Source organism: Oryx dammah, unplaced genomic scaffold (genome assembly GCF_014754425.2).
Source record: "Oryx dammah isolate SB20612 unplaced genomic scaffold, SCBI_Odam_1.1 HiC_scaffold_26, whole genome shotgun sequence".
Taxonomy (NCBI): domain Eukaryota; kingdom Metazoa; phylum Chordata; class Mammalia; order Artiodactyla; family Bovidae; genus Oryx; species Oryx dammah.
This window is the reverse complement of record NW_024070210.1, coordinates 37,150,587-37,294,765: the sequence shown is the minus strand read 5'-3', so window position 1 is coordinate 37,294,765 and position 144,179 is coordinate 37,150,587. Positions and strand designations below refer to the sequence as shown.

Below are 144,179 nucleotides of genomic sequence, written 5' to 3'. Positions count from 1 at the left end.
TGGTGTTGCCATATGGATTGTGGGATCTTAGTTCCCTGACCAGGGATCAAACTGGTGCCCCGTGCAGTGGAAGCATGGGGAAAAACCACAAAGGAACTCCCTGGAGCTGCTTTTCTTGGGGTGATTCTGCTGTGTCTGTCCTTAACCTTTAATTTTACATTAGAGCCATTAGAACCAGTTTGTGGTTAAAGACAAAAGGATGATTTTTCACTGGGAATGAGCTAGTTATTTTAAAAGTCCCTTGGGAATTTAAACATTGATGGGTATTTCTATTTGCAAGCAGTTACTATGTGAGACTAAATGCCATGTTACGTGCGTGGTTCGATGATGTTATCAGGCAGAATCCACTTGCATTCAATAACTTGCTCCTGGAAGGATCTGGAAATACCAGGCCCCCCTTGTCCCAAGTCCTGCACCCACTGAGGCTGGAGCGTGTGGAGACAGAAAGGTTTGTATACATAATTAATGCCATAACTGTTTGATACTGTTGCCTGAATGAATGCAACTTATGCAATTGCACAAATTACAAATATGTTAACACAATGGGTATTAAAATACCTTGAGTGACATGACTTAAAAATTAATAAAGTTGCTCTAATGAATAAGGATATTATTCACTCTAGTTATAGTATAGAGGATATTAACTGGAATCTGTACTTTAACACCCCTACAAAGGAAACTGAAATGATAGAATAATTCTTGTCTATACTAAAGGAACTTAACTATAAATTTAATCCTACTATAATAATTCAACATTATATATTTTACTTTAAACTAATTTTCATATTTGGTCCACGCTAACCTTTTCTGTGTTCACTTGTATACTACATGTCCTGCTAACAGTAAAATTACAATTGGAGCTATGATTACTATTGTTATTTTTTTTTCCTTGGAATGCTAGCAGTAGAAACAAAAGAAAGGCAATTTCTACATCAAAGAGGAGAAATATAATGGACACTGTAAATAATTTTATGTAATAACATTGCTATGATTCTAAATGGACATTCAAAAGGACCTGGTTTTTTCTGAATGCTTAATTCAGAAACTTAGAATGTGATGAATACAAATAATAAAACTAATAATATAGTAATAAATAATGCTAATAATATAAAGTTGATCATTCTTTTTCTATTCTAATGAAACTAACTGACTAGAAGTCAATTTTAGTAACTACTACTAAAATAAGACCCTCATCAATAAGTGGAGATGTATAAGAAAACCCATAATACATCTAAAAACCATCAAAGATAAAATGATGATAAGAAATCCAGTGAAATTTTAGTTGGTATAATAAGCTGATGACTTTGAAAGCAAAGCTGGTGATCATGTACAGACCATGGAAGCCTGTGGCTATCACGAGTGCTGAACTTGGTCCTTCATCTGACATTGTAAAAGCCACTTTGTAATATCCTGAGGCTTTCAGGAGTGTAACCTCCTGAAGAGACTGCAATAAAATGGGTTTGAAGGATATTCTGATAATTTCCATCTACCATTCTGTGGTGAGCTTAAACAATATGTACTCCTAAGGACAGAAGACAGAGATGTTGGGAAGCGGTAATTACTTCTACTGCACTAGGGAGAAAGGGCATGTTCAGTTCAGTCAGTTCAGTTGCTCAGGCGTGTCCGACTCTTCGCGACCCCATGAATCGCAGCACGCCAGGCCTCCCTGTCCATCACCAGCTCCCGGAGTTCACTCAGACTCACGTCCATCGAGTCCGTGATGCCATCCAGCCATCTCATCCTCGGTCATCCCCTTCTCCTCCTGCCTCCAATCGCTCCCAGCATCAGAGTCTTTTCCAATGAGTCAACTCTTCTCATGAGGTGGCCAAAGTACTGGAGTTTCAGCTTTAGCATCATTCCTTCCAAAGAAATCCCAGGGCTGATCTCCTTCAGAATGGACTTGTTGGTTCTCCTTGAAGCCCAAGGGACTCTCAAGAGTCTTCTCCAACACCATAGTTCAAAAGCATCAATTCTTCAGTGCTCAGCCTTCTTCACAGTCCAACTCTCACATCCATACATGACCACAGGAAAAACCATAGCCTTGACTAGACGGACTTTAGTTGGCAAAGTAATGTCTCTGCTTTTGAATATGCTATCTAGGTTGGTCATAACTTTTCTTCCAAGGAGTAAGCGTCTTTTAATTTCATGGCTGCAGTCACCATCTGCAGTGATTTTGAAGCCCCCAAAAATAAAGTCTGACACTGTTACCACTGTTTCCCCATCTATTTCCCATGAAGTGATGGGACCAGATGCCATGATCTTCGTTTTCTGAATGTTGAGCTTTAAGCCAACTTTTTCACTCTCCTCTTTCACTTTCATCAAAAGACTTTTTAGGTCCTCTTCACTTTCTGCCATAAGGGTAGTGTCATCTGCATATCTGATATTTCTCCCAGCAATCTTGATTCCAGCTTGTGTTTCTTCCAGTCCAGCGTTTCTCATGATGTACTCTGCATAGAAGTTAAATAAGCAGGGTGACAATATACAGCCTTGACATACTCCTTTTCCTATTTGGAACCAGTCTGTTGTTCCATGTCCAGTTCTAACTGTTGCTTCCTGACCTGCATACAGATTTCTCAAGAGGCAGGTGAAGTGGTCTGGTATTCCCATCTCTTTCAGAATTTTCCACAGTTTCTTGTGATCCACATAGTCAAAGGCTTTGGCATAGTCAATAAAGCAGAAATAGATGTTTTTCTGGAACTCTCTTGCTTCTTCCATGATCCAGTGGATGTTGGCAATTTGATCTCTGGTTCCTCTGCCTTTTCTAAAACCAGCTTGAACATCAGGAAGTTCACGGTTCACGTATTGCTGAAGCCTGGCTTGGAGAATTTGAGCATTACTTTACTAGCATGTGAGATGAGTGCAATTGTGCGGTAGTTTGAGCATTCTTTGGCATTGCCTTTCTTTGGGATTGGAAGGAAAACGCAACTGCTAGTACAAGTACAGAAGCAACACCTGAGTGGTTAAACCTTTAAAAAGTCGATAAAAATGAGAACAACTGGTATGAAATAGCCTTCAAAAGTGCCTTCTCAGATCTCCTGTCATAAACACAAACATAATAAAATCATTGCGTTTTCATGGTCTCACAGTTCAGTTCAGTCGCTCAGTCATGTCTGACTCTTTGTGACCCCAAGGACTGCAGCACACAAGCCTCCCTGTCCAACACCAACTCCTGAAGTTTACTCAAACTCATGTCCATCGAGTCAGTGATGCCATCCAACCATCTCATCATCTGTCATCCCCTTCTCCTCCCAATTTCAGTCTTTCCCAGCATCAGGGTCTTTTCCAGTGAGTCAGTTCTTCGCATCAGGTGACTGGGATTTGCTACATGATACACATCAGTTTAGTGGGTCACTATGTGTTATGCAATAGAGCCTTATTAACAGGAAGAATATGTAATCTTGAGTAAAACAGCAAATAACACTACAAATTGAAGAAAAATGGCTAGAATGACAATAACTAATTTCATGAAGGCTACTACTTATTTGGCCAGGATTGCCTCTCCTGTTAAGTACATAAATACATGGCCAGTTGTGATATTAGCAATTAGTTGTATCACTGTAACTCTCACTTAGAAAAATAACCTAATACTTTCAATGTTTACTACCATAAGAATTACAGTTATTATTCCTTGTAGGAGACAGTCTGATAGATACCCTTCTGTTTTATCATAGAAGCTGCTTATGACACATCCTGCTCACAAATAGACTGTTATTTCCAAATTTCTGGAGAGATATGTGGAGATTATAAATGAATGTGGTAACAGATCTAGTAAGTGTGTCAAACTAATAAATAAGTAATATAACTATTAATAATAAATTTTGCCTTTTATAGTTATTAATGTCCAGTATTTGCTTTGAAAGGAGTTGAACTACTCATTGTTAAAGAGAAATGACCCTTTCTTCTCTGAAACATTTGTTAATCACTCAGTTGGATGTGGTGAATAAAATACTTCAAGACATAATACATAAAATAGCATTAGGCAAAACATATAGATTTTTCATTCACTTTCTTTCTCAAAGGATGGAATATTTTGTGTTTGGATTGATTTTCTGTCTTGACTTCATGTACAATTATGCATTGATATTTTTAGTTGAAATACAATAAGACTAAAAATATTGATATAATACTAACAGATCATGTTGGTGTATGTAGTTGTCACGTATGACTCACAGGAGGTTTAAACTCCCAGTTGTTAGCATAAAGGGTTAATGCTATTTAGCTTCTTCATGAATCTATACCATGAATGAAGAGCATTTCTCAAAATATTTCACTGAGGCAACTACAATGATGCTAGGCATAAAACCATGTTTCGACTCACAAATTATCATATAATTTGTCTGACTTTTTTACTTAATATGATAATCTCTAGGTCCGTCCATGTTGCTGTGAATGGCATTATTTAATCCGTTTTTATAGCTGAGTAACACTCCGTTGTATATATACATATCACATCTTCTTTATCCATTCATCTGTTGATGGACACTTTTGTTGCTTCATTGTCTTGGCAGTAGTAAATAGTACTGCCAAGAACACTAGGGTGCATGTATCTTTTTGAATTAGCCCAGAAGTGGGCTGACTGGATCATATAGTAACTACTTTTTTAAGGAAACTCTATATTCTTTTCCATAGTGGCTGCACCAATTTTCATTCCCACCAACAGTGTAGGAGGGTTCCTTTTCTCTACACGTACAGCATTTATTATTTGCAGACTTTTTGATGATGGCCATTCTGACCAGTGTGAGGTGGTATCTCAATGCAGTTTTGATTTGCATTTCTCTAAATTAGTGAAGTTGAGCATTTTTTCATGTGCTTATTGATTCTCTATATGTCTTTGGAGAAATGTCTATTTAGGTCTTCTGCCCATTTGTTGATAGGCTTGTTTGTTTTTTTTTTATATTGAGTTGTATGAGCTGTTTGTATATTTTGGAGACTAATCCCTTGCCGGTTCCATTATTTACAAATATTTTCTCCCATTCTATGGATTATCCTTTCTTTTTCTTTATGGTTTCATTTGCTGTGCAAAAGCTTAAAGCATTTTTTTTCTTTACTGTAGGATCAAGTTATCATGACTCTCTAATCTGGAACATTTCCACAGCATTTCTTTGTCATATATGACATAGGAACCATCCATTTTAATGCAAAACTTCCATGGAAATTGATTGCTTAGCTAATGCTAGTTTTAGCAAAACTCAGGGTCAGAGATAAATGAATTTAGGATGCAGTTTTCCTCCTAGAACATCATTAGGATCACACAGAATTCTGAATATGAAACACACACCCTAGGGATGCCTGCTTGAATCACTTCATGTCCCATTGCTCTCCCTATTACACTTTCCTAATCAAGGTTTTCTCTGCCCTGGGCATAGTCAGTGGGTAAGACAGACTTTGTGTCTGAAGTCCTATGACTAAAGCTTATTCTCAATTAGAGCTGGGTTTGGGAATTAGAACCAGATCTGGTTTTCAGTTAATTAACTCATAAGAGAAAACTAAGGGCCTGAGTTAAAAAAAAAAAAAAAATTAATGAGAAGACATTGAAGTCTCTGGGAACAGGCTTTTCCAAAATATGTTCTCTTCAGCTTTATTTAATATATTTTACTTAAAAAAAACTAATACAATTAAGCTAGATTTAGCCCATAACAAGCTCCGCCTTTTTTTTTCTTTCTTTCTTTCTTTTTTTTTAAACAGAGGGGAACATTTGATTAAATTACTATTCATCTGAAAATATTATTTGATGGGGAAAAACCCATTAGATATATAAAGACAGACAACATTAAACAGTTAATTGGGAACAAAGAATCACATGATGTAATGTAGATAACTGAGAAAGAGCTCTTGGCTTTGAAATACATTTTTATTCAATGTCATGTAGTTAAAATTGCTGTCATGGTACCTTCTTGTCCAAAAAGGGAAGTCATGTAATTCCCTCACTTTGGCTGACTCGCTGTCTTGGCGTGATTCTTGCTGCAGATGAGTATAGAGCTGGTTCTTGTCATACTTTAGAAAAATGTCATTGGCAAACAGAATGGAAGCACAAGTAAATTTCTGAATTTTTAGATTTTTTTAAAATAGAGAATTTATTTAAAAATATATTCTTGTGACCAATGAAAGTAACTATTTTTTTTAAAACAGGAGAAACATTAAAATTTGATGGGTGATGATGCAGACTGGGGAGGGTTGTACACGTTTAGGTGATTAACAGCTAATTATCAGCCAGAAATCCGCCCCCACCCTAGATATTAGTTTAGTGAAAAAGAAAACTTTTTGTTTGTTTTGTTTATAAAACTTAATGAATAAAATGATGGCCATTTAAAAAAACTGAATACCATTCTCATTCAGAGACCAACTAATTTTGGGGCCTATAACCAAGGTCAGGAAGTTAGTAATCAAGTTCATTAAGACAAATGGCTCAGTTATCAAATTTAGCCAACACCCCTTGCTCAGGAAACCAGAATAGCCTTGGGGCTAAGAAAGATCTGCCCATACTAAGGGTAAAGCATCTATGATGAATCAAAGGTTTCCAGACGCATCTCTAAGCCATTTTGCCTTACTACTACCCAGAAGGTTATGTATGATGCAAGCAAAGGGTAGTTATTTTCTGTTTGTGAGAGCCACCCACACTTCCCTGGAAGGCCTTTCTCATCATGTAAAGAGAATAAATTGTTTCCTTCTGAATGCGTCTGTATCCATTTGGCTCAGTGCACAAGCCGGCGTGTGCCCTGGGATAAGTTCTGGCCTCCAGCTTCTTCAAGTGGTATTCCACCCCTTAATGTACCTAAATGGAATTCTGAGAGGCGGCTCCCCACTTCCTCCCAGAGAGACAGCTCCTCCAGTGAGTCATGCAGACAGACACACGCCAACGTCTTGGGCGTTTTCTCTGCTGAGCAGCAGGCTTGTGTTGCACCAGCATCCCGCGTTACCTCCAGCGTCAGCAGCCGCCTCCGGTTTCCCAGACGAGGCTGCCAACTCTGCCCAGTGCCACGGCCCTGAGGAACCAAGGGCTGGGTCTGAGGATTCAACAGAGTGGGAGGGGAAGGGGGTAACTGATTTTCAGTTCACAACAGGAGCAGCAAGTGCAGGTGCTGGAGGTGGGAAGAGGTGGATTGGTGGACATAGTAAATGAATCTAGGGATTTGAGCGCCTGCAACAGTATTTTAAGCCCCAGGCACTGCTTTTTAAATCACCATGAATAATTTCTTTTCCATTCTCTCTGGAGACCTCGGACGTGAGCATTAAATTTTCTTGATTTTAGAAAGTTATGAACCTACGGGCTCAGCCACTGTTGGGTTTTAATTACCAGAACACAGTTAGATGATTGAGTAAATTATTGGTTATTTTGCCAGTAGCTTTGAACTCTCCCCAGCTCCATGGGATTATTGACTTTAAAATGCTAAAATATTTTTAATTTCCAAAATTCCTGCTGTTGTGTTAAAGAAAGAATGACTCTTGTGTTAAAGAAAGAATAACACTTGTCTAAACAGTAAGGAAAGCTTTTCCAGGGCTGTTCTAAGTTGGAGTGTTGCAGTAGGGAAGAGAGCCGAAATTCAACTCCAAATACAACAGACAACTGGGGATTACAGCCAAAGAGTAGAGGGGAGCTAGATGGAAAATTACTGAGAGGAGAGAGACTTCAAAGGTGGGGAGACTTACTAAACTGACTTGACAGGATTCTTGCTGAAGGCAGGTCAAGGACACAAACGTCATAGTTGGGAAATGAGGAACTTGATCCCAGCAAGGATGACGGTTGAGCTTGAGGCTGGTGGAGAGCAGCTTTGTCTTGTGTGGTAAATTGTTTTTTCCATTGCAGCAAGGGGCATAGGGGCTCTGGTACCATTTATCTGAGAGGGAAAAGGCTCTTCTCAGACTTGTGCTTGGCAGGTAATAGACACTGGATTGCTCTGCAAAGCCCAGGACTTCCCTTCTAGGCCAGCAGGATCAGAGGGTGGGCCGATGATTTTCAGGGGCCTGACAGCTTCCAGGCCTCTGCCCACTATGCACCATCTTCACCCAGTGCAGCCAAGCAATTTGTTGTTAAACTGGATGCAGGGAGACTTAGGAGTTTTTAGTTCTATGTTCCAGAGTCAAAATGGAAGAATCAGATCAACTTAAAAATAAAATTTTTTAGATTATTTCCTTATTACAAAAAACACATTCATAGGAGAGAACAAAATTGATTTTAAAAATTAATTTAAAAATTAGAAATACAAAGAAGATAAGAAAGAAGATAAAGCAGCTATCATCCTGCTGCAAAAGACATCCTCTTTTTTTCTGTCATTCAGGTCAGGCTACATTGTGTTAGTCGCTCAGTCATGTCCAATTCTTTTTGATCCCATGGACTGCAGCCCCCCAGGTTCCTCTGTCCATGGAATTTTCCAGGCAAGAATACTGGGTTGCCATTCCCTTCTCCAGGGGATTTTCAACACCCAGGGATGGAATGTGGATCTCCTGCATTGCAGGCAGATTCTTTACCGTCTGAGCCACTGGGGAAGCCCACAGGCTATGTTATGTTATAGTAACACACAACCCCTGCTTTTTTATCATTTAAAAATGTAAAGATTTATTTCTCACTCACACAAAATGTCCTTGGTGTGTTGGCACAAGCTGGGTTTGATATGCTCTCAGTCAGGCATGCACCCTTGCCATCTGGAGCAGAGCTGCAGGCCTCAGCTGAGGAAACCACATGGGGAATCACACCTCAGCTCTTAAGGCTGGCCACCAGAAGTGACCCAGAAGTGATCATCTCTCACATCTTACAAGCCAGACATATGCCTGACTTCTAGGGGATCAGGAAGTAGGGGAAAGACTAGAGCGCTGGCGAACACTAACGATTACCGAAGCTGTCCTTTCCTTCTTCCTCCCTTTGTTTCCTTCATTCCCTCCTTTTCTTCCTTCTTTCTTTCTAATTCTAATTTACATTGGACATAATATTTTTACATTGGACTTAATTGATGGCCTGCTCGATTCTGGTGAAATAATATCAGATCACTTTTATTAGTTTATATATTTAAAATATTGGAAACACAATTTTAGATTATAAACTTGAGCTTGTCAAGTAAAGCTTATTCTGTTTTTTTTTTAATTGAGGTAAAATATACATAGAATACACTGAATAAATTTATCATTTCAACTCTTTCTGAGTGTACAGTTCAGTAGCATTAAAGTATATTCATATTCATTGCTATCCATTTCCCAAAGTTTTCCATTATCCCAAACTGAAACTCTGTATCCATTAAACACTAATTCCCCATCCTCTGCCTCCCCTTAGTCCTGGGCAAACATCATTCTACTTTCTGGGTCTATGTGTTTCTGTCCTCTGTGAGTCCTTCTATCTCATGTGAGTGGAATCATGCAGTATTTGTCCTTTTGTGACTAGCTTATTTCTTACTTCATTTAACATATTGTCTCTTTTCATCCAAGTTGTAGTGTGTATCAGAATTCTCTTCCTTTTTAAGACTGAATAATATTCCAGTGCATGTATATATCATATTTTGTTTATTGATTTTTATGTCAGCAGACACTTGGGTTACTTCTACCTGTTGGCTATTGTGAGTAATACTGCTATGAACATGGGTGTACAATTATCTGTTTGTGTCCCTGCTTTCAAGTCTTGTGTATATACTAGATCATTTGGTAATTCTACTTTTTTTTTTTTTACAGTTGAGAGTTATGTTCTATTTGGTGATCAAAACTAAGGACTTAAGCCAGGGACACAGCCTCTCAGATAGCTCTGAGGGACTGTCCTGAAGAGGTAAGATATAAGTTAAAGATACTGGGGACATGGAGGAGTTTTTGCAACAAAGACCAGATAGTCAGACTTAAAAAGATTACTGCCAAATAAGGAGAACTAGTGCAGGGAGGAAGCCTATTCTGACTCCGTGTTGGAAACTGTTTCTTTGACTTGCTTTTATTACTATAATCATACTCAATGGCTTGCCTGGAGGACCCTGCCCCTTCGCTTGACTGTAAACGAAAGTGCCTTTGTTCAGCTCATGGAGAGATAGTTTGTCCCTGCCCACCTGTAAATAGAAGAGATTAACATACCCAGTCCATCCTAAAGGAGATCAGTCCTGGGTATTCATTGGAAGGACAGATGTTGAAGCTGAAACTCCAATACTTCGGCCACCTGATGTGAACAGCTGACTCATTTGAAAAGACCCTGATGCTGGGAAAGATTGAGGGTCGGAGGAGAAGGGGACGACAGAGGATGAGATGGTTGGATGGTATCACTGACTCGATGGACATGGATTTGTGTGGACTCCAGCAGTTGGTGATGGACAGGGAGGTCTGGCGTGCTGCGGTTCACGGGGTTGCAAAAAGTCGGACATGACTGAGTGACTGAACTGAACTTTGAAGGCTGGACATTCCCTTGGAGATTTTTACAAGACTGAGGACTCTTTCACTTTACTTTGTTCTGCCTTTTGACTTTAGTTTCTCATTGCTTCTTTCTCTCTGATCTATAAAAGAACCTGGCATCCAGATCCCAATAAGATGGCTATTTTGAGGTGCTAGCCTGCCATCTTCTCGGTCTGCCTGTTCCCCGAATAAAGTTGCTTCCTTGCCTCAATACCTCGTCTCTTGGATTCGTTGGCCTATCTTGCGGTGAACAGAGTGAGCTTGGACCCGGTAACAAAACCAAATATCTCAAGTTAATGAATTTAGCACTTTTCTGTGTATGGGAAGATGCAAGCGTTTATGCTCACTGAAATCACTCCTTTGATATGCACCTTGGCTGTCTGGGGCCAGCGTCCTGTGCTTGTACTTTTCACTTTTGAGAAACTGTCATACTGTTCTCCACAGTGGCTACGCCAGGTTTACATTCCCACCAGCAATACAAGAATCCCAAATTCTCCATATCCTCGCCAATACTTGTCTTCTGTTTTCTTGTATATAGCATTCCTAATGGGTATGAAGTGGTATCTCATTGTGGTTTTGACTTGCATTTTGATTTCCCTTCTAATTAATGACATTAAACATCTTTTCATGTGACAGTGGCCATTTGTGTATCTTCTTTGGAGAAATGTCTATTCAGATCCTTTGCTCATTTTTAAATTGAGTCATTTGTCTTTTTGTTGTTGAGTTGTAGGATTTATTTATATATATATTCTGGATACTAATCTCATCAAATATGTGATTTGCAAATATTTTTCCCATTCTGTAGATTGCCTTTTCACTCTGTTAATTGTATCCTATGATACAGAAAAGTCTTGGATTTTGACAAGATCCAATTTACTTTTCATTTTGATAGGTAGTTAGAATAGGGAAAAAGGAGTCCAAAATGGCGGTGGCTAAAAAGACAAAGAAGGGAAAAGCCTGCAAAAATAGAACAAAGGAAGGTCCGAGGACCAGAGCGAGGACCTCAGGGAAAACAAACAGCCCTCCTGGCTAGCCCAGTTTACAAAGGGCAGGCCCAGTGGGGAGGAGACAAATGTAGAAAAGGAGGAAGCCTAGAAGGATTGAGGCCTCTCTTCTCTTGTCTTTTGGGTCGGCCTGCCCTGACTCCTTGAGGGTGTACTATCAAGGGGGTACTATCCTTTGCTTTTCCTAATAAAACTGAGCTATAACACCACTGTCTATTGCTTCAGATTTTTGCTGTGGCGAGACAGAACCAAGGAAATTAGACATTCCCCCGACAATCTGTGGTCTGTGCTTTGATGTCATACCTAAGAATTCATTGTCAAAATCCAGTGTCATGAAGCTTTTCTCTCCTATGCTCTCTTCCAAGAGTTTTATAGTGTTTAGCTCTCACATTTAGGACCTATCTTGAGTTAATTTTTTATGTATAGTGTAAGGTAGGGGTCCAGTTTCATTCTGTTGCATGTGGTTATTTGTTTCCAAGCACCATTTGTTGAAAAGATTGCTCTTTTCCCATTGAATGGTCTTGGCACCCTTGTGGATTATTCAGTTTTATTTTACACTGAGAAGGGGAAACTGTTAGAATTGCATCTCATCTTTTAGATTTCAGTCCGTTTAGTTCAGTCACTCAGTTGTGTCCAACTCTTTGTGACCCCATGAACTGCAGCACACCAGGCTTCCCTGTCCATCACCAGCTCCTGGAGCTTGCTCAAACTCATGTTCATCAAGTCAGTGAAAACATCCAGCCATCTCATCCTTTGTCATTCCCTTCTCCTGCCTTCAGTCTTTCTCAGCATCAGGGTCTTTTCCAGTGAGTCAGTTCTTCCAGTCAGTCAGCTCTTTTAGATTTGCATTTCACTTTTTCATAGGTTTTCAAAAATTATCCATCTGCCAGTTTTTCACTAGCCCTTTGCTTGAGAGTCAATGGGTGTAGTGACTACCTCTATTAAGTCTGACAAAACTCTGCCAGTCTAATGGTACTTGGATGGCTTGGGGAAACCCAGATTGCTCCAAATTTTCTCTGTTGGATGTTCTACAGACTGAACTTTCCTTCTAAGGAACACATTCCTTTAGCTTAACAAACTTTACAATGCCAGTGCACATGGGAGGTATATAAAATATTCGTTACTCACATGCCAGAGTGAATTCATTTACAATATTGCTTTCTTTCCAGTTGATTACTGAGAAGATGAGAATTTTAACTTTAACTTGATTTGAGGGTTGGGGCAAAGTAGAAGGAGAGGGAGAAATACTATTTTAAGGACAAAGCTGCATTTCAAGGCAGGCAGGCCTGGGTGTGGTGTTACCCTGGGCAGCATGAGGTATCAAGCATCATGTATGGACCCAGAGAGAGTGCCGTGGCCCAGACGGGGAAGTAGGAGAATCTAAAGATAAATTTTGCCTACTCCACAGCTGTGCCAGGGAGGGGCTGTGGAAGTAAGTGTGAGTAACCCTGGGATGTGCAGAGCCAAGGTCCGGCCCATTTGTGGTTATTTAAAGCAGTAGCACATTTTCCTGCAGGCCTAGAGACATTTCTTTTGGTGCTGTCTATCTAATCCCTCTTTTAAGGGACAAATGAAAAGAGTGCATGGGGGCTCTGGGACAGTTAATGTTTCTGTGACCCTCACCTCCACTTCCAATTCATACACACAAGCACACAACTTTCTTGGGGATTTGTCCTGATTTTGTAATAATTGTAATTTGAAATGATTGCACATATTTATATAATAGATATTTAAAATGTAGACTACATTGTTGATGCTGGTGTACCTCTGGTGAGGACTGGGTATTTTAATAGTTTCATTCATATGTTTTGAGAATTAGAATGATTTTTTAACTATTAAAGATTGACATTTTATTCTGCAAACTCCTGTTTCTAGGCAACATCGTCCTTACTATACAGTAGAGAAAAGTAGTTTTACAGTTTGGTTTGACTATCTATAAAGCACTTTTTATTCACAAAGGGAAAGATGTATCTAGATCACATTCAAAATTGCATTAATGCTTTATTAGTCTAATTAATTTGGCCACATAAAACTTGACCTTTGCTGAGTCTTAGTCCCATAGAAACTGCTGCTGATGTCACACCCTTAGCAGGGAGTTAAGAACTGCTTAGAGAGTCCCTTGAACTGCAAAGAGATCAAGCCAGTCAATCCTATAGGCAATCAATCCTGAATATTCATTGGAAAGAACTGATGCTGAAGCTGAAACTCCAGTACTTTGGCCACAGGATGCGAAGAACTGACTCATTGGAAAAGACTCTGATGCTGGGAAAGATTGAAGGCAGGAGGAGAAGGGGATGACAGAGAATGAGATGGTTGGATGGCATTACCGACTTGATGGACATGAGTTTGAACAAGCTCCAGGAGTTGGTGATGGATAGGGAGGCCTGGTGTGCTGCAGTTCATGGAGTCACAAAGAGTCGAACATGACTGAGCGACTGAACTGAAGAACTACTTATCTCTCACTTCTCAGTCTTTGTATTGTTACAGGAGAGTTGACTTGTACCACTAGAGTGCAGGATATCACAAAGCACTCCAGCCCCATGGAGACTTTTTTTTTAACAAATCACACTTGACTGTTAACAAAAGAGGCTATCTTGTGTCATCAGCTAGGGCTTCCACTTTCCATTATCTTTTTGTCAGCATCTTTTTTTTCCGACTTATGTTGTCCAGCACTTTGTGTGTGTGTGTTAATCGCTTAGTTGTGTCTGAATCTTTGTGACCCCAAAGACTGTAGCCTGTCAGACTCCTCTGTCCGTGGAATTCTCCAGGCAAGAATACTGGAGTGCATGGCCATCCCCTTCTCCAGGGGATCTTCCCAACCCAGGGATCAAACCCGGGTTTCCTGCATTGCAGGAAGATTCTTTACCAACTGAGCCACCGGAGAAGCCTTGTCTAACCCTTCAGGTCCTCAAATTGTGTGACTGATTTCCCCTACTTTCAGGTAGACTATATGACCATCCCCTTATCAACTGCAAACACACACACACACACACACAAACACACACACACATATATATACACTGAACAAAGATATACGTTTCAGGGGTACACATTTTGTTTGATTAGCTCTTATATATTTCCTTTATTTACATTTTGGGGAACTCATTTTTTCCCTATTTGAAATTATTACTATTATTTGAGGTAATCTCTGACTAAAGTAATACAATAATTAGAACGCTTTTGTGTAGGGTAGAATAGAATATAAAGGACTTTTAACCTTGGAATACGATTTTTGTGATAACATTTTTTTCCCTTTTAAAAAGAGTCCAGTGTGGTATCATGGGGTATACATATGTCCAGACTTATCAGATTGCGAAATTAAACATGTGCAGGTTTTTTTTTAATGCATCAGTTGTGTCTCAGTTGTTGTTCAGTCGCTAAGTATCCAACTCTTGGCAACCCCATGGACTGCAGCACGCCAGGCTTCCCAGTCCTTCACTATCTCCCAGAGTTTGCTCAAACTCATGTCCATTGAGCCAGTGGTACCATCCAACCATCTCATCCTCTATCACCCCCTTCTCCTCTTCCCCTCAATTTTTTCCAGCATCAAGGTCTTTGCGAGTGAGTCAGCTCTTCTCATCAGGTGGCCAAAGGATTGGGGATTCAAGCTGCTTTAAAGAAAATAGCTTTGTTTCTGTTAGATAAATAGCGACTCAGTCTTGCAAAAAAAAAAAAAAATCCAATAAATGGGAAGAGATACCATATTATTGATTGGAAGACTCAATATTGTTAAAATGTCAGTTCTCTCCAAAGTAACTGTAGAGATTCAGTATAATCTCAGCAGGCTTTTTAATATCAAAATTGACAAGATAATTATAAAATCTACACAGAAATGCAGAGGACCTAGACTTGCCAGAATAAAGTTTAAGAAGAATAAAGCCAGGAAATAAAAAGGAAAGTACAGATTAAGGACAGACAGAAAGTCTGGAAATAGATCCTCACTGATGTGGTCAGTTGACTTTTTTCAAAGAGTTAAGATAATTCAATGGGGGAACAATAGTGTTTTCAACCAAGTGTGCAGAATAACTGGGTATCCTCGTGTAAAGAAAAGTGAATCTCAACCAGTACCTCACAGCATTTACAGGCTTAATTTAAGATGGATCCTCAACATAAATATAAAAGCTAAAACTATAAAGCTTTAGAAAGAGAACAGTAAACATTCATGAGGTGGGGGGAGGCAACTATTCTGATAGGACTCAGAAAGCAATAACCATAAAAGAAAAAAATTATGAATTAGACTTCTTCAAAATGAAATATTTCTGTTTATTAGAAATACAGTAAAGAAAATAAATAAGCATCTATGGCTTGAAAGTAGGCAGTGGCAAATGTTTATCTAGTAAAGGATTTGTATCCCAAAGATGTAAAGAACTCCACAATTCAGTAATAAAGATGACCCAGTTTTTCTTTTAACCTCATCAGCATTTATTGAATTGTGAATTATTGCTGACACTGCTAATATTTCAGAATCACTCTTTCTGATTCTTCTTTCAGCTTCCCCTTGAAAAGGAAGCCTGGAGCGGGACCACCCAAGCACCAAAGGGTAGAAGGGAGACACAGAGAGATGCAAGGAGTTGGGGGGAGGGGAGAGGCAGGAAGCAGCAGGACCAGTGCATGGTTAGCCTCCTGGGACACACACACACACATGCACACACACACAGACAAAGAGTAGCAGTGTCCATCTCCACCCTTCCCAGCAGCCACGTGCACATCAGGGTGCCATCTATGAGACGATTCAGTCCTTCCTATCATGAAGCAAAAGACAACCTATTTTTAACTAATTTATTTACTCACTTATTTTTGGTTGTGCTGGGTCTTTGTTGCTGCATGGACTTTTTCTCTAGTTGCAGTGAGCGGGGGCTCCTGGGGCTTCTCATTGTGGTGACTTTTCTTGGTGCTGAGCTCGGACTCTCGGGGACGTGGGCTTCAGTGGTTGCAGCACGTGGGCTCAGCAGTTGGGGCTCCCAGGTTCTAGAGCACAGGCTTAGCAGTTGTGGCACATGGGTTTAGTTGCTCTATGGCATGTGAGATTTTCCCAGACCAGGGATTGAACCTGTGTCTCCTGCATTGACAGGTGGGTTCTTTACCACTGAGCTACTTTTTGAAAGCCCCAAGACAACCCAGTTTTTAAAAGATGGACAGAAATTGTAAACACACACTTCACAAAGGAAGATAGATGAATGGTCAGCAAACACATGGAAAGATGCTCAACATCATTAGTCATCAGAGAAATGCAAATTAAAACCACAATGAAATGAGACTATACACCCATTCAGTTCAGTTCAGTTCAGTTGCTCAGTCGTGTCCGACTCTTTGCGACCCCATGAATTGCAGCACGCCAGGCCTCCCTGTCCATCAACAACTCCTGGAGTCCAACCAAACCCATGTTCATTGATTTGGTGATGCCATCCAACCATCTCATCCTTTGTTGTCCCCTTGAAGAAGGAATTCATAGGGCCTGGACTCCATCTTAGGCCTTTTCATGCTGATCATACTCATCCACCTTTCCAATGGACTCTGAACTCTGTATTTAGTGCCTATGAAAACAACAACAGAAGGATAAGACACCCTCCAGACCGGGGAACCTTGAAGATCATATCTAGGTTACTCATCATCTAAGAGAAAACATACACTAATCACCCCTTCCTCCAGACAGGCCATAAATTTTTCTGTATCTATCTGAGTGTAACCTCAGGTTTATTGATTATTGGCTAACTGTTTGACTGTTTGAGCACATGAGCACATAGCACGTGAATCATGGGGTTATTGGGATTGTATTTTCCTTGGTTTATGTAAGTCTCAAGGAATTTGGAGTGGTGGGTTCAGACACGTACACATGGGGTATAAAAGATTTTCACAAATGCTGGTCAGGGTCCTTGGCTAAGAGGAGATTCTGCCTTGGGCCCGCTGGTGTAATAAACTGCACTCCACTATCTGCATTGTCCTACTGAGTGAGTCTGTTTCCTGGAACGTGTGGCTACAACACCCTTCTCCTTCTGCCCTCAATCTTTCCTAGCATCAAGATCTTTTCAAATGAGTCAGCTCTTCACATCAGCTGGCCAAAGTATTGAAGTTTCATCTTCAACATCAGTCCTTCCAATGAACACTCAGGACTGATCTCCTTTAGGATGGACTGGTTGGATCTCCTTGCAGTCCAAGGGACTCTCAAGATTCTTCTCCAACAACACAGTTCAAAAGCATCAATTCTTTGGCCCTCAGCTTTCTTCACCATCCAACTCTCACATCCATACATGACCACTGGAAAAACCATAGCCTTGACTAGACAGACCTTTGTTGGCAAAGTAATGTCTGCTTTTCAATATGCTGTCTAGGTTGGTCATAACTTTCCTTCCAAAGAGTAAGCGTCTTTTAATTTCATGGCTGCAATCACCATCTGCACTGATTTTGGAGCCCAGAAAAATAAAATCAGCCATTGTTGCCACTGTTTCCCCATCTATTTGCCATGAAGTGATGGGACTGGATGCCATGATTTTAGTTTTCTGAATGTTGAGCTTTAAGCCAAATTTTTCACTCTTCTCTTTCACTTTCATCAAGAGGCTCTTTAGTTCTTCACTTTCTGCTATAAGGGTGGTGTCATCTGCATATCTGAGGTTATTGATATTCCTCCCAGCAATCCTGATTCCAGCTAGTGCTTCCTCCAGCCCAGTGTTTCTCATGATATACTCTGCATAGAAGTTAAATAAGCAGGGTGACAATATACAGCCTTGACATACTCCTTTTCCTATTTGGAACCAGTCTGTTGTTCCATGTCCAGTTCTAACTGTTGCTTCCTGACCTGCATATAGGTTTCTCAAGAAAGAGGCAGGTCAGGTGGTCTGGTATTCCCATCTCTTTCAGAATTTTCCACAGTTTCTTGTGACACAGTCAAAGGCTTTGGCATAGTCAATAAAGCAGAAATAGATGTTTTTCTGGAACTCTCTTCCTTTTTCCAAGATCCAGTGGATGTTGGCAATTTGATCTCTGGTTCCTCTGCCTTTTCTAAAACCGGCTGGAACATCAGGAAGTTCACGGTTCACATATTGCTGAAGCCTGGCTTGGAGAATTTTAAGCATTACTTTACTAGCATGTGAGATGAGTGCAATTGTACAGTAGTTTGAACATTCTTTGGCATTGCCTTTCTTTGGGATTGGAATGAAACAGACCTTTTCCAGTCCTGTGGCCATTGCTGAGTTTTCCAAATTTGCTGGCATATTGAGTGCAGCACTTTCACAGCATCATCTTTCAGGATTTGAAATAGCTCAACTGGAATTCCATCACCTCCATTAGCTTTGTTCGTAGTGATGCTTCCTAAGGCCCACTTGACTTCACATTCCAGGATGTCTGGCTCTAGGTGAATGATCACATCATCATGATATTCTGTGTCACGAAGATCTTTTTTGTACAGTTCTGTGTATTCTTTCCACCTCTTCTTAATATCTTCTGCTTCTGTAAGGTCCATACCATTTCTGTCCTTTATCAAGTCCATCTTTGCATGAAATATTCCCTTGGTATCTCTAATTTTCTTGAAGAGATCTCTAGTCTTTCCCATTCTATTGTTTTCCTCTATTTGTTTGCATTGATCGCTGAAGAAGGCTTTCTTATTTCTCCTTGCTATTCTTTGGAACTCTGCATTCAAATGGGTATATCTTTCCTTTTCTCTTTTGCTTTTCACTTCTCTTCTTTTCACAACTATTTGTAAGGCCTCCCCAGACAGTCATTTTGCTCTTTTGCATGTCTTTTTCTTGGGGATGGTCTTAATTCCTGTCTCCTGTACAATGTCATGAACCTCCATCCATAGTTCATCAGGCACTCTGTCTATCAGATCTAGTCCCTTAAATTTCTTTGTCACTTCCACTGTATAGTTATAAGGGATTTGATTTAGGTCATATCTGAATGGTCTAGTGGTTTTCTCCACTTTCTTCAATTTCAGTCTGAATTTGGCAATAAGGGGTTCATGATCTGAGCCACAGTCAGCTCCTGGTTTTATTTTTGCTGTATAGAGTTTCTCCATCTTTGGCTGCAAAGAATATAATCAATCTGATTTTGGTGTTGACCATCTGGTGATGTCCATGTGCAGAGTCTTTTCTTGTGTTGTTGGAAGAGGGTGTTTGCTATGACCAGTGCGTACTCTTGGCAGAACTCTATTAGCCTTTGCCCTGCTTCATTTTGTACTCCCAGGCCAAATTTGCCTGTTACTCCAGGTGTTTCTTGACTTCCTACTTTTGCATTCCAGTCCTCTATAATGAAAAGGACATCTTTTTTGGGTGTTAGTTCTAGAAGGTCTTGTAGGTCTTCATAGAACTGTTCAACTTCAGCTTCTTCAGCATTACTGGTCGGGGCATAGATACACGCATTAGAATGGCTAAAATTTAAAAGACTGACAACATCACATGTCGATGAGTCTATACGCAGCACCCGTCAATTGCTAGTGGAAATATAAACAGAGTATGTCCACTTTGGAAAAAGGCCTACTAGTTTCAGATAAAAATCAAACATACACCTACCCTTTGACATGGGAATTCCACTCCTGGAGAGAAATGAAACACATGTTCACAAAAAGGCTTGTATAAGAATGTTCACAGTAGCTTTATTCATAATAGCTTGAGAATAGAAACATCTCACATGTGCCTCAGTAGGAGAATGGATAGACAAATTGTGGTGTGGTCATACAAACAATGAGTTTGTGATATATCCAACAACTTTGGATAAATTTCAAAAAGCCAGACACAAGAGGACATGCTGTGTGATTCCTTTTATAGAAATTCTAGAAGAAGAAAAACTAAGTTTAGAAAACCAACAACAAAACAGTGGTTGCCTCTGAGGACTGAGAAGACATGGAGGCCCTTTCCAGGGAGACAAAAATGTTCTGAATTGTATGAGGAATGTGGATTACAGGTGTGCATCCATTTGTCAGGCTCTACAGCTGAGATTCATGCATGTCAGTGTATGTGTGCTTTTTACCTCTAAAACCTGCAAGAACATAATAATTGAGTGAGGAATAGGAAGAGGTAAAGGAGATGCAAGAATGATAGGATATTGGTAATTGTTAAGTTCATGTGATGGATACATGGGAGTTCATTATACTGTTTTCTTTATATATGTTTGCATTTTTCCATAGTAAAAAGTTTTAAAAGTGTGTATAAAACTTAAAGGGCGTCCCAGGTGGCTCAGTGGTAAAGAATCCACCTGCAAATGCAGGAGATGCAAATTCAAGCCCTGGGTCAGGAAAATTCCTCGGGAGAAGGGAATGGCAACCCACTCCAGTATTCTTGCTGGGATAATCCCATGGACAGAGGAGCCTGGTGGGCTGCAGTCCATAGCGTCACAAAGGGTCAGATAGGACTGAGCATAAAATGTAAAAAGTGAATTGATGGATGGATCATGGTCTGTTCTGGTTGTTGCACTTTTCTAGGCAACGTCCAATTATCCATATTAATGCGGGAGAATGCTGGTTGAAGATTACAAGCTTTGGAACCATTTATTAGCTCTGTGGCTTTGAAAAAACTCCTTAATTTCCCCACAGTTCTGATCCATCACAGGGTTTTGTGAGGCTTAAATGAGATGAAGTATGTGTAAAGTGCTTGGCCAAGTTCTTGCTCAACAAATGTTAGTTATTATTAGTGGAGAGAAAATGGGGCAGAGATCGAATTTAAAAAACTTATTTGTATTTGTCTTTGAAAAAACTTTTCTGTTTAATTCCAGTGTGACTCTCTCTGCTATTTGGAGAATTGACGTGATGAGATCCCACTGGGGAAGGTTTGGCTGAAAAGAAATTAGAAAAGGGCTCCTGCCCTTGCAGTGAACTTGGAAGTTAATACCTTAATTTTATCTCCATCAGATTGGCTTCAAATTCCTAGCATGAAATGATAAACAACCCCCAAATCTTTTTTTCTTGTTTGCTTTTTTTATAATACTATTTATTTTTATTTCTTTTTTGTCTATCCTTATTTAGGCATAACTGACAGATAAAAATTGTGTATAATTTAAGCTTGATATTTTGATGTATGCATATAATGTGAAATGTTTACTTTTTTAATTTTAATTTTTTTTGTTTTGAGAGCACCTGTCTCTGGGATATTTTGCTGGGGCCAGTATTCCAATTGGCTCTATTTTGTAACTTCAAAACAGCTAGTGGTAGGGAAGAGAAGGCTAAGATTTTTGGACCTAAAAATAGTAAAATAAATAATCTCCAGCTGGCTAATAAAAAAAAAAAAAAACAAGTATATAACCATATTCACCCTCAGGCCTGGAGTACACTTCCTTCTGAGTATCTTTCGTTAGCAACTAATACCTCCCAGCCTTCACATTGTTAAAAGATCTTTCCCTTTTGTTTGGAATTCCTAACCTCATTCATTCAGGGAAAATGTTTCGAGCACCTTGTTTTTCCTAGTCCATGGCACTGGTGAGGCATAACGGAGCACCTCTCATTTCTAAGGCTGGGACTCAGTGAATAAGGAGGGTCTTGGGGGTACACAGAGGATTGTCAGGGAAAGTGTCTCTGAGACTCATGGGTGCCCACTCTTTTTCTTGTTTTACATACTGTTGGGGTTTGGTGTCATTTTTCTTTAAAGGACCTAGATGGAATTTGCCAGAAAGAACTCTCTTTGAATTATTTGTGGTGACAGTCTTTTCAGATCCCTTCACAGAAGTTTCTCTTAGCACTACAACTTGTTGTAGAAAAACAGAATTTGGCCCGTCTGCTCACGGTCAGAGTTCCCACACACTCACGTGAAGCAGGGAGGTTCCCACGCTCCACGGCCTGTGATTTCCTCCTGCCCTGGATCCCTGAGGACACCCACATGCTCTGATCTGTTTCCGCTGTCTCCTTTCTCAGCCTGAAATGCGAGGACCATCTTTTCAGATGGATGTTGGCCTTCCCAGGGGTCTTCTCCAGGACATCTTGTTTTGGAAGCTTCAGTGTGCTATCCTTCTTTATGTTGTGTTTTTATAAGACCTCCTTTGTCGCTCTTGTTGCCTTCTCATCTTTGTCCCTCCACTGCTTTTTGAAAATATAGATATTTATACTAAGGTTATAGTTGATGCTTTACATGTATGTATTATTTCCCGTGTTTCTTCAGGATGATTTTGAAGGGCTTGTCTCCCTCACATTCTGGTTTCCCCATCTGTACTTCTGAAACAGGTGGCTAAATTTAGCTTCATTTGAATAACTCAAACACCACATTACTCCACCGATTTCTCTGAGTATTTTAATCATTTTCTTTTTTTTTTTTTAATCTGTCTTTTAGGGTTTCACACGTATTTATGAAGCACCTACCATTTCCTTGTGTCAGGATTGGGATTTTTCTCAGTAACCTGGAACTTTGCTTCCAACCCTCTTGCTTCCAGGGCTGCCCCACTTCCCCCACCCCTGCACCCCCTAGGCTGTCTCCATGTCCTTCAAGGCCCCACCAGTGTCCCTGTGGTCAGGCATTGCTACTGGGCTGCTCTGGCCCGTGGCCTTCTCTGTCTCATGAGCGCTTATCACCGCCATTGCTGGCTTGGCAGTTAGTTGTAAACAGTCATGTGACAGGTACCAAATCTCCTGGGCTGTCTTCCACGATTACTACAGTCTCTTCATCTCTGGACCCTATGTCACTTAATATAGTACTTTCTTCCTGATTTTTTTTAAGTTAACAGCCTTCTACTTCTCCAGCTTCAGTTTTAGGAATCTACTTTGGTTTTCAGATGACCAAGAGAATTTCTCCCTTTTTCAAAAGACTAGTCAACCATGTGGCTTTATCTGCCTCACTGAGGAATACATCTGAATTTATAGATTCTTGGAACAAAATGAGCTGACTGGCCTTCAGTAATTTGTGACCTCTTACTTAGAGACAGAATTCAATTAATCTTGTACCAATCAGTTATTACACACACATACCCCCTTTTAAATAGTTGCCTAACAGTTTGCAAAATACTGTGACCCAGACTTTTATGGAATAGAACTTCTTAGTGCAGTTTCTTGGAATATAAATCAAGGGCAAGGTTTATAATCACATCTCATAGGTTAGAAGTCATTTTTGCTTAAAAATCAACATAATTTGATCTCAGGCAGTTCTTGGGACTAGAAGAAACATTTAAAATTCATTTTGTTTGCCTAAAAATACAAACAAACAAACAAAGAACCCTATAAAATTTCTGCATTCCCAGATTTATCTTAACCAGTGAAGATGAAAGAAAACATCTGTCCATTCCCCTCTTTAAAGATCCTCATAGGAGGAATTCTGGGCATGTGAAAGGAGTCAGGCTCACAGTGTAGGCCTCCATCTACACAGTGCAACCACGCCTGGATAGGGCGTTGGAAGGAACTCAGTTCCGGCTTCCTGCTAAGGATAAGTAGAAGGCATTTACTCTTCATTATGTGGTTGCTTTCAACAAAATTTATGAGAAAGCAAAAGGAAGTTTCTAAACTACTGCCAGATGGCAAGTACTTGGAGCACTGAAATGAGACTGAAACCCAATCAGAAAGAAGCATAACCTATTTAGGGCAAGACATTCGGGCCGCTTTTGAAACTGAGGCATTTCCAAACCTTCTGTAAAGACATATAGGCTGATTATACAAACTTTGAATAATTTCTTGAGTATAACATTTAGAAATAAAAGTCGAACCTGAGTGACAAAGATGACCTCATAACAGTCTCCAGTATTTGCTGTCTGTTCTTTGTTCTTGTTAAGAACAAGTTTCTTGTTAAGTAAGTTTCTTCCCTGTTGAACCTACTTTTGAAGCTTCCTTTTCTCCGCCATTGGTACAGATCAACTGGTATCGTCACCCCCTTATAATAGCAAAACAGGAGAAATCAAACGTCCATCACAGTAAAATGGGTAAAATATAATGCAGTCATATTTTGGCTTTCCCAAATACACCCTTGAAAGAAAACTTGATACGTATCTTGTTTAGTCCATGATTCTATGTGTCTTTTTCTATCCTCAATGAAGCAGCACTGAAGTAGTCTTACTGAGCCATTATTTTTAAAAAGCCTTCTATCAGTTTTATTTATCTATCATCATTCCTTACTCTGGTACTTTATGAATAGGAACATTTTAAAAACAACAAATCAAAATAGATCCCAGGTATTTTCAAGACTGCCCTGCTTACATAAGCAGTGGATTTTATCTTCATTCCTATCTTGTTGTCTTCCTGACCAGATATTTATAAAGCACTTTCCAATCATAAGAGCCTAATTTCTTGAGAATCAACCTCCCGTTCAGAATTGCTGTCTTATAAAGTCAGCACCTGTAGAAAGCTGGATTTCAAGGACACAACTTAATACTAAAGTAGGGACATCAGGGGACAGTGTCAAGTAAGTTACCTGATTCCTCTCCTAGGACCTGGCTGGTTTAATAGGTCTCTTCACAAATGCTTATGCTTAACAATGCTGGTATTTGTATATTGACCAGAGCCTTGAGCTTAATGTTGATTTCCTGCTTGAACTGATTGATCTGTTCTTGGTCTGCTCATTGGTCTCACTCATGTGACTCAGCCTGCGTGTTTACAGAACAATGGTGCCTCCTGTGAGCATGAGACAGAGCAAAGCCAACTGGGCCACATGGGGACTGAACCCCTGACCTTGGGCTCATTAACTCCATTCATAAACCAGGGCGGCCCAACAGTCAACTAACTAGTGGTTCACTTGGCAGGAGGGGCCACTATGTGCTGATCTAGTTCAGACCCAGGAAAGTCTATCAGAAAGAGTGTCAGCTGTCAAGAGCAAGACTCACTTGCTTCCATTTTTCATGTTAAAACATCTTGCACATTTTAAAACTTGAATACTATGTATTCTACAAACTAGATTTTTGATTCATTAGGTTGAGATTAATCTCTGTTGTTTTGTGTATTGGAATGTATTCACCAGTTTGGTTCCATTTTATGACTGCGTTATATTTTACCCATTCTACTGTGATGGACGTTTGATTTCTCCTGTTTTGCTATTATAAGTAGTTCTGCAATGTGTAACTTGCATGTGTGTCTCCTGGTTTGCACATGCGAGTTTCTCCAAGTTCTGCACATACTTAGGAGTAGAATTGCTGGCTTAGAGGATACATAATTCCATTTTACCCGGTGATCTCAAAGTGTTTGTGCAGGGCTCTGTTCCAGTTTATACTCCCACCAACAAGTATTCCGGTTATTTCACATCCTGGCCAATACTTGATATTGTCAGACTTTGAAAATTTTGCCAGTGTGGTACGTGTGAAGCTGTATTTTAATTGTATTTAAATACAACCAATTTGTCTTTTCCTCCATTTTCTAGAATACTAGTAGAGTTGAACAGATTTTTTTTTTTTGGTCGACTGGCCACTCAGCTTTCCTCTTTTGTGAAGTACCCATTCCAGTGTTCTGTCCAGTTTTTAAAAATAATTTATTTATCTCTGGCTATGTTGGGTCTTTTTGCTGCATGGGCTTTTCTCTAGTTGCAGTGAGCAGGGGCTACTCTCTAGTTGTGGCGCATGGGCTTCTCAGTGCAATGGCTTCTCTTGTTGGGGAGCATGGGCTTTATGGCTCATGAGCTTCAGTAGTTGGGGCTCCCAGGCTCTAGAGCACAGGCTCAATAGTTGTGGTGCACAGGCTTAGTTGCTTCATGGCATGTGGGCTTTTCCTGGATCTGGGATGGAATCCACGTCTCTTGCATTGGCAGGTGGATTCTCTACCACTGAGCCACCAGAGAATGGACAGCCATCACCTGTCTGTTTTTCTTTTGGCTTCATCAGTCCTCATGTGTATTTATATTCCAGATGGTAATCTTCTGTCAACTATGTGTTGAAAATACCTGGTCCAGTATGCCTTTTTATACTTCATAATATCTTACTTTTCATCTTAATGTTAACTGGTTTGTACTTTTTGTGTCTTAATACACAAAATCTTTCCTCACTGAATGATCTCTGTTATCTTTTAACAGTTACATGCTTTCCCATTCCCTATTTAAATATTTAATCCATTTGGAATTGACCTCGACTACTACATACACAGATGAGGTCAGTGTCCAAATTCCTTCCCTAAACACCAGCAACACTTGGTGGGAAGTCCTTCTGTTTCACACTGATCTGCAAGGCTGGCTCTTGGAAATTGTTTCCCTATGTGGGCATGTTTGCTTCTGGGGTCTATTTGGGATCTCTGTGCCAATGTGACGCTTTCTGTCTAGTGTTAGATAGGACTATAGTTATAAGACTTCTTGCTGTCTGAAAGGCCATACCTGTTGTTCTCTAGGAGTGTCTTGGCTATTCTTGGCCCTTTGTGCTCCTGGAATAGAAAACATGCTGTTTTCTAAATATTCCTTCTAAGTGCTCACTGAATTTATAATTAGGCAAGGAAAACAGAAACAAGGTTTAGATGTTCCAATCAGTAAACCTGATAGTTAATGTGTTTACTTGAATTTTACTTGGTCATAAAAATTAAGTTCATAAAATTTGGATTTGAGATGAGAATTTATGCTCAAAAAAGTTTTTTTTTTTTTTTTTTAAACTGTCCAATATCTGCAAACCATACTAATACAGGTATGCTAAACCTGTCTGGTTGGTTGTGGTGTTTTTAATCACAAATTTAATTAACATTGAACTTGGACCATTTCCCTGAGTAGTAAGAGATAATGCTTGGCCAGTGAAGCCACATGAGATTATAATTAGATCTCATGAAATAATGGTCTCAAATTATTTTAAGTGCTTGTAATTTTTAGTAATATGCAGGCCAAGGCACAGACATCAAAAGAGAAACTCAACTAGGTGAGTGTGTGTCTGTGTGTGCTGATAACTGTTTATTAAGAGAATAAATAGAGAATTTTAATGTACACACTCAGGCTGGGAAACTTAGTATTGTTTATTAAATAAAGCAGAGAAAGCAAGAGAGGAATCAGCACAGTGGGAAATCAGGTCACCAGATAAGGCTTTTTTGCTACCCTGTTTCCTGTTCTGGGTGGCTCTGCCATCCACTGGGAGAGATTCATTCCTCTTACCCAGATTGACAGTTTCCCATTTCCTGTCACTCTCTGCCACCTCCCTCCCCCATTCTTGACCTGCCAGACCAAAGCAGTTCAAACAGATAAAGACACAGTTAATTTGCTGAAGAGCACAGAGCTTTCAGTAAACAACTTCTTCCTGGGCAGCTCTGTGTGGAGATGACAGGAACTTTATCAGCAGAGTAAGAATTGAATCCACTTATTGTACATGTCTATTAGGCCTACACTCCCCACAGAGCAAGTCAGTTCATCCCTGCCTTTCCTTTGCAACTTCATAGCCACTAAAAGAGGGAACAGCTACAGTAGCCACAAAAACATTTTGGGAGAGGGGGTGGCGGGATTATCTGGAACCAGCATCTGCATTTTTAGAATAAAGCAGAGCATAGATGATAGGTGGCAGCTGTCCAAGGTCATGGGTGGACAAGAGGCATTCAAGAAGTATCAGCGATGATACTGTCACAAAGGGATGGATCTCAGAAAGTCCTGTTCTTATTTTCTGAATTATCAGAGCAGTGAGTATATTACCATGTTTTGATTGATGGTCAAACACAGCAGCAGCCCTTGTCAAACAATTATACAGGGTAGAAACAATTAAGAAAAGTATAAGATAAGCATGCATTCCAACGTATCAAAGAAGTTTTGAGTTTAAAAAAAAAAACTAATATTTTACTGGGAAACGACTACATTTAATGTAGGTAAATTGTTGTGTACTTGAAACATTTTCTTTAACTCTGTGCAGTTATCTCCCAGATAAATTAAAGGCCAGGAACTCAGATTGGTCTGATCTCACGATATCACTAACTGATAAATGATTAAAAGCACCTCAATAAAGACTTTTAACATAATAAAACTATGGAATACAAAACGAAATAAGCACTATCTCTACACTGGCCAAGAACTGCCAAGTGGCTTTCCTTCCACAAAGTTCATGTCTCTGAGGTGGTGATGTGTAGAGTGTATGATCTATATCCTTCTAGATGTAGATCAAATCACCACAGTATACACTGTAAATATCTTACAGTTTTGCAAATTATCCCTCTGTAATGCCTGGGGAAAAATAAGTCCATGTCTCTAAGTCCTTGACTTTCGAAGTTTGAGGTTGCATAAAAAATAATTTGTACCAAGTGAAAATTAGTGACCAATAGCATCAGGGGCTTCCAGCTGGTCTTTAAATTGCTGTTGTAAGAGAACGAGTTGCAAGAGAGCTTAGTCTCTTGTCCCCTGTGCCTTCGTGTCTACCTGAAAATGAGTTACTGGGCAGAAACCAGCTGTTTCTGGAGGCCCTGCGGTGTTTTGTTCGTTGACTGCTGTCATCTCTGTAGAGACCACCATCAATAGGGCTTCCCAGGATTCATTAAGTACCACTGGATAGGGAGATGGAAATCAGGGTTCCACTTCTAGCTCTGCCTTGCCATTTGTCAGTTATAGCCATGTGACTTCAAACAGGTTACTTGGCTTCACTGAGCTTCATCTACAAAATGAGGAGGTAGAGTTGCATGAATCTTTTAAAAAGGGCTTTCCTGGTGGTTCAGATGGTGAAGAATCTGCTTGCAATCCACGAGACCTAGGTTCTATCCCTGGGTCAGGAAGATCCCCTGGTGGAAGTCATGGCAACCCACTCCAGTATTCTTGCCTGGAGAATTCCATGGACAGATGAGCCTGGAAGGCTATAGTCCATGGGGTTGCTAAGAGTTGGACACGACCGAGTGACTGACACTTTCAGAAGAGATAATGTATGTGAAAGCACTTAGCATGCCTCTTGGTACAGACAGTATCCAAAAAGTGTTTCCTCCGTATTAAACTGAGGCTGAAAAGTTCCAAGTTGTAACAACCATCACTATATTCAATAAACAAATATATGTTAATAGATCCTAGGTAGAAACCACAACGCTCAGATCCAGTCTTCAAAAAAGTAATAATTTAAGTAATAATTTATTAGGGGCAATAGGATATACTCAATCCTAATAAGGATGACTGCTCTTAAGTTCCAAAAAGGACCAAATTCAGTGGCAGTTCAAAGGAGTAAGAGAAAATGTTTGGCTACAAGGAAAGTTGGAAGTACTAGTGGATGAAAGAACATTTGACCTTTCTAAAATTTCTAAAATGCTAGAAAGCTCAGATGTGAACAAGTGGTGACTAGAAGGTTTGGGGAATGAATGGAGATGGGTGAGGGCAGTGTGTCTGCAGTCACCCAGTTTGAGCTGGGGAACAGGCCACAGAAGACCTCTAAGCATTTGACTGGGGACCATTAGATTTTATGCTGTGAGCAACCAGGAGTTACTAGAGCTGAAATACAGCCTGGTGCTGTGTTGGGGCTAAACTAATCTCAAAATCCCTGGGAGGGCAGAAGGGCCACCAGAGGCTGAACAATCAGCACAGAGGCTATTCTCCCTTGTGAGGAGGCCGTGGGACCAGCAAGGACGCAGGTGTGTGCCATAGACTAAATATATTTGGGGCTTTTAGCAAGTGACAGTATAAGTTGATGACCTGTACTTAACGAGGAGAAACGGGAACATATTTTTACTTTTTTTTTTCTTTAATGGGAAGGAGCTCTTAAATTTTTGAGCAAGGCTTGTTATGACCTGGCCTTAGAGTACAAAGAAGAGCCATGGAGAATGTGACACAGGCCAAAGATCTGCATTCAGGGGACAGTGAGAGCAGTGATAGAAGAAAGGCACAAGCCTGGGCTGCACGAGCAAATATCACCAGGGCTTGGCCTTATTCATTGCAAGGGGTAAAGGAGAAAACCCAGAACTGAAGTTTTGAGTCTGAGTGATGATGCGATAGCAGTAACAATACAGAGTAAAATCATTTAAAAAATGTGTTTTCTTAAACTGAGTCATTTTGCTGTTTAAAATCAGTTCTGCTCAAGCCAGCAGCATCAGTTCATCTGTCATATTTCTATTTATAGCTACATTTCTAACATAAATATTTTACAGTTCATCCTCAAGTAGTAGGAAAAATGAGGGGTTTCACCTGAAGTGGAAGACTCCACCTTCGAGATTAAGTACATCTGTCTGGTGACACTGCAGAATACTAAGCACACTGTTCTCACAAGCTGCAGGTACAGCGTTTACAAAAGCGAAAGTTCATGTCTTCACAGCTCATGTCATGTGAACAGTAAAAACAAGAAGTACAAAAGAAACATTAAATAAAAGATTTTGCTTTTATTTAAAATAAAATGCATTTATACAGTCTTTAAACCATGGATTATTGAACAATACTGGTAATCTACCCCTCTCTGGCACCCTTTTGGGCTATGTGAGCTAGGAATTTTCTGACTAGCACCAATGCAGGTTGTAACAGCGCAACAGACTAGAACACGGCCAGTCCAGGCAGTAGAGTTAAGGACATGGTGGCAAATCATGACTATGAAGTCATCCTTAATTTAGCAGATATTAAAACTGCACATTAATTATATTTTAAAGAGCATTTAATTAATGCAAAGATGCTACATCTAAGCCATTTGCTAGTTGTGAGTAGATTTTTAAAAAACTGTACACTTTTATAAAATTTGTGTTTGTACATTAGTTACACAAAATGCATACTTCATAGACCTTTACTTCATATTGTAATGCAAAAGTTGCATATTTTAGGCAGACAGTGAATATGCTGGTGAATACTAAAAGTGTTGTAATACAATATGGTGTAAAAATAAAAACACAAGACAATATACATACATGCTTATTCAAGGACAAAAACCAGGCATAACAACTAATAGCATTTTCCTTCAAGATCAAACAATGACATTATTAAATACCAGGCACCTTTTGTAGGCCTAATTTATTTTGGGGTTGGGGGGGGAATGGATGACAGATGGCTACCAAAAGTATGATATTTGAAAAATTATGAGGTCAAATTAAACATACATTAAAACACATGCATTAAACATGATAAATAGACTTCATATAGTTTAAGCCCTGGATAGCTTTAAAGTAGATGGCTTGGGTTTCTTACAGTTTGGCTAGCTTGAATCAGTGATGTTTTGTTCCTAACTTACCCACTACTTCAGTTTCAATTCCTGGCTCTAAGGAACATGTGCCATATTCAAGTCCTTACATTGTATCATGATAGCAGATTAACAGTCGTGCTTGTTAGTGCACATATTAACTGGTCTGGTAAGGCAAAAAAGTTTTCATGATAAAATAATGAATTTCAAGCTTACTTTATTAAGCAGCATATAACAAACAACAGCTTTTAAAGTTAAATAACTGTTATGGCCATGGAGTTTCATTACACAGCATTTCTGTTCACACCCAACCACTGGTAAGTTTGTAGAACATCTCTTCATCTAAACTCTCATTTTGGTCTTTTGCACGTGTTGAGAGAAATATGTAGCCACCAATGAATTCATGAACCACTTTGCAATCTACTTCAGTGCAAATGAAGGACAACCGTACTTCATCTGCAAACTCTACAGTGACCTAGAACAAAGACAGAGAACCATCAGTCCCTGCAGAAGTCCAGACGGCTGGGTCCAAGAGAGGCCACTATACTTAAGGTCTGTCCTGATCATAAAATACTTGCTGGTCCTCAAAAAATTTTTTTTAATCCTAAATTAATAATGCCTTCAAGTCCAAAAGCATAAGTAGAAGTTTACTAGCCCTTCCTCTCCTCCTTTTTAGTTTTCTTGTTCTGAAAAGGAAGGCTGAATTCAAGAGGCTTAGGTCATTAAGTTCCCAAAAGGTCTCTGGTGATTCAATTAATGAGTGTCTCCCTTCAAGTCCTGGGAGAAAACCTATTTCCCGTGTTTAGCTATTTAACCTTTAGGTTTCATGTTTGAATATTTCAGAAATACAAGATTCTATGAAGTAATTGAAATCAGTACAACAAATCCAATGACCCTAAAACAAAGGACTTATTAGGGAAATATTCTGTTTAAGTGAGAGTCATATACTCCAAGGCGAGGGGTAGCATGGTGTGCCAGGCTTTAGAGCCCGAAGTATCCCAGTTTGAATCCTAATTCTCAGTGTGCAGTCATGGACAACAATGGCCTTCATTTGTACAGTGGGGATAATCCATCTACCTTGCAGGGCTGGGGTAATGTTCAGAAATAGGGTACAGATGTAAAACATCTAGTATCATGCTTGGCACAAAGTAGGCATTCACTAAAGAGTAGCTGCTATTTGTGAGTGGAAAGGGAATAAATTCATTATAGAAAGACAACCTTAAAGATTAGCCAATATTGTAACATAATATGCTCTTAGAAGTATCTGGGCTACTTATAAAATAGGCAAGTAGGAAATGAAAAGCCAAGCATGTTTTATACTTTAAGAGGAAACGGCACAAAGAATCTTAAACATTTATAGGGCCTTTTCTTCTTAATTAATTCATTTTTAGCAGATCGACTGTGTGTGTGTGTTCAAGCAGGGTGGTTACAGCTTACCATTTTTATTTCCCAGTTTACATTCCACTGTTTCATGTTACTGAAACGCCAGGTTTTAATTGCATCTCCCGTGCTGGCATCCATCCTAATCAGTCTATTGTATGCAATTCCAATAAGTTCTTCTTTTTTGCCCCCTTGGAACCTACAGAATTAAAAACATAAATACATGTTTTAAAACAGGGGTGGTAGGGGGACATGTTGGTCTGTTTTTCTTGAAGATATGTACTTTTTAACTCTTAAAGTGCTATTCCTGCCTGAGTAAAAAGAGAAATGAAATCACTTTAAATTTTTGATGAAAAAATTATAAGCATAGAAAATACATTCCAACATTCTTAAATTTTACTGTGTAGTAGGTTAATGGGTCTCAGTAGGTAGCTTTAAATGTTTAATTTCTAATTACATGAAGTCGATTAAGTAAGAAGGCACAGACTGAGGTTTACACATCGGTGCTGAGTAGAACCACTGACCTTGCAATAAAGTGTGTGATGCCGAATTCTGGTAATGATTGCCAAGCTTGAATAAACCTCATCTTGGCTTCAATTAAACTCATCTGAGCTACATTCTGATGGGCCTCCAAGATTCTTGCCGTTATCTAAACATGAGTAAACATCATATTTACTATTAGATATTATTCTTTCATGGTAGAATCAAGACAAAAAAAGATTAAAACACTGAATTATGTGCCCCATGCCCCAAACTTATATATTGGGAGAGATGAAATTAGAAAATATCTGAAACTACATTTGGGAATTTTAGTAAACTAATGACTTTCCAAACTACACTTCTATATATAGTTTTTCTTAATTTTAGTTCCATATGTCAAGAAAGAATAAGTACTAGTAGGTATATATAATTGTTGAGGCTTATTCAAGTACACACACATATGATAGCACAAGTTCTAATCCTCATATACATGATGGGTTTTAAGTTCAGTACCAAGATATCTGATCAGAATGAGTGCCTGCCATACAGGTTTCTAGCACTAGAAATCACTGCAATGATTTTAAAATTTTTCTAAAGGAGTAATTAGAAAGGTTAGTTTTTAAGTTTACTCACTTTGGGATGCCTGTCTGCTCAAAGAGTAGAGGGAAATTAATTCATGAGGGGAGATTGTAGCTAGGGCTGTAAATATTTTTAATTCTTTCTTTTTTTTAAATATGGAGAACTTACCAAATCTCTTATATAGCCTGGCTGTAGATGGCAATGCGAGGAAAAGAAAAAGGAAGCAGAAAGAAAAAAAAGGCAATCAGAAAAAATGGCAATGAAGCAAAGAAAAAGTTGCGGTAACCTGCAAACCAAAATTCCAGCCAAAAACCATGCAAAAAAATGACTTTAGGTGGAAACCAAGCAAAGTAAATGCAAGCATGAAAATGAAAATGAGAAAGCAGCGATTCTTTCCATTTAGAATACTGAGAAACACTCCACATTATTTTAGATTGTTAAGTGTTACTAAAATTAAGGGTAGAAATTTGTAGGGAGAAAATTTAAAATGCAAATAACCTTTTCCCCTTCATGTACCAGTTCTTACTGATTAGGGTAAAGCTAATTATTTTAGTAGCAAGATAAAAAAGAAAATTAATATTCAAAAGCCTTTAATCTTGTCTTATATTGAGTCAAATAATATGATCCATGCACAGCTTTTCAGAAAATAGTTGAAGGCATTAAATAAGTGCAGTGACCATACTGTTTCTTTATTTACAGAAGAAAAAGCAAACCCCTCAATTACCATCTTTTTTTTGCATCCTTTTTCCTGGAAGGGAAAATAAAAATATGCCATACACTACACTAGGAGTGGTGGCTACAAATATATCAGTTCATTTCAATTTGGATTAACATGAATAAAACGAAGAAGAATTCTTTCCTCTAAAATGTAAAAATCCAGTTTGGGAGTCATAGTTATGAAAAAAATATCCATAGCAAGTTTAATAGATAGTCTTGGGGAATTAAAATAGATTGTAACAAAGGCTATATGCGCCTGAAGACTTTATGCCTTGGTAGGGCTGAATGACCCCATAGCCTGCACAGCTTAGACCTACCTGACTCCTAAATGCCACTGGATTATACAGTTTAACAAATCCAATTACTGAGCCACTAAGTCCAACAAACAGTACAGTACATGACACCCAATAGCAACTAAACTCCTGCTTGTCAGCACTTAACGAGGTGTCAGGGCAATACTCGACTCAACCTCCTGGTTAGGGAAAGAAGAATTCAAAATGAATGTGCATTTGATAAGAGGACAATGTGGAAGACAAGGCTAGAAAGCTCCTTAACCTGACCACATACATACTACCATTCTGTCAGTTAAGGAGAGCCACACATTCTTTGTCTTGAAGAGAATCTTCAGTTGACTTGTAGTCAAGAACTCACCAAAAGAAAATTATCTTTTTACAGCTAAACCTATCATTTTAAAGGCTTCTGGGAAAACAATTCAGTACCTGACAGCTAAACTAACATTTGGCAATCTTCACAATTATAGTTTAAGATCTTTTATTCCTAATACCTGATAGTGAAATGGTAAACTGCTTAGATTTGAAACTATTCATTGACTTTGAAGGCAAATGAATCCACTTTTAGAAACTAGTCTCTTTATAAATAACTTTAAAATGAACTAACCTAAGAATTAAAAAATGAAATTAGTACTCGATTCACTTTCCCTTGTTAACTTACAATCTACATTCCACACAGCTCCAAGGGCATTTCCTCCACTACTCACTACTCCCACATCATATGACTATGGGATAAACAATTTCCATGTAGCTTACACAACTTCTGCAACTTAAAAGACAAATACTTGGTGATTAAAACTTTTGAACATTTCCAGCTAAGGGATTTCAGACCCATATGATAAACACTGTATTTAAAGTTAAGAATTAACAAGTGTTCTGGGTATATCATTGGGCCTTTCCAGTAATGTTTTAAAATTACTCCTTAACAAAGATAAAAATGAAACTAGATAAAAATGAAATATTTATTTCAAAGTTCTTCTTCACCCCCTTCCTAAATTGGAGGCTTTTTCCTTTTATGGCATGATGCTGGGTATCGAGAATACTGGGGGCTATCCCAAGTGAAACTCCCCTGGCAAAGAACCTTTTGTGTTGGACCGAAGAACCATTTTCCTAAATAGCAATCCTTTTATGGTAGTCATTTCCAGAAAAGGAACTCTAAACAGAGGGAACAAAAGCAGTGAATTTCAATGAAAATTTACCAAATGTTGTCACAGTATGCAAATCTGGCTTAGGTTTTGACTGTTAATGTTAAGAAAAGACAATGTTAAACATGGACTATAAACCACGTAAAGTTTATTTCCAAAGCTGGAAAGGTCCATTTGACAGCAAGGAGAGTCATCAGAGATTTGGCTGGGAAATGCTGGCTGTGCTCTATATCAGACTTACTTTATTTAAGGAATAAAATGGCATGAACTGTGGAACACAAAGCAGTAAGACCATATTCCATTCCCTGAAAAGAATATCCTGTTAGCATAGTGATTTCCTCAGGTGGTTTAGAATAAATATGCTCCCAACTACTCTACCTCATTATCCTTCCTATTAAAATAATGACTTTTCTTAAATGACCAATTTAAACTGACCAAAAGCTATTTTTTCCTTATATTTTAACCACCTGATACAAAATTAAGACTACCAATTAAGACTAAAAAGTTGTGTTTAAGAGGGGAAACTAAAGTATATGTAGAAAACTGTTTACCTGCTTGTTCTTATACTTTTTTAGATAGCGAGGGGACACCAGACATTCAGGATTTATATCAGTTGTGATCTGCTCTGGTACCAACTGAGGATCTGGATTTAAATGCTGCATCTTCAGAAAGGAAAGAATATTTTGAACTTCTAAGTTGTAAGAACTGTCTGCCATGGTCTTGCCTTTGGAGGCCAATCTGCAGGCTGCCATCCAGTGTGCATACTGTTTTTCCTGTGAAAAGAAATACTGAGGTTTGGAATCTATCACATGATAAATCCTTGAGTATAAAACATAAGAATGAATGGTCAACTCACTAAGGAAGCAAAGAAAACCTAGGTTTACTTTTTTTTTTTTTTTGCTGCACTGTTCATGTGGAATCTTAGTTCCCTGACCAGGGGATTGAACCCATGACCCGTGCATTGGGAGCGCAGAGTCTTAACCACTGGACCCACCAGGGACATCCCCCAAATTGAGGTTTATTTTTAATCAGAAAACTTACATTGTCACAACGAAGCCAGATTTCATTCATGCCCTCTGCAACCGGAATGAGGAGTTTAATGTTAAATTTTTGGCCTGAAATATTCACATCTGGGGTAACTTCACACCCTGTAGTTTAAAAAAAAAAAATTAAAATGGTTAAATTTAGACTTAAGAAATCCCAAGAAAATACAGGCAGTTCCCATTTTATGGTATCTTAACATGCTGATTTTGCTGTCATGGAATCTACAAATCAGGGAATTGTTTATGTTCAGTAATTTCGTTGGGGGTGGAGCGAAGACTCAACTCAGACCTAATATAAGAGATGTAACTGCACAGTTTGTGGCCCTCACATTTCTCAAAACTTGATTGAGAAGAGAAGGAAAGAGTTCTATTAAAAGGATATTATACAAAGAAAACTTGCACTCTATTCCCACAAGTTTCACATATTATTATTTTAATATCATTCAGTTCTTTGAATCTTATCAGAGTTTTTTTTTTTTTTTTTTGCTAAGTTTCTAAATGTACAGAAACTTTTGCTAAGTTTCTAAATATCTTTCCATAATAAAATTCTAAAGTGTGTTCTGGTCAGAATAAATGACTTTATGATGCCTTTTAAGAAAGGCACATGTGTGGGGAACCAGCCAGTGTGAGCCAGAGTGCTGTATGAGGGCCTCCTCAGGGCCCCACTGCTTGCGAACTCAGCTGCTCTGCCCTCCTATCGCCGGAGCAGGGAAGACTAATGGCATAGGCTGTGGAGGGCGGGGAGCAAAGGCTCTCCTGATTTGCACAAAATTTTAGGAGTCCATCTGACACAGAAGGTAATATAAACTTACATACTTGGGAAGTCAGTATGAAAATAAGGGCATGCAGAATTTCACTTTACTGGCAAGTTTTCAGGAATACGTACATTTATGGACTGTACAAAATCCCCATAATCAACTCTGTTAACCATTAGTTTATGGCTTTATAGGAGAGAAAACAGATTTACTGAATGTATACCCAGATAGATAATGGGGCAATGGTCAGCCTAAATTAGCAACCAGTATAAAACAGTGAAGAAGAGCTCTGTAAGCAGACAGATTGGGGTTCTAGACCTTTCTTGACCACTTAATAAGCATATCATATTTACTTATGCCCAAATTCCCCGACTTTAAGCTCTATCTCACAGTGATGCTATAAGGATCAGTAAGATGATTATGTCAAAGCTTCCTAAAGAGTATTCCAATTGTTAGTACTTAGTTCATGTCACCCTCAATGTGTGTTAAGACCATCGTGCAGACTCTGTGGGGAAGAATGTAAACTTTTTAGCAGGGCCTGCTGTTGCCTTTGTCCCTTAACTGAAGCAACTTCTCCTGACAAAGAAAGTACAAGCAACAAGATAATAAGCTTCTATGTATCTGAACAAATGTTTAAACTGTATTTTTTTCCCCTCATCAAATACATGTTTTAAATAGCAAATGAAAGAAACAAAACATTTTAGATAAAGGAGAGATCCTCTCCTCTCCAGAATTAACTTCAATCACGAATTTGATGAACTTTACCTCCCTCTTTCTTTCTTTTTAGAATATTTACTTCACATAAATAGCTATCACATGTAACTCCTACACAATCATTAAAAACACTCCAGAAGTTGTGTGGCAATGTGTTTAACCTGCAAAGTTAAAACAAAGAGATATATCTTTCTTCAATCCTAAATCCCCTCAAAATCTTTGGGAGACCCAATCACAACTTTGGGAGACCCCACAACTCTCTCCCCATTGGCTCCATGTTTCCACCTTTTCTCTGCAGTCCAGCCTGGACCCTGCTTCACTAGCTGTCACCTCCAACTCTCCAGACTCACCATCTTTCCATTATACACACTTCGCAAAACCTTAATCCTGGCTCAACCCAACCACCTACCTCTTACTTGCCTATGCTCTGGCTGCTGAGCACTCTAAAATGGGGGGGGGGGGGCAGAATCACAAAACTGAGCAGGTAAGTTTTACTAGAAACATGTAGATTCCCAACGTCAATCTGCCCCTTAACACTTGCAACCCTTCTGTGCTGACATCCTCAACAATCTTTATTTCACATCTTCTCAGGCCTCCTAGGCTACTCTCAGAGAACAACCTCACCTGTTATTTTTCCAAGAACATGAAAGCCATCAGAAATGAGGTCCCCCAACTTCCTGCCACCAAAGCAGATAAACCTGGCCACCCTCACTTCCACACAGAGGAAATGGTATCTCTCCTATCCAAGCAGGCAGAGTTTCCTACCATCTGTCAGGTACCTTGTTCCATCACAAAGATCCTGTCCTCCCACCTCCCTGCCTTTCTACATGACAGTTCCATCAGCATTTAACTTCCTTGAGTCTCCCATCTTAAACCATAAAACACCTCTCCATTTTAGGCCTCTCTCTTCTATTACTGCCTTCTTTCCTCCTTGCCTGTCACAAATGAGGTTCATCAAAAAGCTATCTTTGTTTCCCATCTCAGTAACTGTACTTTGGCTCCCATGTATAAAAGCCCACTGAAATCTGCTGAATCTGTTCTTAATAGAGGCCACGAACCACCTCCATGTGGCTAAATGTTATGGAAGCTTAATCTTACTTTTCTGAAGTATTTGATACTACTGACTACTCTGTCCTTTAACTTCTACCATAGCTCATTTCTATAGTCTTCCTAGATATTTTGTTGTTGTTTATTTCCCTTGCAAGTTCCACCTCCTCCAATCTGCCCGGTCCATTAAACATTGGTATCCTGCAGGGTTCTGCTCTCAGCCTTTTCATATTACAGACAACTACTACAAAGGCTGCATCTACTATTAATACTCACTGCTACCACATCAGCATCTGCAGCATGGATCTTACCCAGGCTCCAAAAAGATACACCACCGGCACCTCAAATTTACAATAACCCAATTAAATTTAGCTCATCTTCCTCCCCAAACTCTGCTCTTATATATTCTCAATCTCAGTATTACCCTATCCACCCAACTGTACGAGCCAGGATCAAGTCACTTTCCCAGTCACTTTTTCAAGTCACTTCTCCCAGGTCAATCATCCAGTCTGTTGACTGAACGTCCTGAGAATCTAACAAAGTTGTGCCCTTTTCCCACCCATGCTGATAAGCACAACCTGGATCAGTATCACTATTCTAAAATTACTCTTCTACACTGCAGCCAATGTAAGGATGATGATGAATCTTATCGTATTCATAATCCTTCAGTGTCACTTCATTGCTGCCAGTTTAGAAAACAATCTCCTTAACAACTTTATCCTCTAACTCCTGCGGTCACCTTTCTTGTTAGAAGGAATGGATTCAGCAGCTATTAGGAAAGGATTCATCCTCTCCACTTCAACTCTATACTCCATAAGTATGCCCCCTCACCCACCCCCTGCTTGACTGCTGATGATTTTCCCCACGCAATTTTGCAAATCAGTCTCTTTTACCAACTCTCTTCCTTCCTTTCATGGACTGCAATTTTCTTTTTTGGGATCTTAATTCCAATGTTATTTCCCCTATTAAGCTTCCCCTAATTCTCTCCAAAATCACTGAAGATTGATACAGCATCCTTACCTCTTTGTTTCTTTGACCTACTGCTTACTTTTTAAAGTACTACTATTGCCCAAATTGTAGTTGTTTATTTCCTGACATTCTCTGACATCTTAGGGATGTGACTATAACCTGTTCTCGCTCCATGACTCTAGTATCTGGCACAGTAGGTGGCATGGGTGACCAGTCAGCATCTGCTGACCTGCATTTTTTAGAATTGTACATTTTAGTTATCTTAGGGGCCTTAGACAACATCTAGTCCAACACTCTCATTACTCAGAGGAAGATACTAAGGTCCTGACAGTTATTTTTCCAAAATCACAGGGCTTGTTTTGTGGCAGAGCAGAACCTAGGCCATTTGATTCTTAGGCTAGTGTTACCCTCACCAGTGTGATGTGCTGGAAAAGTACTCCTTTGGAAAGACGTGGGAGAAGTCGGATTAGGACACCCTATAAACTGTTCTCCATCTAGGACTTAACTTCTCAGTCATACAGAGAGAAGAATAAGGATGTAACAGGGACAGAGAAGATAGGGTCCAGAAGACAGATTAAGCCTCTAAATCAACAGTGGATAATCGGAGTGGATCCTGGGCAGCTTGGAAGGGAAGCAAGAGGACAGCTGCAATGTATTCTGAGAGTAACAAATAATGGTAAAGATCCAAAAGTTAAACTCCTGACCTAGGGAGAAAGGTAGTGAGTCTAACTAGAAGTTTTAGGAAAACTACAGAATTTCAACACATGGGCATAGCAATCTTCTACCCCAGAGCAGAAGTTTTTCTATTTATTAAAATGTGGTGGTTGTGGTGATGGTTTAGTTGCTACGTTGTGTCCGACTCTTGAGATCCTGTGGACTGTAGCCTAGCAGGTTCCTCTGTCCAAGGGATTCTCCAGGCAAGAATACTGGAGTGGGTTGCCATTTCCTTCTCCAGGGGATCTCCCCAACCCAGGAATCGAACCCAGGTCTCCTGCATTGCAGGTAGATGATTTACCAACTGAGCTATGAGGGAAGACCCTTATTAAAATGTATGTAACTATAAATGGGCTTCACAGGTGGTACTAGTGGTAAAGAACCCGCCTGCCAATATAGGAGATATAAGAGATGTGGGTTTAATCCTGGGTCGGGAAGATCCCCTGGAGGAGGGCAGGGCAACCCACTCCAGTATTCATGCCTGAGGGAGAAGCCCATGGACAGAAGAGCCTGGTGGGCTACACTCCATAGGGTTGCAAAGAATCAGACACAACTTAGCACCCATACATGTAACTATAAAGCAGCAGTTCACAGACGACTACTAGGCAGAATAGAGACAGGGCAGAGATTTGGACATTTTGCTGAAATATACTAAAAATATTCTAATACACAATACACTAAAAAAAATAAAGAATACAGATCTACAGATGTTAACTCCAGAGCCCGGAAACACTTAAATCCTTTCCTAATTGCCTCTCCAACCCCTTAACTCAGTTGGGAATTCATCTGACTGGAATGCAAGAATGCATCTGATTGGAATCTCAGTCTCACTGGAAATGAGTCTGGAAAATGTCCTTTAGTCTTCCAGCCTCTGCTATAAGGGAAGGCTAGTAAAAGGAGCATGAACAGTGAGACGCCAATGTGTACTGCATCCTTCGGCACACATGCTGGGGACCAAGGGTGTGGTGAGTTCTGTGTGAGCCTGTAGGAGAGCAGTTCTCAGGGGTACGGCTTCCTAGAGGAAGTGGTGTCTAAACTAGAAATGAGCAGGCAGCTTTAAGTAACATCTCTGCAGTGAGAAGCTCAGGGGCAATCTGCAAGCACAGCTGAAGGCTGTGTAGAGAGAATCAGAGCAAGGGGCAGCAAGACATCCTCCAGCTGCAGAAGAACCAGGCCAGCCAGGAGAGGAAATGCTCCTCCCCCTGAACCAATGCATCCAACAGGTTTTCGAAAGAGGTGAAGCAGCAGCGTGAAGAACAAACAGAAGTCACTAAAACTCAAATGAAGCTGTAACTCCACAGACCTGAATGGGGAAAAAAGACCCAAACCAGCAGTTCTGAGCCCTCAGCCAGACTCAGTCCAGGCCACAGGACTGTGGGAACAGGGCCAGCAATGTGTGCTCAAATACCAGCCCCTGTTCTGAGACAGCTGTGGATCTATAGAGGTAAGAGGAAACCAATGAGTTTAGGCCGTCAGCTAAGAGGGGGCCTCAGAGAGCCCCTGGGCTCTCGAGGCTTGAAGACAACAAAATTGTGCAGGCGAGAGGTGTTGGGAAAGGGGAAGAACTTAGTTAAAACCCTGCAGTGGCTAACCCGCTGGTGAGTCAGAAAGCCAAGAGACTGGGGACTTGAACTGAACCAGCTGGTTACCTGTTAAGGTGAGGAAGAGGAGCAGGATGCTGACGATGAAGGGAGACAGCAGCAAAAACTGGGAGGGGACTACAGCAGAGATGAGAATGAGGCAGTCTGAAATAGATATGCGGGCAGCTCCCGCAGAATGAGAAAACCTACACGTGCTCATGCTGAAGAACAGAAAAGGGACGCCATAGATTTACCTGGGATAAAAGTAGAAGCACAGCCTTCATGTGAGGCCTGCACAGGGATCAGAACCAAATATTCATGGGAAACTGAATACTGAACTTAAAAAAAGTACCTAAAGGAGCAAAAGGAACTGCTAAAAGCTTTATCCCCCAGCAAAATGAAATTTAGTGAATATTAGCTAATAGATATTCTACCATCAATACGGTCATTCCAAGGCTTTCCTTACCTCTTAGGTTCATCTGATGAGCTGGTGTGCCACTGGATTCTTCTTTGCTCTTATAACAAGAAATAGATGTATCTTTAAAGGTACACCAATACTGCTTATAACCCTTTAGAGTCAGCTTTTTTGGCCTATGCGTTGAACAGAATTAGAAGGGGGGAAAAAAAAACACTTTGAAGTCACTTTATCAATGCTATGTTTTAGCAGCAAAATCTCACAATGTTAAAAGTCTGAGGCCAAGTTTTATATATGCTGAGTTCAGTCCCCTTTCATCTTGTGTGTTATATTCAGTGTTGCTGTTACTGGATTTTCCCCTTCTTCTCAATCTGCTCAGGAGATATTACAGTGAGTGAGCAGAGAAAGACCCTAAGGATAACATTCCCGAATTTCTGTCAGTTGTAGCTGTCCCAATCACTAGCAGGTCACATGGAAAGGACAGGAAAGTAAAAGTGAAGGAAATGTAAATAACTGGAAGGTTCCTGGGTCCTCTAAGTACCTGCAGGTTCGTGGTGTCCGCAGGGCTGCCTCCAGAGCCTCTCTAAACAGGCAAGTGTGCCTGGCAAGTCTAAAGTGTGCGAAGTGCTTATCTCTAGGGATGTACTGCAGTGGTGACTTTCACTTGCCACTCCAATGCCAAACATGAAGCATGAGGAAGAGAGGATTAGGAAAAGTGTAGGCAGATGCAAAAGGTGGGTAAAAGGAAAACAAAGTGGAGGTAGGGAGCAGCATCTGAAATCAGGTCAGTAGCTTAGAAATGTTACTATGTGGAGCTGTTTTATCTTCAGCTACAATAAATGGTTTATTCCAGAGCTTATATTCCACATCACCTCCTTTCCTCTTTCTGTCTTAATGCCTAACTCTCTTGATTCTGTGGAGTATGACTAGACCAACCATTTAAAAATCTAGATAAGATACTCTAGAATCCTGTTGTAAATATCCCATGAACAAATGAATAGAGTCCAGTGAGTTCTGGGGCTCAGAACAAGGAAATAACCACTGAAAATAACAGTTCATTATATACTGCTTTCACCCAGACAGGATGCTTTATATGAACCGTATGTTTCAGAATTTGCATGATGCAATCCATCGAAGTTACACAATCTCCTCCCTGCCTTAAGTAAAATGTTTATCAGATAAAACAACTTAATAAGTACAGGAATTTTAATTTTGTAAAGGTAAAATTTTTCCGCATTATAATTTAGTGTTCATAACTGGCAAATGCTTTTAGAAATGCATTTGCCAGTGACATAAATTTCAAGAATGTGAACATGACTATAAAACTGACATTTATTTACTAATATTTGGAATTCCTTCTCTTTGTACTTACTTGAAAACTTTAATATAGTCAGCAAGTTCAGGAATGGAAGTGATGTCACCCTAGGAAAAGAATGAAAACATTTTTTTCTCACTTTTAAAAAATTTGAAACTGTTTAGCATCTGTTATTAAGAACCAGTTTGTTCAATAAACAAGGAAAATGACATAAATTACAGATTATAAAGATTTTAAAGGTATTATATACATGGTCATATGGTACAAAGGCATTTTCAAATGGCATAAAAAGCTATTAAAAATTTGATCAATACAGCAATTTAGACAATCCACAAGAATGTAGTGTTGATTCTAATATGACTTAAACTGTTTATAGCTGCATACAGAAATTTTCTGACTCTTAACAGTCCTGAGAATAGTGTTTCTTCTGTAATAACTAAAATCTAAGCATTTAAAAATTTTATTGAGATCTATTTCCTCTTCTTTTCCTAATATTTTAAATTTGGAGATCAATAAACGGATTTTACCATGGCTTGAAGTTAACTTTTCCTCTGCAGAAATGTTCTCCCACTGATTGTAAGAGAATGTGCAGACTGTACTGGCAGAAGATCTCTCTCTACTGTGCTGGAAGCACTAGAGACTAAACAGTATTAATGTAAAAAACTTCCCTGAAAATTTCTGGAAAATCTATGTATTCTCTAAAGCATTAAATATTTCTCTATATGTCCCAAACACTTCATGAAAACCTAATTCCAAAAAAAGGTATAAGCATCAGACTAAATTAATAGGCAAAAGATTCACCCTACCAAAATTGTTGATGTTTTTCCCCCTTCCAAAGTAATCTCCAGGTCTGAAAGGGCAGCATCAACTTCATCAACTTCTTTGTCGCTGTTGTTCAGATGATTCTCTGACGTCATGATCGACAGCTTATTGATATGATACTATAACCAAAGTGACATTTCATTTAAATGATTTTTCTAACTATGAATTTTAAAGTGAGATTATTATCTGTATCTATATTGAATGCCTTTTGTCACCTAATCTGAAAGGCTAAAAGTCTCCCAAGAATTAGAAGGACAGAAAAATGATGGGCATGGCACCTGAAATCAGTGTCCTAAACCTGCTAATTAATCTTTACTCAAACAAGGAGGATATTTTTGACAAATGAATTCAGTTTAGGAATCCCTAGGATTTAGAGTTAACACCTCGTCCACTGAACTCTACACGAGCAGTGACTTTTAAGTGTCCCATCCCCCTGCAGTAGTCCATGTCTAGCATGCAAGCTAGAAGCAACAGGTACTGGATGAACGAACAGAATATGCATAAGGTCTGAATAAATGCATGCATTAACACTGGTTACCATATCTTACTACTATTACTACTTACTACTGTTGGGCACTATTACCCTGCAGCGGGAAGTTAGTTATCGCTATTATGTTGAAAACTAAAGTTCCACTACTACCCCTCATCTTCAATTCAATGCTGAAAACCTAACTTACATTGTCATTCATACATAAGAATAAACATGTTTATATGTGAATACATACACCACCCTGACACACATGAATACTCACATATACATATATGTATATACATAATGAGCAGTGATAAGTCCTCCTATATGTATATAACAAAATCTTTGGGTGTAGAACTATTCATGATTTTAAACACTTAAACGGTTTAGAACAAATATTAATGATTAGATTCTGATGCTAAACTTAAGACGTTTTATACAAAGTTAAGCAGAACTTTTAAATCACTTAATCATTTATCTTTCAGAGCACTAAATAAGTAGCAGTCCATATTTCTTAAGGATTCATTCACCAAATACAATCTGTTCATGGGAACAATTAGTAAACTAATGCTGAGGCCAATTATCTAATTAACTAATAGAGGCCAACAGGTTCCTCTATTTTAAGATTTAGTGAATTAATAATGACTAGTCGCTAGCTATGGTCCCTTCGTGGCTCAGTAGTAAAGAACCCGCCTGCCAATGGAGGAGACACAGGTTCGACCCCTGGGTCGGGAAGATCCCCTGGAGAAGGAAATGGCAACCCACTCCTGTATTCTTGCCTGAGAAATCCCATGGACAGAGGACTACAGCCAGGCTATACTCTATGGACTACAGTTGGGATACAGTCCATGGGGTCACAAACTTAGCAACTAACAACAACTACTCTCTGGCTGTATCTTCAGTTGTGCTGAAATGAGATCCTTATAATAGTAGAAACTTTCATATTCACAAACCATGGAGAAGGAGGTAGGTTGAGGCTCTCAGGCAGTGGTCTCAAATATCAGAGTATAATAAGAAGCATATGGAGAGCTGGTTAAACATAGAGATGCTTAGGTTCATCCTCAAGAGATTCTGACTCAGCAAATCTGGAGTCCAGCCTGGGCCCCAGGCTGCTAAGTGCCTTAAATGAGTCTGATGCAGAAGGTCCTTATGAGTTATACTGGAGAAATCCTGGCTGTGAATTGGACAGGTCATTAAAATCCAGCTTTGCTTTCAAATGTGCATGGGGCAGCTGTTAAATGTTACAATACATGATTGGACCTAAATGCTTAAAAAATAGTGTTACTAACTTTTCTAACTTTTCAAAATCCACAACTTCTTACTTTGAAGTACTTTGTTTCTTTTTACTATTGTAGATTTATTACACAAGGAACCAGAAGCTCTAATAAGAGAATAGTTCAGGGTGCAGCCTATGTCTAAAATAAAAAATACTAGGCATCTCCTTGCCATATTTTCTGAGTTTCCCTCTTCTTGTGCTGGATGGCTTCCAAGAGGCTTTGGGTCAGTCTCTGGGAAGGCTTCTAACAATTCAGGGGATTTGTAGTCCAAATTTCTCTCACTGAATCTAGATTCTAAAATGGTCCAGGGAAAGCTATGCTTTGGGGCATTCAGTCTCCATGAATTAAAATCCAGCATTCTGAGGTGTTTTTCTACTGAATCAAAATGGAATATCTAATGTTCACTGGATGGGGTGGGAGCTGGGGAAAGCTGCAGAGTAGTCCCATTTCTGTGACAATATGACTATGTGTACACTCATTCAATAACTACTTTTTGAATACCTACTATGTGCTGGGCACTGCATATAACTGTTGGCTTTTTTTAAAAAATGAAATAATATATAAGAAAAGCTGTGGTTTTCTCCATATACATTTTACAAGTTTTCTTATTACTTTGTCATCAGCAAAATTTTCACTAGAGAATTAAAAGCCCTTACTCTAAGTGGGAAAAACGTAGAGACAATGCTGTAACCAAGTGAGATATTTTCCAAAAACTGTTCCAGAGTTTAATTCAAGAAATTCTTCAGGTAGCCTTAATGATCCAAAGACATAAAGAGTCTTAACTGATTAAGCAAGTCTCTAGAAAATAAATAATTAAACTAATTCATCTGTCATTCATTTTCCATCTGGGGTTCATTTTGATTTCCCTCTTTTAGAATATAAACAGAGAAGAAATGAGCTGTTCTTCCTCTCGAAAAAACAATGTTGTGAGTCTTAACTCAGAAACTTTTCTGGGTACGTAAAAGAATACGGAAGATGGAGAGCATTTTTATTTGTGTTCTAATGAAGAATTAAATCACTGTTAAAGTAAAAGACACTCAAAACTAAATGTTCTTTTTGCTTATAGTACTCAAAGAACATCAACTTAATCAGAACTTTATGTGAAAATGGAATTCCACCATAATCCGAGAACACTTAGATAGCTGAAATGATTCATCTAGAAAGATTAATCTAGTGGTCAGTCAGACCTCAGTGTCTCTAAGAATGCGGAACTGTGGGTGCCGTCCTAATATTACTTTACCAGAGGGGGGATCAGTGGACATTAATTTCTTAGTAAGCCCTACTGTAATTCTGAAATAGGTGGTATGCAAGATCCACAACTGGAAAAATACTAGTTTAATGTTAGTTACTTCCTTCTTAAGGAATTGCCATTCTAAAGACTTATGTATGTTTAGTTTTACTATTCTATTAAAATTTTATCATGTTAAAAGGTATTAAATTCTGCCATAGCCCATTTTACAAATATTACCATTCCCAGTTATTTATGAAGTTATACAAGGCTTCATTTCAGAAATCTGATTTTTAATATGGATTTTATTTCCAGGGGAAAACTGCATAGTTTTAAGCTAATATAGATCTGGGGGTCGGAGGATATAGAAAAGTAACTATTTAAGTATGCCACTAAACTCTTACATAAGACAAAAAAATTAAATTCACATATTTTGCCTTCTAAGTGTCTATTCACTTTCTACATAGCAAAAAATAAAACATTCTATCAAAGTACTATTGGAATTACTATGCCACTTTACCATGTAAATAATCCCCTACCCATTCTCCTTTAAAGTCCAATTTACCAATACTCTTCACTACCTGCAAGGCTGCAAACATCATCATTTCTTCTTCGGTGCATTCAATTTCTTCCAAGAGAATAGCCCATTTGGCCTGCTCATAAAGCTGATTGATTCTGATTGCATCATACTGCAGCAAAAAGAGACACAATTCTTTTGTAATATGTTACCTTTAACATTAACAATAAGGAAAAAAGCTACCCTTAGGAATATATATATCTATATACGCCATCTCTAATTTTTCATTAAAAATGGCATTCAAATATGCCAAAAGATTTTTACATATTCAGTATTAGGAGTAGATTCTGTATGTTATTTTCCAGGGTAATAACCATTAGGTACACTAGCCCTTAACAAAAGGAATTTAACTTGAAGACATTAAAGTAAGGCAGCACTGACTGCTTTTCAGTATTGTTTTGCAACTTACACTAACATGTCATAATCACAGAGTATATTAATTATTTCAGGGAACATCTTGCTTTCTGTGGAAATGCATACCCAGACAAAGTAGCAGGTCCTTGGAAACAGTAATTATTTTAAAAATTCAAAATAAAGGGCACACACACATTTGTGGAAAAAACTTCAAGTGTTACTGAATTATCCAGTTATATTCATAAAAACTAGTAGTAATATATCTTAGAATAGTAACAAAATGCATAGCCCCTTCCTACCCCATGCAAATGTAACTGTGTTCCCAGAAAACTTTGGGTTTACCAAAATTAGGTATGATATAGCCTAAAAAAGAATTAAAATGATTTTTTATAATACTATATATATTTTAGTGTTGTACAAAGTATTATTTAAGCACATAATTTAAGATGATAAATACATACATTAAAATCTAGGCTACAATCTAGACATGAAAAGTATGAGAGGCAGACAAGAGAAGTCCCCCCACCCACAAGGATGATACAAAAGCAAAAGATCCAAATCTCTGTGTCATGTATTTTCTGGGAGAAACACTCCAGATTTTATAGCAAATTTACATCTTATCAGAAAAGCACAGTATGTCAGTAGCAGAGATGATGACAACCACTTGACAGTAAAAACATATAACAATGTTTGGCTGTGAAACTGAGAGAAATGTAGACTTAAAAAGAATTTTTTTTTTTTAAAGAATTTTTTTGAAGCAACATCTGGGACATGTAATTAGAAATTTGAAAGTAATTGAATAGGTAATCTTTCAGAAAATTTTTCTTCTACCTAAAGTAGAGTTGAAGAGAGATATTAAAAAATATAAACTAATGTTACCAACTCTGTAGTAAATACAAACCATGGAACACAGTATGGAGATTCCTTAAAAAACTAAAGATGGAGCTACCGTATGATCCCACAATCCCACTCCTGGGCATATATCCAGAGAAAAACATGGTCAAAAAGGATACATGCAAACTTATGTTCATTGCAGGTACACCACTGCTTACAATAGCCAAGACATGGAAGCAACCTAATATCCATCAACAGAGGAATGGATAAAGAGGATGTAACACACATATATACAATGGAATATTACGAAGTCATTAAAAAGAATAAAACAGGGTTTCCCTGGTGATCCAGTGGTTAAGAATATGCCTTGTAATGCTGGGGACTCCAGTTCAATCCCTGGTCCAGAAGATCCCACATACTGCAGAGCAACCACAACTACTGAGTTCATGAGCTCTAGAGCCTGTGCTCTGCAACAAGAGAAGCCTGTGCGCCACAACTAGAGAAAGCCCACGCATAGCAACAGAGACCCAGCGCAGCCAAAACTAAAATAAAACACATAAATCTTTTTTAAAAAAAAGAATGAAATAACGCTATCTGCAGCAACATGGAGGAAACCGAGATTGTCATACTGAGTGGTAAGTCAGACAGAGAAAGAAAAGTATGGTATGATATCGCTTATAAGCAGATTCTAAAAAGAAATGATACAAAGAACTTACAAAACAGAAACAGACAGCCTTACAGAACAAACTTATGGTTACCAGCAGGGAAGAGTGGCAGAAAGAATAGTTAGGGATTGACATGTACACACTGCTGTATTTAGAAGTTATAACCAAGAAGGACCTACTATACAGCACAAAGAACTCTGCTCAATATTACCTAACAACCTAAATGGGAAAAGAATTTGAAAAAGAACAGATACACGTGTTAACTGAATTACTTTGTTATATACCTGAAACTACCACAACATAGTTAACCAACTATATTTCAATAAAAAAGAAAGTTAAAAAATACAAATCAACCAACAATTCAATTATCTTAACAAAAAGAAAAGGGTTTAGTTATGCTTCCAACCTATTAAAACAATAGACTTCTTTAAAATACTGGCAATTGTATCCAAAGTTTTGAGCTTCTAATATTATATTCAAGACTTGCTATTCATATCCAAGTAATTCCTTAACCCACCAACTTCCAAGAAACAAAGAGAAACAAAAATAGATCCCTCTAAACCCTCGGTACCTTTGGATTCAAATCAAAAAAGCTGTAATACTTGAATCGGAGCAGCAAGGCCTCATTTTCCTTCACATCTTGTTCCATGAGAGATCTTGAGGAATCAAGCCACCTGGACAAATTAACAAACACAGTGGAACAAAGCAAGGCAGAATGAATTTTCTACTTCTATGCAGATAAAGAAATTCTTAAATTGTATCTATATTTTGAAACTTACCCTTGGTTGGGAGGGATAAATTAGGAGGCTAGGATTAACATATACACACTACTATTTATAAAATAAGACAACCAACAAGGACCTGTTGTGTAACTGTATTCAGTTGTACATACAGACACACACACATGCATATATATGAAACTGAACTGCTGTGCTGCACAACTGAAACACGATACTGTAAATCAACTATGCTTCAGTTAAAAAAAACCTTGTAATTTACAATAGCAAAAAAACAACAACAAGTAGAACAAAAACTTACCCTTGGTTGATTTTTGCTTTGTCAAGAAGGGCTTGAGGTTTGAACATTTTCGCCAAGATTTCTGGTGATGTTATCGGCTGACTGACAGCAAGTATACCAGGGTTGCCTTCTGACAAAGCACTGTCACCAAACCAAGCAGAAGTTGGTGACAAGGGGCTTCCATCATGAGCATCATAAGTAGGGGTCATTGTTTTACTATAAAGTCCTGGGCTTGAATATATAGTTCCTAATAAATAATGTGAAAAATAGGTAGTAAGTAGAAGAATAGTTATCTTAGTTTTCAGTAATACATGCTATAATGATGTGAAACACATTGTGAAACACAAACTTCGTTCTGGAAGGGAAAGCTTTAGTACATTATTTTACCTGTCTTAGAAACACGTGAAATTAACTTTACTTGAATAGCATTAAGAACATGTAACAATAAGGTCAAAAATATAATTAAGTTGGTAGAAATTATAGGGAAAACAGTTCAAGAGAGTTAGAATAAGTTAAGGATATTGCTGAAGCAGACCGACCAACACTTTTGTTTTTTAATTGTGCCAAGGCTCACCTTTCAGAGGGCCAATGTAAAGAACATCAGTGCCTATAGAAAAGGAAAGAAAGGAGTTCAGAAGGTAAAGGAAAGGCAACAATAGAAGACAGAAACAAAGAATGAAAATGAAAAGAAAATGAGAAAAGGAAAACAGATTTTCCTAACTGTGAATCATAAACTGAAATAAATATTTTAAGTGAATTTAAGAATAAAGAACCTTAGAAGCTATAACCTAAAATGAGCTTTTGTTCAACTCAAAACAATGAGGTTGTGCTCTTGGCATGTGTTTAGTGGCAAACATGTATATTTATCACTCTCTGAAATCACCATACCCTGTTTTAAGACAGCTCAATGTAACTGAATAAATTCACATAAATTAAGATAATAATTTTATGTTGTTGTTTTCTCAATGAATAGTTGAACTGGCTGCAACAGTTACAAATAAAACATTAAAGCAAAAGGATATATAAATTTTGCCCTACAAAGAGGCTAACAAAAGTGCATTTTATATTTAATCCCCTGAAGTTACAGAGATATTATCTTTTTAATCTTCAGCTTCCTTAGTGTTAAAGGGCTAGGCATACATTTAAAAAAATACTTCTTTTAAAAAAAGAGGCTACATTAAAAAAAATTTTGTTTTGAATTAGTCTACTGATGATCTATTCTCTGTCATTTAAACTACAAAAATTGAGATTTGATTAAGACTTTAAAAAAAAAAATTCAGAATGACATTAAGCAAAAGCACATCCCCTTCAAAGTTCCAACTCTGTTAATATATTTTATCCTGTAGTAACAATTTTTAAAAAGAAAATGTGTAAATGGGTGTCACATTGTTAAATGGATGCTGTTAATGAAATAGCTGTTTTCCTTACCTAACTTAGGAATATGCTTAGGCATTTCTTTCCTGTCATCTCTAACTATACACTACCCATAAACACAGAATGATAGAAACAACTACCCATGAAAAAGTGATGGTAAGGCTAGAGATATTTAAAGTTGTCAAGAGAGAGTCTAGGAAGAGAACATAAAGCAAAAAAATAAAAAAACCAAACCAAAAAAAAACACTTTTACTAACCACAGGGTTATCTGATTTGATACCTCTAAATGTGTTCTCCCAATGAATACTAAAACAATTTGTAGAATGTGAACATGTAGAATGTGAAGAAACAAAGAAGGCTGTGATGTTCTCTTTTAGCCTTTGAGGAAAAAAACTGGAATATTTAGTTGTAAAGCAAAGAACCTTAAAATACAAGGGCATTTTGTGAAAGAGTTACTTATAAAAGGGCTGAGAACAATACTCCAGCTCAATTGTGCAAAGGATAATTCTGCTATAGAGACTATACATGTAAAAAAGGTGTGGAAATGAAACTTCTTTATGAAGTTTCTATAACATAATATATTCCCCTACGTTACGCAACACCTAATAAAATCAGCCATTCAATCGATTCCCTTCCTTCTTATTTACCTACACTTTGTATAATCTACATTCCATACTTTCACTTCATTTTCCTATTTGTTGTTAGGCAGCCTACAGTAATAGCTCATATGTCGTCATTTGAGAGGAGCAAACTGAAGCACAGAGAAGTTCATATGTTTGTCCAGTGTCAAGAACTATTAAGTTGCAGAGCCAAGCTATAAATCAGCAGTCTGACTCAACTGCAGCTAAACATACTGCCTCCCAGGTACCATAACTTATTTAAGCCGTTCCCAAACTGTGTGCATTTATTCATTTTAGAGTTTTATTACTGACGTCACCACTGCTACGGCAGACAGTGCATTCCAATAAACATTTTTGTACTTATTTCCCAATTCTAGCAGCACTGCTAGGTCAGAGGGTATGTGCATTTTAAATTCCTTTTAAGTCCCAGTTCAGTGACAATCTCAACCAGCCTGTATTCCTGATTGCCCAATTTAAACCATATTTGAAGCAGAAAACTAATAAAGGGTAAGATGAGGTAGCATATGTACTCAGCAACAAAATATATGAGTTTGCTGAACACCACAGAGTGATAACTTAAAAACTATAAGGGTGAGAAACAAAGACTTTAACAAGCATGACAGTATGGGCCACCTACTATAAATATTAAAAACATTACTTTTATAATTAAAGAATAGTTTTTAAAAAATGCTTTGATGTTTAAAATGGCAAATTCTAGTTAGGAACAATGGCATCCTGCATGGTGATTTTCCTGACTTTCTTGATTACCTTAGGACCCTGACTTTTCCTTTGTCAAGCTGCCTTTAAGATTTCCTAGAAAAGTTCTTAATGAAGTAATTTTCTACTTCCATAGTAAATCTTTAGTAATCTGTAAATCAGCACTAAACAGCAAAGTTAATTCTTACACGGAAAAATTGTTTCCCACAGACATGGGATCATGTTACTTCAAATGGTTCCCTCCTCACAGGTACTTGGAGAATAGATATTTACCTAGTTACAGCCAGCAAGTGGCAAAGCACTAGAGAGTGTATCACCTGAGCACAGCCTGTAAACAAGGTATGTAAACACTCAGAATTTTATCATATTTCTGTGTAAGAATCTGACTAACGTCTGAGAATTGCTAATTCACTCATGATCCTTTACCTTTTGAAACATTAAATAAAAAAAGCTTTGTTGAAGTATAATTTACACACCAATATTTCACAAGGTATTCACCTTTAAATATTAAAAACTGGAGAAATGATGTTACATAACGGTTTGATATATGAGTGCTAGACCCAGACCAATCTGGATTGGAATCCTAGCTGTGTTCCTGATTAGCTTTGTGACCTTGGGCAAATTACCTAACCCTTGTAATGTTCTTTCCTTGTAAGTAAAGTGGGGATAATGCCACCAAAATCACAGATGTTGTGTAAGGATGAAATGAAAATATGCAAACACATAAATATATAATTGTTAACCATGCTCACATAGATGCTCATAATACAGGAAGCACACAGGCACTAAAGGAAACTGAGCCTGTTTCTGCCTCAGTAGAATGAAAATTACACCTATTCCTAACCACACCCTGTGGTACAGGAACCTCTGTGTAGCACTGGGCACAGTGTCTGACCCCCAGAAGACGTCATAAGCTGAGATGTACAGACCTGTTGCTATTTGTATGAACATAATATGCAACTGGTCAAATCTGTCAGCCTTTGGTCCAAACATTGACTAATATGACCGACAAATCATAAAAGCAGGCAAACTCGATATTTAGTATTTCTTTTAAAAATTAATCGCATTACTTTTCATGTGTGTATGGGACTTCTCTATAGATAATCAGTCCTCTCATATCACTATCTTTGTTTACTTTCTTAGCATTTCACATCAGCTTCTCAAATGTTTTTAAACTGTTTGGATGTAGACAACTAAACCTATAAAAAAAAATCCTTCAACTGAAAATAGTCACTTCACAGACAAGAGAGCACACACAGTGTCTGATTCCATTCACACAAGGTTCAAGAACCAGCCCAACCAGCCTATTCTGTGGTGAGAGAGGCACAGAAAAAGGCATGCAGGAGGCTTTCTGGGGTCTTGGTATCATGTTACATGCTATACCTAGTTCTGGGTGGTGACAAGTTGTATGTATCGGCAAATATTCATCTATAATTTAAAATCTGTTCATTTTACTGTATGTAACACCTCAATTTAAAACAAGAAAGAAAAGAAACCCACAGTTACTTACTCTAAAATATTTGTAGCTTTCCCTTGTCTTAATTCATTATCTTTTATCTTTTCTTAAAGGACTATATAAAAGCTCTTCCTTGCAGTTCTAAGACCAATCCTGCCTGATTTCAACCACTCTAAAATCATCCCATAAATATACCTTTCTATGTAGTTCTTCATCTTAAGAATTGAGTTTTCATTTAAACTAAAAAAAATAAAAAACCAAAAACTGAAAGCAGAGATTCTGTCTACTGTCACATGGCTTCATCTATATAAACCATCAAGTCTAAATCAGATTTTAATCGTATTCTAATGACAGACACATTCTTTCACTCTCTTTGACTTAATTAGTCTGTAGGCTCTACCACTACTCTTTCCCCTCATTCCCTCCTCCACATTTTACTGGAATTAAATTTGATTAAGTAATGATTTGTTCATTTTGTACCATATTCAGAAACCAGTGACTGTACAATGCACTAGCCTATATTCCTCAGTCTGACATTAAATACCCTCCAGTGTGATCCAAAAGTTCCTTGGAGGTTTCTCCCCCATGAACTGGCTCAAATGGTTTATTTACACATCTTGTACTTTTCTTTTGCCAGGATGTTCTTTGTTAATATCATTCTTTTTACTTGGATCACCTATTCTTCCTATCAAAATCCTAGCCACTGGAATCCTAGCCAATTCACAAACTTACTTCCCCAACCTGAAAACTGAATACACCCTACTTGGAATTGTTTTGTCTTCTGAATTCCTACAACATTATTTCTATAATATTCATTTAACATTTATGTATTACCTCCTTAAATATAGTAATTATGGTTTCCCACTGGCCTATAAATTACTTAAGAGTAAGGACTATCTTAATTCTTGGCAGCTCCGAGATGTAATCAGTACAGGAGCAGTGACATAAAGGTTAGAAGGTATGTGACCTTAGATGTTCTAAACTTTGTTGTTCAGTTACAATATCTGACTCTTTGCAACCCCATGGACTGTAGCATGCCAGGTTTCCTTGTCCTTCACTATCTCCCAGAGTTTGCTCAAATTCATATCCACTGAGTTGATGATGCTATCTATCCATCTCATCCTCGGCCTCCCTCTTCTCCTGCCTTCAGTCTTTCCCAGTATCAGGGTCTTTTCCAGTGAGTCGGCTCTTTGCATCACATGGCCAGAGTATTGGAGGTTCAGCATTAGTCCTTCTAATGAACATTCAGGATTGATTTCCTTTAGGATCCAGTGGTTTGCTCTCCTTGTAGTCCAAGGGTCACCTCTCAAGAGTTTTCTCCAGCACCACAACTGGAAAGCATCAATTCTTTGGTGCTTAGCCTTCTTTATGGCTCCTAAGGCAGAGGAACCAGAGATCAAATTGCCAACATCCGCTGGATCATGAAAAAAGCAAGAGAGTTCCAGAAACACATCTATTTCTGCTTTATTGACTATGCTAAAGCCTTTGACTGTGTGGATCACAAGAAACTGTGGAAAATTCTGAAAGAGACGGAATACCAGACCACCTGACCTGCCTCTTGAGAAATTTGTATGCAGGTCAGGAAGCAACAGTTAGAACTGGACATGGAACAACAGACTGGCTCCAAATAGGAAAAGGAGTACGTCAAGGCTGGATATTGTCACCCTGCTTATTTAACTTCTATGCAGAGTACATCATGAGAAACGCTGGACTGGAAGAAACACAAGCTGGAATCAAGATTGCCAGGAGAAATATCAATAACCTCAGATATGCAGATGACACCACCCTTATGGCAGAAAGTGAAGAGGAACTAAAAAGCCTCTTGATGAAAGTGAAAGAGGAGAGCGAAAAAGTTGGCTTAAATAAAGCTCAACATTCAGAAAATGAAGATCATGGCATCCGGTCCCATCACTTCATGGGAAATAGACGGGGAAACAGTGGAAACAGTGTCAAACTTTATTTTTTTGGGCTCCAAAATCACTGCAGATGGTGACTGCAGCCATGAAATTAAAAGACGCTTACTCCTTGGAAAAAAAGTTATGACCAACCTAGATAGCATATTCAAAAGCAGAGACATTACTTTGCTGACTAAGGTCCATCTAGTCAAAGCTATGATTTTTCCTGTGGTCATGTATGGATGTGAGAGTTGGACTGTGAAGAAGGCTGAGTGCCAAAGAATTGATGCTTTTGAACTGTGGTGTTGGAGAAGACTCTTGAGAGTCCCCTGGACTGCAAGGAGATCCAACCAATCCATTCTGAAGGAGATCAACCCTGGGATTTCTTTGGAAGGAATGATGCTAAAGCTGAAGCTCCAATACTTTGGCCACCTCGTGGGAAGAGTTGACTCACTGGAAAAGACTCTGATGCTGGGAGGGATTGAGGGCAGGAGGAGAAAGGGACGACCGTGGATGAGATGGCTGGATGGCATCATGGACTCGATGGACATGAGTCTGAGCGAACTCCAGGAGATGGTGATGAACAGGGAGGCCTGGCGTGCTGGGATTCATCGGGTCGCAAAGAGTCGGACACGACTGAGCGACTGAACTGAACTGAAGTGAACTGAACCTTACTGTTAGCAAAGAGTCAGACATGATTGAGCGACTGAACTGAATCTTACTGTGCTGTAATATTTTTATCCTTATATGTGAATAATAACATAATCCACTTTGATGGGTTGTAGTGAGAATTAAATGAGTTTCCATGGGTATAGTGTGTGAAATAGCTCTGGGCATACATAAGTTTGTGTTCACTGTTTACTTTCATTACCATCATCATCACCCCAGAATTTTAAAAAACAGGAATGAACTGAATTAGTAAAATTAGTTTATTTATTTGCTTCTGAGATCTATCCTAAGAAATGGATTTATAAATAAATGTGCAGCCAATGGAAACATGGGAAACCAATTTTCAGGAACCAAAGAACCATGTAATCTAATTGATTAATCATCTAACTTCTCAACAGACACTGCCCATGTTCCTACTGTATGCCATATGCTGTTAGGTCCTAGTAACAGAAAGGTAAGAAACAGTCTCTTCATGCAGGACCTCACAATTATTAGGGGAGAACACATAAAATTATACCAAACACAGAAACGTCTGGTGACCTATGACAGCAGGATACCTAATTCAGGTTGGGGAGGTAATGGAAGGATATCTGAGAAAGCTTCTTCAAGAAACAAGAGAGGCACTAAGAGATTAGCGTGTGCAAAGCATAGACGTTTTAAGTAACCTGATGGAAGTAATAATGTCTTAACTAAATTAGTGGTGGTTCCCACAAAATACACCCAAAATGGAACTAAATGCTAAAAAAACCCTCCAATTTCCGCAATGCTGAGAAGTGAGGCAAGTTAAGGTACTGTCTGTCTCTTTTTGACCTTTCCTGAGCACAGAACCAGCTCTTCTTCTTACTGATTCAACTACTAGTGATTCAACTACTAACACCTGACACGATGATCTGCACGTGGCAGACTCTTGTGATGATGTAAAGATTGAGCGAAAAGATGCCGAAGGAGAGTGTTCTTTACCCTGACCACTCTCCAGACTATTTACTCCATTTATACTGATATCAAAAACACACAGGAAGACCTACTGTACAGCACAGGGAATTGTACTCAATATGTTTTAATAACCTATAAGGGAAAAGAACCTGAAAAAGTATGTATATATGAATCACTGTGTATAAATGAATAAATGAATCATTGTGCTGCAATTCCTGAAACTAGCACAATATTGTAAATCAACTATATTTCAAATACACACACACACACACACACACACACACACACACACACACGCATGCACGCATACAGCTCTCACGGTTCTCACACTGAACCCGTTCTTAGTCAAAGACTCACCTGATCCAGGAGTGATAAGAGGCCCCTCTAGTTCAAGCGCCTCATCTTCAGATTGGTCATCTAGCTTTTTCTTTTTTTTCTTTGTTGGATCTCTGGGTTTTTTCAATAGAGAAAGCTCTTCAGGGTGTCTGATGTCTGTTACAATTAAGAAAAAAACATTATTTTACTGGGATAATGGAAAGTTTAAACACATCATTACATTTGGTAAATCTATGAGTCCATTTCAAAACAAGAACTTGTAATTTCTTTCTGTGCATGTTTGTATTTTGCCAGATACTAACACCATGCAAAACACTAGAATATGACACTATAAAAAACAATATACCAAAGCACACTTAATTCGTAACTATCCAATAAATGTCATTACCTAGTAGAAAGATAACACTATGGTACAGAAAGAAAATAACAGAGCTCTTATTTATATATATTTTAAACCAAAATTCTATGGAATTAGGGTTTATATTATATGGTTGCTTCATTCTGTATATAAGTTATACTAGATATATGAAGTAAATGTAAAGAAAGTATTTTCATACCATTATCAAATCTCAAAATTTTAATCAACTCAAACTTTCCTACCTTGATACCAAATGTACAAGTTTCTGAGTGTATTCTATTCATTTTCATGTGAAGAATCTGATGTGTACACATAATGAAAAATGGGCAAAATAATGAAGATTGATATTTTCCTATGTCTGCTGTCTGCTCTTCTACAATTCTGTGTCTCTAACTGTACAGTTAGTGATAGCTAGGAGTATAAAGTTGTCGCCCATCAAAAAAAAAAAAAAGAAAATCACCAAGTGGGTTTTAAAAAAAACCAAAAAATATATAAGAAACAAATGGCTACACAAAAAGAATTTAAAATGACCAAAATAAGTTTATATATTACATTACATATTATATACCATGTCCAGAAACAGCAGGAATGAGTAAAAAGTCAGTGATGTTGTTTAGACATTAAGTCATGTCCAACTCTTTTTTGACCCTATGGACTGTAGTCTGCGAGGCTCCTCTGTCCATGGGATTTCCCAGGCAAGAATACTGCAGTAGATTCCATTTTCTGCCCCAAGGGATCTTCTAGACCTAGGGATCGAACTTGCCTCTCCTGCACTGGCAGGCAGATTCTTTACCACTGAGCCACCAGGGAATCCCAAGTTAAGTCAGCTCCTCCCAAACTGAGCTAAAGATTCGACGAAATTCTAATCCAAATTCCAGCTTACTCTTCTGAACAATTTGATCGTAGAATTGTTCTCATTTCCTTATAAATTTTATAACAGTGAAAGCAATTTTGAAAAAGAATAAAGTTGGAAGACCTAAACTACCTGATTTTAAGACATGATAAATCCACAGCAATTAAAACTGTGCAATTACTGGCCAAATGATAAGACATATAAATGAATGGATTAGAAGAGAGGACCCAGAAACAAATCCAGACACAGCCAATTATTTTGGACAAAGGTGCTATGGCAATTCAAAGGAAAAGGGAAATCTCTTATTTCAGTTCAGTCGCTCAGTTGTGTCCAGCTCTTTGCGACCCATGGACTGCAGCACACCAGGCCTCCCTGTCCATCACCAACTCCCAGAGCTTGCTCAAACTCTTGTCCATCGAGTTGGTGATGCCATCCAACCATCTCATCCTCTGTCGTCCCCTTTCTCCTCCTACCTTCAATCTTTCCCAACATCAGGATCTTTTCCAATGAGTCAGTTCTTTGCATCAGGTGGCCACTGTAGAGCCTCGCAGACTACAGTCCATGGGGTTGCAAAACAGTCGGACATGACTTAGTGTCTTCAGCATCAGTCCTTCCAATGATTATTCAGTACTGATTTCCTTTAGGATGGACTGCTTGGATCTCCTTGCAGTCCAAGGGACTCTAAGACTCTTCTCCAACACCACAGTTCAAAAACATCAATTCTTCGGTGCTCAGCTTTCTTTATAGTCCAACTCTCACATCCATACATGACTACTGGAAAAGACATAGCTTTGACTAGACGGACCACTGTTGGCAAAGTAATCTCTTTGCTTTTTAATATGCTGTCTAGGTTGGTCATAGCTTTTCTTCCAAGGCATAAGCGTCTTTTAATTTCATGGCTGCAGTCATCATCTGCAGTGATTTTGGAGACCTCCCCAAATAAAGTCTGTCACTGTTTCCCCATCTATTTGCCATGAAGTGACAGGACCAGATACCATGATCCTAGTTTTCTGAATGTTGAGTTTTAAGCCAACTTTTTCAGTCTTCTCTTTCATTTTCATCAGTTTCTTCAGTTCTTTGCTTTCTGCCATAAGGGTGGTGTTACCTGTGTATCTGAGGCTGTTGATATTTCCCCCAGCAATCGTGATTCCAGCTTGTGCTTCATCCAGCCTGGCATTTCTCATAATACGCTCTGCACAGAAGTTAAATAAGCAGGGTGACAATATACAGCCTTGATGTACTCCTTTCCCGATTTGGAACCAGTCTGTTGTTCCATGTCCAGTTCTAATTGCTGCTCCTTGACCTGCATACAGATTTCTCAGAAGGCAGGTAAGATGGTCTGGCAATCCCGTTGCTTTAAGAATTTTCCACAGTTTGTTGTGATCCACAGTCAAAGGCTTTGGTGTCGTCAATAAAGGAGAAGTAGATGGTTTTTTGGAACTCTCTTGCTTTTTTAAATCTCTTCAATAAACAGTGCTAAATGAGAGATTCGTGTATTTTTCAAAAAGAACATGAGCCCTCATCTAATGCAATATGCAAGTTAATTAAAAAATAAAATGTAAAGAGAGGGAAAGCCAAGGAAAAAAGCAGCAGAAAGGAAAAGTGCTTGCTGTGTTCTTGGAGGGTTTGGTGGCATCTACACCATCTGTCAGTATGAGGAGAACAGACAATGAAATCCAAGTCCCTGCCTAACTTGTAATGCTGCAGACTGCTAAGTCACTGGATCAGAGTTTGATAGCAGATAATCTGTACTTTCAGAAACCCACAGTCTCCACTGTGTATTAGGAACTCTGGAAGCTTTTTATCTGGAGGAAAATTAGAACTAGGATCGGCCACACTGCTGCAGAGCTGATGGTGCACAATTTGAGGCAGAAGCACACAGCCAAACTACTGGATTCACATCTCAGCTACACTATTAGCTGCATGACTTGGGAAAGCTACTAATTAGCCTACTAGCATCCAAGTTTCCTCAAATGTAAATGAAACTACGACCACAGGAGGTGTTTATGAAAATTCAATGATTGCACAGGGCCCGACACACAATAACTACTTCATAAGTATTAGCTATTAATGTTTTTTTTCTAATTTAAAAAAATATACAATTATGGTACACATTTGGAAATTACAAGAAAGTATTAAGACATTTAAACCCTGTTTGTGAAAAATGGAATATGACTATGTGAATCAGTGATTCTAACAGATGTATAAAACTGTGCCCATTCTTCCAATACTGTGCCCATTATAAATAATGGTTCTACAAACATCTATATATATCTACTTTTTCACATTTTATTTCTTTAGAAATTCATTGGAATAAATTACTGGATCAAAGGTTAAATGAATTTTAAGGCCAAAATGTAGCAACATGGGCACATGTATTATTTTTTTAAAGCTTTATTTTTAAAACAGTATGCTTATCTCCTTGTTTTAATTTACATTTCTTTGATTATTAGTGATGATCTACACTTCCCCATGGGTTTTTAGCTATTTATATTATTTCTTCCTTTGCTCATTTTTCTATTGCTGCTGCTACTACTAAGTTGCTTCAGTCGTGTCCAACTCTGTGCAACCCTGTAGACAGCAGCCCAGAGGCTCCCGCGTCCCTGGGATTCTCCAGACAAGAACACTGGAGTGGGTTGCCATGTCCTTCTCCAATGCATGAAAGTGAAAAGTGAAAGTGAAGTTGCTCAGTCGTGTCTGACTTGTAGTGACCCCATGGACTGCAGCCCACCAGGATCCTCCGTCCATGGGATTTTCCAGGCAAGAGTACTGGAGTGGGGTGCCATTGCATTCTGCTAGATTTCTTCAAATCAGGGCTTCCCTGGTAGCTCAGCTGGTACAAGAATCCGCCTGCAATGAGGTAGACCTGGGTTCTATCCCTGGGTTGGGAAGATCCCCTGGAGAAGGGAACAGCCACCCTATTCTCCATGGTATTCTGGCCTGGAGAATTCCATGGACTGTAGAGTCCATGGGGTTGCAAAAAGTCGGCCACAACTGAGTGACTTTCACTTTCTTCAGATCAAAGTTAATTTGCATATAAAAGTTAACATGGTAGATACCACTGCAAACCACACTGAACTTTCTTTTTTACTTATTTACACCTTGAACCATGTTTAAAAAAGAAATCCAAATCTTTCAATAACTAAATGGATTATTTTTTGTTGTTTCTCTGTTGGTTATTTGAAGTTTACTATTAGGAACACTCTGGTATACATTAGGTTTTTGTTTTGTACTTACATGCTATTTCGGGGTGAATACTTTTCCGAAACATGAACATGGAATTAGCAGTAAAACTGTCCTGAACAAATACTTTACCAAAGAGTAGGTGAACATCTTAGGTACTAAACAGCAGAGATGATATTAAAAATAAATGTTTGTTCCTTAAATTCTGTCACTTAAGCTTCCAGGCAGGTCTTTTTAAAGTTAAAAGTAGTACAGTGACTTCTTTAGCTAAAGTCATAAAATTAAAAATCAAAGATTTTCTTCAGTCTTGTATATTCAAGTTGAGATAGTGCTGGGACCTGGGACCCTTTACCACAGTGCTTGCACCTGGACAAATGTCTCCTCAAGCAACAAGGAACTTAGAAGGAACTAAAAACAACTGCATGCATGTGCAATCAGGGGAATTATGAACAATAAGATACAAAAAGGCCTCAATCCAACTTTCATTTTGCAGGTGCTGGGAGCTGAAGTAGGGTACTGAGCATGATTCCTGCACCCAGCACCAAGGGGTGGGCAGATCATCTAACCAGCCCTCAAGCCCAACCCACAGATCTGCTCCCACCAGATCCCTACTTAAGGAACCAGCCCACCCTCCCTCAGAGAATGAGCAAGGGGACTTGTTACCTGTTTTTGCTTTGGGATAGCATGAGTCCCAGTGAAGCCGTGCCTGAATTCCTCTTTTCAATTTCTATTGATTAAAGAGCCCAAGGACACAATTCCATAACAAAGGTAACCCATTTATCCTTTAAAGTAATTTTGGGGATATGAATCAGTAGTGTTAAGTTGTGCTATGTAGATTCAGAAATTCAGAAGATGATTTCAAGTATGTCTTTTGAGCCATATTTATCTAATTAACAGAACTGAATCATCATTTCCTAGAATACTTTTAAAAGAAACAAGATTTAGCATGCTAAGAGATCTAATGATTTATGGATTGTACTTTCAATTCTCAGCGTACCCTCAACTCTAAATGCCACCACTGCCATGCTGGGAGTAAATAAAGACATTAGAAAATTCCAAGCTTCTGAATAATCACTTGTCTTCTCTACTTCAGTATTAAGTGGGGGCAGGGTGGTGGTGGTAATCTGTCTCTCCACCCATTCATTTCTCCAAAGCAAATCATAAACTGGTACAGGGTGAAAAATCTAAAAAGTACATAGGACATAAAACTAATCATGCCTGAGAGATATGACCTGCTTCTACCACAGTTTACCATTACCAAGTTTGGTGGGAGAGAGGAAAGCAAGCAAAACGCCTCCTTAATTTCTGGTATGTCCTTTCTTCTTGAAAATCACTGCACTACATGATTCATCCTTTGAGATTTTTGTTCACGGGCCATTTCCTGTCAGCTCACAAACCAGCTATGAACATTTTTAGAAAAATGAGTACTGTTAACTGTTAACTAGCTTTTCGCTCATAGGCAGATGAAGCAGCTCCTAACTATATGTGCCCGTGAGAACTGCTTGTGATGTAAAAGTAATTATATTAAAAACAAATGTTTAGGTCACACCCCCAGATAATACTCTTAGTGACTCAGGGCATCCAACAGCTTGTTTTATAAAAGTTCTAGTGATGGATGTTAACTAAACTTATTGTGGTGATCACGTCACAATACATATAAATACGGAATCATTATGTTGTACACCTGATGTTTACATTTATGTGTCAAACATATCTCAACTTTAAATCTCTAGAGGTAATTTGATTCCAACTTTTTCTTGAGACCTTGCAGCTAAGGGAAAGGGTAGGAAGAGGAGAACGACATCTTATTTCTCTAATGATAGGCAGTTCTATATTCAGCAAGGTAGCTGCTGGCTACACATGAAGTCTGTGAGTAAGTGATTTTCATTTCATTACAGCAACTACCAAAAAAAGTAAATCCATATGTGATACTATTATAATGATACAGGAACTTAGGACTTATGTATTTACTCTGTGTCTTACATCAGGAAGAAATTAAACTAGTGAATTTAGCAATCTGAATCACATGTGTAAGAGTGGGCTTGGTGAACACAAATAATTAAATAAGGTTTAGATTAAAATAAAATACACTTACAGGACTATAAGATGTAAAATCTTTAAAATGGGCATACCAAAATATAACGCTGCTTTTCCTTTATGCTAAATTACAGTTCAATAATAAAGAGATAGTAGCATTTATGAATCACTACACAAAAGTGATCCAGGATCTATTTATAACAAAATGATAAACTATACAGCAATAAAATCCAATGTTCAAAATCAATGTTATCAAGTAGAGTACAAGTCTAGTGGAAGACAGGTAACATAAATTACCTATATAATTATGTAATATACATAGTGCATATGTATCTCAAAAATTATGGGGCTGAGGAAATGGGAAATAAAGGAGTGGAGAAGGGTACTCAGGTAAAATAATAAAACAGATTTTGTTTAAAAGCAGAATTTTCTTAAGAGTTTCCAGTTAAACATGTAGGTTGAGTTCTTGCATTTACATTCACTGTTTTCCAAAAATCATACCAAAATGTAAAGAAATAAAATATGAACCTAAAAGGACAAAACAGGAGAAAAACATCAGATCAGCAACATCAGAAAAATGTTGAGACAAAAGCCAGATGGGAGACAAGCAAATACTTAGTAAACAGAAAATCAAGGTGTCTGCAGGAGATACCAATGGGAAACACATGGACTCACTATGCTAAACATCAAGCATGATCATGTTCTCAAAAGAGATAAGAAAAATGAATCCTGTCCCATACTGAATTACACCTACCCCTCAGATACACACCCTTTAGGGATTCCTTAGAGGAAAATCTGAAAAGCCCTAGAGAAAAGATCCTTTAGATACTGACATTTGAAAAGGCTTGCTCAATGTCTAAATACCCCTTAGAGGGACAAGCTAAACAAGCTAAACCCCATTCAACTAGAGCTTCTTATCAGGTATCTGTATGAATGGACAATCAGCAACTGATAGACATTATAGAAAGGAATGTGTGGCAAGCAGAATTCTCGAGACAGCCCCTTAAAATTCTTGCTCCTGGTTATACAATCATACACTAGACTTTGCAAATGGAATTAAGGTTACTGATCAACTGATTTTAGGGAGATTATCCTAAATTCTCTCAGTGGGTCCAAAGCAATCACAAGAAGTCTGTCTAACAGAAAAGAAAAGCAGAAGGAAGCAGAGGAGAGATAAGACAGAGAAGTCATATAGACTTGAGCAGTAAGAAGAGCTGGACTTGCTGTTGCTGACTCTGAAAAAGGAGGAGGATCACAAGTCAAGGAATTCAGAAGGCCTCTAGAAGCTAACAAGGAGATCAAACCAGTCAATCCTAAAGAAATCAACCCTGAATATTCACTGGAAGGACTGATGCTGAAGCTGAAGCTCCAATACTTTGGCCACCTGATGCAAAGAGCTGACTCATTAGAAAAGACCCTGATGCTGGGTGAGATTGAAGGCAGGAGGAGAAGGGGGCAACAGAGAGGATGAGATGGTTGGATGGCATCATCAACTCAATGGACATGAATTTGAGCAAACTCCAGGGGACAGTGGAGGACAGGGAAGCCTGGTGTGCTGCAGTCCATGGGGTTGCAAAGAGTTGGACAGGACTTAGCAACTAACAACAAGACAGAGTAGTAAGAATGTGATTTACCCTCCTGCTTTATTTAAACAATAAAGGAATAGGAAAGAAAGTTTTTCAGATATTAGACAACAAGGAGCACAGGAGAGGAGAGAAAAACACAATGAGCTCTTTGGGTATACCAGCTTACTGTCTAGAAGTAGTTCAGGGTGGGGAGGGGGCAAACAGAGTCAGGTCTTGCTGAGTTGAGACATCTGAGATGGAACCCAGGGAGGCCAAGATGACTAGAATTTGTGGGTCAGAGTACCAGAGAGAAGAGGGCTCTGGAGATCTGCAGTTATCCTCTGGAATCTGGGTGAATACTGATCTGTGAGGGAAAGTTTTCCTAATACACTGGATATTGAGAAGAATCCCCAGAAGAAAATTAGCTCCAGATTAATGGACTTGCCCTTAACATTTAAAAGCAAGTATCAAAAGGATCCAACTGATTCCAGGTAATCTGACTGAAAAATCTGGCAAAAAAAAAAAAAAAAAAAAACCAACATTATTTAAAGGAATACACAAAGAAATCCAGCCAACAGTGTAAAATGACTCTTAACATTCAAACAGAAATTACCAGACAACAAAGAGGCAGGAAAATACAACCCATTATCAGGAGTAAAGTTGAAGGGGGGTGTAACAGATTATATAATCAATTATAGAAATGATGATATAAACAATTATAGAATCAGTAATCAAAGATATGAAAATGGCTATTATAAGTACACTCCACATGTTTAAGAAAGGAAAGGCATAAAAATAATGAAGAAAAAAATTAAAATTTATGTATTTTTAAAAGGCCAAAACCAAACTTCTAGTGATGAAAACTACATCTGAAATGAACACTGGATGGGATTAACAGAACATCAATTTGAAGATAGCAATGAACACTTTCCAAGATGAAACTGAGAATAAAGACCAAAAAAAGGAGGAGAACATCAGCAACTTACAGAAGAATAAGAATTGCTCTAGCATATATGAAACAAGTCCAGCAAATGACAGCAAGTGTGGGAAGGGACACCAAAAATTATCTGAAGAACTAATGGTTGAAAATTACACAAATTTGATAACTGTAAATCCATAAATGTAAGAATTACAATAAAAACAGAATAAACTTAAAACTATGCCAGGACACATCAGAATATGAAGTCAGACAAGGAGAAATATTCATGTATCACTTACAAGTGGAATCTAAAAAAATGACACAAATGAACTTTCCATTTACTCTTAATAAGGTCTTTACTTTTAAAGCCTGCATGTCAGAACTCACCTTATATAAAAGAACTTGGCATGCCATTGCCAGAAGGGTTTCTTTAAAAAAGGAAAGTAAAATATAACAAAGAACCTCTTTTAATCACTACACAGGAGCATTTTCTTATATAACAAAAGAAAACCAAGATAATTCTTACCAAATAAAAAACTAAGAAAGTAGTCTGCCAAAAGTCACACAAGAAAAGAAACAGACAATCTGAGTAAGCCTATACCTATTAAAAATTGAATCAATAATAACCTTCCAAAACAGAAAGCACTAGGGCCAGACAGGTTCACTTAAATTCTACCAAACATTTTTTCTAGTTTTATTGAGGTATGCCTGACATATCTCAGGTATGTCATACAACACTGTGTAAGTTTAAGGTGTAGCATAATGACTTGACTTACACATATGTGAACTTACATATACTGATCACTACAGTATTTCCCTTGTGTTAAGAACTTAGGATCTACTCTCTTAACAACTTCCAAATAAACCATACAGTAGTGTTAACTCTCGTCAACATGCATATACCACATCCCCGAGTGCTTAACTTATCTTGCACCTTTTGACATTGTTGCATGTCTTGGCTATTATAAACAATGAACATGGGGGTGCAGTTACTGCTCTGACCCAGTGTTTCAATTTCCTTCCGCTATGTTCCCAGAAGTGGAACTGCTGGGTCATATGGCAGTCTACTTTAGTTTTTCGAGGAACCTCCACAGCTTTCCATAGTGGCTACACCAATTTACAGTCCCACCAAGAGTGCACAAGGGTTCTCTTTTCTCTACATCCTTGCCAGTGTGTTATCACTTGTCTTTTTGATGATAGCCATTCTAATAAGACTAACATCACCAACTCGATGGACATGAGTTTGAGCAAGCTCCAGGAGCTGGTGATGGACAGGGAAGCCTGGCGTGCTTGTAGTCCATGGGGTCACAGAGTTGGACACGACTGAGCAACTGAACTGAATTCTAACAAATAAGCTATATCTCCTGTGGTTTTAATTTGTATTTCCCTAATGATCAGCGGTGATGTGCACATTTTCACACCTCGTTGACCATTTGTAAAACTCCTTTGGAAAATGTCTATTCAGGTCTTTTGCCCATTTTTTAAATTGGGTTATTTGGGGGATTTTGATATTGAGCTCTTTATATATTTTGGATATTAACTCCTTATAAGATATATGGACTGCAGATATTTTTTCCTATTCCATAGATTATACTTCATTTTGCTGATCATTTCTTTTGCTGCATAGAAATTTTGTTGTTAGATGTAATCCCACCTGTTTATTTTTGCCTGTGCTTTAGATGCTATATCCAAAAAATCATTGCCAAAACTCATGTCAAGGAGCTTTCCTCCTTGACCTTTGAGGAAGAAATTATACTAATACTCTACAATCTCTTTCAGAAGACAGAAGCAGAGGAAATACTTCCTAATTCATTCTATGAGGCTAGCATTACTTTTAATACTAAAATCAAACAAAGACACTGCAAGAAAACTATAGAACGATATCTCTAATGAACATAAATGCAAAAATATTTAATAAACTATTAGCAAGTCAAATTCAATAATGTATTTATAAAAAATAATTACATACCATACCATTACAGAAATAACTGATAAGCTAGACTTTATAAAAATTAAAAATTTCTGCTCTGTGAAAGAAACTGCCAAAGAAAAAGAAAAGATAAGCCACTGACCAGGATAAAATATCTGCAAGTCATATCTGACAAAGGATTGTTACCCAAAGTATACAAATAACTATTAAAATATAACAGTAAGAAAAACAAAAAGCTTGACTAAAAAATAGGGCACAGACTTTTAAATAGACACCTCACCAAAGATGTATAGGTGGCGAATGAACATATAAAAATATGTCTGACATTTTATGTCATCATTAAAATGCAAAATTATAACAGTTTGCTAAGCCATTACACATCTATCAGAATGTCCACAATCGAGAACACTGACAACACCAAATGCTGGTGAGGATTAGAGCAATGAAAACTCTCATTTACTACTGAATGTGAACACAACATGACATAGCTACTTTGGAAGACAGTTTAGCAGTTTCCCACAAAACTAAGCATTTTCCTACCATATGGTCCAACAACCATTCGCCTTAGAATCTACCCAAAGGAGTAAAAGACACATGTTCACAAAAAAACCTGCACATAAATGTTTATAGCACCTTATTATAGTTGCAAAACTTGGAAACAACAAAGATATCTGTCAGTAGATGTGGAAAGTAAACTGGCACATCCAGACAATGGGATATTATTCAGCGCTTTAAAAAAAAATGAGTTATCAAGCCATCAAAGGACATGAAGGAAACTTAAATCTGTATTACTAAGCAAAAGATAATCTGAAAAAGCTATATATGATTCCAATTGTACGACATTCTGTAAAAAGCAGAATTACGGAGACAGTAGAGAGATGAACTGTTGCCATGGGTTGGTAGTGGAGGGATGGAAAGGCAGAGCACCGATTTATAGAACAGTAAAACTATTCTGTATGGTATTATAATAATGGTTATACATTTGTCCAAACTTGTGGACTATACAATATCAAGAGTAAACCCTAATGTACACCATGTAGTCTGGGTCATAATGATGTGTCAATGAAGCTTTATCATTGTAACAAATGTCCCACACTGGTGTGGAGTGTTGACAGTGGGGAGGTCGTAAGTGTGGGAATGAGAGTAAATAGGAACACTCTGTACTTTCTGCTCCATCTTGCTGTGAACCTAAAACTACTCTAAAAAAAGTGTATTAATTAAAAAAAAAGATAAGTGATATAAACAAGCAATTCAAAAAAGAAACTGAAACGGCCAGTTAAGACATAAAAACACAGTTATCTTTATAAACTAAAATTTTTTTCACTCAGAGAAACAAACACTAAAAGCTGACAACACTCAAGTGTTAGTGATGGCTTCGGGCAATGGGTTTTCACACACTGCGAGCTGGAATGTAAACGGGTATAACCACTTGGGAGTGCAATTTGACAGTATCCTAAATGAATCATGTACACACTTAAAACAAAACAATTCTACCTTCTACTTCTACACAAACACAAAAGAGAAATTCCACCACACATGTACAAAATAATGTAAGATACTGTACAACAACTACAGTAACATTTTTTGAGTATATACACTCACAGATATGAATATGTATATGTGCATGTATGTGTATTTATGTATTTTCAAAAGTACTGGAAAGATACTCAATAACCTTATGACAGTAGCTGCTTTATAAAGAGAAATTAGACAAGAATACGAATCAAGAACTTTACCTATATTATTTGACTTTAAAAGGTTAGCAAAATGACAAAATAGCAACTATTAATTCTAGTGATATTTAGGTGAATGTTACATAAGTCTTAGTATTATTCTGTATTTTTATTTTTCTTCTTAGAAATTCCATTAAACATAAAAAAACCTTATAATCTGAGTTATTAGACCAAAACAGTACTGTCCTGTATTTCCCCCAAATCTATGATACAACAGAATTATGTACTAACGATGACAATGATTCAGATTTTCTCTGATGGTTAAATACTTCCTGTCATATGACAGAAATGGGTCAACCAAATGTAATCCACATCTCATTTCAGAAAACATAAACAGAACTGCTACAAGAGTGGTCAAAGTGTAGACTGGTTAAGGAAGGATGCCAACACACGTGGTCATTTCCTTAGGAACTGTGTCAGCCCTTCAGTGAAGGAAGTGACACAATCTGCCCAAATCAATGCAAATACTGATTTGCACTGAAACACTACAAAAGCTACATTCCTCAGAAAATAATGCCTGTTCCCTTCTCCTTTCCATAAAAATAAAGTCATCAGAAGGAGGTATTTAATAATAATAAATATACGATATACTTCTAGAAAGGAAAGAGCTCTACTAGACTCCTGTTTTAGTTTAACTCAGTATTTCTTTATCTTAAATATAAAAATGTTAAAGAATAAAGTAATAATTTCACATATACACAAGCACAGCTAGCTCACCCCAATCCCTACTCCTTGAGATAAACTCAATGTCAGCCATATACATATCATAAAACTCATAATTTCATGAAGAATTGATATAGTACTTACTAAATGTCTTACAGATGTCAGAAACAGCTTTGAAGACTCTATCAGAGAAATTCACTTTCACCTTCACATACTTCATGTTGGGAAGTTGCAGGCGGAGCAGCTTGTGCTGGGGGGTGAACTGAAGCTTAGCATCTGCCTGAATGCCATACTTATCCAAGGTCCAGTGCGTCTTGAGAAGCCAAGTTCTCTTCTTTTCCCACCACAGAGCATGGTCAGACCAATCTTTTTTTACATCTATTAAAAAAACAAACAAAACACTTAAAAATCTGTAGGACTGCCTTGAGAGAGATTACAAGCAGAAAACTAAGTAACTTAGGTATTTAATATGAACAATTAGTTAAATACTAAGTGCCTGTTATGTGATAAGAAATACTAAAGAAATACTAAAAGAAATACCAAACAGCTGAGAAAACACTCTGCCCTAGAAAGCTAATATAGAAGACAGCAGAGGCAGAATACACAGAGTAATTAATAATGCTTAAAGTAGACACACACATGACTAAGTATGACACACGTATGACAGAGTACGGACTCTCTGTAAGCATTCAGAGAACAAAGAGGACCCTGGGGATTGGAATCAAAAGGATGAATAAATAATGAGATGGAGTTGGTGGGTTCTTAGCCCAGCTTTGAGCAATGGACAATATTCTGATGATAAAGCTGGGGAGAAAGCTGAGGCATATGAGGCTGCAGAAGCATCTTGAGGCTAAGGGGTGGTGAGAAGTAAGATGGAACAAAAATGAACAAAAACCACTATCCTAGGTAAAGAGAAGCCTGGAAAAGAAAACATCCATGAGTAACACTTAACTTGAGAGAAAACAAAAACAAAGAAACTACATCCCAACCACACACCCAAATATATTCCAAGAAAAGTAACTCCCCCCACCAATATATTTTGGCACAAGAAAAAACATAAAAAAAAAGAAGAAACATTAATACCCATTAAACTATTTAACACTCATATACAAGTAAATTAAAAGAAACTAAATAAAGAAAGAGTTGGACTATAAAGAGAGCTGAGTGCTGAAGAATTGATGCTTTTGAACTGGGGCATTGGAGAAGACTCTTCAGAGTCCCTTGGACTGCAAGGATATCCAATCAGTCCATTCTAAAGGAGATCAGTCCTGGGTGTTCTTTGGAAGGAATGATGCTAAAGCTGAAACTCCAGTACTTTGGCCACCTCATGCGAAGAGTTGACTCATTGGCAAAGACTCTGATGCTGGGAGGGATTGGGGGCAGGAGGAGAAGGGGATGACAGAGGATGAGATGGTTGGATGGCATCACTGACTCGATGGACGTGAGTCTGAGTGAACTCCAGGAGTTGGTGATGGACAGCGAGGCCTGGTGTGCTGCAATCCATGGGGTTGCAAAGAGTTGGACCCGACTGAGCGACTGAACTGAACTGAAATAAAGAAAATGTAATTTACAAAAGATTTGGCTACCTCCAGATACAGCAGATCATAGCAATAAATTTACAAATAAAATCCAATTTCTGCTGGTTATTAAAGTAGCAATAAAAGTAAAGAATGTGGGGATCAATTATATGATGAACTAAGAACCAAAAAGGGGGAACAGGATATTAAAACAACAACAACATAGCAAAACAAAGCTTTCCAGACAGCGAGGAAACATAAAACTATCATCATGATTTTGATATAAAGCTCATTTTAATACAGTTTTAAAAAGAACTGGTCTATTTTAAGAAGATAAGTTTAAAAGTATATACTAAACCTGAGACTTTTTTTAGCACAACTTGTCTCCCTGAAAGCCTCAGATAGTAAAACATCAAATTACCACACTAGGAGCCTAGAAACACCTTCTATAATGGTGAAAGGTAACTGATATAATTCTCCTCATTATGGAAGAAACAGATCACAAGAGGGAAAAAGACCTTCAATTCCCCCAGATAGTAAAAAAATATTTTAATGAGTAAGTACTTTAATGGGAAAACTGTGACTTGTGATTTTACCGCATTCTGAAATTTCAGTATTTGTTTTGGGAAAGCCCTGTCAATTATGTTATTTGAAGATTGGCTGCAGAAATACATATTTTACAACTACTTACTTGTGACAAAATGTATTCAATATATAGTACCTAGTCTCTTAAATTACTTTCCAGCACAGAATTTATCAACTTTTAGAAACAGTAAATCCAATCTGGCTCACAAGCAGATAACCAAGACTGGGACCTTTTTGTATACTATGAGGTAAATGTCTCACATGTTACAGATGGTTTACTGTATTCTTTAGGAACAAAGAGCCAAAGACAGAACAAGATCATTTGTAAAGAATGACAGTAACCACTGCAGAGTAAGGCTGAGCTGAATTGAAGAAATGGTAGATTGGTATCTAATAGTTTCTTTTTCAGCCCATTCACTTCCGCTACCAATGTCAATCTTTAAGGAAGCCATAACATGTATTTCCAGTGCAGGGAGAAGAGAGGAAAAGGCTGTACGTACGCTGCTAATAATAGTAGTTTTGTTAACACTGACTTAAGTCATTTGGATTTCCTTTGTCTTACATCAAAAGACAACCCTGAAATAAGAACTCTGGTGCAAGTAGCTTATTGAGGTGGGATGGGGGAGGAGGAGATCCCAGGAAGCATACCTGAGGGGATTAGGAAAAGTGAGACATGGGAGAAAGGTCATTAACTTCTGTGGATAACTGGAGTTCAGTCCTGCAAGAGTCCCTCTGAGGAATCACATAAAACATGACAGAATTCTCCTCCTAAGGAAAGAGAAAGCTAGGGGATCTATCCAGTTGGTTGAGGATTGCTCTTAGGGCCATTAAATTCCCAGCATTTCCTCAGCTGCCATGCATGGGGCTGACCACCCCGCACTCAAGCACTTAACTCACCAAACCCTAAATATTTACTACATGGATTTTTACAAAGACTTCATAGGCCCAGATTCAATAAAATCTCAACCTTGCATCAATTAGGCTTCAAATGCTGACCTCAGAAACAAGTACTTCCTATGATCTTCCTCTTTAGAATCTAAACCTCCCCATCAATTCCACCTTGGTTTTTTACACCAAAGGAACAGCCCCCCTGCACCTATTAAGAATAAACACAGGGGAGAAGGACATGTAATCTAAAGATTATGTACTAGAAACACTATGAACAGTTTGTTTACCCACAGAAAGAGAAAGACTCTCTTATTGACTGGAAACAGTGGTAAGATCAGTCTTTTTTACCAACAGAAAACAGTGGGTAAGTAGCAATATAGGAAAGAAAAATTACCCCCAATAAAATCAGAAACGGGACACCAGGAAAGATCTGAAGTGTCAACACTGCACACACCAGCAAACAAAAACAGAAAAGTGGGCATTCTGACAGTAAAAAAAGCAATCAGTTTTAGAAGATGGAATAGTTGAAGGGTCTACAGTCCAGTGGTTAAGTATCTGCTATCAGTGCAAGAGAGAAATCTGTGTGATGCAATGAAGACCCTGCATGCCACAGCCAAGATCCAAAGCAGCCATAAATAAATAAGATGGAATGATTAGCCTGTGATGTTTGTTCCAATACTATAATTTTGGTGGCATTCCTGAAGACTCAAAATGCCAGCGACCTAATCAGCACTAACCACAAGAGAATCACTACTACAGAAGAAACAAACAGCATCTGTAAAATATTCATTAATTACACAAATATCTACTGAACATTTACCGGAAAGCACTATTCTAGTGCTAGAAATACAGTGATGAGAAGAACAAAGTTCCTACATATTTGAAGAAAGCCAATATGACTCAAATTGAAGAGGTGAAACACCAGAGAGCTTGGCAGAAGCCCTGTATACCATAAGGTTGTTCAGCTTTTACTCTTTCTGAGTATGAGAGAAGCCACTAGAGCAGTGTTTTTCAGCCTGCTTGGCATTAGAATTATCTGAGCAACTCTTCAAATAGAGTAATGCCTGGACTCAGCCCAGACCACTTTGGGTGTGGGTCTAAAACTTGATTTTAAGCAGGGGAGTGATTTTTTATTTCAAATATTTTGAAGAATGCAGGGGTAGGGCTGAGCATGAGTGAAATTCAGAGGCCATGCAAGAAGCATGGGAGTGGACAGGATGAAAGTTTGAATTACAATGGCTGGGCAATGAGTAAGTAGAAATAAGGAATACAGACAACTTTTCCTGATCATTTTGTTATACTGGGGAGTAGAATCATGGATGGTAGATGAACAGAAAGGGGATGGCAAGTCCAAGAAGTACTTTCAGTCTTGTTTTTAAGAACAAAAGTTACTTGCATTACTTAAATAGTGATAATCCTGTAAAACTTAAAACACATTTCCAACTTTCTTTAATTTTATTGCCCCTCCAGAGAGTCGGAGAAGGCAATGGCACCCCACTCCAGTACTCTTGCCTGGAAAATCCCATGGATGGAGGAGCCTGGTGTGCTGCAGACCACGGGGTCGCTAAGAGTCGGACACGACTGAGCGACTTCACTTTCACTTTTCACTTTCATGCATTGGAGAAGGAAATGGCAACCCACTCCAGTGTTCTTGCCTGGAGAATCCCAGGGATGGGGGAGCCTGGTGGGCTGCCGTCTATGGGGTCGCGCAGAGTCGGACACAACTGAAGCAACTTAGCAGCAGTAGCAGCCAGAGAGAGTCACTGTGTCATAGTGTCATTTCAAAACTTGTTAGAGGCTTGACTGAGCTCTCTTAAATATGCAAGGCAACATTTTCCTACTTACTAGGAAATCTTTCTTTAGTTTTGGCTCTGTATTACACTGTGTATCTTATTTTGAAGCTAATATCTACATGTCATGTCCCACAGCTGGCTCCACCACAGATATCACAAGAACATATTTATTCTATTCAGAAGTAGCAAAAACAACTTTACACTCTGATGAAAATCCTGAGAAAGATGATGATAAACCAATTGAGAATCATTCACCAAGGCAAATGTAGAGCTAACTGCACCTCAAAAATACTAAACTATACAAATTGTATGTGTGTGTATGTAAAGCTGTATATCTTAATGTAATAGCTCCTTCATTTCAACCCAGGCAGATTGAAACATTATAAATTTAAGGCCAACAGAATCAGAGCTAGTGCTGGGCAATCCTACCATGTTTCTTCTGTTCACCACAGCATCTCAAACTTGCCAACCCTCCTCAAATGGCTGTGTACCCTCCTTCTCCTCAGCAGACAACCATGGATTCTACTTCAGAAAATAGAGACACCATCGGATTGAAACTATTTCACCTAAGGGCCAACCAAATGTACAAAGCTTCTTGCATCTGTGCCAGTATGGGTCTCCTGCCTTTGAGTTATGATGAAACGTCTCTCCTCCTAATTATCTGAAAACACCCCAGCTACCCATGCTCTGTTGCCATTCCCACCTTCTAGAAACCACACACTCCTCACTCTGGCTCCTAGGTATCCCATCCATTCTTGTGACTTTACATGGCCTCTATGCACTTACCTTCCTAGTTTTTATCTCCAGCCTACCCTTCTGCTTAGAGCACCAGTTTATACATCCTACTGACTACCCCACATCTCTACCAGCATGTCTCAGAAGAATGTCAAACTTAATATATGCAAAGTGTGTTGGCCACTCAGTCACGTCCAACTCTTCACGACTCCATGGACTGTAGCCCACCAGTCTCCTCTGTCCATGGAATTCTCCAGACAAGGATACTGGAGTGGTTGCCACGTCCCGACCCAGGGATCGAACCCAGGTCTCCAGCATTGTAGGCAGATTCTTTACCATCTGAACTACTCAGGAAGGGCCAATATATTCAAAACTTAATCCAATTTTCTCCTAGTTCTACTGTCATTAAATAGCCCTAAGAATCAACCCAAGCTGCTCATGCTAGAAAACTAAAAGTAGCGAATTCTCTTTCCCTAGTCTGCACATTCATCAAGCCCCTCAGCTCCACTTCCCAAAATCTCCACTTCAGTCTCCATTGGCACCATCCTATTTCAGGTCATCATTATTATCTCTTATACCAACTACTGCCAAGAGCCTCCTGTCTAGTCTCCATGATTCCATCCAGCACTTTCTACGTGACAGCCAAAGTGATCTATTTAACACTTTCACGTCAATCCCCCTGCTGAAAATCTTTTAACAGCTTGCAACTGCAGTGAGAATGAAAACCAAATGACTTTTAGTCTACAAACTTTCACCCAGTACAGCCCATCTACTCTTCCATACTTATCTTCCTCTGCCAAGGCCACACCTACCTTCTTTTTATTCCAAGAACTGTCTAGTAAGTAAGCTTTTTTTGCCTCGGTGGCTTTGCAAGTGTCACTACACTCTCTGAATGTCTAGTTTTCTCTTGTCTCCCGAATTTTAAATTCCATAGTCTCAGAGAAGTTTTTCTTAACCACTCTAAGATTTCCAGTGTCCTATGTCCCTCTTTTATTCTCTATTTCAGTACAGTGTAATATCACTTATCAAAATGTGCATTCATTTTGTTTGTTCTTCCTGGGATGGGGGGGTTTCTTAATTTCCTACTAAACACTGAGAAGACAAGGACAATGCCTATTTTGATCACCATTATATTTCTAGTACATTGCACAATGAATCCTCATACTGAAAATTGTAAAGATCCTTCATTACATCAAGAAAACATTAATCCCAGAATAAACCTACCTAAGAAGACACAAGACTTGTACTCTGAAAACTATAAGATGCCAATGAAAGAAACTGACGAAGATGTAAACAGATGGAGAGATATGCCATGTTCATGGACTGGAAGAATCAAGTCAAAATGACTATACTACCAAGGCAATCTACACAGTCAATGCAATCCCTATCAAAGCACCAATGGCATTTTTCACAAAACTAGAAAAAAAACCCTCAAAATTTGTATGGAGACACAAAAGACCCCAAACAGCCAAAGCAATCTTGAAAAAGAAAAACAGAGCTGGAGGTATCTGGCTCCCTGACTTCAGACTATACCACAAAGCTACAGTCGTCAAAACAGTATGGTACTGGCCAACAATAGAAATATAGATCAATGGAACAGTATAGAGAACCCAGAAATAAGCCCATTCACCTATGGTCAATTAATCTATGACAAAGGCAGAACTATACAATGTTGGAAAGACAGGCTCTTCATCAAATGGTGCTGGGAAAACTGGACAGCCACATGCAAAAAAATGGCATTAGATCATTCCTTAACTCCAGACACAAAAATAAGCTCAAAATGGATTAAAGACCTAAATGTGAGACTGGATACTATAAAACTCTCAGAGAAAATCATAGGCAGAACACTCTCTAACATAAATCACAGCAACATCTTTTTTGATTCCTCTCCCAAAATAATGAAAACAAAAGCAAAAATAAACAAATGAGACCTAAACTCAAAAGCCTTTGTACGGCAAAGGAAACAATAAACAAAATGAAACGACAACCTATAGAGAAAATATTTGCAAATGATGTGACCAATAAGGGATTAGTCTCCAAAATTGAGAAACAGCTCATGACACTTAATGGCATCAAAACAAACAACCCACTCAAACAATGGGCAGAAGACCTGAATAGACATTCCTTCCAAAGAGGACACACAGGTGGCCAATAGGCACATGAAAAGATATTCAATATCACTCGTTATTAGAGAAATACAAATCAAAACTACAGTGAGATATCACCTCACACCGGTCAGAATAGCTATCATCAAAAACCCACAAACAACAAATGCTGGAGAGGTTCTGGAGAGAAGGGAAACCTTCTACACTGTTGGTGGGAATATAAATTGGCACAACCATTACGGAGAACAGTATGGAAGTTCCTTTAAAAAAAAAACAAAACAAAAAAACTAAAACTAAAAATAGAGCTACATATGACCCTGCAATCCCGCTCCTGGGCATATACCCAGAGAAAAACCCCAATGTTCACTGCAGCACTATTTACAATAGCCAAGACATGGAAGCAACCTAAATGTCCATAGACAGAGGAATGGATACAGATGTGGTGCATATATACAACGGAATATTACTCAGCCATTAAAAAGAATGAAAGAATGCCATTTGCCACAACATGGAGAGACCTAGAGAGTGCCATACTGAGTGAAGTCGGTCAGAAAGAGAAGGGGAAATATCATATGACATCCTTTACATGTGAAAACTAAAAAGAAATGATCACATGAACTTATCACAAAACAGAGACTCACAGACTTAGAAAATGAACTTATGGTTGCAGGGGGAAGGGATAATTAGGGACTTGTGGAATAGTCATGTACACACCGCTATATTTAAAAGGTATAACCAACAAAGACCTCTTGTTCAGCACATGCTCAATGGTATGTCCAGCCTAGATGCCAGGCAGGTTTGGGAGAGAATGGATACATGTATATGTTGCCTGAGTCCCTTGCTGTTCACTGAAACTACCACAACACTGTTCACTGACTATACCCTAATACAAAATAAAAAGTTTAAAGTCTGGGAAACAAAAAAGAAAACAACAAGGAAGTTACTCTTAAAGCAACATGAAAAATAATATTTAAGATTTATTTAGTTCTATGTTTAGAAATTCATTTTTTCTTCTTCAAATTCAGAATTAAAACATGTCTACACTAAGTGTGGCACAGATTCTCCAAGACATGGGAAATCAAACCATATCGACTTCCTCTTCTTTCTCATATCATCTTTTGCTCAAGACAATCCTTACAGTATGCAATGATTATGTTCAAAAAATTCTTTTGAGTCTTAGAATTTAGATTTGCCACAAGGAAACATTATAAATAGATTTCAAATCAGACTATTACCCAAATCTAAAATAGTCCAAAGTATACTATGAGAAATATTCCACTAAACTGATATCATAAGGCTTTTTGCAGAATATATGGTTGATGTTCAGCTAGAGATGTAAAGAAAACTGCTAAGAGGCACCTGCAGTGTGGGCTGGAGGGAAGAGAAGCTTAAAAGCAATGGAGGTGTTAAGTGGTGAGGGAGAGAAGCTCTCCTGCTAAAAGTAGCACACTTGTCTACTCCCTCCTCATCCTCCATATACTGTAGGAATTAACTGGCCTCCTTCCTCTTTCCCAGCTAGCATTTATCGCCTTAGGCCAAGGTTTCTTCTTTTGCTTAAAAAAAAAAAAAAAAAGTTCCTCACAATAGAACAGCTTTATCTTCTGTTTTCCTCACCAATTCCTGAAACACAGAACTACTCTCAAGTTCTTGTCTTTTTAATCACTCAGACTTCCAAAAAAGGAAATAGGCAAACTGGACAAAGTGTTGCTCTTTGGATACACAACCAGTAAATAAATCGATAAACATTTTCCAAGGACCTGCTATATGCCAGATACTAACCTAGGCCATAGGAATATATACTTAAGGTACACTTATCTCAGAATTCCCATCCTAGAGGTTCTTGCTGTTCAAGTGAGGGACACAAATATAATGAGATAAAAAGATAAAAGAGCAAAATGCAATAGGAGCAAATAACTCTAAACGTGGAAGACTTATTAGGCTCTGAAGAAAAGGGGACGTTTCACCTGGGTCTTACTGTGGGAATTCCAACATGCACCAAGAGTGACTGTTCTATAGACAGCAGTGGCTCTAAATCCCACGGTTTATGAAGGTGACTATCATGGGATTGCAGAGAGTGAGTCAGAAAAAGAAAGAACCTGGCACAAGAAATCTACTGCAATGTTCTGGGAGTAGGACCTTTTCTAAGGCAGAAGCTAAAAAGGAGCCAAATGTGAGGGATATGTCTAAATTAGAATCACAGGTCTCACTGATACCGATTATAGATGAGAGAGGACAGCTGGAAGGTGAAGAGGAATGCTAGAAAGTTCCTGGCTTGAAAATCAAATGGATGATACCAACAGCACCAAGATTTGTTTCTGAACATTTAGCATGTACCAGAAGCACTTAACATACTCTCACTTAATCCTCACAAAAATGCTAAGTGGTAAATGCTATCACAATTCCTGTTTCAAGAGATGAGACAATCAAAGGACAGAGGAATTGTAAATTTGATCCCTTCTCCAGAGGATCTTCCTGACCCAAGGATTGAACCCAGGTCCCCAGCACCGGAGGCAGATTCTTTCCTGTCTGAGCCACCAGGAAAGCACTATAATTGAGAGGGAGTATAGGTAGGGAGGTAAAGGGATTATTAAATGAAGTGGAAATACCCCAGGGCTTGCCAGAGGGACTGGAGAGTGTTGAGAAGTGAAACATGGAGGCTGTATTTCATTCCTGCCTTTCCTTAAAATGGTACCTGCCATTCCTAACTCAGAGCTAAGTGGCCTGCACTGGTAGTCTATTGTAGGGTAGACTTCAAGTCATCTTGAAGGGAAAAAGAGCCGAGTAAAACTTCTGGTGGGAGTTTCAACAAACTTTCCATAAGTCTGACATCGTGGATCTTTCGACAACTTGCTTATTAGTTTGTGCCTTTCCCTGCCAGTATCACAGCGGGGCTTACAAAGACCCACATAAACTGGGAACTGAAAAAGTCCTTAGGAATCAACCCAATCTAAGTTCTTCCTATAGATAAGGAAACCAGGTTCAGTGGGGTTAGGTTCTTGCTTGAGGCTCTACAGATCCTCAGGGGCAGAGAGATCAGATTCCAGTTCTAATAGGCACCTAACTGAAATCTCAGCTAAGAAGCTGGCAGGAAGAAATGGGTTCACAGTCTGAATTTATGTTCACTCAACTCTGCCCAAGGGAAACAAACCCCAGGCAGAGAAACCTTGTCATCAGAGACCGCTCTTTCATTAGGGTCTCAAAGAACTACGGGGAAATAGTCACTCAAACCACTCCATTTCTCTGTTCCAATACTATCCATACACTGGAAACGTCAATTTGTATATAATGGACCCCAGTCTTCACAGGCACCAAGAAGCTAATCAATTCAAGATATATCCTAAGATATATATATATATATATGTATGTTCAATAGATAATAAAAACTGGACCATGGAAATTGTGATTCAAGTAAGACTGGTTTCGGGAGGTAGTGCCTAGAACCAGCCAACACTGCAAAGTCACTCATCAGTTCACTCTCAAAACACCAAATGTGAAGGAATATTTATATTATGCATATGTTCAACTGATTTAATAATGACAGCTACAGACAATAAAATTCAAAAAGGTTATGGCTGGTAGCTATTTAATTATTTGAAGAATACATATACTACTGAACAAAATTAAACTGAGTTTAAAACAAGAACAGAAACTGATTATCAACAGCAAAGAGGCAATTCAGAAAAATAATGTAACTAACCACTTCTTATTTTATATTAGAGATTAAATAAAATTATATTATAAAATGAATATTCTGTATCACATAAAAATAACTGAAACAACTTCTAAATCATTCTTCTCTTCCTTAAGACTGTTCTAGAGAGACCAGAAGTAAATTCCTCAGTTATTTTTAATCTTATTCTAGAAGAGCAACCCTCCTTCCAGAATCATCCTTTACTCTAGAATAATCATCCAAGAGATTCTCAGCAGTGCATTCTATACTACATCACTACAACACGATCTATGACTTAATTCAAGTAACTATAATAGGATTATTAGTATACTAGAAATAAGTATATTCCTGATTTTCCACAGCAATGAAAAAGAGAAAGAAACTGCTTTTAACAAAGTCCCAGAGCTAATTCAGCTGACATACACTTTTAGTAATCAATAACATGAAAACAGCAAACACTGGCAATGACGCATGTAAATATTCCAAAACTCAGTAACTGTTGCCCACTCACCCCATCCATTCAACAAATTAAGTGAAGACTGCCAAGACCATGGAGGAGGAAATGGCAACCCACTCCAGTGTTCTTACCTGGGAAATCCCACAGACAAAGGAGCCTGGCTGGCTACAGTCCATGGGTTTGCAAAGAGTTGGACACGACTAACTGACTAACATTTTCCCTTCATACCAAGATCATGTGTGTTTGCTAAGCCACTCAGTCATGCTGAACTCTCTACAACCCCATGGACTGTAGCCCAACAGGCTCCTCTGTCCATGGGCTTCTCCAGACAAGAATACTGGAGTGGGTTGCCATTCCCTTCTCCAAGGGATCTTCCTGACCCAGGGATCAAACCCGTGTCTCTTATGTCTCCTGCACTGGCAAGTGAGTTCTTTACTACTAGTGCCACCTGGAAAGCCCCTCCAAGATGATACAAACAGTAATTATATTAACCTAACCTTTAAAATCTTTAAGTTCAGTTCAGTTGCTTAGTCATGTCCGACTCTTTGACCCCAGACTGCAGGACGCCAGGCTTCCCTGTCCATCACCAACTCCTGGGGTTTACTCAAACTCATGTCCATTGAGTTGGTGATGCCATCCAACCATCTCATCCTCTGTTGTCCCCTTCTCCTCCCACCTTCAATCTTTCCCAGCATCAGGGTCTTTTCTAAGGAGTCAGTTCTTTGCATCAGGTGGCCAATGTATTGGAGTTTCAGCTTCAGCATCAGTCTTTCCAATGAATATTCAGGACTGATTTCCTTTAGGATGGACTGGTTTGATCTCCTTGCAGTTCAAGGGACTCTCTCCAGAGTCTTCTCCAACACCACAGTTCAAACGCATCAATTCTTCGGTGCTCAGCTTTCTTTATAGTTCAACTGTCACATCCATACATGACTACTGGAAAAATCACAGCTTTGACTATACAGACCTTTGTTGGCAAAGTAATGTCTCTGCTTTTTAATATGCTGTTTAGGTTGGTCATAACTTTTCTTCCAAGGAGCAAGCGTCTTTTAATTTCATGGCTGCAATCACCATCAGCAATGATTTTGGAGCTTCCCCTCAAAAAAAAATGTTGAATATATTTCTCTAAGGCTGAACTTACGTCTCTTTGTTTTTCTTTGTATCCAAATACTATGGAATTTACTTCTCAAATGGCTGTTAAATGTGTCCCTTTCTTTCCTTTTATTACATTGCTTTAGTTCAAGTCCTCAACATCTCGTCTGAACTATAATATCATTTTTTACAAAACTATCTGAGTTACTTTTTAAAACGCAAATTTGATAATTTTACTTCTCTACTTAACTTTCCAAGTCCCTCTGTTGCTGAAGTGTTTTATAACCTCTCAGTGGGTAATATAAATCCTAACCTTCTGTGCACCTCGATACCTAGTTGTCCCCAGGTTCTACAACTCATGTTCTGGCCTAGTTTGTGAAACACCCTGATGTTTTCTGCCTCCTTGGTTGTATACCTTTCTCTTTCCTTCTCATCAGGGTGACAAAATCCTACATAAAAACCAAATATTACCATCTCTACATCTTTACTAACCCTCCTGCCAAAGCAGTTAGGTACATCTTAGCATTCTGAATAATGCATCCCAATCAATTATAATTGATTTTATGTAACTCCCTTCCTCCACTCAATTAAGGGTCTTTGGTCTTATTTATCTTGTACCTCAAAGGCAAAAAGCCCAGGGCCTTGTACATGGAATTAAACCAATAAATATTTGTAATATGCAAGTAACATGAAAACTCTTAAATGTACTCGTCTATTACTGACATAGTGAATTGTAGACTGAAGAGTTAGAAGCAAAGTTGGTATTTTATGCAATTAAACAAAAGTATGGTGGTAACTAAAACATGAACCATGTTGTTAGATAACTGGTGTTAACTAAACCATGATAACTAAAACGTGTATGTTGAAACTGTGCAAAATATTGATGGTTTCCAAAATTCTGATATGTCCTATTCTTAATAAAATGTTTGTCATCTGTTAATAGAAGCAGTAAACCATTTCAAAGTTTACATATCATTCAAACTGACAAAATATTTCAATTAAAGTACTCCATTCAATTTCAGCATAAGAAAATTGTTGTTTTACATTAAGATTTCAATGAGTGACTAAAACAGATGCATCAACCAGTGATTAAAAACATTTAGAAACTAAACTTCTGATACCAAGTGACTAATTGACATTTCTTTGACATAGCTAACTTGATTGAAAATTCAGGAATTCGCCCATCAAAGCAAAACACAACCAAGTTTACAAATCGCCTTCTGAAGTTACTCTCAAACACAAAATAATGTTTATCAATTTCAGTATCAACTGAATACTATTTCAAATAGCAATAATATCTGCTATTACAAAATACACTAATTCGAGTAGTTAACAAGTTTTACCAGATGACATAAGTCATGCATGCAATTACAGAGTGCACACAAATAGAAGGCATGTCAATTATTCATTTCCAGAGGGTGGGTAACCTCCTATCCAATCCTAAAGGCTTACTACAAATTTGGTTCAGTTTGGCTTAGTTCCTAGAAGACTGGACTCAAAAGTCCATGCAATGTCAACATCTGACAAATTCTAAGAGTAACATCAAGGCTGAATTTATCAGTTAGTGTTTGACTCATGGAGTATTAAAACTGGATTTGTTTTTTGAAATTAGTCAAAGGCACTAGCTATTCATTCTATACTTCAAAAAAGAAGTATGAAAACAAATTCTAATACAGGACTACAGCACAAGCTATGGAAAAAAATATCTCTTGGAATCTATGAGGCTTACTACGGCTTGTATCATATGTTACTGACATATATGAATATGATGTACTTCAAATTTGTAAAGATCTGATGTCTCTTTCCAGTTTAAAATCTGTTATTGGTATCTCACAGCTCTTACCACAACACTAAATCTTTTAAACTGGTTTACAATGCACTTTAAACATTTGCTTATTTCTTAAGCCTGTCAAGTCCCTGGTTCCCCAGGACCACTCCTCCATCAACATAGACTCTCAGTTCCTCAAATGGCGGCCCTCCCTCACCCCCATGCTCTCATGCTCGACTTCTCATGTTCTCCAACCTGCTGCTCTTTTATCCTACACCGCCTTCCTAAGATCTGCCACTCACTCATCTGGCTCTTTCCTACTCCACCATCAGGCTTCCCTGGTGGCTTAGAGGTTAAAGCGTCTGCCCACAATGCGGGAAACCTGGGTTTGATCCCTGGGTCAGGAAGATCCCCTGGAGAAGGAAAAGGTGACCCACTCCAGTATTCTTGCCTGGAGAATCCCATGGACAGAGGAGCCCGGTGGACACCACTGGCCCTTGATTTAAATGTAATTTCCTCCAGAAACCCTTCCCCATATACTAGGTTGGGTTCCCTAGTATATATACTCTCTGATAACTATTTTAATTATCATAACACTCATCACATAATAGCAATTACTTATTTAAAGATCATCTTGCCCCTAAGATTACAGGTCAAATCAGTCTAAGGATTAAGTTAATTTTATATACTTCTTGTCTCTGCCATTTGCAGTATGGTAGCTGGCACTCTAGTAGGTTCTCATTTAAAGCAAGTAGGTGAATGAAGGAATAACAGAAGAAAATAGAATACCATTTCCTCACTTAATGATATCTTTCCTCTCTATAATCATATTTTCTACTTCTCTTAGTCTCTAATACATCATAAACATCACAACTTTCAATCCAGAATACCATTCTTTCAAACTTTTCATCCTGGCTCTCTTCAAATAAAGTCAGTCAATCTAGGCTCATGCTTCTAAATCTCCACCATCTTCCTGAACCACATATTTGGTGCTTCACATTGAGACTGTCAATTCAAAGCAATCTTTTTTTTTTTTTTTTTTTTTACTAGAAAGTTGTTCAGATTTTATGCGGGGACTATGTCCCATTACCTAATATAATGCTTCAGTTCAGTTCAGTTCAGTCGCTCAGTCGTGTCCGACTCTTTGAGACCCCATGAATCGCTGCACGCCAGGCCTCCTGTCCATCACCAACTCCCGGAGTTCACTCAGACTCACATCCATTGAGTCAGTGATGCCATCCAGCCATCTCAGTCTCTGTCATCCCCTTCTCCTCCTGCCCCCAATCCCTCCCAGCGTCAGGGTCTTTTCCAATGAGTCAACTCTTCGCCTGAGGCCAAAGTACTAGAGTTTCTCCTTTAGTCTCCATCATTCCCTCCAAAGAAATCCCAGGGCTAATTTCCTTCAGAATGGACTGGTTGGATCTCCTTGCAGTCCAAGGGACTCTCAAGAGTCTTCTCCAACACCACAGTTCAAAAGCATCAATTCTTCGGCACTCAGCCTTCTTCACAGTCCATCTCTCACATCCATACATGACCACTGGAAAAACCATAGCCTTGACCAGACGGACCTTAGTCGGCAAAGTAATGTCTCTGCTTTTGAATATGCTGTCTAGGTTGGTCATAACTTTTCTTCCAAGGAGTAAGCGTCTTTTAATTTCATGGCTGCAGTCACCATCTGCACTGATTTTGGAGCCCCCCAAAATAAAGTCTGACACTGTTTCCACTGTTTCCTCATCTATTCCCATGAAGTGATGGGACCGGATGCTGTGATCTTCGTTTTCTGAATGTGGAGCTTTAAGCCAACTTCTTCACTCTCCTCTTTCACTTTCATCAAGAGGCTTTTTAGTTCCTCTTCACTTTCTGCCATAAGGGTGGTGTCATCTGCATAATTTGAGGTTATTGATATTTTTCCCAGCAATCTTGATTCCAGCTTGTGCTTCTTCCAGCCCAGCATTTCTCATGATGTACTCTACGTATAAGTTAAATAAGCAGGGTGACAATATCCAGCCTTGACGTACTCCTTTTCCTATTTGGAACTAGTCTGTTGTTCCATGTCCAGTTTTAACTGTTGCTTCCTGACCTGCATATAGGTTTCTCAAGAGGCAGGTTAAGTTCTCTGGTATTTCCATTTCTTTCAGAATTTTCCACAGTTTATTGTGGCCCTCCATAAATGTTTGCTTGCTGCTACTACTGATGGGTCAAGTTCACCACCTCTTTGATCCTCCCAAATGCCACATGTTATAAGGTGATCCACTCCAGTATTCTTGCCCGGAGAATCCCATGGACAGAGGAGCCTGGCGGGCTACGGTCCACGGGGTCACAAAGAGTCGGACATGACTGAGCGACTTCACTTTAACCTATTGAAACGAAAAATTAATGTACAGACCTATCTTTGGGTGGGAATATTTATACGTGAATGTCTCCTCTTGCTCTAAAGTCCCTCTTTCCTAGTCTAAGTTCTTTTAAGGCACTTATTCCCCAAATTCATCAGGGAAAATATTTAGTAGTGAGATATCCTAGCCGTCCATTAGGATCCTCAATAAAATAACCACAGTCACTCTGAAGGACAGAGAAGCCTGGCATGCTGCAGTCCATGGGGTCATAAAGAGCTGGACAAGACTGAGCAACTGAACAACAACCATCCCCCTTACAGTACTCACTATACACCACTGTGTCCTTTACACATATGTATTCATTTAATCCTCACAACAACTCAGATGAGGTAAATATACTATTACCCTCATTTTATTTATAGGAGACTAAGCCACCACAAAGCTAAATAACTTGACCCAGGGTCACAAAGCTTATAGGGAATGAAGCCAGTATTCCCACTCAGGCAATTTAGCTCAGGGAACACCTTCCAGAGTTCAGAGCCATTAAACAAAACTTACAAAAGCAAGAAAATAAGAAGGGGTTTTGGTTAAGTACTACATAAATACAATGAAAATAAACCAGGCTACTTCAACCCACAATTCAAATTGTTGTTTTAGGTTTACATAGTATTTGAAGGATAACTGAGGGTAACATTTTTTTTTTTTGAGCTCTTAATATAGGCATTCTACTTATTACCAGAGATTCTGTTAATATTGGTGTGGCCAAAAGGTTCATTCAGGTTTTTTTGTACCATCTCTTGAAAAGGACCTGAACAAACTTTTTGGTCATCCCAATACTTTTTACATCATTATTACTTCTTACATTAACTCTAAGAAGCAGGGAAGTAAACAAAGGTTAAGTGAGATTAATAATCAGGAGAGGTTAAAACAATATGCCAAGGTCATATATAACTCTAAGTGGCCATGTCTTGGACTTAAGTCCTTAAATATTGACAAAGTTCACCTTTTAAAAAAGGCATTTGCTTAAACCAGAATATTAAATTGGAATAGCCTCCATTTAAGCATGGTTTATCTATAATTTTCTATATGTTGGAATATAAAATCTATTGCTTCTAAACCATCTTTGTCATATCCAGGCAAGAATACTGAAGTGGGTAGTCAGTACACCTTTCTCCAGGGGATCCTCCTGACCCAGGGATGAAGATCAGATCAAAACACAGATCTCCTGCATTACAGGCAGATTCTTTACCATCTGAGTCACCAGGGAAACCCCATAGTGATAAAGGTAAGCACAATAAAGTTAAAATACATTCCTAATATGGTAGAGAATAAATCAGTACTATTTGGCTCACCTTTATAAATGACACATTCCCAATCTTTTATAAAATATTATTTCTCTAGCTCAGTAAAAGGGAACATTTTACATAGCTACACTTCATCAACATAGCTCCATTTACAGAGGCTATTCTAAAATACTTCACATATATTAACTGAGTCCTTATAATAATCCTAGGATAAAGACATTGTTATTATTCCCATTTTACAGATGAGCAACCAGAGGCACAGACAGGTTAGGTCACACACCACAGGGCTGCAAAATCAGGATTATGACAGTTAGGAAGCCCTCCCATAGTCTATGCTCCACAACAAGGGCATTTTATCACAGCAACAGATTCTATCGCATCAACACCTTGCATAAAAGCTTAAACTGATACAGCAACTGTCTGCATTTTTCAAGTTATTTTTAATTTCAAAGGTTATGAAATTCAGGAACTACATTAAGAAACAATAAACTAGGAGGCACTTATCCAACAGACATCTTCATCTGCAATCAATAATGCTAGCACGTCACTGGTGTTTTATTCATAACCTTGAATGCTCCATTAAGAAAAGATATCAAAACCATCATTATACTGAGGCTTTAAAATTGATCTTTAAAATACCTCATGTAGCTTTTAGTTACAGCATAGTATAAAAATAAGACAGGTAAACATCTGAGAAAAGATTCACTACAGATTCCAAAGCAAACATCACCTCCTCTGGGCTGAAGGTTACTGGCTCTGTTACCTTGAACACCGTATAAGGGTTACCCACTGAAACTGGATGGTCTTTATAACTAAATAATAAATAATTGCGTCTGCAGACTGAATCATGAAAGGAAGGGAAATCTAAACGTAAACTTCCCATTTCAACCATTTATCGCTTATCATCTTCTCTTAAGAACACTAACTCGCTTAGAAGCAGAATTACTGAAACTGAGAAAAAATATCAGAAAATAAAAATTTCAACATTTTACACATAACTGAGTCACTATGAATAAACAGTGTAATATTGTCAATGAAGGAAGGCAGACAAAAAGCAAAGAATGAAGGATTCAAATAATGACCCTTTATACACAATGATACTATTTAGAGGATATTATATTTGAAGAACAATTTTCAAAGACTTCCAATAACATTACAAAGGTAAGGTAACAAACATAAGTGAAGGCTTCTGTCTATCTATACTGTACAGATAAGGAAACTGAGACCCTTAACATGAAAACTCTGACTTAAAAACTTTCTAAAAATCACAAAGCTATTAAGTAGCACAGTCAGGATTATAATCCAGACTCAATTCTTTTGATAACATTAAACCCTAAAATTTTAATTATTCAATGATGCTTTACTACAGATCTATTTTTATGACTAATGTTATAAAATATCTAGCTTTTCTAATGGATTGCTGATAAATCAGTTTTCACTGGCCTATTATTTTACAGCTCAGATTTTACCAAATAAAAGTTGTAATTACATTATTTCAAATTGATATGATGCAATTATTTCCTTTCTGATACATTATCACTACTATACTTCATATATTTCTCCTTTCAACATACAAAAATAAACAGAAGCTATACAACTTATAGGGCAAAAAGTTTCAAATTCTGACTAAGCCAATTCCCTTGTGGAAGACAATTTTTCAAAAGTTCAGTCCAGAAAAAACCTGATAAAATTGGACTTCCTCAAAATTTAAAAATTTTGCTCTTTGAAAGATACTGTTAACAAAAAGACAAGCCACAGACTGGGAGAAAATACTACAAAACACCTATCAGATAAAGTACTTGTATCTGGAATATATTAAGTAATCTTAAAACTCAACAAGAAAACAAACAATTAAAATAAGCAAATGATATGAAGACAATTTACTAAGATATACCCATGGCATATAAGCCTGTAAAAAGCTTCCCATCACAGCCATTAGGGAAGTGTGACTTATAATCATTGTAAGATATCATTACATACTTTATTAGACTGAATAAAATTAAACAAAAATAAAACCCAAAACACTTGACAATACCAAATGCTACTGGAGGACTCGGAACAATTGTTAATTCTCTAAAATCTCCGCAAACTAGAAACAACAGTGGTACTCTGAATAGACAGACAAACTGTGGTACACATTCATAAAATGAACTACAACTGAACAATAAAAACAACTACTCATACACAAGAATCTAAAATGTATTACACTAAACATCTACTTCTGCTTTATTGATTATGCCAAAGCCTTTGACTGTGTGGATCACAAGAAACTGTGGAAAATTCTGAAAGAGATGGGCATACCAGACCACCTGACCTGCCTCTTGAGAAATCTGTATGCAGGTCAGGAAGCAACAGTTAGAACTGGACATGGAACAACAGACTGGTTCCAAATAGGAAAAGGAGTACGTCAAGGCTGTATATTGTCACCCTGCTTATTTAACTTATACGCAGAGTACATCAAGAGAAACGCTGGACTGGAAGAAACACAAGCTGGAATCAAGATTGCCGGGAGAAATATCAATAACCTCAGATATGCAGATGACACCACCCTTATGGCAGAAAGTGAAGAAGAACTAAAAAGCCTCTTGATGAAAGTGAAAGAGGAGAGTGAAAAAGTTGACTTAAAGCTCAACAATGAGAAAACTAAGATCACAGCATCTGGTCCCATCACTTCATGGGAATAGATGAGGAAACAGTGGAAACAGTGTCAGACTTTATTTTGGGGGGCTCCAAAATCAGTGCAGATGGTGACTGCAGCCATGAAATTAAAAGACGCTTACTCCTTGGAAGAAAAGTTATGACCAACCTAGATAGCATATTCAAAAGCAGAGACATTACTTTGCCGACTAAGGTCCATCTAGTCAAGGCTGTGGTTTTTCCAGTGGTCATATATGGATGTGAGAGTTGGACTGTGAAGAAGGCTGAGCGCCGAAGAATTGATGCTTTTGAACTGTGGTGTTGGAGAAGACTCTTGAGAGTCCCTTGGACTGCAAGGAGATTCAACCAGTCCATTCTGAAGGAGATCAGCCCTGGGATTTCTTTGGAGGGAATGATGCTGAAGCTGAAACTCCAGTATTTTGGCCACCTCATGGGAAGAGTTGACTCACTGGAGAAGACTCTGATGCTGGGAGGGATTGGGGGCAGGAGGAGAAGGGGATGACAGAGAATGAGATGGCTGGATGGCATCACTGACTCAATGGACGTGAGTCTGAGTGAACTCCGGGAGTTGGTGATGGACCGCGAGGCCTGGTGTGCTGCGATTCATGGGGTCTCAAAGAGTCGGACACGACTGAGCGACTGAACTGAACTGAACTGAACAATTATTTTTAAATAAAATGTACTACTAAAATGTAAAGAGCTTCCCTGGTGGCTCAGACGGTAAAGCGTCTGCCCACAATGCAGGAGACCCAGGTTTGATCCCTGGGTCGGGAAATCTGGTGGAAAAGGAAATGGCAACCCACTCCAGTACTCTTGCCTGGAAAATTCCATGGACTGAGGAGCCTGACAGGCTACAGTCCATGGGGTTGCAAAGAGTTGAACACTACTGAGTGACTTCACTTTCACTACTAAAATGTACTAGTCGCTAAGTTGTGTCCAATTCTTTTGTGACCTCATGACCTATATGTAGCCCGCATGGCTCCTCAATCCATGAATTTCCAAGGCAAGAATACTGGAGTTGAGTTACCATTTTCTTTTCCAGGAGATCTTCCCAACCCAGAGATCAAACCCATGTCTCCTGCATTGCAGGGGGATTCTTTAGCTGAGTCACCAGAGTGAAAGAATCCACCCTCAAAGCTCCATTTATACGACATTCTGGAAAAGACATCCAGTGGTTTTTCAGGAGCTGGAGTTGAAGGGGTGGGCTCATTATAAAGAAACACAAAGACAAGTTTTTGGGGTGTTGGAAAGTTCTATGTCTTGACTGTGGTTGTTTTATGACTGCATGCATTTGCTAAAACTCAGCACAGTATACTAAAAAGTATGAATTTTATTGTATGTAAATTATACCTCAGTAAGCCTGATTTTAAGAAAAATTAACAAGCAAAAAATGCAGTAATTATGCAAAAATTTGTTACAAAAGAATTATAGATATGACTTTGTAACCACAAACATGAGTGCAGAATATTATATCTCAATTAAAAAGTTATCTTAAAATATTTTTTTAGAGTATCTGTTTACCTCACACTGGGAATATATACCATTTTGTAATATTCTATGGCATCAGCATAATTTTTAAATTATTTCAGTAAGAAAATTATCTAAACAAAAGTATTGCACATATTAGCTTTTTTCTTAAACCATTTCCATTAATTTCTAAATGGGCTCAATGTTTTCACAAGCCAAGACACAACGGTATATCATTCCTTTGTTACAAATGAATAAAAAACATACTACTGAGGCCTTCATGGTTATAAATATTTCAAATCTCTGGAATACCACTGTCCACTTACTGGTCCACTCCATTTCAGAAATCTCATGAAAACAGTAGTTAAATAGCTCTTTGCTACATTACAGAGGCATGTATGCTTGGAAGTGAGCGAAAGGGTGGAATGGTAGCTATTTTCCTAGCTGTTGGGGGTTGAGAGCACAAAGCAGTCCCAAACTAGGCTCCTCTGAGTGGTGTAATTCTCCACGATTAAAGCTGGAACCTTTTAAACAGTCTAGATTACATCTGAACTCCTTTTAAAAGGAGTTTCTCCCCGACCCCTGCCTCCACTTCAGGATATTCAGGGACTCTCAATGCCACTGAGAAAACAGCCACTCTTATCTGTACAGCACAAATAGTCCATATAATGCATTTTCGCATGTATTATCTCTTTTCTCACCAAGATCTAAGAGAAAGTTTTTTAAAATTGGAATTTTACAGATGTCAAACTCATCAGAAGATTAGATTAGTTGTCCAAGATCACACAAGCTAATAAGTGGCATAGCCAGAATATTATTTATTATTCTGTGTATCTATTAGTGTCTACTGGCCTAAAGAAAACTAACACAATGGAAACCTATACCCAAAGATGTGTAAAAATATTGTATACCTTATCCAATAGTAAGCTAAGAAGACAACTAAGTTTCAAAGATAAAGGTGTATGAAGAAGAACCTACAATCATTCTGAAGTGAAATTCACACTGATAAACAATTTTATTGTGGAAAAAAAAGGTAAAACAATGTCTTGAAAAGACAAATGCTAAGGAACTATTCCATAGGATGGCTAGGAAGTCTGGAAACAGGTACTATTACTTTACATATATTTCAATGTAATATTAATAAGCCACATATTACATAATCTCTTATGGTTCTAAACTTGGTAGCCATTGTGTATATTAAAGGAGACTAAGTAAAGAAGGTAATTTACTGACAGCTAAATGTAGAATGAGATCTTGGATGGAAAAAGACAAAGGCCAATACTGGAACAACTGCCAAATATGAATCTGGATGCGTGTTAGACAACAGTATCAAATCAATGTTTAATTTCCTGAACTTGATAACTGTAATGTAATATGAAAGAGAAAGTCCTTGTTCTTAGGTGATACATATTTTAAGTACTTAGAGATGGAGGGTTATGATGTGTGTAACTTCCTCAAATGGTTCCCAAAAGTGTGTATGTGCACAGAGAAATCAAATGAAAAATGCTAACAGATGATCTAAATGAAGATTATAGTATTCAGTTATTATTTTTGAACTTGTAAGTTTGAAATTACAAAAAATAAAGAGTTGAAGATAAAAGACAAAACTTCAAATTTTCTGTTTTTAATAGCTAATAGACATTTCCAACACTATCTTTTCTAACAAACTGAATAAAAATGATACATTCTTTTTAGTGCCTCTATAAATATAAGTTAACTGTACTTGGAATCAAACAGTATTTGTTGACTTTTTAAAAACTGGGTATAAAACACAGCAGCAAACAACCCATAATGTATCCAAAGAATAGCTTGAACTTTATTACATGCTATGAGAATTTTAGTAAAATTCACATAGTGTCCTTCATTTTTAAAGAGCTTCAGACGTGCTGAGAAACAGATAAAATTCAATGTCCAGTTCTTATGGATCATTAAGAGTACTCTAAATACTGAGTAAGGAGAAGGCAATGGCACCCCACTCCAGTACTCTTGCCTGGAAAATCCTATGGACGGAGGAGCCTGGAAGGCTGCAGTCCATGGGGTTGCTAAGAGTCCGACACGACTGAGCGACTTCACTTTCACTTTTCACGTTCATGCAGTGGAGAAGGAAATGGCAACCCACTCCAGTGTTCTTGCCTGGAGAATCCCAGGGACGGGGGAGCCTGGTGGGCTGACGTCTATGGGGTCGCACAGAGTCGGACACGACTGAAGTGACTTAGCAGCGAATACTGAGTAAACCTGCTCTAAGATAGTACATATTTAACTAAAATTCAACTTATTCTAATATGTATGATTTCACCATGAAGTGCTTCTCCCACCCTACTTCAAAAGATTTTCAGAAATTTTTATTGATATAGTCCACTATGAATGCACTGACGCTGCATCATGCTGACATTTCACTTCCATGAATTCAATCATAAGCCCTCAGAGGAAAAAAACGGAGGATTTCAACAACATAGACACCAGTTTACTAAATAAGCACACTCTCCCCAAGGAGCACTAAGCAGGAGTATAAGGGAGCTGTCCAGTAAAATAAGCATTTCTCCCTATGTGCATCTTGCCAAGCTCTGATCCCTGTATTTAAAGTATTTTTGTATAACAAAGCCCCGAATGCAAGCCACTTTCTTCACCTGTGGTCCAACCAAAGAAATTTATTTTTGGAATTTCTGAAGGATAAACTAGCTATTTTATAATTCTATGAGATGGAATGAATGAATGGAAACCATACTTCACGATCACTTATCACTTTAAGGGATTTTTAAGGTAATCTGAACCAAAATCTTTGGCGGGTGGCATCATATATGCTAAATTCACAGTTTAACTTAATCCTAACACACAACTCCAACATAAATGTATTCTATTTCATTATTATAGCAAGAACATGATACACAATAAAGTGAAGATGACTTCTTTCCAAAGGCTACATCCAGAAACAGTAGCCTTTTGCTATGCAGTGAAACAAAGCATCTTTTGGCATTTTGAATCCTTAATACTTACTAAGCTCTGAATTCTACACAGTAGAACAGTTTTAATATTTCTTGGTGATCTCCAAAGGTACATCAGGGAATCCCATAAAACTGAGCCTCCTCCTTACCTGCAACATTTATTTTTAAATGCAACTATTTTTATAATTTTATTCTCTGGTGTCTTATTTTTATAATCCTTAACCTTGATATTTTATATTTTAACTTTTTTCTTAAAAAAAAACAAAAACAAACTATTAGCTTTGAAAATTGTTTTCAACAAAAAGTACAGTAAGTTTTAAAAATTCTATTTAAAGCTTTCAATCTGGATTTAAAAAATCAAGTGTAATAACTTTTCATTTTCAGAATGGGGTATAAACATTGGGAAGATTGATATGGAAATTACTTGTCTAGTACCAACCTAAAGTCACAGATGCAAGAAGTTTCTGTGACATCAGGATATAATTCCCTAAAGCCCAGTTTTTCATGGTGTACGCTCTATTTTCTTGTAAAAGATCTGCGCAGAATAACAAATGTCTTAAAATTTAAAAGAGATCATGCAGATCTTTGAATTAAAGTCATAAATCTAAGAATCACGGTTGAATGACCTTACCTGAAGCACACAAATTCTTTATAAAATTCTAAATATAAAGATGTTGCTGGAAGCATTATTTACTTTTTTAGCTTGCTTCATTAAAGTGCCTGAGTCTGGGATGAACACTGTACCTTCGAAATAAGGCTAACTTTCAAGGGCCAAATCTTTGTTTGATCATAGACCTCTTCGAAAGAAACCTAATGAAAGCTAAGACTCTTTGCAGAAAATTTCATGTGTGCACATATACACAAAATTTTTAACACAATGTTGAAGGAAGGAGTCATCATAAAATCTACCAATCCCAGAGAAATAACTGTTATCACTGATTATGTGCAAGACAGCCTTAAAACATAATACTCTGATATTTATTCATACACACTATGATGAAAATAAGAAGGGTATCAAAGAGGCATGTGGAGTTTGAAAACATAGGTGAAGGTTGCTCTTCGGTACCATAACTGCTCCGAGTGCAGAGCAGCCTGGTTCTGCTAATTGTCCATCCCTGCTCTACAACCCCCTCAGACATGAGACCCTGTACCATCTGATCTGTGCCATGACCTCCACCTCTTTTCATCTAAACTCTGCAAGCTTCTTTGATCCACTCCAGCTGTTGACAAGTAACCATCCAGTCTGTCCAATACCTTTAGTAACACAACTTACAGCTTCAGAAGGCAGGCCATTCCAGTTTTTAGGCAACTCTGAAGAACTAAAAAGTTCTTTTCTAATCTGACGAGCCTGATTTGTAAGTCAAAATGCTGTCCAGAATTTCTCCTCTATTTATTTGCCAATAGTAACAAAATAGCTTGCCATTCAAAATATCTAATCCTAAAACCAGGAGCAAAAATTCACTAAGCCCTACTTTTACCAAAGGGGAAAGTCAGAATTATGCTAAAGAACATTTTCTACTTGAAAATCAAAATCTAAGAGGATCAATATTGTTCAGTTCAAGAAAGATGTTAAGGCTTTCATGTATACATTTCCTACCTTACTGGGTTTCTTTTCACTGCATAAAAAAATTTAAATATATCAACATTAAAAGATTAACATTACAGTCACTGCAAATTAACATCAGTTCTGTCTGCAAATAGTTTATTCTCTGTATTTCTATTTAGGCCTATGATTCTATAATAAACAGCTACAATCAATGCAACATAGTCATTATTTATTCATTAGATAAAGCCTGGCTTTCAAGAACTACAAGTTGTCTCAGTCACCTTCAACAGCTCTTTTTTCACAATATCTCTTATTGAAACCAGTGTATTAATAAGGCCCATTTGTCATATACAAAGCAATCTCTGAAGCAAATGCTTACTCCCTTTGAAAACAAAGGAAATACAAACAATTATATTTGATATTTTCTTCCTTAAACAATCCCTTACTAGTGCTGGACAAAAAAGACTCAAATATTTTGCACCGTGACTGACTTAGTCAAATCAGATAAGAACAATGATAACTAACAGTTATGTAGGTAAACACACAGCAGAATCTCATTTTGAAAGGGCTACAAAGCAGGAGGACTCCCTCCTGGGCTGTGTCATAGAGAGTCAAACAATGCACATTCCTAAGGAGGTTACCCTCTAAGGAGCTTCTTTATGGTCCTTCAATAATTAAACTCCCTGCACTGATCCAAAAAAGGTCCACCTAAGTGAATGCTGTCTTATACTGCAATTACATTGGGGCACAATTTTGGTAAGTTTATACGGAAGGTATACACTAATCCTTGGTAAGAAATACATTTCCTGACAAATAACCATTTTTCTACTTTTCCAGGGTGGCCTGAAGAAGGAATGCTGTGTTTTAAAAAGACACACATACAAAGCCTAAAAAGATAATGCCACACACGTATCAGAACTTGTACTACAAACAAATGACACATTAAAACTCAGGAACAGTCCTCCAAGTATTTCTCTTGTAATAAAAGCATCTACTGAATAGTTTTAGTTGATTCTGCCAGCTGAAAATGGTTTCATCCATCACAAATGTGTACTGAAAAATTTTCTTACACTTCACACTGTTGGATATGCTAGTATGACTGAGTCAGTGTTAAAATCAATCAACTTAACAGTATTAAATCAATATATTTGTACCTAATCAAATAGTGCCAATCTCCAGTCAATAATATCTGCGTTTTAAAACAAAATTCTTTCACTAGCTTGTTATTTACATAAAATCCAACGCTCGAAATAACTTAAAAGCACGGACTATTATAGACAGTCAAACACTGCCCCACCCCTTCTAAGAGTGGATGACTGGAACATTTTAATATACTCCATCACGTAGTAGCACTGCTACAAAACTTTCCTATTAACGCCAGAAGTTGAACATTTTTCAACAGAATTTAATTTTATATAGATTTTGCATCATCCTCAATGTCAAACGTCACCAACATTCAGGTACACTGAAGGTAAGGAACTGATAACCACAAACCCTGTAATATAACCCTCTCAACCTTCACTTGCGCACTCTTCTCACTTCCTTTAAGAATTAAGTTTTTTCTATTTCCTACGCAATTAAGAGTACTAGTTAGACTGAAATCACCAAATTATTAAAATTTCAAAGAGTAACAATATAAAAAAGAGGCAAAAGGAGAAAGCCTATTTGTTTAAATATTAAGGGAATCTTACATTAGAAAAAAAAAAAGCATTTGCGGGATGCCAAGCAAGACTTCCAAAACCCACCCCTCCTCCCGCCTTAAAGTGCCCCCTTCTCCACCCGCGCGCCCAGTCTAAGTCGTTACTTTGACGCGGCCGGGATGTTACTCACCGAGTTTTTCCACCAATTTGAGCATCACCCCTCCAATGTGCACCTCCCCAGTCACTCTCAGGGTGACATCGCGGTTCAGGTCCGTCACATGAACGCTCAGTTCCCACGTCCCATCCGCATAGCAGCCATCTGGCATCCTTATCCCGTCCAGAGCCATGGCTCCTTCCTGCGAGCACGGAGGAAATGGCTCTCGTCAGCGTCACTCCCCCAAAGGAAAGCAAATCCCACCGAACTCGCAGAGTCAGCCGCGGGTGAGGAGGTGGAGAACGCGAGGGTTTCCGCACGAATTCTGGAGAGCCGGCGGCGAGGCCAGCTGCCGGCAGGACTCTGCGCCCCGCGCCCCTTCCCGCGGCCACCCCGGCTCCCGCCCCGCGGCGGCCCTCGGCGGACACGGCGCCGCCCGCTCCGCGCGGCCCCAGCCTAGCGGCCCTCGCCTAGCGGACCGCGGCGGGCTTCACCTGCCCGCCTGGCGGCCGCACCCAGGCCCGGGAGAGGCCGTCCGCGGGCTCCACGGTCCTCCTCCCTGCCCGCGCTCCCCCAGTCCCTGCCGGGCCCGGCCCCTCACCGCGCGCTTCTTGCGCTCCCGGCCCGGACTGGAGCAGCAACAGGCGCGGAGCTGGGGCTCGCCCGGCAGCGGCGGTGGTGTCGGGTCCCCTCCTCAGCCGGCGAAACGCTGCGTCCTGGCCCGAGCGACTAATGGAGTCCGGCCGTCGCTGCCCCTCGCCTCTCCCTGCGCGCTCCACCCCTCTCTCCCCGCCCCCTCAGTCCGAGACCAGCTCCCTCCTCCCCGCCCCGCCGAGCCGCCCTCCGCGGGTCCGGCCGCCTCGCCCCTCCCCCGCCGCCCCCCGCCACCGCTCTCGGGGCCGAGGCCGCGCGAACTCCCGGGCTGGGGAGGGGGGGCGCGCGGCGGGGAGGCGAGCCGTGCGGGGGAGGCGGGGGCGCCCGCGGCGGCAGCAATCTCGGCCCCGCCGAGTCGCTGCCCTTTTATGGAAATGAAGGACCCGGCGTAGGGATTGAATCCAACATCCGGGCTCTCGGCGGCGAGACCTGAGGAGGGGGAGCCCGGGGAGCGCGGCTGCTTCCCACCCGGGTGCGGGAGGGCGCCGGGCGCTCCCTTCCACGCTCGCGTCTCTGGCTCCGGGAGGGCACGCAGCGGGCTTCCAGCCGGAGGAGGGGGCTCGTCCGTGAGAAATGGCCACAGGAAATTCCCAGGACAAGGTCGTTTTCGGGGAACAAAGTCCCCCCGCCCCCTCCCCACGGCTGGAGCGAGCCCAAAAGTCTCGGGGCGGTGAGAAGTGCCGCACTCAGGGAGCTGAAGACAGGGGGTTGGGGTCGTAAAAACTTAAAAAAGTAAATGCCCAAGCCAGCTCCGCGAACATCCAACAAAAGAGAGAAAAAGCGGAGAGAGGTGAACCGCAAAGTTGCTTTGCAAGCAATGTCCGGCACGATCAGCAACTCCTACCGGACTCCCAAGAGTTTACTTGCGCTCTTAACCCATTCGGAAGCTGCAACCCGAAGTGAGTCATTTAGGTCCACGATGCTGTAGCTGGGGGGCGGTGGGGATGTGGTGGAATCAGGGCAGTGAGATTTATTCGGAAACTCTTTTCTCCAGCCTTTTCGACTCTGTGTACGTATTTGTGTATTTTTATTTGCATTTTAGCAGTCCCAGTCTACTAAGTTACTTAGATGGCTGGACATCCCTCTACCCCACTCTCAGCCACACCTTGAAGGAATTTTAATAGCTCTGAACCGGTGCCAGCAGGTACGGGAAGAACTAAAGAATGTTACCTGTTGAGACTGACCAGTGATGGAGAACGGTCCTCCAGCTTCCCACTTCACTTCCACTTCCCCCTTATACTATCGCACTCAACCGAGAAGGCTCCAGTCAAAAACGGCTACTGGAAAACTGCCTCGCTGGCAAATAGAGGGCTCGACGAATTTAGGTCAGGAAGACGCAGATAAGATATCCCAGATCCCATAAAAGACCCCCGGTTTTAAAAGCCTCCAAGTCTTCTTGAACTGTGTCAGACTCTTCAAAGAGGACACCCCCACCCCACCCTAGGCAAATAATCCTGTGTTCAGCAACACTGTTGGGAAACGAGGTTAGAGGCCTCAAGAAAGGGGTGGGACCCATAAAGGAGTAAAAGAAAAGCAGCGAAGTTTAGTCAGATCCCAGAGGTTTGGCACCAAAAATAGGGAAAACCACTACAGTATTTTCAGCTAGTCATCATGGAGAAATTGATGCCTTGGAGTCTGTAGACTCTCCACTCTCCAATCGTTTCTTCGCATGGAGGTTCTAAATAGTTCACTTGGAAGCAGTATGAACGTCCAGAGAGGAGGCGATGTTTATGTAAATTACGGTGTTGCAAATATAATAGGAAAATGTTTTTAATAAAATTGTAACTTGTTAGGGTAAAAAAAAAAACTGTACAGAACTGTACATGCAACTGTAAAAAATCACAAGCATATCTAGTTCTAATTATTAAGAGAAAAAAGAGCGAAAGGAAATACACCAAAATGTTAACAAGCTCTCTGGGTGTTAAAAATCAAGGGAGGTTGTTTTGCCTCTCTATTTTTTATTTTCTAAAAATTCTGAAGCTTTGCATTCAGGACTTGTCTGTCACCACCTTTAATTACATCCAGCATCTTAGTTTCTCTGGGCATGGGATTACCTTCACAGTGATAGACACAACTGATAGAGCAGCTGCTGGACACCTGGACAGGACCTTCAGGGGGTTCCTTTTGTGTTTTTAAATATCCCCAAATAAGACATGAGTTCTTTGAGAGCAGGGACTTCAAGTTCTTTGTCTTGCCCACAAATTTACAAATACCTTGGCACAAAGAAAATGAAAGACATGCTAGGGTCAAATCAACTCAAAGGCTAGGAAACACTATGTCTGCCCCCAGGGAGATATTTCATTTTAGGGGGAAATCCTGGCTTGGAAATGTATGTGCTTATTTCTACACCTTATCCTCCAAAGATATATCATGATGTACAAACTGTGAGATAGCATACATTATAAAGGGCACAAAACAACAAGGAAAAAAGGTGGGAAGTGGAAGATTAGAGACTTAAAATAGAGCCAGGAATGAGGCTGAGAATTGTACCTCAACAAATTTTGCAAGTGCTCCAGCAAGCTCTGAATTACTATGACTCCTTAAACATGCTTTTGTAGAACCAAAAATATCCACGTCCTTTCTGAATATTCCTTTTCCTTCAGGCAAATTTGTCTAAGCCAACTGTTGTGTCTCAGAAACTCTTTCAATGCTCAGTTTCCACATTCTAGTTCTCTTTTTCGAACTCTCCAGTGAGTTACTTTCTGAACAGCCTCCCACCACAATGCCTACCATTCTGACTGCTGCTGACTTCTGTGAATGTTTCCTACATTAGGATAGGGAGCTGGGAGTGGGGTGTTAATATTGCAAATATCAGTCCCGTTTCTTAGCATTGAAACAGCTTAATTATAGCTTTACAAGCAACTTTACTAGCTTCAGATAATCAGCAGTTGGTGTTCGAGCCAACTGGAAGCACAGGGTAGGCAGTGACCCCCTAAAAGAACTATTAGAGGAATAGTTAGGCTAAGTTGGGTGCAGCTGGTCCCTGTAGGCCCTCTTTTTGAGTGTTTCAAGCTGTTGCTTGCTTTGAAGATTAAAGAGGAGTCAGACTTGAATCTCTGAAACTGGGGATTTTTTTTCTCGATTATTGAGTGAGACCTTCAAATACATTTCTTAAATGTTTACTTCCACGTAACATTTCCCAGTGTGTTCAGATGTGGAATCTTATCTGAAATCCCCCACTAGAACCTTTAAGACAATGCAATACTTGTGGTACTTACATCATACTGAAAAGTAGCCGAGAACTCCAGTGTTTGGAAGAACAGCTCAAGCATTGAAAGCAGCGATATCCAAATAAGGTACCAAGCACTGGGCTTAGGTTTAGACCAAATGATACCTCACAGATCTGCCGTCAAATGCAGCCCTCCGACTTGGTAGTCCGCAGGTTGACTTCAGCTTCTTCTCTGAGCCCACTGAAACTGTGTTTTACAGTCTTAAAAGGTTCGTAGCAAATATAACCACTGAGTTTGAAATATAGAGAGGTTGGGGGATAGAAAAACATAAGGGAAGGTTTGTGTGAGTAGGAATGTGTAGAAGTATTTTAAAATGCACTTAAAAATGCCATTTGAGGCCAGCAAGATAATGAATTATTCCTGTCAAATACCAGGTGAGCAGAATTCTCTGTTTGTCTCAGGGATTACCAAAAATGGAGCTCCCTGTGAAAGCTACTAAGGAGGTAGAAATCAAGGGGCATGGAGTGTGAACTAATAATGGGAAGGAAGGTTGCAGGGGCCACTTTTTTGATAGAAGTGGTATTTAAGCTGGACAGCGAGGAAAAGTCTGGCAAAATGAGCAACAAGGAAGACTTGCTTCAGGGTGGGGCTGTTTTGACACAGACCTAAAGAAAGCCTCTGAGATAACATTGAAATCTCTACTTCAAGGGGAAAGAAATATACTCTTGTATTTACTGCTCTACATTACAGAAAGCTATTTGGTAGAAAATCATGCTGGTTGATCCTTAGGCAACAGGTTTTGAACATCACATCATCTTGTGAAATGTTTTGCCTCTGACAGACATATGAACTGTTCACACATACACGTACATACAAGGTGGCTAACTGTGTGCTTAGCAGAGTGCAGGGCCCTGAGACACGTCTGTAGATGCATAACACATGTCACAAGCTCTTAAGGAACATGTTTCTAATAGCAGAATATTTAAAACACCAGAAAGGCTATCCATATGCATAAAGAGTTAAATTAGACCTTATACCATTTATAAAAATTAACTGAAAATGGATCACAGGCCTAAATATAATATTTAAACTGTAAAATTCTTAGAAGAAAGCATAGGAGTAAACCTTTGTCACCATAGATTAAATAATGCCTTCTTAAACAGGACATCAAAGCAAAAACAATGAAAGAAAAACTAAGCTGGGTTTTTATCAAAATAAAAAAATGTCAGTATTTCAAAGGACAGTAACAAAAATGTGAAAAGAGGCGGGGAAGGGTTAGGTAGGGGGTTTGTCATCAACGTGAACACACTGCTTTATTTAAAATGGAAAACCAGCAAGGACCTACTGTACAACACAGGGAACTCTGTTCCATGTTTTGTGGCAGTCTAGATGGGAGGGGAATTTCAGGGTGAGGATATATGTATATCTATGACTGGTCCCTTTTCTGCCCACCTTAAACTATCACAGCATTGTAAATCAGGTATACTCCAATATAAAATAAAAAAAAATTTTAAATTTCATTTTAAAAATGTGAAAAGAGGGAATTCTCTGATGGTCCAGTGGTTAGGACTCTGTACTTCCACTGCAGGGGTGCCTGGGTTCATCCCTGGTCAGGAAACGAAGGTCTCACATGCTGCAGAGCAACTTAGCACATATGCTCCTACTACCGAGCCCATAAGCCACAGCTAGAGCCTGTATGCCACAGCAAAAGATGCAACGAGAGATCCCATGTGACACCACAAAGATCCTGAGGGTGGTAACTAACACCTGACACAGCCAAGTAACATTAAGTTTAGAATGGGCAAATGATCTGAGTAGACAGTTCTTCAAAGAAGATGTACAAATAGGCAAAAAGCATGTAATGAGATGCTCAATGTTATTAAGCATCAGGGAAATGCTAATCAAAACTGCAATGTGATAACACTTTCCATCCACTAAAATGATATAATAAAAAAGATGACAGTAACAAGTATTGGCTAAGATGTGGAGAAATTACAACCCTCACACATTGCTGGTGGGAGTGCAAAATGGTCCGCTCTTTTGAGAAATGATTTGGCATTTCCTGAGAATGTTAAATATGGAATTCCCATATAACCTAGCAATTCTGCTCCCAGATATATACCCAGGAGAATTGGAAACATATGTCCACACAATTAGTTGTATACAAAGATTGTTGTTTTTGTTCAGTCACCCAGTCATGTCCAACTCTTTGCAACCTCATGGACTGTGCAGCAAGCCAGTTCTCTCTGTTCGCCACCATTTCCTGAAATTTGCCCAAGCTCACGTCCATTGCATCGGTGATGCCATCCAGTCATCTCATCCTCTGGTGACCTCTTCTCCTTCTGTCCTCAATCTTTCCCAGCAGCAGGGACTTTTCCAATGAGTCAGCTGTTTGCATCAGATGAACATAATACTGGAGTTTCAGCTTCAGTATCCGTCCTTTCAGTGAGTATCCAGGGTTGATTTCCCTTAAGATTGGTTTGATCTCCTTGCTGTCCAAGGGACTCTCAGCTGTGTTCTCCAGCGCCATAGTTTGAAGGCATCAATTCTTTGGTGGTCTGCCTTCTTTACGATCCAGCTACATTAATAATAACCAAAAGATAGAAACAACCAAATGTCTTTCAAGTGATAAATGAAAGACATTTGGGTTATTTCCACCTTTTGACTATTATTAATATTCATATAGAAGTATTTCTTAGTGATTCATTAAAAAGGGGAGGGGCTTCTCTGGTGGCTCAGTGGTAAAGAATCCACCCACCAATGCAGGAGACAGAGATTCAATCCCTGATCAGAGAAGATCCCTCATGCGTTAGAGCAACTAAGTAAGCTGCAACTTTTGAGCTTGTGCTCTAGAGCCCAGGAACTGCAACTACTGAGCCCGTGCGCCACAACTACTGAAGCCTGTGTCCCTGAGAGCCACCACAATGAGAAGCCCCTGCACCACAGCTAGGGAGTAACCCGTGCTTGCTGTACCCAGAGAAAAGTCCACGCAGCAACGAAGGCCCAGCACAGCCAAAAATAAAATAAATTATTTTAAAATGACATTAAAAAATCAGGAGTGATAAAAATTCTATTACTGTAATGACTAAATTGTGAGGTACAGACCCACTTTGAAGATTGTGATAACCTAGCCTCTGAAAGAGTCAAGAGAGTCATGGGAACGTGTTCTGAAGATAAATCTAAACAGATCTGAAATAGTAGATGGAGTTAGGCCTATCCAGAGCTGTGGTATGTGAAATCATGAGGCAGAAGTGAGCCTGGCATGATCACCAGACAGAAGAAAGGAAGAAATGCCATAGAGTTGCACTGGGGAAGAATGAGCATGGAGTGAGGCTGACTAGTAAGTTCAGAGTCTGAGAAAGAGAATGGGGAGCCATTAAAAAACTGGCTCACAATGGTAACATCATGAAAGCAATGTTCAAATGAGATTAATCCAAGAAAAATATGCATGATGGAAGAACAAGAGACTAAAGTCCAGAAGTTTGCTTGCTTATTACTTACATGCAAGGGAAAGTCTTTGGCTGGTAAGGTAAGAAATAGGGGGTGAGAGATGGAGAGAATTCAATGTGTCAAAAGTTTTTGTGCATTTTTGATGTTCTGAGTGCTGTGCAGGCCACTTTACATGTACCTCACAATAACCTTGAGTTTTTATTATTATCCTTATTTAATGTGAGTTACCTGATAGCCAAACTGATTATCTGGTTGTCTAATTTGTTCTAAATCACATGGTTGGTACTTGGAACAAGAGGGTTTAAAACAGGTTTGAAAATAGAAGATCATAAATACTTTTTACCATTTTACCATCAAAGTTTTTACCATTGGGTGACCAGAAAAAACAGTGGAGTTACTGAACTTGAAAAGAAAAATTGGGAGGAGCTGATTTCAGGGACCAAGGGAAATGTGAAGCTTTTTTTTTTTAAAGAAATATTGAACTTGAGGTGAGAACTGTACATCCCAGTGGAAACACTTGGAGGACAATTAGATAAACAAGCCTAGTAATCTTGTGAGAGGATCAGATCACACAGAGAAAAATCATTAACATTGAGGCAAGCCTTCATGAGTGTCTCAGCTTCCCAAATGAGACTGACCCTTGGGGAACTGCTCTCCAAGGATGGAAGCAAGAAGAGACATCTAAGGCAACAGAGAAGAAAGGATCAGAGTAGGGAAAAGAATCAAGTTAGTCCAGTGTCATGCCAACCAAAACAAAGAAAGAAAGAAGCCATTCCAAGAAGGAAAGGTGGTCAGCAGTATCAAATGATGCCAAGAAGTCCAGGAGAATAGACTGCCAAAAGAAGACGAGTCTGGTGAGAATCATTGCTCACCTTGGAGAGATCACTTTCCAGCTAACCCACTGAAGACAGGGTTCAGACAGCTAAAGAAAGGGAAGTTTATCAATAAAAGGAAAGCAAGAAATAGGATGGTAATTTGGAGGTGCCACAGGAGCAAAGATGCTTTTTCAAAACAAAGGGGACCTGAGCATTCATAAAGACCGTGGAAGACATAAGAGGGAACTGGTTGCTTAACACCGAAACCAAATTACCTCTGGGATTATCTGGGATTGTACCAAAGCTTCAGGGGGAATAAGAGCAGCCCTTGCCAAGACAGAATACAGACTCACAAACTTGCAAGGATAGAACTGGTTTATTGGAAGGTTAATGCATGGCAGGATACAGCAAATTGGTGCATAAACTTATTTAAATAAATAATGTCTATATTAGTCAAGAAGAGGGTGGGGCTGGCTGAGTTATTGTGCTACTCGGATGGACACCCTCCCAGGAGGTCAGATTGGGGCCAGGATGTAAGAAAGGAAGGATGTGATTAAGAGATTATTTCAGTACGACAAGGACAGAAATTCAGAGGCCTGTAAGCGAAAACCAGTGGTGGCAGCACAGATGCCAACTTTCCTGCTCCAGAGATGCTGCAGGGGGTCAGCTGGCCTGAGGACAGTATAGCTGTCACGTGTAAGTCACTGGAAGGCTACAGGTCAAGAGGTCAACCCCCACAGCTGCCTTCTGCAGTCAATTCCTGCAACACAGCAAAAACTCCCACTTGATAAGTGTTTCCCTGTTAATGAACACACTAGGCTCCTCCCTGATTTTCAGTGTTATTTACTCTCTAGCCCTTTCCGCCCTGTTTTTAGTGGCAGGTAAATTGCTGACTCCCAACCCCGTTCGGAGGAAGGATCCCTCCCCTTTGTGCTTTGTATCACAATGCCCTCTTCAAATGCATAAACACTCTATTCTTCCCAAACTAGGAGTTGCAATTCCACTAAAAGAGCCAAACCAGAAAGTCACCTACAATTCCAGTTGCCCTGAGGCCAACTCAGTTCAACTTGGAAGGACAAAAGTGTTTTTATCCACTTGTTCCTAAACAGGTGCTCAGGTGACAGAGAATTGACCACAGCTGAACATCACCACCTGGTGCCTGGGAGGTGTCACTGCAAATCTTTTCTCCCTGTTGAATTAAATTCAACATAAATTTCATTATGAAATTAGTGAGCAAATGGAAAAAAAAATGCATCTATGAAAATATAAACTCTTCATTTTGGGATCCTATTTTTTTTTTAGGACCGTGCTCTTGGAGATATCCACACTATTCCCGCATCAGCAGTTTCTCCTGCTTCATCTAATTCTCCGCTTGCTTCAAATCATTGCCATCACCATGTAGACCAACTCTATGCTGTGCTTTGTGCTTAGGTGCTCAGTCTTGTCTGACTCTTCGACCTTATGGACTGTAGCATGCCAGGCTCCTCTATCCGTAGGATTCTCCAGGCAAGAATACTGGAGTGGGCTGCCGTTTCCTTCTCCAGGGGATCTTCCCAACCCAGGGATTGAACCCGTCTCTTGCGTCTCCTGCACTGGTAGGTGGGTTCTTTACCACTTGTGCCACCTGGGATGCCTCTACCATTTTTCATTTAAAGAAAGAAGAAGGTCTTTCTTGATGACATATATCCCTCCACTACCCATCCTGCTGTGGTTCCCTTGAACACAAAACCACTTATATGAGATACTTATGTGCACCGTATCTATTTCCTTGAGTCTAAATTGCTTTTTAATTCACCCTCAAATTAGTCACTGTGATCACCTCTCCACTGACACTCATGACTTCTCTGTTGCAAAACATGCAGTGCCTTTTCCATCTTCTTCTTACTCAAACTTTCAGCAGCATTAGATGCTGTCTGCTCTCTTTCTGATTTCTTGCTCCTCTTGGACTCTGGAAATCACCATCTCCTTATTTTTGTTCTACCTTTCTGTCTTCTTTTTTCAGTCTCTCTTGCTGGCTCCTTAACCTCTAGCCAAGCCCTAAATTCACCCTGGGACCTCTTTTCTTTTCTATATGCATTCTTTCTCTAGCCTACCTTCTTCTACTTTGAGACTTAAAATGTTGTCTCTATGCTGATAATTCCACGTCTCTAGCCCAGATCTGTCCTTGGAGCTCCAGACTTAGACATTCATGCATAAAAAATATTGCACGCTAATGTGTGCAATTGACCCTGACTTTCCTTCAATATCTATTCCCGCTGCAGAGTTTCCCATCTCAGTAAATGACACCATCATTCATCCGTTTGCTGAGCCTAAAAGCTGGGTTTTCCACACTCCTTCACCACCACTCCTCCAGTGACTAAGTACATGCTAAGTCCGTCTGTAAAACAGATCCTGAATTCATCCACTTCTCTACAACTTCACCATCACCATCCTGGGGCTGCCCACCAGCTTCTCAGTTGGGTTATTTAAGAGCCTCCTAAGTGGTCTCTCTACTCTTCCCCTCTCCAGTCCATTTCATACAGAGTACCTAGAATGATCCTCTAAATATGTAAATCACAAGATTTACTCTTCTCTTAGAAACATCAACAGCTTTCCATTGTGCTCAGAATGAAATTGAACTCCTTACAATGATGGCTTAAATGGCTGTCCTCTGCTCATTGTCTCCAGTCAGAGAACATTTTGTCTTCCTTTCCTTACTACTCTCTTACTACTGAACCCATCTCATTCTTGTGTCTGCCTCCTTACTTCACTGAAGTGGCTCATGTTGTCAGAATTGCCTCCATGTCACTAAACTCAAAAGGCATTTTTAACCCTCATCTTGATTTATTGGCAGTTCGTAACATTGGCGATCACTTTCTCCTTGCAACATTTCCCTTGCCTCCTGTCACACCATATTTTCCTGGCCCTTCCTTCCTTTTTAATAGGAAAGTTTTCCTTCCTTAACCTGCTCATTCACTCTTAAGTAAGTTATGCGTGCGTGCTTGGTTGCTAAGTCATGTCCGACTCTTTGTGACCCCCATGAGTGTAGCCTGCTAGGCTCCAGTCCATGAAATTTTCTTTCACTCTTAAATAAGTCACTTGTGCCCAAACCCTTGTCTTAGGGTCTGCATTTGAGAAAATGCCGACTAAGATACACAGTGCAAATACCCCATGTAAGGGAAGCTTTCCTTCATTCCCAGACGAAACTGGTTTACTCTGCTACAGGCTGTTTTTAAGTCCTCTTCTTTTATATCACAGCACTGCTCACAGTTTACAATTAGATATTTGTATGATTCTTTGGTTAATGTATGCCATCCCTACCTTGAAGGAACAGTGTCTATTCCACCCTGTTTTATCCTCAACACCTGCCAGTACCTGGCACAAAAATAAATACCTAATAAATATTTGTTGAATGAATGACAGCCAATGGATAGTATGTTTTCACTCATAACTTGCTGAAGGTCTAGCTGAGAAATTCTCAGGTTTTTTGTCATTACATTTCAACGTATTTTTCTTTTACATTCCTTCTAGTATCCTTCTCTTTCCTTTAATAAATTTCAATGTTTTCATTTTATGTTTAGGAAAATAACATTTTCCACATAATACTAGGACTCTCCCTTAATTTGATCCAAATTTATCTTATCTCCTTTCCAACCAAAATATTTGTCCTCCAAACTATAGAAACAACTCCTTCAGTGATAGGACTTTAAATTTCAAGTCACAATATTTCTGGACATCCATCCTCAAAGCCTAGAAAAGCTTTTTAAAAGATTTTTTTATTGAAGAATAATTTCTTTACAGAATTTTGTTGTTTTTTGTCAAACCTCAACATGAATTAGAGTATAAAAGCTTTTAATTGCAGGCTTCTATTGGCTTTCCAGTACTCTTGCCTGGAAAATCCCATGGACAGAGGAGCCTGGTAGACTGCAGTCCATGGGGTCGCAAAGAGTCAGACGCGACTGAGCGACTTCGCTTTCACTTTTCACTTTCGTGCATTGGAGAAGGAAATGGCAACGCACTCCAGTGTTCTTGCCTGGAGACTCCCAGGGATGGTGGAGCCTGGTGGGCTGCCGTCTCTGGGGTCACACAGAGTTGGACACGACTGAAGCGACTTAGCAGAATTGGCATTCCACTCCAGTATACTTGCCGGGAGCATCCCATGGACAGAGGACCCTGGCAGACTACAGTCCGTGGGATTGCAGTCAGACACGATTGAGCAACTAACACACTATTGGCATTCACAATTCTACAGGAGGTGAACATGTGAATTTGTTGTTTGTTCAGGCACTAAGTTGTGTCTGATTCTTTGCAACCCCCTGGACTACAGCATGCCAGGCTTGCCTGTCCTTCACTATCTCTCGGAGTTTCCTCAAACTCATGTCCATTGAGTCTGTGATGCCATCCAATCATTTAACCCTCTGTCATCCCCTTCTCCTTTTGCCTTCAATCTTTCCCAGCATCAGGGTCTTTTCTAATGAGTTGGCTCTTTGCATCAGATGGCCAAAGTATTGGAACCTCACCTTCAGCATCAGTCCTTCCAATATTAAAAAATTTTGCATTCCTGAGAATAGGCCCTCATACATAATTTATTTTTGAGTGTGAGAAAATGGGGAAAGGACACATCTCCCTTCTCCCCACAACTCTTAGGTCTTTGCCCACAGGGGAAGAGTTGTTAATATGTAGATTAGAGCCCATATTATTAGCTGAGGAGGTTTGTTAACAGGCAAGTTTAGTGTTTGTCCAAGTCGGACTCTATCTCCAGCATCTTTTGTGTGGTAGCCTTTCTCCACTTGGGACAGACTCCGTGCCTCCTCTCTTCCATTCTATACGCCCTCCAGAGGTGCAGGCTCCTCCTGTTTGGAAGAAAGAAATGAAACCTTAAGCAGAAGCCACATTCTCCAATCCAGCCAGAGACTGCCTCCCTCTCTGTGGGAGTATGAAGTGCTGGCTCAGATGGTAATGAAAGAGAACTTCGCTTTGAATTTGGCTCTTTTCTTTCCGTGTGATTGAACCAACTAAGCATGAAGGATGCTTGGCAGTGCAAGATCTGGGCATGCCTGGGTCTCTAGTTTAATACATTCAAAATAGGACTCCAATGGATGCTGAAGCTGAAGCTCCAATATTTTGGCCATCTGATGCAAAGAGCCAACTCATTGGAAAAGACCCTGATGCTGGGAAAGATTGAAGGGCAAAAGGCGAAATGGGCAGCAGAAGATGAGATGGTTAGATAGCATCACCAACTCAATGGACGTGAATCTGAGCAAACTCCAGAAAATAGTGGAGGACAGGGGTGTCTACTGTGCTGTAGTCCATGGGGTTGCAAAGAGTTGGACATGACTTTGCCAATGAACAACAACAGCCCTGTCTCCAGTCTCTATTAACCTACTGTTGTTTTTTTTTTTTTTTTTTTTTCAGGAACTCTGAATAGCAGTTTCAGAGCTTATGCCTAAGTTGAACATATAGATTTTGCTGCTTGGCAGAATTTTTCAGATAAATAATAGAAAAGCCTCGACAAGTCTTCCAGTCTGTCTCCCCAAAACCAGGACAGGATCATTTCCTACATTAGGCCTGTCTGATGTTTTATCTGATTTAATTTTTAATATTTTGGATGATGACTTTCACAATTTCCCTGAGGAGACCATTTCATAATTCGATATTTATCTCCTAGACAGGGAGTGTTTCCAGTAATCAACCCAAATTTCTAACTTTCATCTTGTTCTCTTGGAGGTTATTTCCTCTCTGGGAGAAGATACAATTTTTATATATGGTATAAAGATACCAACAATGTTTCTGTAGTCTCTTCAGTGAAATTAATACCCTCAACCATTTGTTTTTATTGTTTTTTCTGAACACCTATCATTTTTTAATCCTTCTCACATCTATATGAACTTATTTTCTACTTGTAGTCTCATTATTTTATTTAAATTTTTAAAAAATGATACAGATAATCAGAAGACTTTCTGTTTGTTTGTTTTCAACATATTTATTTATTTAGCTGCACTGGGTCTTAGCTGCAACCCATGGGATCTAGTTCCCTGACCCAGGATCCAACCTGGGCCGCCTGCATTGGGAATGCGGAGTCTGAGTCACTGAACCACCAAGGAAGTCCCTGATTCTTTTTTTTAAATTACCTATTTTCAGTAGTGACTTTTTGGTAGTAAAATAGCATAAGATAAAATTTACCATTTTAGCCATTTTTCAGTGTACAATTTAGTAGCATTAACTGCATACACATTGTCCTGCAACCAGCACCACCATCTGTCTCCAGAGCTTTTTCATCTTCCTAAATTGAAACTCTGTACCTATGAAGCACTAACTTGCCATCCCCTCAACATCCCCTAGCTGTTTTACTTTCTGCCTCTATGAATTTGACTATTATAGTCACTTCATGTAAGTTCATTTTTATTTCTTTAAGGGACTAACACCTCTAAACTCTAACATGCCATGATTTTAAATGATGACAAAAATAAAAATAACCTTATTACAGTTGTATTAATTCGAGAGTGATAGCCAAAATAGTTAACAACTGGCATTCCAGGGATCCTGGATCCTGGTGGGATCCAGGGACAGAGGATCCATGGAGTTGCAAAGAGTTGGACACAATTGAGTGACTAACACTAACAACTGGCATGGCAGTGATACTGGGCAATGAGAACAAAGCTCAGCCCAGGCAGAGGGGATGATGGATGTAAAGAACAGCACAGTCTAGCCTGTTCCTACAGCTCCACGGCCACTCTTTGTTGCTCATATAATTCACTCTTCTACTGTCGCTGTTTGTATTATATTTTTAGGTATTTTATTTTCATGTAATATAATTGTGCAGTTGATTTTATTGGCTTTATAGATTTTTTTTTTTTTTTGCAGGACTAATGGAATTTTAATCCTTTAAAATACTCCAGGGAGAGAAATAAGTTACATGTCTCAAGGAGAATGATGGGTAAGAAAACTCCACTGGAGTCATCCCATGTAGGACAGAGTTGAAGGCTTGGTGTAAAAGAGCATTCTGATCTATAAATTCTATTAAGAGAATTTATGGTGATAAACAAAAGAAACATATTTTTTTTTCCAAAGGAAACTAGGAGATAGCAGTCTAGAGGAGGTCGCAATATAAGATTCAAAAACAAGACTTTTACAGAAATACACAATATGTCAAAGATTTATTTAATTATTAATGAAGAAATAGGAGGATGGTGAAATTGATCCAAAGAGGATCTAGGAAGCTGATATATAGGATCGGTAAAAAAAAAGAATGCTGGAATAAGATGGCAAAATTAGATACAAAACTGGTAGATGTCCTAAGAGTAAAACCATAATCTTTGATATTATTATATTGATTGGGCAAAGATCATCATCAATTTTCTATAGTAATATATAACTTCACAGAGTCTAGGCTTGAATCAACGGTAAATGGCCAACCAAACAAAATTACATTTCCTAGACCATCAGGCTTGTTAAGCAGTCTTATTAGAAATAATGCTCTAGGAGAACATTGAAAGGGCACACAGTACTTTATGTTTTATTTGTTAAGTTTGGGGTACTTTTCTTTACAGTGATGTGCAGAGAGTGTGTGTTCTCAAATCTCCCCACTATCTTTACTAAAGGCATGTTTATGTTGGTGGAAAATCCTTCCTGTCCAAAATGAGGTCTGAAAGTTGGGAGAAGACCTGAGAGGGTCACCATGAGACTCTAGCCTAATGACCTTAAATAGTTATCCACCTTTAACAAGTTATGTCACCTGGTTCTAGCATTTGGGTTCCAGGTGCAACCTCTTATACTGTGTCACCAATGCCACAGGAAAATTGCAAAAATTAATACTATGAATATCCACATATCTTCTGCTTAGATTCACTAACTGTTATCATTTTGTAAATTTGCTTTATCTCTTTCTCCAATTCCCACAAGTATATTTTCTGGAGCCATTTGAAAGTTAATTATATTTACTATGAAATTTCACTCCTAAATACTGTGACATGTAGTCTTAAAAATAGGAAGGTTTGGGTTTCCTTGGTGGTCCAATGGTTAAGAATACACCTGCCAGTGCAAGGGACACAGGTTCAATCCCTAGTCTGGGAAGATCCCACAGCAGGCTGTGCACAGCCTACTGAGCACATGTGCCCTAGAGCATGTGCTCTTCACAAGAGAAGCCACAGTAATGAGAAGCTGGCACACCACAGCTAGAATAGTCCCTGTTTACCACAACTAGAGAAAGCCTGCATGCTGCAATGAAGACCCAGCACAGCCCAAAATAATAAATGAATATTTTAAAAGAGAACTTTAAAAAAGCAGAGTAGATACTATGATGCTTTCCCTGGATTCCCCTTCAGGGATGAAGAACTTATTCCCCCCTATTTTGGGAGTGCCTCTGGCAGGTAGCCCTTAGCTGTTGGCCTTCCCTGGAAGTTGTCTTGGCTGGGAAGACCGTGTAGCCCAAGGTCACAACCTTTCAGGGGCCATCTGCATCCCATGACTGATTAATGTAGAGGTTTAAAGGCCTGGACTCCTTCCTGACTGAGGACAACTCAGAAGGATCATTCCAGCTTTAGCTCCCCAAGCGATCTCGAGGCCATAGCTGAAACTGCATTGCAACCCAAACTTCCTCTCTGCTTATTTCTGCTTTGTTCCCTCTTCTGTTCTCTTCCATAGGTATGAAATTCCAAGAGCACTTCCCAGTGAAATTCCTGCACATTAATCTGTTTCAGAGTTGGCTTCTCAGGATCCTCAACAACAGAGGTGCCGGAAGTGGTTTGAGAGAGCTGAAACTAATATTATCAATTTTAGTGACTTTTTTCAAAATTTTATTATCATGGATGTTAAAAAGTACTTTCTTATGTTAGACTTACAACTCTCTTGTTTCAAAGGTCTCCAAGATGTATTGCTTGCAAAAATTAAGATGCAGAATATTGTATATCATGGGCTTCCATTTGTGGAAAAAAAAATGGAGAATACATTTACATATAAGCTTCTATGTACATGGGCTTCCCTTGTGGCTCAGTTGGTAAAGAATCCACCTGCAGTGCAGGAGACCTGGGTTCGATCCCTGGGTTGGGAAGATCCCTGGAGAAGGGAAAGGCTACCCACTGCAGCATCCTGGCCTGGAGAATTCCATGGACTATACAGTCCATGGGGTCGTAAAGAGTTGGACACGACTGAGCGACTTTCACTTCACTTCACTTCTATGTGCATAGAATATCTTTGTAAGGAAATACAAAAAATTTGCAGTAGAAGTTGCCTTGAAATAGAAGATTAGGGGTCTAGGGGTAGGGAACTGACTTACTTTAAGCCCTGTCATATTATTCTAACTATCATGCACTGCATGACCTTTTTTAAAGGCTGGAAACAAACAAAAAAAAGACAAAATGATAATGGTCACTAATTCTGGCTGATAGGAATGAATATGAGTTTCGTTGTAATGGTTGTCATTTTCTGTAGTTTTAAAAATTAACATTTCTAACACCCAAAATTCATCTGTTTAAACTGATTTCTCCTTGTGGATATAGAGACCATTCTACTTATTGAAACATTTCATTTATTTGAACATGTTCTGTGAATGAATGAGAGTTCATCTTCATCAATTATTATACAAAGAGGGAAATATGCTATCATCTGATACAGGGCTATTGAAATTGGGCCCTGTGCCAGGGACACAAATGTGAGATGTCACAAAGCGTTTGTTAAAGCCAGCTGAATCCTCTCCCTTCTGCTTCCAGTTTGCACAAGTGTGCACGAGGCAGAGCTTGATGAACTTCTCTGCTGATGAGAAGGCTGGACATTAAACCACAGAAAAGGGAAGAGCTAGCACTGCTTTGGAATCAGTACATGTTTTTGACTCACTGATGACTACTTGGATGCTATCAATGGATTCTAGTCTCTGGGTGGGGTCTTTTGTCTCTTGGGACACATCATGAATTAGTTAAGGTCACAGTGGTGCTGCTTTGCTTGCGGCAGCTCCTGAGGACTAATACATTTCTGAAAATGGGAAAAAGGCCAGCTTCATGTCTTTCTGAATGAGGGATGAAGGAGATGACTTTGAAAAGTATTAAGCCTGAGGCAATATCCTGAAAAGTAGTGCAATAAATCGGCCAAATATCACTTTGGAAGCACTGAGAAGTGAACGAAGCATAAGGTATGGTTTTATAATAAATGATGCTTGTCCAACTCATCTAATTTCCTTTTAGGCAGAGGGATAAGCCTGGCTGAAGGAAAAGAAACAATAAATTAAACAATTTTTTAACCTAAGAAAAATTTTCATTTTAACAAATTAAAATGAGAAAAACATATTCTAGGCAGATATACTGGTAGAAGGATTAAACTCTAAGAAGAATCATTGTCAACCTTACAAGAAATGTGTTTTAAAGGAATTTCAAAGGGATTATGTAGATACTGGCTCTACATTCATTTTAAGCAAGACATGTTTATTGAACACTTAATGTTTTCCAGGCTCTATTCTAGATGCCGAGGACATAATATTGAATAAAACAGACTAAAATTCTTGCCTCTGTGGAGTTTACATCCTAGAGGGAAGAGAATATATACATATGCTTTGTTAGATAATGTTAAGAGGCAAAAAAAAAAAAAAGTAGTGATAGAGGATAGGAAATATGGGGAAAAGCCTTAAATTTTAGATAGAATGGCCATTGGAAGGCCTTATGAAAAGATGATGTTTGTGTAAAGATTTGAATAAGGTGAGAGAGAGTCATGCAGATACTTAGGTAAGAGCACTTTAGATGTGAAAACAGCATGTACAAAGGTCCTGAGGCAGGAGCATACTTGGTGTTCTGCATTGAGGCTGCAGCAGAATGAATAGGAAGGTCGGAGAAGTAGCAGAGGCCAGATCAGGACACTTTATTGACTTTAAACCCCAACCTTTGAAGGGGGAAAGGACCCTCTCCTCACTTCCTGGTCAATGAGGGAGCGGGTAGACTTGACAATTGATTGTTCTCACTCAGGACTTGGAAGCATGAGAAAGCCTTTGTCACAGGTGTGGTTGCAGTGAGACCCTATGGCAGCAGTGTCCACTGGGCCTGTAAGATCCCCTGAGAAGTAAATTGGCAACCCACTCCAATATTGTTGGCTGGAGAATTCCATGGACAGAGGAGCCTTGTGGGCCATAGTCCGTGGGGTTGCAAAAGAGCTGGACACAACTTAGTGACTAACAAATCTAGCCAGAATTGCTTCCTTGGAACTAAAGGAGCTATTAATAAAAATACTGATGGATACTCATGAAACTCAGGATTATTGTTCAAGTCATTCTTTATAGCTCAGATACTGTTAGTAAAAAGCAGACAGACACACAGAGAGAAAACAAACAAATACTTGATTCATTACTACTGACCATAACTGTTGTTTCTGGTGGATTACCAGCTAACATAAAATAGGTCTGTACAGTAGCTCATGTTCCAAAGATGGCTGTAATGACATCTTCCCTCCCACATGCTCTTTTGCATCGTGAATTTGCTATTCCCCCAACAATAAGTGAGTGGCATATGTTTCCTCTCTCTTTGAATCTGTGCTGGCTCTGAGATGTCTTTTGACCAATAAAAGGTGACAGAAGTGATATGTAATTTTCAAGGCTGGTCTTCCATCTTGGAAGCCAGCTGCCACGTAAGAAACCCTCTGCTCTGCTGGAGAGAGACCAATGGAGAGAAGCCTGAAGACATCTTGACCACTCCAGCCCTGGCAGTTCAAACTGCCAGCTGAACGTAACCTCATGAGTGAGCCAGACAATGTTATATGAAGCAGGACCACCAGCTGAGCCCAGCCCAAATTCCTGATCCACAGAATCCTGAGCAAATAAAATGGCTGTTATTTTAAGCCACTATATCACGGGGCTATTTATTACACAGCAATAGATAACTGAAATGTAGAAACATTGTCACAATACAAAACCATAATTAATCACTTAATTGCATGAGTTTTCAGGCAGGAGATTTTAAAAAATAGGTGTGTGTGTGTATTGGGGGAAAGTGTGTGTGTGTGTATTGGGGGAAAGTCAAAGAGATGTCTGGGAAAACTGAAGGAGAAAGAAAAAAAGGAAAATAGTTAACAGAGGGGCTCACTTTTTTCTCAGGATCATATTTGAACTTGAGAATTGGAAATCAGTTTACTAAACTGACCTGTGTTCAACTATAGGTCATAAAAAAAGCATTTATCTACCACTCCACCCTTCAGTGGAGAAATTGGTACAGGCATGATTTCACTGGTTTTGCTTGCTGATGCATCCCCAGATGACTGGAACAGGAACTCATAAGTGCTCACTGAAGACTTGTGGCAGGAAATAAACACACACGAAAACCATACTATAATTTAAAAATTTTACCTACTAAATATCAGAAGTGAAATAGAGTAGTTCATCCAATTTAGGGTTTCCAACCTGATAAGATGGGAAGAGGTGGAATGGATTAATTGGAGAGAGTTCCAGAAACCTATAAAAGAGATAAAATACCATTACCAGAGACTTCAAAGGGTCAGGAAGGCTAATGGTGAGAATAAAAGCAAGGTTTGTGAAAACTATTCATAAAAAGGCTTTAAGCTTGTGTTTTTTTTTTTAGCAACAGTTCTCTCTGATTTAGACCTCTAATTTTATCTTCACATTTTTCTTTTGTCAGAAAGAAAAAGATGAAGGTAAATTTTTTCTTTTGTCTTATTTTCTCAGAAAAAAGGCTTTCACTTTGGAAAGTATAAAATATATATGCAAAGAGATACAGGAAGAGACTTCCCTGGTGGCCCAGTGGTTGAGAATCTGTCTTCCAATGCAGGGGATGCAGGTTCAATATTTGGTCAGGGAGCTAAGGTCACATGTTCTATGGGGCAACTAAGCCTGTGTGCTGCAACTACTGAGCCTGTTTGCCTCAGAACCCTAACCATGCAACAAAGACTCGCGGCAGCCAAAAATAAATAAATTAATAAAACAGATACAGGAGATGGAGCATCTCACTGTTTTAGAGGAGTTTAGGTCTCTTGGCCCCAAAGCAAGGTTTAGCAGAGGGTGGCATGGCCCCACTGAGTGTTTCAGTTGGTTTAGTCAGAGGGCCTAGAGGCCCAGCCTTCCTAAAGAGAAACGTGTCTCATCTTGAGGTTAGGTCTAAGGCCAGACACTGTTTAGACTAAACAGCTTCGTAAGATCCACAGTCCTCCTCTGAGGAAAGGAGCTCTTACAAGCCATTAGTAAGTTCTAGTAATAGTCTATTGGCCCCTTCCAGCCCATCACTGTCCTCTAGCAGATGTAGCATGTACCATGCCCAAAGGCTTGCCTCACTAATCAACCCTGCCAGGGGGCAGCTGGACAGAATTCCTTGTGGCCAAGTGGGACACCGGTCTGTATAGCAGCAGGATAAATATACAGAATCCCAAACACAGAATTCCCATCTTGTCCTGGGGAGCAGACAAGAAACCCACAACTGACCTCTCAGCCTCTGGAATGAGCATGGTCTTGAAGCAGAGGGCAGAGTGCACCCCTGAAGCAGCGTGCCTTCCTTCAAGGGCTCATGGTGCCCTGGATGTGGATGGACAAGCTCAGTCCTTCCCTTTCTTGTAACTTCTGCTGAATACAGCACATTAATATTCCAAGTCCCATCATTTCATAGCAAAGAGATGGGGAAACAATGGAAAGAGTGACAGACTTTATTTTCTTGGGCTCCAAAATCACTACAGATGGTGACTGCAGCCGTGAAATTAAAAGATGCTTGCATCTTGAAAGAAAAGCTATGACAAGACTGGACAGCATATCAAAAAGCAGAGACAATACTTTGCCGACAAAAGTCCATATAGTCAAAGCTATAGTTTTTCCAGTAGTCATGTATAGTTGTGAGAGTTGGACCATAAAGAAGGCTGAACACCAAAGAACTGATGCTTTTGAACTGTGGTGCTGGTGAGTCTTCTCTTGAGAGTCCCTTGGACTGCAATAAGATCAAACCAGTCCATGCTAAAGGAAATCAACCCTGAATATTCATTGGAAGGACTGATGCTGAAGCTCCAATACTTTGACCACCTAATGTGTGGAGCTGACTTATTAGAAAAGACCATGATGCTGGGAAAGATTGAAGGCAGGAGGAGAAAGTGAAGAGAGAGGACAGATGATTGGATGGCTTCACCAACTCAAAGGACATGAGTCTGAGCAAGTCCCAGGAGATGGTGAAGGACAGGGAAGCCTGGCTGCTGTATCCATCAGTTCTCAAAGAGTTGGACACAACTGAGTGACTGAACAACAAATATTAAAATATTACTGATCATCAGAAGTACTAAAACAATTGAGGTTTTTTCCCAAGGGGAATCCAGAATGCTTCTTTGTCCAAATGACCTTGGCAGAAATTGCAAAGTTAACACATCCACCCGCCTGCGCCATTGAAATGAACTCATACTCTGCTATATTGTCCAACATTCTATGGATAAATGCCCAGAAATGAACTCATAAAGTTAAATAACTTTTTCAGGTCATTGATTTGTGGTCTAGCCTTAATTTATCCTTTAGCAAATGTCACGTATTGATTGGTCAACAGATTAAAAGTTTCTGAAATAAAGAATAAACTCAAAATGTTAAAAAGAATTATACATTGAATCATATAGCATCATATCAAGATTGGATATGCATCATTATCATAGAAAACAAACTTATGGCTACCAAAGGAGAAGTGGGGGGGGATAAATTGGGAGTATGGGATTAACAGATGCACACTACTGTATATAAAATACATAAACAAAGATTTACTATATAGCACAGGGAACTATATTCAATATATCGGAATAAACTATAATGGAAAAAATTTTAAAACGATATGAATATATACATACATATAAATGAATCCCTTTGCTGTATACCTGAAACTAATACAATATTGTAAATCAACTGTATTTCAATTAAAAAAGAAATTAAAAAATTTAAAATGTGCGTCACTATAGGCATTACTTACAAAGAAAGATTAGAAACAATTCAAATATTTATCAATAAAGATTTAGTTAAGTAAATTCACACACTGGAATACTGTGCAGCTGTACAAAAAAACAAGGAAGCTAGTTATGAACAGGTAAGGAAAGTTTTCTAAAACATATTAAGTTTAAAAAAACCCACAGTTCAAAAAAGTATGTCATGCTTTGGTAAAGAAGAGAGAAACATAAGAATGTATATTTGAAATTTGTTTGTATGTGCACTAAACAACTCTGGAACTAAGTATATATAAGAAATTAAGAAGAGTGGTTACATATGGAGGGTATGAACTGGGTTCATGGGAACATGCGGTGAGTGAGAGGAGAAATTTCACTATATATATAACTTTGTATATGTTTTGGTTTTGACCAATAATAATGTATTACCTATTCAGAAATCTAAATTAAAAAAAAATACCTAGAAGTGTGTAAGAGTAAAACCTTGAGTAAACTCAGTCCTATTCATTGGGAATCTGCAGTGAGCTGAACAAGTTAAAGGGCTTCCCAGGTGGTGCGGTGGTAAAGAATATGCCTGCCGACGCAGGAGATGCAGGAGACGTGGGTTGAGCCCTGGGTTGGGGAGATCCTCTGGAGGAGGAAATGGCAACCCGCTCTAGCATTCTTGCCTGGAAAATTCCATGGACAGAGAAGCCTGGTGGGCTCCAGTCCATGGGGTTGGAAAGAGTCAGACACGTTAAAGACAAGGATGGTGAGCTGTGTCTTCATTCTATGAGGAGGAGGGAAGTGCTGAAATGCTGTAAGAGAAATAGACTCTTCTCCCAAGTCTCCAGCTCTTGCAGAAGGTGAGTGGGGATAGAAGAGGAACATGTAACTATCTTGGTCCCAGATTTATCCAGGTCTCCTATGGGAAGTCCAGTTCACATGCAGGTTTTTAACAAAAGTGTAAAGCCACTGGAGACATGCATTCAACAAATTTTAAAGTACCTACTATGAGCTTACAGACATTAATAATAGTCAACTCCAGTCCTTAAAAGAATCATGATCCATTTTTCTTTTGAAAAAGGTAGTAGAAATCCCATAGAATAAGGGGAAAACTACTAATTAAAGGTATAATAACTAATCGAGCACCATGATTTCATTCTCAGGACCTCTCAAGAGGCTGGAAGGAGGAAGGGAAGAAGTGAGGATGTTGGAGAAATAAGGGTTGCTCTTAACTTCTGGCCCCTTTTGTGCTGTGAGGCAACGCAAGGTCTAGCGAAAAAGAAAACTGCGAAGGCTGGAGATTAAAACAAAAGCTTTTGGTTCAGACGGTAAAGGAGGCTCTGGAGAACAGTAGACTCAGTTTATCCAGAAGGCAGTGCTACAGTTGGCTTCAGCAACTAGGGGGTTTCTTCTTGGCGTCCACGTCCTTTTTAATTTCTTCAAGTTTTTTTAGCCAGGTTTGGTATGTCATAGTTTTGAGCCAGATACATTCCCACCACGTTGCCAAGAGTAAATCCAAGCAAGAACTGGAGCATAGTGTTGGCAAATAGGGCGCGAACAGCGGCTGCAGCTCCGAGAGCCGTCGGGACCTGCCTGGGGCTGGTAGCGGGGATGACCCAGAGAGATGCTGTGGGGAGGGGGGTGGGAGGGGGGTTCATGTTTGGGAACGCATGTACACCCGTGGTGGATTCATGTCAATGTATGGCAAAACCAATACAGAACTGTAAAGTAAAGTAAAAAATAAATTAAAAAGAAAAAAAAAAAAAGAATCATGATCCAAGAGTCAGGGGACAGGAAAATAAAGTGGTGTGGGGTAGAGGGACATGAGTGTCTTCCAGCCTAGGAAGGGATGTGTGTGTGAAGATAGGGAGGGATGGGGGTTTAGGTGTCAGGATTCCCTTAGCAGGAGAGAGGTGAGCTGAGTTTTAAAGGACTACCTGGCACAAAGTGAAGAGGAAGACAGGAGGGGATTCAGAGGGAGGGCTTGGGGCATGAGGAAGTAGGGGGAAGGGGGCAGGAAATGCCATCGATCACACTGGAGAGAAGAGATCAGATAATGAAGGGCCTTGAAGGCTGGGCTAAGGGTTTCAATTCTGGCAGAAAGGCTAAGGGAACTGACATACTAGGTTTGGGTTGGGTTGTGGAGACAATTCTGCTACACTGAAGAGGGAGATGGAATACTTTGCCTGTGAATTACTGCTTGGGGTTGTTATTGTCCTAAAACGCACCATTGCCTTACTAGGTTCTGGTGATATGTACAGTATTTGTCCCTGTCATCTTTGAAAGTTAAAACAAAACAATATTGTTTCAGTCGGAGTGCTAACAGGAAACAGATGGCACAATCAAAGGAGGATGATTCTAGGAGGGTTTGTTTACAGATGGGCAACATACAGGGGTGGGCGCAAGGGTAGGTGTGTTCGAGGGATGCTACAGTGACCTGGGTCTCATAGCAACCTGGCTGACAACACATGCTTAGGCCCGTTATGGACTAAACGCTGTGATCCCCCCACCCCCCACTCCCCCAGGCAGCCCCCAACCCCCAATGTGAAGGCATCAAGAGGTGGGGCCTTTGGGAGGTAATTAGGTTTAGATGAGGTTATGCATGTAGGGACCTCATGGTGGGATTACTACCCTTATGAGAAGGGACAGAGCTTCTCATAGGACAGTAGGGCTCCTCCTCCCTCCCTCTCCCTCTCTCTCCCCACTGCCGTGTGAGGACAGGGCAAGAAGGCAGCTGTCTGCAAGCCAGGAAGTGGGCTTCCACCAGAAGTTGACCATGCTGGCACCCTGATCTCAGACTTTCCAATTTCCAGACTGTGAGAAACAAATATCTGTTTTTGAAGCCACCCAGTCCATGGTATTTCCTTATGGCAGCCGAAGCTGAGTAAGCTGAGCTGACTAACGCAAAGCCCACGTGGACAAGGGCAGGGAGCCCCTGCTTGAATCCGGAAGTGTGAGATAGTCATGGGAAACAGTCAGATTGGGAGCAGCAGAGAACTTCGGTCAGGACCTCACAGGGAGCAAACCAGGGCAAGACCTCCCTCCCCTTCCTCCCACTCATCTCCCAGGCTCTCAGAGGCCTGGAGATGTGGGTCAGTCTTCAGGGACTGAAAGCAGGGTATGGAAAAATGGAGCATGGGTTTAAAGGGGCAAATGACAGAGGCTCAGCACAAGCAGTATAATTAAATTTCCCCGTTTGTCCTGTCTTGTGCATCTCCTCCCTCCCCCAAAAAAGCAAAAGGGAAGAATTTTGCTAGGCAAGTATATGACTTAGAAAAGGCTACCTATTGCAACAAACTGACCCTAAAATATATTATGACTGAAATACCACGGAGTGATTTCTTGTTCTCAGAATAGGACTGGGTAAATGGCCCGAGTCAGTAGGGCTCCTCCTTGTGTATCATTTGGGCAGCCAGCCTTTAACTGGTGGCTTCCACTATGTTGCTGGGGGGTCATCTGCATTCCAGCCAGCTGCAAGGGGCAAAGAGCATGGGGTTTCACGGACCAGGCCTGATTGTGGCACACACCCATTTAGCCCCTCCCACTGGCTGGGGCACAGTCACAGGGCTCCTCCTGTTTGTAAGTGGGGAGCTGGGCCATGTGGTACAACCATATGCCCAAAAAGAAAAGTGGCTAGCTTCTCAGCCATGAAATGGAAATGAAGTCCTTTTGCAAAATTAGTTTGTACTAAGTTTGTACTGCTGCTGCTGCTGCTAAGTCGCTTCAGTTGTGTCCGATTCTGTGCGACCCCACAGACGGCAGCCCACCAGGCTCCCGTCCCTGGGATTCTCCAGGCAAGAATACTGGAGTGGGTTGCCATTTCCTTCTCCAATGCATGAAAGTGAAAAGTGAAAGTGAAGTTGCTTAGTCATGTCCGACTCTCAGCGACCCCATGGACTGCAGCCTACCAGGCTCCTCCATCCATGGGATTTTCCAGGCAAGAGGACTGCAGTGGGGTGCCATTTGTGCTGCATGGCCTGTCGGATCTTAGGTCCTCAACCAGAGATCGAACCTGTGCTCCCTGCATTGGCAGCTTAGAGTCTTAACCCCTGGACCATGAGGGAAGTCGCTGTACTACAATATTTTTAATTTAAGAAATTCTTTTAAATTTTTAAATTCTAAAACCAAGACTAAACTCTTGCTAGAATGCCACTATTCAAAATGGTTCTATACAGTTTCTGTGTAGCTCTTAATAGTGAGAACTATAAAGTGTAGTGCAGTACATTTCTCAACTAGCCAACAATGTCATTTTAATGGCAAAATGTATAGCTCCTAAGTTTTACTTCCTTACAGAGGAATCTCTCTCTGCTTCCAATTTATACTTCTTGTTGGATGGTCATCATTCTCCCATGATGTATATGATTGAACCCAGTGAAGTTTTTGAAATTTGCTAAGAGCTTATTTAACTTATATGCAGAGTACATCATGAGAAACACTGGGCTGGAAGAAGCACAAGCTGGAATCAAGATTGCTGGGAGATATATCAATCATCTCAGATATGCATCCCATGGACGGAGGAGCCTGGTAGGCTGCGGTTCATGGGGTTGCTAAGAGTCGGACACGACTGAGCAACTTCACTTTCGCTTTTCACTTTCATGCATTGGAGAAGGAAATGGCAACCCACTCCAGTGTTCTTGCCTGGAGAATCTCAGGGATGGGGGAGCCTGGAGGGCTGCCGTCTATGGGGTCACACAGAGTCGGACATGACTGAAGCGACTAAGCAGCAGATATGCAGATGACACCACCCTTATGGCAGAAAGTGAAGAGGAACTTAAAAGCCTCTTGATGAAAGCGAAAGAGGAGAGTGAAAAAGTTGGCTTAAACCTCAACATTGAGAAAACTAAGATCATGGCATCTGGTCACATCACTTCATGGGAAATAGATGGGGAAACAGTGGAAACAGTGTCAGACTTTATTTTTTTGGGCTCCAAAATCAGTGCAGATGGTGATTGCAGCCATGAAATTAAAAGACGCTTATGCCTTGGAAGGAAAGTTATGACCAACCTAGATAGCATATTAAAAAGCAGAGATATTACTTTGCCAGCAAAGGTCCATCTAGTCAAGGCTATGGTTTTTCCAGTGGTCATGTATGGATGTGAGAGTTGGACTGTGAAGAAAGCTGAGCACTGAAGAATTGATGCTTTTGAACTGTGGTGTTGGAGAAGACTCTTGAGAGTCCCTTGGACTGCAAGGAGATCCAACCAGTCCATCCTAAAGGAGACCAGTCCTGGGTGTTTATTGGAAGGACTGGTGCTGAGGCTGAAACCCTAATTCTTTGGCCACCTCATGAGAAGAGTTGACTCACTGGAAAAGACCCTGATGCTGGGAGGGATTGGGGGTGGGAGGAGAAGGGAACGACAGAGGATGAGATGGCTCGATGGCATCATTGACTTGATGGACATGAGTCTGAGTGAACTCCGGGAGCTGGTGATGGACAGGGAGGCCTGGCATGCTGCGATTCATGGGGTCGCAAAGAGTTGGACACGACTGAGCGACTGAACTGAACTGAACTGAAGAGTGCATCAGGAATATACACTGCCAAGAATCACAGACATTACTAAAGTGAGAGGAAAACACAATTCTGTTTCGATGGCCTGGATTATAGTTATTGTACAGAAATATTGCACATCATGGAGCCATTAACAAAATTAATCATCTCTGTGACTTTTACTCTCTTAAGCCTCCCGTTGAAGCTCCACGAAGGTCCCTGGGATGGCAGTTCACCCCTTCCTTGTGGGCTCACTAAGCCCATCATTGTGAGTCATGCACACTCAGTTACCAGTCTGTCCCCATCTTGAGAGCAGATTCCCTGCCTTATTGCGTTTATCCTTAGTCTCTGATACATTCCAAGACACATGCAGGCACTACACTTGAATTAAAGAAAGAAGTGAGTATCAGTGAGTGCCTTTTTGTCTTGGATCTCCCAAAACACTGACTTATTGACAGACACAAAAATCATTATCCTTACGTTAACATTCACACGTAAGCCTATCTCACCTTTCTATTTGGAAAACAAACAAACACCAAAAAATGGCCTATGTTCTGCAGTCACCATCTTTTGGGGGGGCTGTGCCTGGGATGGAAGTGCAGAGTCTTAACTGCTGGACTGCCAGCAAGTCCCTGTCTTTTCTTTATTTGAAGAGAAGCTAGTGGTAACCATCATTCAGCGTGCCCTCACTTTCATCTAACCACATTGTAGAAGGTGCAAGCATACCCTGACAATCCTAAGCTATGACAAACAAGTTAAGTAAGTGTGGGGAGACAAATTTGATTTGTAAACAGATTTCAGGCAATGTAACAAAGCACCACCTTTGCTATATTCTCACTGCTGTGTGCCAAACTGTTATTAGTGATATCACAGTCCTTTAAAAAAGTTTTTAAAATAATTTATCTGCCTACATTGCAGGAGGTGGGATCTAGTTCCCTGATCAGGGAATTGAACTTGGGCCCCCTGCATTGAGAGAACGGGGTCTTAGCCACTGGACCACCAGGGAAGTCCCTTTTAAAAATATTTTTAAATTGAAGAATGCTTGACATACAAAAGAAAGGCATACATATTTGCTGTGTACTCCTTGATGAGTTTGAAAGTAAGGATACAGCTGTGAAACCATTACCACAATCAACACTGCTGGAAACCATCAACTCTAAACACTTCCTCCTTGCCTCTGTTTTTGTGATAAGAACATTCGATACAAGATCTACCTTCTTACCAAGTTCTGGAATATGCAGAACAGTATTATTAACTATATGCACTATACTATGGAGTGGATTCTCTAGAAATTTCTCATCTTACATAATCGAAACTATGTACCCTTCAACCAACATCTCCCAATTTCACCTTTTCCCTGTCCCTAGTAACCACCATTCTATTCTCTGCTTCTGTCGCAGTTCTTTTTTTTTTTTTTTAAATAAACAAGTGAACAGGTTGATAGATGTTTGCTTTTGATTAAGCAATTGTTGGCTAAAAGGTACTCTTACATACCTCTGTGAAAACTATATCACAGTTTATAGAAGCAATAGGAATGCTTTGTTGTTTTTTCTTAATTGTGCATTTGCAGGTTAAAAAAAAGAAGGTGCTAGATAAAACCTCAAGTAGCACAAAAAGGTATTTACTTCAAAATGTCTGCCTCCTGCCTTTGCTCCTCCATCCTTGTCCCCTTCAGCAGAGACATCAAATGATACCATTTCTTGTATATCCTGAATTTAGAGAGAATTCTGGACATGCTTCCCTGATAGCTCAGTTGTTAAAGAATCTGCCTGCAATGCAGGAGACCCCGGTTGGATCCTTGGGTCTGGAAGATCTGCTGGAGAAGGGATCAGCTACCCATGCCAGTATTCTTGGGCTTCCCTGGTGGTTCAGCTGGTAAAGAATTTGCCTGAAATGTGGGAGACCTAGGTTCGATCACTGGATTGGAGAAGGGAAAGGCTACCCACTCCAGTATTCTGGCCTGGAGAATTCTATGGACTGTATAGGCCATGGGTCGCAGAGTCGAACACGACCGAGCAACTTTCACTTTCTTTCTGAGCATGTGTAAGCAAGTTGGGGCTTCCCAGATGGCGATAGCTGTAGAATCTGCCTGCCAGTGCAGGAGACACAGGAGACACGGGTTCAGTCCCTGGGTTGGGAATATGCCCTGGAGTAGGACACAGCAACCCACTTCAGTAATCTTGCCTGGAAAATCCCACTGACAGAGGAGCCTTGCAGGCTACAGTCCATAGGGTTGCAGAGTTGGACATGACTGAAGCAACTTAACAGGTAAGCAAGTTGTGTTTAAAGAGTTATATGTGTAGTTAGCAATATGATTTTGCTCAGTCGCTAAGTCCTGTCTGACTCTTTGAGGCCCCATGGACTGTAGCCCACCAGGCTCCTCTGTCCATGGGATTTTCCAGGCAAGAATACTGAAGTGGGTTGCCATTTCCTTCTCCAATATGATTTTTATCTGGCATGTAAGTTATGAAAACTGATCTGAGTCATTAATTGTTATCTGTGTCTTGGAGATGATTCTTTTAATCACTTATAATCAGAGGCCCAAGGAGAGGGTCTCAAAGAAGTGCTTAAATCCTATATTAGCTTCCTAGAGCTGCCTTAACAAATTACCATACACTGGGTAGCTTTAAACAATAGAAATGCATTCTCCCTTGGTTCTGGAGGCTTGATGTCTGCAATTAAGATGTTGGCAGAGCTGCACTCCCTGGAAGGCTCAGGGGAAAATCCTGCCTTATTCCTTCTGGCTTCTGGTGGCTTCAGGCATTCCTTGGTTTAACCACAGCAAAAATACAATCTGCCTCCGTCTTTACTTGGCCTTCTTCTCTCTGTGTCTTTGTATTACAGATCTCCCTTTTCCTCTTATAAGGACACCAGCTTTTGAATTTAGGGCCCACCCTAACTCCACAATGATCTCATCTTGAGATCTTGAACTTAATTGCATCTGTAGAGACTTTATTTTCAAATAAAGTCACATTCATAGGTACTAGAGGTTAGGACTTGGACATGTCTTTTTCTTATTTTGTTAAAACTCACCCCAGAAGATATTTTTTAAGTTAATTGATTAAATAATTTGGCTGTGTCGGGTCTTAGTTGTGGCACGCGTCCTGCGGGATCTTTTGTTGTGTCCCACGGACTCTCCAGTTATGGCGCAGGGGCTTAGTTGCTAATCAGCAGGAGGGGTCTTAGTTCCCCAACAAGGGATTGAATTCACATCCCCTGCATTGCAAGGACCACCGGGACCACTGGACCACCAGAGAAATCCCGTGGATTTGGACATTTCTGACCTTTCATGTGACACTTGGGATTCCTCCAGACCCAAGGGGTTGGATAGATAGTTGGCTCAAGACTTGAACAAGGTCTCCAGCTGGAAGACACTAAAGACAGGGGCCCCCTTTCTGGGATTCCCTTCTCCCCTCTTGCCCTACAAGTATTTGAGTGCTTACTATATGCCAGTCAAAGTTCTAGGGTACTGAGATTCAACAGCAAGCCAAGCCAAGTTCCTACCTTTCTCAAGCTAATAGTCTGGTGGGGAGACAAATTATAAACAAATAAAACTTAATATGTCAGATGATAAAGGCTATGAAAAATACAGAGGAAGGGAACAGAGAATAATGCTGTTTTAGACAAGAAGGTAACGAGAAGTCTCTCTGATGAGCAGAGACCTGAATAAGAGGAGTCAGCCTTGCAGTGAGACCCCAGAGCAGATGGAATGGGTGCAAAGTTTGTGATGGTTATAAAAACTATGTCATCAGTGCTTGGTGCTCTTTAAGAAGTGGAGCTTGACTCCCCTCTCCTGGAGTGTGTGCTGGATTTGAAATAAATAGAATATGGCAGAACTGATGGTGTGTTACTTCTGAGATTAGCTTTTAAAATGATTACAGCTTCCACTCTGGGTGCTCATTTCTCTCAGATCACTCTCCTTGGGGAGCTGCCAGGAGAGTTGCTCTCTGCTCTACAGAGAGGCTCACGTGGCAAGACACTGAGTGCTGTGTCTGGCCAGGTGTCAAGGAGGAAAGGAAGTCCTTAGTCCCCAAATCCACAAGGACCTGAGGCTTGTCAACAACCTTGTGAGTGAGCTTCGAAGTACTGATATATCCTTCCCCAGGTCAACCTTCAGTTGACGCTGTAACCACAGATGAAAGCTTGACAGCAACCTTATCAGAGATTTCAAGTCAGAACCCCCCAGCTCAGCTACTCTGGGCTTTCTGACCCTCAAGAACTGAGAAATAATACAGCTTTGTTATTTCAAGATGCTAAGTGTTGGGGTAATTTTTTATGCGGCAAAGTATAATTCATTAAGGCCCCAAGGCTGCAGCTTGCTTGCCAAGTTGGAACGTGGCTGGAACAAAGTGAGCAGGAGGGAGCATGGTAGGTGATGATGTCAGAGAGCAGATGGGGAGGCCAGCTCTATGGAGTCTCATGAGCAACAGTAACACTCAGGCTTCTAATTGGGCACCTAATGAGGTGAGGATCCAGAGTGCAGAGTTATGAGCAGGTGGGTGACATGATGAAAGGACAGGCTTGATGGGAGAGACTGTAGAGGGAAAGTGTCAAATGTGGGAGACCCACTGGAAGGTTAGCATCATAGGTGACTGCTTGGATTAGAGGAGAGGACTTGGGCTACAGAGGAGGTGGTGATGGCGCTGAGAGGGAACTGGACTCCAGATAGATTCTGATGGTGGAAATAGTCACTGAGGAAAGAGTGGCACATTTGTGAAGAGGATGGTCTGTTTGCAAAAATTAGGATAATTCTACGAAAATTCAGGGGAAAAGACAAAGCAATAAAATTGCTTTCCAGAGCACCTGGCAGCCTCTTCCCTGTCCTTTGGGCTTCTTGTAGAGCCTCTTGTCCTCACATGTATCTTCATGCTCTTTTTCCTCCCAGCTTTTACCGACTAAAATCTCTCCCAGGGAAAAATCTATGGAACTTGTTTCCAGTAAGGCATAAATAATTGATGAGATAAAAGTCAATAGCATTTCTTTATACTAACAATAAGCAACTAGAAAATATATAATGGGAAAAATAACATATTTCACAGTAGCAACTGAGACTATCAGAATATCTAGGAATTAACAAAGAATATACTAGAGCTCTATGAGAAAAAATTTTAAACTCTATTAGAGTACATAAGAGAAGATCTGAATAGATGAAAAGGTATTCCATACTCATGAGTAGAATGGCATAATAAGAAAATGCAGATTTTCTCCAAATTAATCCATAAATTTAATCTCTATCAAAATGTCAGGGTTTGTTTGTTTTCTGAGAAACACTGAAAATTTATCCTAAAATGAATTTGGAGATACATGTCCATGATTCAGTGAAGTCCACTTTGAGAAAGAAAGGCAAAGAGGGAATATTTAGGAATACTAAGAATACTAAACCATGATGATTCAAACATTATGGTACTGGTACAAGAACAGACAAAATGAATAACTGGAACAGAATGATAGAACACAGAGGTACAACTGTGTTTAGATTGGAACATATGTATGGGAAAGGATGGACTGTTTATCAGATGGGAAAACTTGCTCAATGTATCGAGAAAAACTAAGCCGAATTCCTGTCTATTACATAAATGAACGTTGGCTCCCAATGGGTTAAAGACTTATTTTCAAAGCTATCATGAAGCTAATAGAATATATATATATATATATATATACACACACATATATATATATTTGGATCCTTGCGACCTGTGTGTGGAAAATTTCTTAAAATGCAAAATGCACAAACCGTGAGAGGAAACGAGATTTGCTTGATGTTATTGAGGCTGTCCTTTCTGCTCCCTGCTCCAGCTATCAAGGGCTGGGCCTCCAGGGTCATCCACTCAATTTTATCTGTGCCAACCTGGTCGCTCTTCAGAGTAGTCCACTCTGCTGACGGGTAAGCGTATTGCAGAGACTCAGGCATCCCCTCAATTCATTATCTGAGACACTGTGCAAGTGGGGCCCTACCCTTGTTACTCCCTGGGAGACTGTGAAAGCTGCCCATCCCCAGCCACTCATGTTTGGGGAAATGCCCAGTTCCAAGCCCAGCCTTATCCCATCCTCCTCTGGACTCACTTAAATCAATCCTCCATACTGGCCTTGAAGTACAAAAGCTCTTTACTTTTCTTTAAGAGAAAAAGAGTAGAAAGGACCACTCAGAAACAATATACAACAAATTTAGCACACACAACACAACGAATAATTGAGGAAGAAAAACCCAGATTTAACATTTCTCCCTGTGCTCCACCGTGGCTATGGATTTGGAAAATTCAAAGAAGTTTTTACTCAGCACCTCTTCTTTACTATTCTGATTTCAGTTTTTGTACCTGGGGTATCTTAAGGGCCTTCAGAATTACTCTGACATGTGGAGTGCTTCATGCTTGGCACTTATTCCCGAGCTGACAGTACTATACTAAGACACTGGACAAGGAGAACCCAGTTCCTGCCTCTAGCATGCCACATCCCCTGGTGGTGGGTGACTGACACACAGAGAGAAATGCAGCGAGAAAGTCCAAGGTGGCCTGTCCATATGTAACGCTGTAGGATGCCCCTGCTTCCTTGAGTATGACAATTATTGCAAGGCTGAGTTTTCCCTGGCCAATGCTTTTGCTCTGTGTTTTGAAGCTAATCATATTTTTTGATGGTTTACAATTCTGATTGAACTAGTCGAGTTCATGAAGCTAATTTGAACTGCTCTGCTCTGCTGCTCAGTCACTCAGTTGTGTCCTACTCTTTGGGGCTCCACGGACTGTAGTCCGCCAGGCTCCTCTGTCCATGGGATTCTCCAGGCAAGAATACTGGAGTGGATTGCCATGCCCGCCTCCGGGGGATCTTCCCGACCCAGGGATTGGACTTGCATCTCTTGTATCACCTGCATTGGCAGGCGGATTCTTTAGTTTTTTGAACATCTTCAAAAATAAGTGGAAAAGCTAAAACAATAAAAAACACAAGGTACATCTTTGACCAACTTAGGCAACTTCTTTAATTCTGTACTGATTAGGAAGCTTTTGACTACATGTAATAGAAAGTCTGACTCAGACTGGCTTAAAAAATAAGGAAATGCATTAAGTCATGTAATAGGAACTCCAAAGAGATGTCAGGCTGGACAGTATCATCAGTGTTATTTTTTCTGCCTCTCTTTGCTGTTGTCCTAAGGATTCATCTAAAGGCTGCTCCCCACTGTGTTCCCCCTGTGGCTGCCCAGCAGTTATGGCTACCTGATTCCCTGTTCACATCCTCTAGCTGAGAGAGCCGTGAAAGTCCTGATGCCACCTTAGTTCACATGCCTGCCTCTGGATCAGTAAGCGTCACCAAAGATTGCCACATGCTGTTTGGCTCAAACTTTGGTTACTTAACTAAATACAGGTAAAGGAAGGAGTTCAAGTCACTCCTATTGAAATGCGTTTCGGCCAACCATAGCCTTTTCCTTGACTGAGAATAGAGAGGATGGAGCCATCTTCCCTGGAAACTCCCGGGCTATGTGTGGGTGTTTGGGATGCCTGAAAAAAATTGATGTTCTATTAGAAGGAGGGCAATGAAAAACGATACTGAGTGGGCAACCAAAAGTGAGAACCACAAACCCTGATCTACAACAATGGAAATGGAGGCCAGATGCAGTGAGCATCAGTGCGGGGTGGTGAAGATACCAGGAGGAGGCCTGCAGTATGGCTCCCAGACAGATTCCCACACGTGGTATGCCTCCACGTGATGGAGAATTCCACACTCCCCTGTCAGAAAGGGATGTGAACAGGCTGGTTTAGGGGGGGCTGCAGGAATTCCCAGGTGGCGCTGAGGAGCAGCAGGGGAGGCATAGGTAAAGAAAAAAGACACACCCTTGCTGTACTTGCTGAAGCAGCCTGTTGGTGAAATAGGGTCAGAAAAAAATACCTGTGAATTGTGAACAGCCCCACAGTTGTTGATTGCTGCTGACTGGGGAGCAGAAGGGGTTAAACTGTCACACACACACACACACACACACACACACACACACAACTTTGTGTTACAGGGAACAGAGAAGAAGCTTTGCCAGCTGACAACACCTGTTTAGTCCCTCCTTCCCTCAAACCTCCTACAAATTGTTCTTTTATGAACACCCATCTTATATCTGACTCTGCCACTTACTGCCTGTACCTTCTTGGAAAGTTGTTTTTTAAATTTCTTTATTAAAAAATATTTTATTTTTAAATTTTTATTTGGAGGATAATTGCTTAGCAGTGTTTTTGTTTCTGCCATACAATGCCGTGAATCAGCCACAAGTACACATATATCCCCTCCCTCGGGAGCCTCCCTCCCCTGCCCCCAATCTCACCACTCTAGGTCACTGGAAGTTGTTTAACCTCTCTGCACTTCATTTTGCTCTCAAGTAAAATAAGGACAACGATAGTATCTACCCTCATCAGATTGCTGTGAGGGTTAAATAAGTTAGTATGTGCAAGGCACTTAGAAAAGTACTTGGAATTAGTAAGCACAGTGTAAGTGATGATGATGGTGTGCTGCGTGTTCAGTCCTTCAGCTGTGTCTGGCTCTGTAACCGCATGGACTGTAGCCTGCCAGGGTTCTCTGTCCATGGGATTCTTCAGACAAGAATACTGGACTGGGTGGCTATTTCCTTCTCCAGGGTATCCTCCCGACTCAGGGATCGAACCCCTGTCTCTTGTGTCTTCTGCATTGACAGGCAGATTCTTTACCACTGAGCTACTTGGGAAGCCTGATGATGATGGGGGTGGTGATTAAAAAAGGAGTAACAAAAAAGGAAACTATGTATTTATAAAGAAAAGAGCAGGAAAGAGCAAATGCCCAAAATAGAATAACACTGCTATTGAGCTCTGGACATTTTGAACAAACCCAAACATGTGAGTTGCTACTTGGACAGTGACTCCCTTGCACACCCCTCCCCGACATGTTCTCCTGTTTTGACTGGGAGTGGCTCTAGCTGCCATGCTTTGCAGTCCCACCTTTGTATGTCCTGTGTGTGGGCCGACGACGACTTGTGTCATTAGTCTCGCAAGTTCACAGACAGAGAGGAATTGTGTTCCAGGGGCTGGGCTTCATGAACTACATCCCAGGCACCTCAATCACACCTGGGACTGATGTAGACGTTGAGATTCTGGACCTCAAATTGATGCTATAATGGGATGAGACCCCTGGAGAATTTGAGAGGCGGGTGCGTTTTGCATGTGGGAGGAACAGCAATCACTGAGGCCCGGAGGAAGAGTCTAGGATGGCACCCAATCAGTGCCTTGTGTAGTCCTCTCCCCTTGCGTGTGGGTGGTGCCTGTGACTTGCTGCTAACCAATAGGTTACGCTGTGGGTGACAGAAGCTGAGGCCTCCATCTGACATCCCCTGGAGGAACTGAATCCTGCCAACAGCCACCTGAGCTTGGAAGCAAATCCTTCCTCAGGTCAGCCTCAGCTGAGACCCCAGCCCTGGCTGACGCTTTGTAGCCTAGTGAGAGACCCTGAAGGACCCAGCCAAGCTGTGCCTGGATTCCTGACCCACAGAAACTGAGAGCAAATAAATATGTGTTACTTTGTTCCGAAATCTCAGTTGATTTTTTTTAATGTAGCAATAAAAATATTACTACACAAATTTTTATGAAAACTTACTTTCTAATAGAGGGAGGATTCCAGTATAATGGATGAGGATTTGGTTGTTCAATAAATGGTGTTAGAACAACTGGCCAGTCCCCTGGAGGAAGATATGGAAGGAGCACTACTTATCCAGCCACTGCAATAAATCCTGGCTGGATCAGATTAAAACACTGGACACAAAATAACAGATCTTCAAGGAGAACATAGCGGGGCGAGTTTTGTCATTTTAGGGGAAATACAATCTAAATGCTAAACTTTCTGGATGACAAGATTGAAAAGGTAACTTCAACAACATAAAATTAAAGCAATGTAAGTACAAACAGAAGATAGAAAACAAGCGGGAAAGAAGTGTTTTGTATGTACATTGACAAAGAGCTATTTTCCTTAATATATCAAGTTCAAAATGAATCAGAACAAACAATGCCATGAAGAATGGGCAGAGAACATAGTTCACAGAGGAAAAAGTGCCAGCAGCTCTCAGTCTCATTTGCAATAAGAAGCTAAATTAAAATTACGAGATGCTATTTTTTAACCTATCAATTGGCAAAGGCAAAAAAAGTTGGGCAATCGTGCTGAGGAATAGAGGATGTGAGTATATATTTGAATAATTTCTGTGGAGGGGAATTGGACAAAATATCTATGAAAATGTCAAAATATGACATAGCAATCCCACTGCAAGAAATCCCACTGCTAGAAATCTAATCTATGGATATACCTATACATGATACATATTCAAAGATATTCACTGAAGCAGAGTTTGAAATACAGAAAGATTGAAAATAACCAATATGTGTATTGGTTATTAACAGGCTACTGTTTAAATATCTAGTTAAATCAACAAATAAACGAGAGAGTTCTATCTGAACTGATATGAAACAGTTTCCTAAGGTTATTAAAAACAAAGAACGGGGGAGGGTGGTGGTGAGGGGTTCAGGATAGGGAACACATGTACAACTGTGGCTGCTTCATGTCAATGTATGGCAAAAACCACTACAATATTGTAAAGTAATTAGCCTCCAGTTAAAATAAATAAGTTAAAAAACAAAACAAAACAAAGAACAGAACGTTGTGTGATGTATGCTATTTGTACAAAAATATACATATACCAGACATGCTTGTACATGCAAAAAAACACTTCAGGAAAAATACCCAAGGAACAAATAACAATGCTAACTTCCAGGATGTAGAACTAGGAGGCTGGGGTGGGCAGAAGTGAGAGGGGCTCTTACTCCTTAGTTTATAGTTTTTCAGATATTTTGGATGAATATTATGAACATTTTCTCTATTCATAGTGACGAATAAAAACATTGAAAAGAGGGTAATATTTTGACACCAAATGCTCTTTCCAGGTCTTAAAAGGGAGGAGTGTCTTCAGGCAGGAAGAGTCAGTGAATGCCCCCTCTGTTGGTGTAAAAGGAAAGAACGCCCACTGCATTTTTAAAGAGTCTTAAAATAGTGTACTGACTGCAAAGCTCAGTGGGCTCAGCTCCTTCTGGTTGTTGGTTACAGGACTGTCAGGATCATTTCCTCCAGCTAACTTGCAGCCCTCTACAGTCCAGGTTGTTTTTCCCTGGGAAAATGTATGGGGCTTAGAGGATGAGGCTAGAAGAGCCGGCAGCTCCATCCATGCGGAGCAGGTGATGTTGCAGAGGACTGGTCCCTGTACAGATTTTTCCTGGTGGTTTTCTTTCCTCCTTTCAGCCAGTGTTGCCACTCCTCTTTCCTGGTCCAGCCCTTGACACAAGCTCTGCAGCTGCCACCCCGACCCCTCCTCCCTCGTTCTCTCTCTCAGTCTGGAACAGCCCTCGCTGGCACCTCTGCAGCTGTGACTCATTGCAAATGCTTTGCATTCCGGGATGTTCTGCAGGGTTTTGGGTCTCCCCTGTGGCTCGAAGCACAAGGCAAGTTGAAAGAGAGGAGAAAAAGAGGCCCTGCAGCTGCCAAAACATTGCAAGGATGAGGGAAAAAATTGTTAGGGAAACTGAAAACGTTTTGTGCGGGCAGAACCCCAGCCAGCCGCTCCCTGGTGTGGGCCTGCTGGTAATTTGAGCAGGGCTGGGGGATGCAGTGGAGGTTGAGTGGGGGGGGGTGGGATGTGGAGGGGGTTGTCCAAGCCCCAGTGAGGCCCAGTCATGTATCCAGAAGCACCACAGGCCATCTGGAGACCATCTCCATCTGTCCAGGAAGGACCTGGGCTGAAGCCACGCTGGAAAGCAGGAATGCGTGTCTCATCGAGAAATGTTTGCTTCAAATATATTTACTTTTAATTCACTAGAATTACTTTGTTAGCTCATTTCTCTTACCCACCACGTACAGTCATACACAATTTTTTTTTTTATATTCAAGTCAACTGATATCTATTAATACTTTTAAAACAGTAGTGTCTTTTTTTTCCCCTTCCTTAAAGCTATGGAATCCTGTGTTGAAGTATGTGTAAAAGAAATAAATGCCAAACTGCCCAGGTTAATTAAATAGATATGGGTGGGAATTGGAGGAGAAGAAAGCCGTGTCCACTGCCATTTCACCCCTGATGCGCTAGATAGGCTCCAATGGGACATAATCGAAACAAATCACTTAAATACACCTTCTTAACTAAATTTATACACAATAAAATATACCCATTTTAAGTGTACAATTGAATTTAGAGTTTTGGCAAATTGTATATACCCACAAAAGGTATAATTTGAAATCACTAACTTAGTTGCTAGGAACACAATGAAATAATTGTACATTTTTATGAGTAATCTTAAACGTTTTTTAATTTTATTTTTTATCTATGGCTGTGCTGGGTCTTCATTGCTACGTGAGGGCTTTTTCTAGCTTCAGGGAGTGCGGGACTACTCCTTGTCACAGTGCATGGGCTTCTCATTGCTGCGGCTTCCCTTGTGAGGCACAGGCTCTAGGTGCACAGGCTTTAGTAGTTGCGCCTCTTGGGTTCAGTAGTTGTGGTTCGCTGGCTCAGTGGTTGTGAAGCATGGGTTTAATTGTCCCTCTGCATGTGGTATCCTCCTGGATCAGGGGTCAAACCCATGTTCCCTGCACTGGCAGGTGGACTCTTAAACTACCGAACCATCCAGGAAACCCCAAATGTACATTTTTCAAAGGGGGGGAATCAATAGTATTTATTATTCTCCTGTATTGCCCTAATCCCAGGGATGTAACATCATATTAAGTCTCCTTTACAATCAACAAAAATAATAGCATTTGATTTAATTTCACTTGAATTTCAAAAAAACAAAATTGAAGTGGGAAGAATTGCTAAAACTCCAATAACTTTTTCTTCTTTCAAGAAATACTAGCCCCTAAACAATCTCTTTAAGATTGAGAAGAAAGGGTGGGATGAATTCGAACTGACGTACATACATTCAGTTCAGTTCAGTTCAGTTGCTCAGTTGTGTCTGACTCTTTGTGACCCCATGAACCGCAGCACGCCAGGCCTCCCTGTCCATCACCAACTCCTGGAGTTCACTCAAACTCATGTCCATCGAGTTGGTGATGCCATCCAGCCATCTCATCCTCTGTCATCCCCTTCTCCTCCTGCACCCAATCCCTCCCAGCGTCAGGGTCTTTTCCAATGAGTCAACCCTTTGCATGAGGTGGCCAAAGTACTGGAGTTTCAGCTTTAGCATCAGTCCTTCCAATGAACACCCAGGACTGATCTCCTTTAGAATGGACTGGTTGGATCTCCTTGCAGTCCAAGGGACTCTCAAGAGTCTTTTCTAACACCACAGTTCAAAAGCATCAATTCTTTGGCACTCAGCTTTCTTCACAGTCCAACTATCACATCCATACATGACCACTGGAAAAACCATAGCCTTGACTAGATGGACCTTTGTTGGCAAAGTAATATCTCTGCTTTTTAATATGCTATCTAGGAAGCAACAGAACTGGACATGGAACAACAGACTGGTTCCAAATAGGAAAAGGAGTCCGTCAAGGCTGGATATTGTCACCCTGCTTATTTAACTCATATGTAGACTACATCATGAGAAATGCTGGGCTGGAAGAAGCACAGGCTGGAATCAAGATTGCCGGGAGAAATATCAATAACCTCAGATATGCAGATGACACCACCCTTATGGCAGAAAGTGAAGAGGAACTAAAAAGCCTCTTGATGAAAGTGAAAGAGGAGAGTGAAAAAGTTGACTTAAAGCTCAACAATGAGAAAACTAAGATCACAGCGTCTGGTCCTATCACTTCATGGAAAATAGATGAGGAAACAGTGGAAACAGTGGCTGACTTTATTTTTGGGGGCTCCAAAATCAGTGCAGATGGTGACTTCAGCCATGAAATTAAAAGACGCTTACTTCTTGGAAGAAAGTTATGACATATATACATTACTATGTATAAACTAGGTAACTAATGAGAACCTACTGAAAAGCACAAGGAACTCTGCTCAGTGCTCTGTGGGGACCTAAATGGGGAGGAAATCTAAGAAAGAGGGGATATATGTACACATATGACTGATTCTCTTTGCTGGAGAGCAAGAAACTAACATCACATTGTAAAGCCACTATACTCCAATAAAAGTTAAAGACAAAAAAAACATTGAGAAGAGATTTTGGAAGTCACTAAGCGTGTTTAGTCATTTCAATTTCATACATGGATTGACCCCTTCTGTGAAAGGGGGATAAATTGCATACATGGTCTCCCA

The 144,179-nt window shown here is 39.7% G+C and overlaps 1 protein-coding gene and 1 pseudogene across 7 annotated transcripts; both read right to left on the bottom strand.

The window, feature by feature from the left end:
- Positions 1 to 30,442: 30,442 nt before the first annotated feature.
- Positions 30,443 to 103,589, bottom strand: FERMT2 (FERM domain containing kindlin 2). Of its 7 annotated transcripts, none has more exons than XM_040226422.1 (18): positions 102,130 to 102,411; positions 101,565 to 101,730; positions 73,019 to 73,252; positions 59,655 to 59,789; positions 52,208 to 52,240; positions 51,655 to 51,880; positions 51,188 to 51,290; positions 48,768 to 48,875; positions 45,194 to 45,328; positions 44,445 to 44,494; positions 43,124 to 43,248; positions 36,877 to 36,983; positions 36,387 to 36,608; positions 34,408 to 34,431; positions 33,852 to 33,872; positions 33,149 to 33,273; positions 32,682 to 32,823; positions 30,443 to 31,719 (listed from the first exon to the last, which is right to left on the bottom strand). In XM_040226422.1, the coding sequence occupies exons 2-18, from the start codon at positions 101,719 to 101,721 to the stop codon at positions 31,546 to 31,548; spliced, it is 2,121 nt and encodes a 706-aa protein (XP_040082356.1). In that variant the 5' UTR covers positions 101,722 to 101,730; positions 102,130 to 102,411; the 3' UTR covers positions 30,443 to 31,545. The 7 variants fall into 7 exon arrangements, with proteins under 7 accessions (XP_040082356.1, XP_040082362.1, XP_040082357.1 ...); XM_040226423.1 differs by lacking the exon at positions 102,130 to 102,411 and adding an exon at positions 103,353 to 103,589 and having other exon boundaries at positions 31,312 to 31,719; XM_040226424.1 differs by lacking the exon at positions 34,408 to 34,431 and having other exon boundaries at positions 31,312 to 31,719.
- A 21,934-nt stretch (positions 103,590 to 125,523) lies between these two features.
- Positions 125,524 to 126,047, bottom strand: LOC120852927 (annotated as a pseudogene).
- Positions 126,048 to 144,179: the final 18,132 nt, after the last annotated feature.

Coding starts and splice junctions, on each gene's coding strand:
- FERMT2 (XM_040226423.1), bottom strand. CDS start 101,721: ATGGCTCTGGACGGGATAAGGATGCCAGATGGCTGCTATGCGGATGGG. Junction 48,876..51,187: donor TTTTTGATTTGAATCCAAAG/GTACCGAGGGTT, acceptor TTTTTGCTGCAG/TATGATGCAATCAGAATCAA. Junction 44,495..45,193: donor GAAAAACATCAACAATTTTG/GTAGGGTGAATC, acceptor TTCTTTTCCTAG/GGTGACATCACTTCCATTCC.